The sequence below is a fragment of the Onychostruthus taczanowskii genome, unplaced genomic scaffold (genome assembly GCF_017590055.1).
Source record: "Onychostruthus taczanowskii isolate IOZ18803 unplaced genomic scaffold, ASM1759005v1 scaffold12, whole genome shotgun sequence".
In the NCBI taxonomy this organism is placed as follows: domain Eukaryota; kingdom Metazoa; phylum Chordata; class Aves; order Passeriformes; family Passeridae; genus Onychostruthus; species Onychostruthus taczanowskii.
Window position 1 is genome coordinate 6,819,608 of NW_024498351.1, and position 115,256 is coordinate 6,934,863.

Consider the following 115,256-nt stretch of genomic DNA (forward strand, 5'->3'; position numbering starts at 1 on the left):
ACTACTTGAGCACACAGTTATTGGTCCATCTTTTACAACAGAAAATTGAAAGGCTTTATATATTTATAGAGAAATAGAGACCTAGAGGAAGACAACACTACTAGGCATTTGAATGATGCCGGCATAAAGCATGAGAAATATAATAATTGTTCCTTCTCAGAATTCTATCCATCAGTTCCTATTTATTTGTTTTAATATTTTGGGCAATTACAAAGTCAGAAAAGTAATAATTATTATTATTTATTAATTTTTTATTATTATATCTGTTTTTCCTCAGACATCTGACAATTAAAGCTGATGACTAGGAATGTAGATAATCAAAACAGATACATTAAATTGTGTGAGATCAAGACCTTTAGATATACACCACATCTTTTAAGCAAGCAATAAAGGCTAAAAACTGTATCAGCTTTTTGAAATCCCAGAGCATTTATACAAGTAAAATTCATTGCTAAATTGCTGCTTTCAGGCCACTGGAGATACAGTTCATTATCTGAAAGTTTTATTTCACTTTACTTCAACAGAATGCAGAAACTAGGTATTCATCTGCCTGAGCCCTCTGAAGACAATTTCAGAGCACACCTGTAGGACAAAATGGAGTCAAACTCCATACAAAACATAATGATGGCCCCTGCTGTTTCCTCTAATAAGAGCATGTGCAGCAGCAAGCAGTACTGATTGTGTTGCCTCCTTTCATGTCAGAGCCCAGCATTTAAGGCTTTTGAGCCAGGTGAGAAAAATTTTATTCAATGCTTTCATGAGAGGAGTACACAAGGGATCAAGGGTAAGAGAATGAGCTGTTTCTTCTAACTAATCTACTTTCCTGAACAAAAAATAATCCCAGACTCAGCCAGAAAGAGCACAAAACACAGTGTGCCATTACAATTCTAGCTGCTCAAGAACTTGTCTAGAATTTTTGTTTTATTATCCCTATCACAAAACTATTTCCTGTAATTAACATGGAAATCATCCTGGGATAAAATACAAAGCCAGGCTGAATGCATTCTTTGATGTTATCTTAATCTTCATTAGATTGTACTTTATATTCTCAAAGATATTAGAAAATTCAAGAATATTGGAAATAAATGTCATCAATGGGAAAAAATTATTTTTATAGTGTTAGTCAGCCAGACACTTGGGAAAAACATCAAATATTTTTACTTTATATGTAAAACTGTTGCTTAGTCTTGCAAACCTGTAAACTTCTGCTATGTTTCAAAACAAAATAAGGAAACAAAATAAGAAAATAAAAATCTTGGACCATAGGTCATGGCTTCCTGTGGTTTAACCATACCTTCTGCATGGTTTCTTTGAAAAGGTTTTTTCCACTTGTATTATCCCAGGGCTTTAGAGCTCTATGCTTAATATTTAAATAATTCTCATTTTAGTTAAAGCTGCTCACAGAAATATTGATTTTTTTTTTAAAAAAAAAAAAAACTCTGCTAATATAAGCTCCTTCATGGCAGGGTATCAGCCATTCCCAAACCCAGTATCTTTGCTAGTTCTTTCAAGGAATTTTCATTTCATACCTATCAAAAGCTGCAATATTAGATACAGATAAATGTTATACTTATTTGCTGATTGCATCCAATGTGTATCTGTGTAAAAGAACAATCTAAATAGTACCCCAAACAATGAACTCAAAGTCCCAGTGAATTTAGGAATTTAGGTCCTAAATATTTACCAGTATTAGGAGAATGTTATGAGTCTGATCATTTGTAATTACATAGCAATGACCTTGGGATTTCTGAATTTCACAGCTCCTTCTTTTTTTTTTTTTTTTTGGAAATACAAAACTAGAATTGTAAATTAAGGCATTAAATAAAGGCACTGGATTGGAAATCATACCTACTTCTCAAAGTGTGGGTTCATGTTAGAGATTTTATTTTCTTCACAACAGTTCAATGAAAAGCTGTGGATATGGGTAGTCTTACACTTAATGTCTCAAATGCATTCTTCATTTCAGTGGTTCCAACTTTTGATAGTGTCACCTTATATTACATATTTGCCCTCTAATAAGCCCTGCTTCCTCGTACTGTAACTTTCATCCTCTTCCTCCTCACTTCTTATGAGTTTTGGGAGATGTTATTGGGATTTTTCGGTTTGGGTTTTTTTGTATTTGTTCCCACATGTCTAATTGATTGTTTTCTTGATTTTATGTTAAATATTTCCTCAAGTCAGCTTTTTCCTTGAAGGAAAATTTCCTTGAAGGAAAATGCCTTTACATTGTGGATTCACATGTAAAGACATTGATGAGTAAGCAAACTGTTCAGAAGGCTCTTGGATAATTTCTTAATCTGGGTGATAGCCCAAATGTACTGCCATTCTGCTACCACACATCAATTTCTCTCTGACTTCCGAGTTGGCTTTGGTAATTCTCTAAAACAAAGGTTTCATAGCTGAGTTACTGAAAGACCTTCAGTTCTCAAAACTTTATATACTATATCTCTTTAGAGTACATTTTATCAAAGTGGGACCTAATTGTCAGTGTTTATATGTCTGGTACCATCTCATGTTTAAATGTGTAAATAAATTCCTAGTGAACATTTTATGAACTTTGCACTTTTGATATTCAGCTATTCCTACTTGGGAGGTCTGCCTTTTCTTCTAGAATCTTAGGTGCTGTAAAACAAAAATTGTACTGCCTCAAATATGAAGGACAGAGGTAACTTGGAAAAAGTCATATTGAAAAAATCAAGATACAGTTAATCTTGCATCTTTGAGTCATATGCAGTTCCTATAATGTTCCCAAGTGGTACAATGACTTACCAAAGTCATTAACATCATACCTGTAATCATACACAGTCATAAAAATACTTTTACAATCTTTAAACAGTCAAAAGACTGGAAATGACTGGTTAGGAAGAGATATCATTAGCAAAGCTTATATGTTTGGTTGTTTTTAGAAATGTACTTGCAACATTTCAGCGGCAGCTTTGAGTCAGGCACGCTGGTGAGGTTTTGTTTGATTTAGTCAAAACACCCATTTGGAAGAAACAGCTGGAGAAAACTGGGGAATGAGGGAGGAAATGAGCAAGTTTGCTCTGACTGTGGCCTTCTTCCACAGCAGCTGTAGAAGGACAGCTGGGCAGGGTCACCAACGCACCCAGTGGCTGAGGGTGCTTTTGCAGAAGAGAGGAAAGCGCTTCAGTGAGCTCAGAGCTAAATTACTGCTGCTTGTACACCATTGTCTTCAGGCAATATGCTGTCCCATCCACAAAGAAAAGACATGTAAGAGAAAAATAGCCATCCATTAATCTCTCCTCTTCTCTCTGCTTGTTTCTTGTGGAAAAGTGAAACTCATTGTCTGTGTTGCCCTCTGTAGCTGCAGCCTGAGACCTAGCACAGAAGTTATCATCACCCTGCAGCTGGGAGCTACCACTAGAGCCAAACTTTGTACAACATCATCAGCTTAAAATAACTTGGCAGAACTGATTTCTGTTTTAAGGCTCTTGGTGGATATACATTTCCACTGAAAAAAAAAAAAAAAAAAAAAAAAAAAAAAAAAAAACCCCCCAAAAAAAAAAAAAAAAAAAAGCCCTCCAGGTGAGAATATCTAGCTCAGTTTTTTTCCCATAGAGGAATATCTCTCCCCTTTCTTCAATGCAAGTGTCAGTAATCCCAGCTTAGCTCCAGCTGTGCTGATAAAAAGGGTCTGGAGAAGGGAGTGAGAAGTCAGGAGGTCTTCCAGCAGAGGTGCCTGCACAGTTAGCCTGGCCCATTAGGTCAGGTGTCCCAGGCTCTTCAGGTTTTGAAAGGTAGATCCTATTAAATCTCTGTAATTGTGAAATGGGAAGAGTAATCTTTACAAAAAAAGTCGTCCATTTTTACAGTACTGCTTGAGGCACAAGTGCATGAGATAGATAGAGAGATAGATAAAGGTACTGTAGTACGGCTTAATGTTTGGAAAGAGCTGCTGTAAATGAGGTCTTTTCTATCTTTCTGAGCTTAGACATTCTTGTGCTTCTCTTAATAGGTCCTTTAGTTTGCTTTGCTCTGAACTCAGGGGACCTGGACGTATGTGTTAAATGAGGAATAAATCCTCAGAAGGTAAGAGTTGCCCTGTAAAATACAAATGTCTTATTCTCAGTTGTACTCTCTGCAAAGTACACTGACAGAGCTTTGAATGCAGTGTAAATTAAATATAATTAAGCCAATTATGTTCATTTGCACAGCTAATTCTTTTGGATTGTAGGATTGATGGACATGGATTGAAGGATTTAGATTTTAAATGCTGTGTTCTGAAGCCATATCTGTACATTAGTTATTCACATAGCTATAATACAAAACCTAGATTTTGGTCATCAAATGGCTGAGAAAACAAGAGGGTCACTTCTGGGGCTGCCATTTCTAAGTATGAACTACGTAATCTTCATGACTGCAGATGGAAACCTGGGCCCAGTTTTACTTTCAATGCTTCATCCTGCACTGTTTTGTGTTTCACCAGAAACACATCAAAACAGCTGACAATCTAGTCAGCATTTTCAGCTGAAAATCTGCTTTGCCTAATGAGCAACTCTTGGTAATAAATCCACCACTGGCACAGCAATTGTATTGCGGGTCTTTGATTTGATGCATGACATAAAACATCTTTGAAAGCATTCCTAATTAAACCAAGCAAAATTCCAGCATTAAGAAAGAGCAGAAATATAGCTGAGATTCTTACTACCACTACTTGGAGAAGCATGGCATCAGGTAGACTTTGGCTGAATCTATCTGCCTCTTGTAGGTTAAACTTAGAGAAACAACTTTTCTCCTACCTGTACTGCATCTGCTTGAAGCTCATCAGTTGTAGCATTGAGCCAGTTTGGTGTACAGGGTTTGCTAACCTTCAAAAGAGTACCTGCAGCCTGCAGATAAGTAAGCCTTTTTTCTTCAAGCTGAAAAGGAATTCTAACTTATTTCCTTTGTAACAGATTTACAGCTTAGTGTATTTTTATTTAAAATAATGAAAATTACAATGGTGATTCATGCAGCTGTGATTTCTTTACTTTTGTGAAGTTCCTTCTGCCTAGCACCTAATGTGAACAATAGAAAAAAGACTACAAGGTGCTGGAACTTTACTAGCAACTTATTTTGAAGTGTCTAATAATTGCAGTTATTTAATTCTTAGTTCAAAATTTGATTATGAACACTTTGTCATAGACACATGAGGTGACTCTTCTTGATAGCAAATGGAAATTATTTTGATTTAATGAAACATTAATGTATTCTGGTAGCTTGTGGTTTGGTGGCACAATGTTTGTTGAATGTTTGGGGGGCGGGGGTTATCCCCCACAGATGTGACAATTAAGTTCCCTCAGTTTAGATCATCTTTAGACTGAATTTTAATTATAGAACTGCTGTAAGTAGAAATAAAAGCAAATACTGACTATCCCAATGAAGTCTAATGTCTTCTCAAAGCTGTTTGAAAAACATGCAATTCTGATGATTTATTTCTTTGCTCTGTAAGGAATTAGTCTATCAAGCCTATTGTTTTCTTGAAAAAAGTTCTTAAATGCCAACATGCCATCACTTTTTACATTTTAGTCAGGAGGGAAACACTTATTGCCTTTCTAATACACAGACATGTTTCTTCTAATAAGAAGCAAAAATGCATACGACTAAGGTAAGCCAAAACTACTTTTCAAAAGCTGGTCTCTCCTCCTTTTCCTGCTCTGCATTCCACAGTTCAGCAATGCGTGTGTTTGCATCTCTAGCTTCTTGATTTAAATATAATTATACTGAGAGAATGGGCTGGAAACTGCTGCTCCTTCTGTTTGTGATATTATGAATGCGTAAGAAGTTTAGAAGGGGGAAGATCTCAGTGGATTTTCCATAGAGCAAGTGTTTATTTGCACCAAAATTAACTTTAATGAGTATCCTTGCTAAAGGTCCTTAAAAAAGAGGAAGGCTGAAAAGTGACAACTCCCACTGGGGCTGAGCTTCAGAAAATATGTGTGAGTGGTATGTACCACATTTGGGGGTTTTCCCTGTTTACTCTGAGGTAGAATATCTTCAACTTTTGTAGTGGGTCAGACTGCTTTTTAAAGAAGCAGCTGGCTTGATTTATTACATTATCGGGTGAAAGGATCTATTCCAAACACGTTTATGGTTCTTACACATCTCAAGTAATTATGACTAGATCAGGAGCAGAAAGCTACAGAGGAAACTATACAAGAAAGAAAATCCTTTATTTAGAATGTAAGTTCTGTCTCACCCTGCACTGAAGAGGTAAAGCTTTTATTTTACTTTTCATTGAAAGAATATTTCACTTTTTATTCACTTTCTTGGTTCAGCTTCTTCTATTTTATCACCTTGGAAGAGTTTTCAGCTGAGACATTAGCCCTAGAGTATGTAGGAGTTAGTTTAACTCTTAAACAGTTGTTTGAAGCAAGTGTGATCTTAATTGATATGCTCAAAAGCTAGTCCCCACCTTATGAAAGAAATATTTTATGGTTGTCTAATCCTTTTGTTCCATTTTTGCCTGTGCATAGCCTATTACTGGTGCTGTTTGTTATAGTAGATGTCAAAGTATTTCTTGAGGTTTCCATAGACAACAACCTTTTTGTAAACCCCTCTCTGTTCTGTATTCTTTTATATCAGAAACTGAGAGGCTGGCAGTTCATAATGCCTATTTTGTAGACATCTTTGCCATAGCAACAATGTGGGCTTAGATTTCGACTGTGATAGAGGTTTTTCTAATTTTTTTAATTCACCATTTTGTGGATGTGTTCTGTATGCACATATTTCCTTAGTCAGAGAAGCTCTTTTCCTTCAGTGCCTGACATAATTGCTCACAGGTTACCAGTGCTTTCTGACCTTTGGCATCCTGACAAGCTGGTTTTTTGGAAAAAAAAAACCCAAAAAAACCTTAAAGTCTGAAACTCTTTGAGTCCACGTAAAATTTAACTCTTCTCTCGAGTTCGTCTCAACTGACCAACTTGTTTTGAAGCTTGTCTTGCTGTGCTGCTAAATGTTAGCCTTCACATCATAGAACAGATTTTAACTGTGTGACTGTTTATGTAATGGGGAATACCATGATCTACTGGTGACAGTAAAATCGAGGGCCAGATAAGAATGTCCCAAAGTGTCCAAGTAAGACAAAAATCTGTGAAAAAACTTTTCCTCATAAAGAATATGAGTTTTGAACACTCTTCTTTGTTCTTTCAGATTGTTTTCCTCAGCATTAGTCATGAAGAGTGGTTAGTGTGTAAAAGTAGTGACATGCTGATATTGGAAATAAATTGCATTGTGCATTTTTCTGTATTTCAGTGAGTGTCTGGATTGCTACAAAGGGACTGTATTTATAAATTTCACTTCCCCTTAGTTGAAAAACCTCCAGTTTTTATCTAAACTACAGAAAACATTTGGTTTCAAACAGATTCCGCTAAATAACACTGTGCTTCTCAGACCTCTTGCAGCATTGCAATTTTAGAGGGAAGAGGGAAGAAAGAGAAGGAAGAAGGACTGGACTATTGATGACAGCTCTTGGGACCTGGCTGTTCTGTGCAGCAGCAGCAGCAGCAGCTTTCCTTGGGGCAGAGCCGTGTCCATGCTCACAGCCCAGCCTTTGCCTGCCACAGAGCACATCCCAGCCTGCAAGGCAGAGCCCAGGAGACAGTGTGATCCTGGAAACTTTCATGTGCCTGCGTGCCAGAGAGGGGGAGAGAGGGAGACCTAAAGCAAAGGCGAGCAGGGAGGAAGGCAGGGAGAGAAGGGAGCTCTCTTCACACACTGCTGAGGGCTCTCAGAGGCAGGCTGTGCGTGCAGCACTCCGGCTGGTGTGCAGTTCGAAGGACAACATCCACTGACTTTATTCACTGAATTGCTGAAGGACAGATATGACACCCAACTGCTGCTTCTACATGCTCTTACTTATTGGTACCAAGGGTAAGTGTCCCTGGCTTCCTTTCTTGTTTTGAACATTGCAAAGCAGAGCGCTGATAAACTTCAGGAGCGGATTTCTTTCAAAAACCGTGGTATCTGTGTTATTTTACATTTCTTCGCATCAATTATTTTTCAATAGAATCGAAGTGTAATGCAGTCTCTCAAGGTTACTAGCTACATGTCAGGATCAGATGTTTTTTGCACTTAATGTCTTCAGTGTTACTATTATTAGCTATGAGCTGAAATTTAAAAATGAGAAAGAGCTTAAACATTGCATAAATACTTGCTGTAAATATTTATTGAAGGTACCTGCAGAACTGACTTAACTCAGATGCCATGAAATCCGCATTTTAGACTCAGTTCAGTAGTTTGAAGTGATATTGTGCAAGTGCTACTAGGGTTCTAGTATAGGTAGTTCTCAGAGGACTGAATGTGTTCAGGTAATGGGAATTTTTAGCTTTTAGCATGATAGGCAGTATAACATGCAAGAGGGAGACTGAATTCAATTTTTGATTTCCTTCAGATGCAAATCACTTCAGTGTGATGGGAGTTACACCAGACATGCTACTTACTTTAGCTGTGTTTTCTTCATTTCATTTGAGTACCCTGTTTGTAAGTGCTTCTTATAACTTGGCAAAGCTGTCCCTGTGAAGTTGCTGATGCTGATCTATATGCTGCAAGTTCCTAATGATTATCATTTTCTTTAGTTGTAATTATTATTAATTTATTTCTATTGCACAATGTCAATACTAAAATAGTGTTTCATTAATTGTGTAGTTGAAAATAGCTGCTCTTTAAAATGTGAACAGTTTTCTTTAAATAATAGGAGCAAAAGGTCGAATTCTATCTTCTTTTGTATTGTGCAACAGCTTGTTCTCTTTCCTCTTTTTAAATGACATAATTTTGGGTTCATGTGTTCATAGGATGCTGCTTAAGATAAGATTTGTAAGGGGTATTGCCCCCAATAGGAGTTTGAGAAATAGAGCTCCATACACAGCTATTTTTCTAGTTGCAAAACGCAGTTAAATCAGTGGAAAAACTCTAAGCAATTCCTGTATGGTTTAGAGGAATACATAATTGCAAGCTGCATGCATGAGAAAAACAGTGATATTAATGTATTTGGAATTAAGAAAACAACAGTAAAGACATGGTATCAAACCTGTGAGCAAGGTCTGGTTTCTTATGCACCTGCATTTCTGTGAGCTATAATTCAATATTTAAAGTAGTACTTCCAGTTATGCAGAATAAAGGCTAAGTGTTTTCAACAAATTAAACCTTTCACATTACTATTTTCTATGGCAAAACATTAAAACATAGAAACATTCGTAAAATATGTGCAAATTGTTGCTATAATTTCTGCTGTTAAATTCATCTCTGCTATGGAGTTTATGAAACATATTGGAATATATTAAGCATAAAACAAAATAGGATAGAAAATTAGGACTGTAAATGACTACAAGTCTTCTAGATATGATGACCATTACCTTTTATGGTTTATACATCATGTATTTAGTGTATTATAGGAAAACCACATGGTTCATCTAGATTTGTTAAAGTGATGAGTGAATTCGTAGATTAAAACACATTCATGCCTGGAGTCTCTGGCACCTGTTAGTGCTCTGTTTTGCACCAAAATTAGCTTCTGTTTAGTGACACATCTCCTCACCTTGCTCAGTGCACATTTCACAGCTTCACTGCCTTTCAGAGTTTTAGTCAACAATGAAAATTATAGCCACACCTACAAGCTGACTGATTTCATTTGCTCAATAGACATCAGCTCTGCTCAAGCCCTTAGGCTAGCTGGTATTAAACATTCCTGGAGTAAGGATAGTTGTCTATAGAAATTGGATTTTTTTTTTCGTGGATGGCTGCAAGTTCAGCTATGTATTGTTGTGGATGTTTTTATGTTTGGTGCTGGTATTTTTTTTTTAATCTCTACAAAGTCACAAATCCTTCTAATTCTTTAAAAAGTAAAATGAGGAGTATATATTGCACAAAAGCTACTGGTTTGATTTACCCAGATCCATTCACTCTGTGTCTCTTTAGTTTTCCATTCAACCACTGAAGTTCAATCACTGTTTTTACTCTCTTCCTTGAGACTCTTCATTAAATCTTTTTTCTTTTATGCAAGAAAAACCTTTCCCTCCAAAATCTAAATAACCAAATTAATTCAAGCAATTGAGCTTTGTATGTACTGGCAACCACCTGACTATCTTCCCAAGTGGAATTCACTATCCCTGGTAGAGCTTTCTATGAAAACAGCATCCGTGTCATGGTTTTTCTCCACACGACAGCAGTGAATGTAACGTGGAGATAAGTAAATTCAGCCTCCAGCTGTGGAACTGGTGGTGCTGGATGTGTAGCTGGTATGAACTTCTGCCTGGGGGGGTCACCCCCACGGCAAAGCTAGCAGGTCACTTCAGCTGTGTGGCTGGCATTGCACTGGCTGCAGCTGTGTCTTTTCTCTTAGCCAAATACTCAGCTGTAACTGCTGCAGCCACATTGTGCACGGCTGTGCCCCAGGGTCCCTTTGATTGGCTTTCTGGGGACAAAAAGCTATTTTATCCTCCTGGACCTTGGCTAAGTGACAGGATCTCAAACAATCCATTTATCAATCATTAAGCAAAACAGAAGAACATTAGTATTGAAAAGTATTCAAAGTGAGTTCCAAAAGGGATTTGGCAGGCTCCTTGTGAAAAACAATTACAACTCTTACAATTTTAACCCTTTATGCTCTGTGCCTCTACCTGCTGCTTCCAATCCTATTTCTGCTTGTACCTCCAGCTCCTTTAGCCTCCTCTTTCTGTTCTCCCCTCATATTTTTTCCATCCTTTACCCTCACTTTAAAATGCCAAGGACAACTTTCTTTAAACCATCTGAATCTCATTACTTGTTCTGGTACTTCATGCAGGTGACAGCTGTTTTCAAGGCCAAGATCTTTTATACCAAATGCTTTCTGTCAAATGTGGGAAAGAGACAATCCTGAATTCTTCAGAAAACTGCAAGTTTATGAGTGTGCTCCTGTTTACATAGTTTGTAACATATTTTACGATTCCTTCCAGATTTGTAAATAGGAAAGTGAAATTACTTCAGCCTTTGCACAAGCTCAAATAATCATTGTGTAATAATAACTTTTGGTTATTTCTTTCATTTAACTTGGGCATTAATCTGACTGGCTTTCCTGTAGTTAGAAGAACAATGTGCGTCTTGTGAATATACGTGTGCATAACATGAAAATCAGTATATTTACAGAAAATCAGGGATTCAAGTAGATTTCCTGAGGAAAATTAACTCTCATATCAGTTAGAGGGTAGTGAAAAATCTACACATTGGTAAACTGAAGCTTTGAAAGTTAGATCCTGCTTGGGCAAGAATGTTTTCATCCCTTTGTAGACAGCCCCAGGAGCTACCCACGTTGAAAACTTGACTGTTTATAGCAAATAACTCTACCAGGCTTGAACCATTTGCTCTGAAATTTTATGTGCAATCTGTGGACCTTGAGCAAGAAGACAAGCAAAACTTTTTCTTAATTTGAGGAATCATTATTTTGCCTCCATTGATCAATTCAGATAATCTTGTATTAAGCAAAGCATTTCCTTAAACAGTACTTTTGAAGTATCCCTCTACAATATCACTGTGCTGAGAGACAATCCTCTGACAGGCCACCCCACTAGAGCTGATGAGGCTGCTCAAGCCTGGTTGCAGTAAAGTAAAAATCACCTTTTCTCATAGATGTTACTTGCTGCTAGAGACCAGTGTGACACTCAGAGGATCTGTCACCAGCCAACTCAGCATGCATTTTCTCTTGAGTACCATGACTTTGAAGCCATCAAATCAGACTTTTAAATGGCTGGTGCAAGGCTGGGAGGCACAGGAAGCTGAGAGGATCAGGAAGTCAAAATTATTGTGTCTGAAAGACAGAAGAGGTGAAAATGTACTGGGAAGAACTGGAAAAGGACAACGAAAGCAGAGACAAAAGGGACAGGTAGATGGGACAATGTAACAGAGAGCTGAGGGAAAAGACTAATGCTACTTAGAAAGGGAAAATGGAAATCAGAAGGACTATTAGTCCAGGAGAACGGAGACTGAGGAAAGGGAAGTGAAAGAGGGAGCCACCAGGGAACAGAAAGTTAATTAAAGGAGAAGGACACGGAGTTCTGAGAGAGAGGAGTGAGCATCTGAAGAATGAAGTCAGAGGATGGTGAGATCAGAACCAGGATTCTGTACAGAAAAAAGGGGATGAGATGATGGGAAATAGGTAGTGATCGGACAAGAAGGGATAGGAGTGAAGCAGCTGGGTTGAGCCTGAGCAGAAAAAGAAGCTGTGCTTGGTAGGGTGAGCTCTGTATTACAAAGCCAGAACAAAGCCCAAGATTGTCCTTGTGGCTTACTGACTTCTTTCAAAATGTCTCTTCCCGAGTAGCACCTCTGCTCAGAGGCTGGTAATCAGCGCTGTTAGATCACTCTACCCTCTCAAAAAACAAAGGTCTGGAGAGCTAAAGGATGTGAACGAGTGATGCAACCTGGTGCCCTGTTATAAAATGCTGGAGGGAAACTGACTTCCTCTTCTAATAGTAAATGTTACCTCTGTCAGAGAAAGTTATTAATTTTGTAAATTCCATGCTTAGGAATTTAGGTAAAGGACACAATCTTAATTTGTGCTATGTGCCCATATTGAATTTTCTTCATGTTATAACTCCACAAAAACACATGCTTTGTGTCCTGCATTAAAAGGATGAATCAAAAATTATGGTGAATTATGCTGCCTGTGTGATCCCTTCTTCACTTGATGCAGAAGATTAAGATAAAATATGGATGAGGCTGGGGATTACAAAATGAAGCCTATTTCATGAAAGGAACTGAACTCTGCTGTAGAAAACTTTTCCTGTTTTTTGCTCTAAAAGCCTTACAAATGGATAATAATTATATAGCAGATTTCCTGGTGGTTTTGGTTTGATCATCCTGATGTGGCAGTGTTCATTGCATGGTTCCCACTAACATCTGTAAAAGCTGTGCTCCAGGTAGTCTGTGACACTGACTGATTCAGAAAGCAAAATCCTCAAATTAGCAGAAACCCTTGCCATGTGTATGTTAATGTCTCAGCTCCCCATCTGGGCAATAGGATCATTTTCTAAACTGTAATCTAAGTAATCTCTGAAGACTTAAAAGTGGGAAGTCTAATTATTGTAGCAGTATGAGGAACTAATTAGGAATTTAATATTGCAGCTTCTAAGTGGTTAAACTGTAGACTAAAGAGCAAGATGCCAGTAATACACTAGAAGACTAATCAATGCATAGATAAAATGCCTTTAGTAATATGTGGATGTGTGTTATCAGAAATGTATGAAATATAAAGATCTTGAGTTTGAATTCAAATGTAGATTATATGTTGCTAATAACAGATGTTGCATGTAAAGTGGCTGTGTACAAGTAAAGAATTAATGCAGAGTCTTGTGCTTACTCGCTCTTTGTCTCCCCCAATGCTCATGAGGGATCCAGCATGCAGCTGCCTGGTGTGACAGGGCAGGACAAATACACCAGGAAGGAAGATTGATGGGAAAAGAAGGGTTTGAACGAGTCTAAGGAGCCATCAGCTGTGGCCTGATGGGGAGATGCAGCCCTGGGAGCACAGGCTGAATACACGTCCAGGTGTGAGGGTGGGCAGGCAGTGGTAGGAAGAGCCCTGATCCTGGGGGATCTGTGCATGTGAGATGACTTAGAGCTTATCCAGAGAGGATGTTAAATCACCCTGTCCCCTAGAGCACAGCTCGTTGTGTTCCACCCGCCTGTTCTGTAGCAGTCCTAAGGCTTTATTTGGTCAAAATGGTTTGTCTCAGTCAAGTCAGTGCTTCCCCCAGAGAAGAGCAAGTGTCAATATGGCACTAGGAGTGGGCGAGACTGTGCAGTCACTGAGGCTCAAAGACATGCACAAGTCTGTCAAAGCAGGTGAACATTACCTCTTTCTCCTCTGTTCTGCAGAAGAAATAACTGGCTTGACCTGGGAGAAGAGACTTTTCCCATCACAGACCTGATTGTCAATGCCATGCTTAATGTCAGGAAAAAGGCATAGTTCTTGGGAGGGTAGAAGTGGTATTTTTAAACTTAGAAATATATTTTTCCCTGTTTTTTGTTGTTGTTGTTTTTTGGTTTTTGGGGGCTTTTTTTAATAGATAGGAATAGATCAGCTCTTCTTTGGAATAGGCTAAGAGCAGCATTCCTTAATGAAACTGCCTACATCATAGTTAAAGCCAAAATTTGTGTGTATGGTGAAGCAAAGGACTGAATGTATGAATTTAAAAGCCACATGATTGAATGCCTTGATTAGTCTGGAGTACTTAATAGCAATACACTTGACAAAGACAATCTGCATTTTTAGAAGTTTTATCCAAGAAGACCTATGTACCATAAAAATATGCTTCTTGACCTCATTTTTTGGACTCTAATTGCATGTAAAACATGGAATTGGAGTGAATGTGAATCAACTGTTATGTAGTCTTACCTAGAAATTATAGACACTGGTTTTCACGCATGCATTCTTTTTTAGTAATCAAGTAATACTGCAAACTTGCATTTATAAATCCTGATTTTTCTTCAGTACGGATTCTCAGTATCATGCAGAAAAAGTACAGCCACTTTCTACTTTTTCCAAAAACACATCAGAAACAGGTAGTAAATAGTTGGTTTTTCTACACCTCTGAGACTTAGATGTCATGGGAGATCTTTCCTTTTCTTAAATTGGTTTAGCAAAAATCAAACACCTTGTACATCTTTCTGTTCTATCATGGTTACTACTACTACTTGGTTTAATTTTCATTTTTAATTTTTAAATATTTCATTTGCGTATTCACTGCTTTCATGGTTTGAAATTCCATAATTCAACTAGATTGGCTTCTTTGTTTCTAGATTGGCTCCACAGAGCAGGCTCTCACTGCTGGCAATGAGAAAACAGTGTCAGGAGTAGGCACCATCCTCTTTTAGGTTAGATGAAGGGGCGTGAAATGAAGAGAAGGAGGGACTGTAGACTATGTGAAGGTTAAATCCACAGCAATCCACACAAAAAAATATTGCTTAGCCAAAGTGCATACAAAATGGAGCCACAACTTCTGTATGCTGTTTCTTATTATGTTTGCTAATCTGGATATCCAAACTTCCAAATATGTGCTGCTCATGTGACATTTCTTTATGTACATTGAAAAATGCATAAAATCTACAAGTTATAATTTAAAGATCTATTGCTCTTAATCTGCATGCATATTTTGATACAACCTGCAGAAGAAGAAATGTCAGATGTCTCTGGACATGGGGTCCAAACAGCTGGATGACGTGATCTCAGAGGCTTTTTCCAGCCTAAACGAGTCCCAGTTCTGTGGTTTAACCAGCTAACATTATTCACTTGACGAAGGTCAGAAATCCTATTAACTTGAGATAATTTCTGTTTTATGCACTTAACTGGAGTGTCACAACTTTTAGTGGTGAGTTATGTGTACTCATAGTAGAATACAGCAGAGATTGGAAAACTTGTGATCTTTAAATTGAAGCAATGAGTCAGAATCCAACAATAATGCATTTATTTAAGCACATTATGCAAATTGATTTTTCACAAAATAGTTCTGTCAGGTAGAGCACAGGGCAGAGCCACCTCCAAAATCTGAACTTGTAGTTCTATATTCAATTTAAATTCTTAATAGTTATAAATGGTTCTTAGTAACAAAGGTATGTGAATTAATAAAATATATCAGACAGTCCTGTCTCCGGCTGACCAAGAAATAATGTATTTTCATTGTTACAAGATTAAACTTGAGTGTGCTTCAGAGCTTCACTTCAAATTATGCTGGCTTAGTTCCATTGTAAGAGCTATTATTGCAATCCTTTTAGTCTTTACTAAAACCACAATAAAGGGAGAAAAAAAAAGAAACAGAGAAAAAAAAAACAGATTATGTTTCATATTTCAAATATAATGTTAGGGCTCTCAAAACACTTTTTTCTGTCTGTAGTCTTAGAAAAAGCATAACTGAGATTATTTTTTAAAGACTTACTTGAGATTGTGCTACTTGGGAGAAGAGGAAAAACAGTGAAATCTGAAATTGTGGCTGATGTCCAGCTTGCTTAGCTCTAGTGTCTCTGTAGCAAAATAAGAGACTAGAGAGCAAAAGAAGACAGAGAAAGAGATAATAGAATCTCCCACTGCCACCCTTCAGGTTCTTTTCCTCAGACTGTTTGGGCTGGCTGCTCTCAAACCTATTTTTCTATCATCAGCACTGCAAGATGCTCATTCTACCATGTTGTTGGGGTTTGTGGGGTTTGTTTTCCCATCACAACATACCAAAGTTGGAATAAATTGCATAACTTAGCTATAACTTCTGTTTTGGGGTGGGGGTGAGAGTGTAGATACTTCACAGGAAAAAAATGGAACACAGGCTTGCACTTTCTGACAGAAGAAAAGTAAGGCAATTGGTTATGATATTTTAGGTTGTTTCTGCCTTGAGGACAGTTGACGATACCCAGGTAATGCTTTTCTGTTCTTTTGCATAATAATGTGTTCTCAGAATATCCTACAGTCTGAATATCAGCAAGTAATTTCCATGTTCATTGCCCTTCTAGTTTCATTCCCTTTTCTCATTGCAGCTTTCTCTTAAGACTTTGCTACAAGTACTTTCTGTCTCATTTGCTGGATTTCTTTTTGCTTCCATGCATGAATGCACATGTACACAAACTTCCTCCTGTATATGACATTGTGTCATGAAGTCACTTAAATCTGCCTTTTGTTTATGGAAACTTAAGAGAAATATTACAAATGTCTGTTGTTTGTAATTTAAATAATTTAGTTTTCACTAGTCAGTGTTTCACTTTTGCTTACTTTATGCATGGCTGACTGGATTAACTTGCTGAAAGCAGCAAGTCAGAAATTGTATTATAGTAATCTCTAACTACTGTCCCTACATATTGAAATTCACAGTGCTGGTTATCTAGGTGAGCTGAATGATTGTTGCTTGAGGGACAGTAAATTATTTATAAACATCTGTCCTTAATTTTTTTGGCTAAAATATGTTTTTAATTATTGGATTGCTCAGATAAAAAAAAAAAAAAAAAAAAAAAAAAAAAAAAAAAAAAAAAAGAGAGAGAAGAACATTTATTAGCATACTACTCTAAGATACAAAAAATAATTGTAAGATACCTGGCAAATATTGCATTAGAAGAAACCTTTTACCCTAGGATTACAAAACTTCAAAAATACCATTCCAGGTATGAAACTTCAGAGGTCTTTTTTAATTGGTTTGGGTGTTTTTTATTACATGTGTTTAAATCATTACCTCATAAATGCTGTGTTTCAAATGAGGGGGGAAAAATTTCTTGCAACCAACTTCTTTTCTCTTTGGAGCTTAAAGAACCAGGCCAAACACACTCAAGAGTGGTTGTGAAAAAGAATTAACTCCTGGGAGAGCAGTTTCCTTTAGTTTGATGGCTAGCCCTTCCCTTTCCAGGCCTTCCAGGAGGGATGGCACTGACTAGTACAGTGTGTTTAACACATTTGGATTGGTTTCTTTATTTCTATTCAATACGTAACACCACTTGAATAAAACCCTAGTGTTTCATACGGCCAGCTTTCAACTTGATATTGTTCTGCTGTGAAAAAGAAATTAGTGAAACTGAGGAGTTACATTGAGGCAAAAAATATAGGGGCAAAGGAAAGCTTACCTTGGTGTATTTTCTATTGGAAAATCATGTCAGAATATGGAGCTAGAACGTTTTTCTAAGCAGAAATAATAGTCAGGTATTGTTTAAATTCTGTTTATTTGGGGAGAGGGAGAAGAGGGAAAGTGGAGCAATAAAAAGGTGTGGCTCTGTTCATTAATTTGTGTCTTTGTTAGGTGTTATGCTGAACTCTCATCTTCTGAGAAAGCCCTACAAAATGTGAGGATTTAATTTATTTTACTTCATACTGGGGCTTTTAGTGGTACTATCTCTTTCAGTTCTTTATGCACTTATTCTAAGTTCTGTGCAATCAGAACAAAACAACAAATTAATAAAAGGTATAAAAGGCAAATCCTCTGGCAAGGTGCCATGTCACCAGTCTGAGTTGTTCTACTGGCAGTTTCCAGCCCTGGAGTGGATTTATCTGGCAGTTAGACAGCAAGAATCATCCAGCCCTCTAACTGCATTAATTAGACTGAATTATCTGTGGCATAACTGATAACTAGTGATGTTGTCATGAGATTGGAGGTGATATTTAAAAAAAAAAAATAGCACAAATTTTCTGCTTTGGAAAATGCTTCTGAAATGAAAACATTGTGTAATCCACAGCAAGATATGAAGGTACTTTATGAAATGAAAATCCAAGATAATTACCAGATTGGCGTGCGAGAGTCATAATATATGCACCATTTTTGCTAAAATCCATTGCACTATATTGTGTTTAATGGAAGCAAATATAAACTTAGTTCTGTAGTTCAAGTACTACTTATTCCTGGAGTGACATCTAATATAGTTTGCTAAAGATAAATATAATGCAATAAAACTGAAAGTGTATTTCTGGTTGCAAAAGTAATAGCTAAATATTTTTTAAAAATTTCTAGTGCTTTAGAAATGAATCTGTCATACTGAATAAATGGCACTGTGTCACTTGCACCTAATCAAACCTAAAATTAAAAACACAATGCATATGCATATATTTAGAACATGTTACGGACTTCAGGGCTGGACAACTACCAAAGCAGAGGCACAAATTACAGAAAAGGCAGCGCAGTGATAACAGTGATTACACTTCTGTGAGTGTCCTATACAGATATTTAAATCCTTTAAGCCACTTTGTCTCATGGATTAATGCCAAAGAATCTAGTGCCGCTAGACCAAGGTCTATTTTGGTATAGAAATTTTGCCCAAGGTGTTACCCCAAGCGTGTGTACACTAACAGCTCTAAAGTACAAGTGCATAAACTCTGTTTTGTTCTTGAATGAAACTGGAATCTATATGCTATTTATGGACAGTTTAAATGCTAGTTTTATTGACATTAGTAATAGGAGATTCCTGTTACATTTTTCCAGATATCACTAGAAAGCTTCTCCTAAAAGAAAATTTTAGGAGAGTCTTTATAAAATTTCATTATGAAAAAAAAAAAAGATGATTCTCACTGATAAAGTTAAAATTAGTTAAATGAAATTATGCAGAAGTTAACTTTTTATTTCTATCCTGAAATACAGTGGACTAACTTTATCTTTGTCTCAGTCATATAATACTCCAAAATCCCTTGTTTAGAGGGAAGAAGCTGAAAATTCTGAACAAAACCAGGAAAATTAATCTAAGAATGAACTCCATCTCTGTGTTCACTTCTACATATTGTTGTAATGTTCAAATTCAGACAACAAATGATTTTTTAAAAATATCTTTTTAAGTGCTGTATCTTCTTTTCTGTTTTTTGTTGACTCAAATGCATCTGATCAAAGTTGGTCAGTCACTCATCACTTCTATTCTTTGTTAATAATTAATTAAACATCTTGTAAGGTTAAGTAATTCATAGTTGTAAACATTTATAACCTTTTTCTGATGATTCATCTTTACAAATGAAGGTAATAGGCTTATGAGACTTGTTCTAGGTTATGTTAAAGGTTTTCCAAAGCCATTTCACATGCCCTTAATATACCATTCAGCAGAACAGGATATTTTTTAATCAACTGTCAGCTTGAAGTATTCAAGCTAGCACAAAAATTACAGGTGAAATCGATTTTAACTTCAATATTTTCTGAGTTGATTCTGTTTTATTAGAACAAAACATTCTGTATCAAAGCAAGAATATGTTCTGTCTTCTCTTTCTCCAGCCCATCTCCCACTGTATCTAGAAGTACAGCAACAAAAAAAGTTATGTAAGATTGGAAAAGTGTCACCGGTTTTGCATGAGTGCATTTGAAGAACTTGGGCTTTTGTAGGTAAAATAATTTTCCATCAAAAAAACACGGGGTGGATTCTTCAGTACCAGAATCATTCCTCAGTTCTTGGCATCTAAGGAGCTTTTCAAAAAGCAATTGGATTTCCTCAACCATTCTGAAGTGTTAACTCACTTTAAGTGAGGAAAAACAAGTGAGCTTATTTGGAAGATGGAATTCATGAGTCATTTTGGATTCATGACACTGGACTTCATGTTATTCAAACCCTTGAAAACACAAAAATATTTTCCTGGTATTATGATATGCTTTTATTCGAACCTATATGCCACACAGTTGAGACTGAGACTAGTAGGTACCAGGCAATGAGTAAGGCCTTTGGCTGGTTTCAGTGCTCATGGCTCAGTCCCACCAGCCCAGAGCTGTTCCCTTTACGGAGTCATCCTCGCTTCTTTTACAGAACCTACAAGTCTTAAGTCTGCGTTCCTATAGTGCACATGTGCCTTATTTGGTGTCTCAAACAGCACTTGTGACCCAATCACTGTGTTTCAAAGAATGCACAAAACTAGCAAGCCTAATTAATCAATTTAGTTGGAAGCCAAGCCATGTTGTCCTGGGAACATCTTGTTCTTGGCTTTCCCAAATGCGTTCCTTCTTTCGATTTCATTTTATGACTGTTTAAAGAGGGGCTGTCATGTTCCTTTCCCAGTGATTCTGCATCCATGAACAGAGTAAAAAGCCTTATCATCTTTACTAAATGACAACCCAACACATGCTTATTCCTTTAGCAAAGGAAAGCAGCATTAATCAGGTATTTAAAGACAAGCAGGGAACATTATCCACTTTCTTCCTCACCGCACGTGTCTTACAGTAATAAGCATCTCAAAGCAGCCAGTCTGGACAAGCTTAAAAAGTGCACATCAGAAATTCTTGTTTTCTTTCTGAAAATTTGAGATGAATTTGGGAGATTGTAGGGGACCCTAAATACACAACAGTCAGAAATATTTAATTGGCAGTATCATGAACATGTTGCTAAGTTAAACATTTTTCTTTATTGAGACAACAAGTCAGAAAGAGGGTTTTTTGTGGTTTTGCTGCTTCACCTATTTCTTTTTTCTTTGTTCTTGGAACATTGCAAATATTTTAATATTTTTGCTTAATGTTATGAAAAGAAATTTTCTGGTACAGAATAGCTAAAATGTGTGCAATTATCTCTATGTCACAGGAAGGCAGGAGATTATTTTCTCTATAAAGTATACAAGGAAGAGGCTCTTTTACTTGGTATCTGTAAAAGCAAACCTGATAAGCAAGTCTGTCACGGGTTTATCACTTTTCATCTTCTTTTGGCAGCTAAAAAAAAAGAACAAACAAGATACAAGAAGAGTGATTCAATTTTTTCATAGTGGAAAATCAATCAAATGTAGAAAAGCCAACAACTTTAATACCACATCACAAAGATGGAGTGATAGATCATTATCTTGTCATGGTGAACTCCAATGTCAGTAAAGTCTGTATTTGCAAAACAATAACCATAATTTTTAATTGCTGTTGTTGCATTGCTATCTTTATCCATTTTCCTCACATAAAAGAAATTTAATTTCCTCAATCTGAAAGATAATTGTTTGAATATTATCCACCATTTTACAACAGTTTTTACTGCCTTATCTCCTGTCTACCTTTGTCAGCTTTACCAAATATTTCCCCAGAGAACTGGGGGCTTTTCCATACATAAATCTCCTGCAATCAGCAGAGTCCAAACTTCTGTCTTTTTTTGCATAAACAAAGTGATGTTAACAAGCCAGTGGACAAAGACCAGTGCTTTCACTGATTTTATAACTGGGATGAAGTTGTTAAGTTTTGAAGCTGTGTTGTCTCCTTTCCCAGGCAGATATTTACATGCCAGGATAATCCAACATAGCACAAATGAATAATGCAGAGATTCAGAATAGATATCACTGAGGCTATAAATGTACAGAGAATTCAAAACATTGAAAATCATGAGGGACTTATTCTTTGTAGCAAAGTACAGATTTCTTGTACTTTTTGCAAATTCATTAACTAGTTTAGGAATTAATATTATTTGAATAATTAATAATAATTTTGGGACACGCTGTGAAATTCCATTGAATGGTACTGTGAGAAGATAAATGCATTAATTTGAAATTTAAATTGCATGGAGATCAGTCCCTTTAAGCACAAGGTTGAGATCAGTCTAAATATGTCTCTAACGTGTAGGATAAAAAGTTTGACAAAATGTGAGAGGTTTTTTGATGGTCTGTTTGGGATGTTTTCATTTATGGTGTTTTTTTCCATACTGGTGTCTCTTACCAATGGTTTGGTAGGTACTCAGATTGTAACACTTAAGGGACCCTCAGTTGCCTGCTCAGCTTTTTGCTAAGAAAGATACTTAAGACACTAAGTAGTACATATACACTCTTTGCTTAACAGTATGCCTACATAAGCTTTGTTTGCTACTTCTTTTTGGGTGGAACAAGTTAATCATAATGTTCTGATTACAAGCACAGAACAGCAGAAAAATTTATCAACAATATACAAGTGTGAATTCACCCTGTGACTAGGATGCAGCTGTATTTTTGGTACCTATACATAAAAGTTTTAAGGAGCTGATGCTCTTTGAGTAATTGTGTAGATTATATAGTTATGTATGAAAGCAAATCAACTTTTCTAAATCATTCAGTGGTGGTTAGCTGGAATATAACAATTTCCACGCTGGATGCTTCTGACAGCAAGAATAATTCTGTACATAGTGAGGATATTTATCTTCATTTTCTGCAGCTACAGCTCTTACATTCCAATTTTTCAGAGTTTTAAACATTGTCAAGAGCTTAACTGGAAGGACGTTCTTCCAGAAGGGACTTTTTATTAATCTGAAGTAATTGATTGAATTTTAGGTGATTTCTCTTAGTCCAAGAGAAAAATAAGTGAAAAAAATCAGATATTGTCCTAGAACATTCCTTGTTAATCTGGGAAAGTTGTGTGAAAGATTTATACTTTGTCTTTGAAAATAGCCTGGAAAAATAGTTGCATGTTTCAGAATTAGGAGTTTGCTATCTGAACAAGCATCACATCACATCATCAGTTAAAGTTTTTAGAGAGTATTTGAAATTCTCTAAGATTGCAATGAAATTTAAAATCTGTATTTGATTTTTGGGGTTTTCTGTGACAGTATACATTAAGTCAAATAGTCCTCCTTTTTGAAAGTGCTTCAAAAATTAAATTAGCAGACCCTTGCAGAAAGGTACTAGGTAGGTTTAGGGAAGATTTGGAAGTGAAGAACACTGGGTAGTGTTTCGTCCTGACGATGCTTTTCTCCATTTCCAAAGTATTGTGGACTGAACAAATTTAATTCTAGTGTAATTTTAAACTCTCTCCATAGTATGCTCTTGGGAAGAAGTTGGTCTTGTACAACAAGACATCTGACTTGGCATCTTGCAATCCATTACAGAGCATTACAGAGTCACGATTTTTCAGGAAAAAAATGGTGATGGCAGAATTTGTCCCTCAGGTGCCCTTGTGGGTCTGGTAAGGCATCATGCATCTGCACATGTGGGTGGTTGCAGCTGCTGCAGCACAGAATGGAAGAACAGAGGACAGACAGAGTCCTCCAGCAGCCCTGGCTGTCCCTTATCAGCATCCCTTTACCTTTCCCCTCAGTGCTGCTTGAATGAAGCCCTGTGTTCTCTGAAATTCCTTCCTACAGAGCATGGGCTCAGGAGAACAGCACCTGTGTATCTAAACTTCACACTGATATATTCTGACCAATATCTCCACAGTTTTTGGATCAGACTGACAGCTCTTCTGAAGGATTCATAATTGGCCCTTTCATGATGTCCTACTAAATTTTCAGCAAAACGGATTTCATCTTAGTTGCCTTGTTTTTTGATCCTTGATCCATTTACACCAAGAAGTTTCTTTAAAATTAGAATATAATCAAACATATATAGATCTGACTTTGTATAAAGGGGCTTATCCATCTGATCTAAAACTTCAGCACAAATTAATGTTATAGAATGGTTTGGGTTGGAAGGGACCCTAAAGATCATCTAGCTCCAACCACCCTTCCAGAGACAGAAATACCTATAGCTTATCTGGTATATTATTATAATAAATAGTGAAAATATCCTTTAAAATGGTAGACTTAGGTCATTTGTCTTATATAATTAACATTTTGATCTTATTCTGAGGAAGAATAGGGAGGAATTACCTGTTTGAGAACTATCTGTTTGCTTCATATCAAAGGAAATTTCAATTAGCTAACAATATAAAATACTTTTGCCAAGTTTAATAAATCCTTCATGTACTGTTTTTAATTTCATGTCCAATGAATTCATACATTTTTGTTGCTTGATATTCACATTCAAATGTAAATGACTCCTTACGAAGACATAATATCAAATACCTTTAAACACATCATAAAATAAACATATTTTTTCTGTTCCTGTTTAGTCATCTGTGACTCTTTGGAAGATCATGTTTCTGGAGCTGGCACCAGGTGCCCCCTGGGCTACTTTCCATGTGGCAATATCACAAAGTGTTTGCCCCAGCAGCTGCACTGCAATGGTGAGGATGACTGCGGCAATCGGGCTGACGAAGACAACTGTGGTACGTGGCTGTGACTTTGCTTTGTGTCTAGCACCTGTAGTCACTGAAACCCAGGCAGTGCTCAAACAGGGGGCTGTGAGTGTCAGCAATAGCAAAGTTGCGTGTTTTGCAGAGGATGCAGCAGGTCTGCTTTAGCTAATCAATCCACACAGCAAAACATTTGCTGGAGAAAGAAGACGGGCCACATCTTTGTACATGGTATCAGTTATCAGTATCCAATTTTTTCCCTGCTTTGAACTGCTTTGTACATGTCATTTTGATGTCTACAAATAGATGGATGTGATCTATCAAAGACCGTTGCTGAGGAGAGTTAGATGTGTGCTCCAACATAGTTTATGAAAAGCTTAATGTGACCTAATGTGGGAAACATAATTTAGAAGAATTTTCAAGGTTTTTCAGAAATTTATTTATGCCCTAATTTGAGAGAAACAAGTGCATCTGTAAGCATACTGTGCAAGCTGCACTACCAGCAGGCTTTGGTGGTTAAAAATGTAAAACTCACAGGGCACACACATCGTCAGGTCACTTGTGCATGCTGTTTTGATCCTTGTCACTCCTAGCCCTTCTGGATGGTGGCTGTGATCTTCACTTGGCTTCTGGGCTTTGGCTTTACCTCTACTGCAAACCAGGTAAGGCCAGGGCTTTGCATGGCCACTTACCTGTCCATGCTGCTTCTTTGTGAGCATGGCCCTGGCACAGCTCTTGTCTGTGCTGAGCAGCATCTCTCATGCAGTGTTTGGACACAGCTCAGAGGTGGCACAGACCTGGGATAGTCTGGAAAGGGGCCCCATATTCTGTGAAGAGAGAGCTTCACCATTTGGTTGTGAGCTAAGACACAGGGAGAGAAAATCAACCCTAGCACATTTTGTTTACTGTTATTGCTACCTTACAGCCTGGATATTTCAGAGGTGCTCTCCAGAGCTGCTGCTCCGTGGCAGGTGGGGGAAGTAGGCTTCCTACTCCTTAGTAGTGTTCCTGTAGCCATGGAGGACAGCCAAGTGCACCGTGCCCTGCCCCACATGCTTCCTCCAGCCCCCAAAAAGCCAGGCAGCTGAACTGTTTGTCTGCCCCAGGCAGGCATGTTGCCATCAGATCTGGGTGGGAGGATGCAAAGAATTAAAATAATAAGTGAAAATTCCATGCTATGTATACTGAAAGAAATTTTCTGAAAGAAATTTCAAACAAAATAGGGTAAAAATATGGTATTTTGCACCAGCACTCTCAGCAAAGTCAATGAGGTTTTGAAAGTAGTTGTTCTCATATCATGTGAAGCTGATTTGTGTACCTATGTGAAGTGTCTTATTATTATACCTACGCAATTTCAGGATCTTATTCCATATGAATGTGATTTTAAATTCTAATCCCATATAATGAGCCTGCATTATTTTGCAGTTTTATATCATTTGTTGGTGCTATAAACCTACTTTCTGTTGTAAATAATCAAAATCCTGAACAAAAATGGCTTGCTTTTTTTTTTCTGTAGTCATCTTGACCTACAGGAGCAGGAATTGCCAATGATGATGCCCTCTCATGTTTAAGAAGTCCAAGGACAATAAACAGTTGCTTTATCCATATTTCATTTCTGTATAATACCACAAAGTCAATCATACAAGGACTTGCTGAAAGATACAGCTTAGTATGATAATAATTAGAATATACACAGTTTTATAATGGGAGGTACAAGACAGTATAGGATCATAGAATTTTTTAGGTAGGAAAAGAAATTTAAGATCATTGAGACCATTAATCAAAGAGCTCTTTGCATTTCATCTTATTACAAACACAGAACTGAGGTATTCTCGGATTATGAATAACCAATTTCAAAAATTCAATTAGAAGTAGCATGGGTTGTCGGTGAGCACGGAGAGTGCTGCAAGAAGTGATTTAATACTGAACCCTGAAGCAATGAATAAAAAAGTCCTTAGTAATGCCTTAGTGTTCTTCTATAGAAATGAACATACAAAACAATTCAGCTGCAATATTGAATCCTCTTCTGCGTATTGTAATTCAAGAATGAGTTAGCCTTGGTCTTTGAAAACCTAAATTCGAGAGATGAAGAGTCATATGGATCTACAGGGAAAAACTATGCTGCTCATGCTTTTCTCATATCTTGACCCCCTCTTCTCACTTAGCAATGCATTAGTATAATATTCAGCAGTAATGTTTTCTCAAAAATTGTTATTGCAGTCATACTTCATTGTACAGTTAAAGAGTCACTTCCTTGTCTGAGTATATGGAATGTTTTGAGGAGATTTTCTGCAATGGCTCCACACATAGGAAGTGGGGAGATCTTTGTGGGGTAACTCTGGTTTTGGTTATTCATCTTGCTTAAAATACATGAAAAGAGGCCTCAGTGTTCCTGAGACAGAGAAACCATATGTCTTCTCTGTTTCCCCTGCCATTCCTAGGATCACTTCAGGATGCCTGCCTCATGCCAGCAGTTATATCTGGCTCCTTCTCCCCCTTTTTTTAAAATTTACAACTAGTTTTCAGTTAAACTCATTGCTCTTGGTTACAGAAAAAAATTAAAATTTAAATTATGCCAGTGTGGTAATTGTTCCACTCAGTGAAACATGGAAATTTTAATCTTATGTATGAGGTATTCTAAGTAAATAGCTCCATTTTTCAATTCCTGAACACTTCTGCATCAACGTGAGGAACCTGGAGGTGACCGGTCTACAGGATTCAACCCAACAAGTGTGGGAGGGAAAAAAATCTTTGAAGACCCTCAAAGAACTTCGAAAATACTCCCCACTTTTTTCTTTTTTAGTGCATAAATTTCAAACAAAGCTAGGTAAACCAACTGTTTTACTAACAGTAATGGTAAAGAACTATCTTAAGTCTATAGTAAAACCAGCTATATGGCATGGAAACACAAAGCAAAATACATCATTAGATGTTTCACTCCAATTATCCTTTCTTCTTTTAGTGAACAAATTTGTCTCATTCCCCATTTTATTTCTATAAGGAAATTATAGTTGTAATCTTTGTGAGATTATATTTGTTAAAAATTATTGTTGTAAGAAATTGTTGCTGTAGTCTCTGAGATTATTTGCAGTATTAATCTTGTTTCAGGCACTGTGTGCCTGATAACAGCAAAACACGATTATGAATATTTCAAACTAAACCAAATCCACACTGAGACATGTATTTTCAAATGTGCTGTGATCACTGCTCATTATCCAGTTTAGGCACACAAAGATTGGCTTTGTGGTGCCCTCTTCAATTCTGCTTCCTCTTTTACTTCCACCCTCCTTTCCAAATAATAAACACAAAAATAAGGTCCAGACTAGTGAAGATCTCAAATTAGGATCATAGGTAGAGTTGGGAACAGACTCAGAATGCTGTGTTAGTGCTTAACCTCAGGGTGTGGATATCCTAGCTCATCTTCAGCATTTCTTCACTTCTGGAAAGGAATGAATTATAGCTGATATTTCACACTAGAGTGAAGCCACTCACCTTTGAAAATTCATGCCTTTGCCACCTAGCTCGCTTTCCAAAATCAATAAAATACTGTATGCTATACCCTAATGGGGAAGGGCTTGAGGCAATACAGTAAACTGCAATAAGAGAAGGCAGCTGGCAATTTATCATGCCTGCAGCGATGGGAGGCTGTGCTTGAACTATGGCTGGATAACCTTAAATGTGCATGGAAAATGTAATCTCACCTTTTGGACTCGAAAATATAGTCCACCAAAAGGAAGCAAGGATCTTGGAAAATCTGTCATGAAAATAATATTGTTAAATTAAAAAATTTAAGTTCTGTAATTTGTCATGAAGCTTATGGTTTTGAGGAATTTCCTTTTTTAGGCTTGAGAGAGCATTAAATTGTACACTGTTGTTCTGCTCCACGCTCATCCTTGCTGAAGTACCGAGTTCTTAATTAGGCTGAGGGCATTGTGAGGCAATTTAGCCTCTATCACGTTTCATTTGGAGTTATTTTTGTATCTATTTGCAAAATTCAAAATATGTACGGAAATAAGAGATAGCAATTTCAGCATCCTTCTGTGCCCAAGCTTGTTTAAAGATGAAGCTGGCAAAGCAGAGCAAGTTGGATATTGTTTGGACCTAGTGTCTTTGATTTCAAATGTAACGGCTTCAGCCTGATTTTCCAGGGAAGAGCTTTTCCCATTTATTTACAGCTGTAAGGTTTGAATCTGTAGCTCCTTGGCATTTATAGATGGGAGGTTAGAACTTTTTTTACTTCATTGCTTTTTAAACCTGAGCCAGGATAAATAAGCGTAATCACAAATTCTGCTCACATAATGCCGTGGAAGTGTTGACATGGAAATTGTTCCTAAAATAAGTAACAAATATTTCTCATATTGAAGACATTACTGCTGCAGTATGATTGTTAATGCAGTCTAAACAATCTCTAGGCAAACGCTTTGATGTCCAGTGGCATACTCAATGTGCCAGGTATGTATTCCCAAGTACAAATTCATGGAAAGAAGCGTTTTGAGATCCCTGCCTTCACAGTGATATTTAATGATAAAACAAAAACAAAACTAACAATAGATAAAAGTAACAGTTGATTAATGCAAAGCAAAAATAACAGAACAATATTTATGATGTAGATTTGCACTGAGCCTAAGTGTGTTTTCTCATTTCAAGGTGTGTGTTTCTTTACATGAACAAATCTTGACACACAAAATATTGGAAAAAAAATGTGGAAAGTTAATCACAACATAAATGTCTCCATGCATTTGGAAGAAGACAGCTAACACTGCCAGTAATGATCCACAGTTTTTTCTGTTTTCAAAATATCTTGAACCGCTTTAGAAACACAACAAAAAAAAGTTCTTTCATATGCTCCTAATTAAATATTTAAATTTTAAATCTTACACTTATTTTTCTTTTTTTTTAAATTCTCTGATATCTGATATGCCCTCTACTTAGAGAGCTGAATGAACAAGTTTTTTTCCTAGATAAGAGTCAGCTTTCCCTGACTAAAATTGTTCTACTGTTGGATACAGTGATAAAGGAGCAAAGTTCTCAGTCAAACAACTTTTGTGTAATTATCTCTGCTGGATACAACAGTGGGTCAGTTGCCATTCTGTAGTCATAACATATGAATTAAAAATTAGTATGCAAAAATTGTAAACGCAGGTAAATTTTGAAAGAATTAATAGATGTTTTTCATGCCTGATTTTCTAAGAAATTTGTTGCAATATTTTGTGTCACATTCCATATATTCTGCTGGGTGATCAGCACAATTTGATCATCAGAACTGTAAATTAGCTCTGCTGTTAATATGATGCCAGTTTTTGGGGAGAAGCCTCCCAGTAAATTGCAGTGAAGGTTATCTCCAGTTTCTTTTTTCAAAACCACCCATCAACTGTTAAATTTAGTTTGGGGAAAATATAGAACAAAATCAGACTTCAAAAGGTACTGGGCTTTCCTCTGGACTTTACATCCTACCTGGCCAATTTGAAAACATATTTTATATGTCTGGAAGACTGAGATTAATCCCTATTGCTCTGTCACTAATATACTACATGTCAGCACCCTGTAGCTGCAGGTTCTGAAAATCCCTTGTGTGTAAAGTAAAGGTGGAGTCATTCCTTTATAAATAATTCTGCTTTCAGATTTAAAAGTTTTTCCTAACTTCCATTAGGGTTTGACAGCACACAAGTATGCTGTTAAAGTCTATGCAGTTATTGGATTTGTTATGTTCAGTTCTAATTTAAAATGCAAACGCAAATGCAGTATGACTGATGTGATATCTTCAGTCATAACACCTGGCTTATGAAGCAAAGCCAAGCCCGGTGAGAACCGGCCTGGACTGACTCCACTAAAATCAACAGAGAGATTCTCACTGTCTGCAGTGAGCAAAGAATCGTAACTTACCTAAATTAGCAAACTAATAAAATGCTCATATATTTCAAAAACCCAGTGTTTGTTACTCATGTACCAGCCTTCCTCAGCAGATCTGGAAAAGATTGGAAGTATTGTGCCAGCAGTGGGGGATTTTTTCCTTTAGATGAAGAAATCTAGGTTGTGCAACCTGTCACAGAAATATCAGGTATAATATACAGTCTCTTCCCATGCTGTCTGTGGTATATAGGTTTCATAAATAAATGCCTCAATCATTTTTTATCTCAGACTTAATTGGTTGAGGAAGTACAGTTTATTCTTCATTTAAAATTAGTGTTACTGTCACATCACACTACTGAATAGCTCTTATGCTCCATCTCAGAGCTGGTTGTTAATATAGGCTTTTCATTTATTACTAATAAATCTCTAGAGGAAGTCTTTATGTGCAAGTAACACAGGTATAAGTCCTACTTAGAATAAAAAGTATTTTAACATAAGAATTGTAAAAATGCAAACACCAGAATTCTTATTTATTTCAAAACAAAAAATCACACATATTGGCCCTAATCCCTTGCACCTCTGCAAACCAGACTCTTTTGCCATGAATAGGACGTTAAAAACCAGCAACTACTGTTACACATTTGGCTACTCTTCACATACAAGCAATAATAAAAGAGAGAATGGAAGAAAAAATGTGCTAGTGTTTAATTCTATCTTTTTTTGTAAGCAGTATCTTTAATTATGTAGAGCAGTAAATGGAACAAAGTAGCCTGGGCTATTTTGAGAGCACAAGTTTCCTCAGTGTTTAAAAATTTGGCTTCTGGACAATTTTGCTGATAGTTCTGTAAAACTGTTTTTTTGGCAGCTAGGCAATGGTTGCAGTGTGTCTGCATTTGTTTTTTAATCACAGTGTCATAGCCACATTTTTCCAGTCTAGTGAAGCAAGAACAGGCATGCAGATTCAATTTGTTTCTGACTCCAGAGGAGTTTTTTGCTGGCTAAATGTATTTACTATTGTGTTGCTCTCAGCCCCAAGAGTTCCCCGAACAAAGGACAGCGTTCCGCTCCCCAGTTGTAAATTCACTTTTAGACGTTCATCACACACAGAAGTTTCCTAAAGAACTGGGGCAGGGAGTGGCTGTTTGAAGTCTTGCACCTCTTTGCCTCTAAAAACACAGACCTCATCTGTTGCTGTGTGCCCCACGCTCACCAGGTGACTGCCTTGCCTGAAGAAATTAATTACTATAGAGCACCTCTTTATTTAAAAGGGACCAATAAAAATTCAACAGGATAAACAGACTAACAGCCTGTATAATGTAATGCTGATTTGTATGTGCTTCTTTGAAGGTCCATAATTGTACATACAACTATTGCAGTTCTGTAGGTTCATTAAATCTTCTAGATTTCCATAGCAGAAATCTAAATTTCTGTGGGGTATTTCAAAACATCTATACGAAAGATATATGTTTTAATATTACAGGATTGCCCATAAGGGATGAGAAATTTCACTTTTGTATCAGCACATTGCAGAAGACCTTGACGTTTTTATATTTCAAACTAATACTAGTAATTAATAATGTTACAGTTGGTCTTGTGTTTTCCTGGCATGGCATTTTTACCATCATACTTAAAATACAGAATTTGAATGAGGTGGTACTCACTTCTGAGCCTAGATAGCAAATTCTGTTTGTGAAGCATAAAGTAAATTTTTGATAGTCAATGGTGTACTCAAAATGTATCAAATACCTGGGAAAACAGAGAATTTTAAAGCTTCACATAGAAATTTTTTGTATATGGCCAAATTTTATTGTCATTGCCATCCATTCACAGTATATGACACCAAATCAATAAGGTTTACTCTGATGTGCAAGTATCAGCACATGGAATAGCTTTGCTGAAATTTTGAGGGTTTTTAGTCAGTTTTGCTACTGTGATTTTTAAATATTGTTGGTAATTAAGAGGAAATTGCATTTCATTAGGCTTATGCCTCTCCTGGTCTCCACTGTAGTGGGTTACTGCCAAAGGAACTTTCAAGCAACAAAAGGTGCTATAGATGTATTCATGCTGCTAGATTATTTTAATGTTAAAAATTTAATATACTTCAAGAAAAACAGAATATAAAATCAGAAAAATTTATATAGATTAAAAGTATTGTTATAAAACTAGAAAACTCAATGCACGTATTTCATAGGAATAAAGATTAAACATTGAGAAGATGTTTATCTTCTGGAAATTTTAACCTGCCTATTTTCTTAAAAGTTGCACTAGCTTGATTAAGTTGCCCTAAAATCATAAAAAAAACTTGGGCAAGTATGTAATCTAGTTCATCCAGAGAACTGTAAACTTTATGCAAATTAATTTGTTTCCTGTCTGGTTTACCATGATTGCATTGTCACATATCAGCAGACAAGGTACATGTGATTTCAATTAATCAGCAGGTAGAGGACACAGTATGTGTGCAGTGACATGCAGATTGCTGTGGGGTAACTTACCTTTGAATTGATTGATAAGGTGTCTAACTCTAAGTTCTTAATTTTTTCTGACTGGATACTCAAACTGAGACAGTGAAATTCCATCCCAACTTTGCCCTCCTTCCAGGCACCACAGCCCTTGGTTTTGTAAAATCTCTGTGTAGTTTTGGTCTTGTTGTAAGTTATGAGGTTGTATCAGGATGCCTCAACACTGTGCAAAAGGGCAATTATATTCTTCAATCTGTAAATATTTTTAAAGAAAATTCTTCTTGTTTGGAGGACATGGGTCTTCCTTGTACCAAAAGATACTTTTGTGAAAAGCCTGAAGTAATTCTTTACAGCAAGAAAAAGTTTATTTGAACAACTGACAAAAAGAAATATGTCCAAAGGTTATGACCACCAAGAGCAAAGGCAAATTCAAAGGGTGACACAGTGTCTCTTTAGAGTGTTTATGCATTTAGCTGATAGCATTTCTCTGTATAATACCCACGAAGACATGGCTGACAAAAAGGGGAAGTCATATAGATAGCATCCCTATCATAAGCTCCATACTAAGTGAGAGATATGTCTTTAATTGAGAAAAAATGATACTTCCTTGGATCTGTCAGTGAAATGATTACTCAAATTTGTAGTTTGTCAGGATCAACATGCTCTTTCTCATTCCCATCAGAAGTGGTAGTTGGAAACTTTCAGTAAGAAAGAGCATATTAATCTCTAGTCAGATAAATCCAGTTTGCCACCACTTATTTATCCCATGTAGAGGAAGATTTGGTGATGCCTTGTTTTCTCAGATCTCTTTTTTTTTTTTTTTAACAGAACTATGACCAACATAATCTATTTTAGCACTGGCTCAGGGTAGCAGTAATTTCTCATCTGAGCTGTACTCCCTCAAATGATGGATTTGGGATTTCAAGACCAGTACTATTACCAGTCATTTCTTAAAGTGTTTGGAGAACCTTACCTTGAAAGAGGTAAAAACAGGCCACAAACCTTCATCTAAACTCTAAACAACCAAAAAGTGATTTACAGTTCTGCCACTGAGTGTTTCACTGATTGGTCATGCTAAACATAGTTATTCTGCACAATACATTCTTCGGGATTTGACAAAACAGTCTGGATAAAATTTGGCCCAAAGCATATCTTTCTGAGGTCAAGCGACGTTTAATAACTTGTTTTATTATATTCAGATATCCCTTTTTATTTCTAGTAGAAAGCATGCCATGAGAAAAGCCCGTTATTTAAAATTAACTCACTAGAAACACCAAACAGCTGGAATCATTCCAGTACAAAATAATCCATCTTCTCTATGAATTTTTCCCCTTCTTTTTTATGGCCACCCAAAAATACAGAGCTGCCTCTAGACTTCCTCAAAAATGTTGAGGAATTTCCCCTTTGTGGCAAACTGCTCCATCATTCCCATTAGTGTGGGAGGCACTTCCCATCCTTTTTCTCTGCAGATGTGAAATGCATTGATGGTCACCTCTTGTACATGCTTTGTCACATGACAAGGCATTTTAAAAGTACAAAAAATGTGGGAAAAAATCTCATATAGCCACTTCATATGAACATAATAATGAATTAGAAAATCCAAGAGTATTTTCATACTGTATTCCTGACTGCAAAGCATTCTTTTGGTATAATTCATACTTTAACAATAATCTAATTTTTAAACCATTTTTCCAAGTTTCTATTTAAAAAATCTTACTTTCTCTGTGTGTGTTGAATTCCCACATATTGCTGAGTCCAGTCATATCAATGAAAGTCAATGGATGTGCTCCAGTTAAATATTCAGGAATAGTGGTAGAGAACACCTCACTATGGTCCCATCTGCAGGGCAGTATGTATTAATGCACTTGCCACTTGACAAAGGGTCTGTTCTCATCACTTCATCAGTTACAAATTCCATGCTGCAGGCAGTGCTAACACTGATCTTTTGAGCATTTAAAGCAGGCAGGAGAAGGCTGGCCAATACCTTTCATTTTGTCCAAAATGCATTAGGCTGCTTCTGAATATTAGCTTAATGATCTAGAATGGCAAAACTGCTAATGGATCAGAGCATGCAAGGTGCTCTTAAGGAAGTTAATAAAATGTTCTTAAATGTCTTACCAGGTCTGTCTTTTCTCTCACTGGAGCAATTCCTGAAGACAGGCACTTATATTTGCTTTGAATCTTTCATCTTTTCAATTTATGCATAACAAACAAATAACTAGATGAAGGATAGCTTGCCTGAAGTTACTTAATATTTCATATTATCATTAATCTGTATGTAAAACACATCTTTTCAGCAGCAAAGAGGCAAGCATCTCTCAAAACCAGCTTCATCTGTAGGCAGGTGTCAGGAGATGCTTTCAAGGTCATTTCATTGCCTGTCTGAGAAAACAAAAACTGAGTTGTAATGTGGCATGAAAAATGATAAACCATTTCAGAATGGGAACATTTGCAAAGAACTAAATATTTTTTATCTCTCCCTGCCTATTTTGAAGCCTATATATATAGTAATAATACTTACTTAAATATAAAGATTTATAGAGAAATGTCCATGAGGAATTGTATTTAAGTATAACTAAACTATAAACCTGTGAAATTGCAGGGGTAAAGACTATTGCCAGTACATCATAAAGGTGAATCTGAGACTGTAATTACTAGCAAAGCAGAGCCATCCTGAGAATTCTCATAGAAATGTTGTTTTGTGGTAGATATCTTTAAAGTGTGCTGCTTTCAATTGTCATGGGTGCTTTGGCTTGCCAACTAGTGAGTGCCATCCCAAGGAGTATTTCTGCTACTGCTGCATGTTCATTAAAATAGATGCTTTAAAAGCTGAGGAGAAGGCAGACTCAAATAAAGAAAACCAAAGTCAGACTCAAATTAATAAAACTAAAATCCAATCACATCTTTTAAAGGCAAGTTCCCTGTCCCTTTCCAGACTATTTGGAAAGTAGCTACCTGATGAGTCAATTTACAGGTCTCAGATATACAATAGATTCCCAAGAAACAAGTAGCTAACAGATCTGTAGCTTTTTCTAGCACTACCATACCTTGAAATGTCCAGTCTTTGGAAGGAACTAAAAGGTTTGATCTTAAATTTTGCTCTTACGTCCATAAACTACTCAGTTCCAGTACATCTATGCACAGTGACCGAAAGGGTAATATGGAATCATGCTTTGTTTAAGATGCATATTAAGCTTAACATGAACATTCTGACTTGAGTAGGTTACAAGTCTCTTCTTCTCCTGAAAAGCAGTGTTCCTTTAGCCTTCTTCTAGATTTTCATGAAAGAAATTATAGGCTGTGACAGTGCAAGACATCTCTCTGCACAAACTAGTTAGTGTCATAGCAGTCATTTCAACTTTCCTCGACAAAGTGGCAAACTTGCATGTTTAAGGAAGTATGAAAATATTGTTTGCTCTAATTTTCAGGCTTCTACATAAATAAACATTTCTGAAGTCCCACCTATACTTTTTCAGTGTGACTGTCACAGCAAATGCTGTTATTGAAGGTATAATACACTGTTACTTCTATGCAATTCATATTATTTCTAGATAGGTAAGATTAAGCAGCTGTATAAAGTTATCTAATGGTGTGTGAAATGCTCTGGAATAAAGGCCTGTATTAATTAGACAAAAATTGATGCAACTACATTAAGTGAAGACATTCCTACCTTCCATTTCTATTTTAGTATCTTCTATTTGTGGTCTGTTTATGTTGTATTTTTTTTTGGTTTTTTATTAGAGGACAACAACGGATGGTCTCTGCAATTTGATAAACACTATACAAAGGACAAATACAATAAACTGAAATCTCTGTATGCATTTCAGACAAAGACACCTGAGTGCTGTAAGTAAATTACAGATATTACTTTATTAATGATGATTCCTAGGAAGAAATACAGAACAAATATATTCTTAGCAAGAAATTTAGTGCTGATTCTGTTTCATTTATAGTTAAACAGCATAATATCTCAATTGAATTAATGCTAATTTGAAGCTATTTCAGTTCCATTAAGGATGATTCATTTTCTGCAAGAAAAGTGTGAAACATATTTTAATTAGCATATGCCAATTAGGAGGACAATATAAATGTTTATCTAAATATGCTGATACTGCTGGAGAGACCACAGAACTGGCATATATTTCAGACTGAAATGAAGGCAACATTGCTCCCAGTTCATTTCTTTGTACATCAAATGAAATTTGCAAACCCCCTCCACTTACACAGGTCTTTGCACAGACTTTTTGATTCTGCTGTCTCCTCTGATGAGCAAAGACTTCCTGACCCATTTTTGACCTATTTTCACCCATAGAAATTGTGCTCCTTCTAGTAATAAGATTGCTGAATAATCTAAAGAAGTCTTGCAAAAATCGCATTCCAGATTCCTGTATATCATGCCTAAGGTTCAAGAGCTTTTACAAGCTCTTTCACAGAGGTAATATAATTTTTTGCGTCCTTTTATATTTATTGTTAGATTCCTCCAAGGTCTAAATCAATTTTGTAAAAACATGTGCCTTAATTGTGTTAAAAAGAGCCTGCTGTGTCTGTCTTTGCGCTCGTTGTTCTTTTATACCATATTTCTTTTCTCCACGTCCCATCACACCCCATATGCCACCTTTTGCCCCGACCATGTTCCTGTTCTCCTGCAGTGGCTGGTGATGTGCCAGCAGAGTGTACCTGCCAAGGCCTGGAGGTTTTCTGTGATGCTGCCAAACTACGTGCTGTCCCATCAGTCTCTTCAAACATAACCATAATGTAAGTAGAGAAGTAACCTGCTCTGTTCAGGTTTGACTGTCAATACTACAACTTTTCCACAACTACAGCCTTATAATTATAATCCACTGATGCTTGGGAAGCACTGTGTCTCTCTGTTGACAAGTACTTAAATATTATAAGTACAGATTTTCCTCACATAAAGGGGGAGAAAAGAAACTAAGGAACCAAAAAACTCTGTGAACCGATCATTTCATGTTTGTAAAAGTGACTTGAGGTACAGTTTCAGGATATCTAAGGAAATCTACAAACGAAATGCTCCCTTTCAAGACAAAATGCTTAGAACCTGTTTCTTATTCTATGATCCTGCCAATATCCCTAGTCCGTGTTCCTGTCAATAAAGTCAATAACCTTGAACTTGGTGGAACTCCCTGCTGGAGCAAATCTATCGAGTTCTCTTTTGATGTTTCTGAATATGGTGTTATTTAAAAGGATTTAATTGGTCTGACTCATCAAGCAGATATGTATGTGTAAACCAAACTCTTTTTTAAGATATCAGAATACGGCTGATGTGCTCTTGATTTGCACATTGCTGTTTGAGAAGTAGTTTTAGGTGTGGTGAGCAGGGAGCAGCATCCCATGTCCTTACCTGAGGATCTCCCCTGTAGATCCGGGTCATGGATCTTTCCTTTTGGTCCCAGCCTGTGTTCATATGTGGCTGAAGTTCTCCTTGTTGGGTCCACGTTCAAATACTGCAACATTTGATAACAAAAAATGATGTGTAATGTCAAGCATCTATTTAAACTGGCTTCTGTCTCGGGGTCAAAAAAGAGTCCCAAAATACTGACCCAGTTCTAGCTGTAGAAAAAGCAGTGAGCTGGTTCAGCTGGCTTTCGGGATAAATTCTCTTCTAATCAAACCACATCCTGAAGGAATTTTACTCTTGACAGGACACTTGAGTGTCCCTAGTGGAGATGGCACATAGGGATGCATGAACTGGGAAAAACACTCTATATGCATTTGAGGTTTGAAATAAATCTGTAGTTTATATTCAAATCTTTTTCATTCTTAGCTTTAACTATTATTTTGCCAGCTTTTCCTGGGGACATGGAATTTTTTTTTATTATAATGTATTTTTCTTACTGTTTAAGTAGATACAAGCATACAGAAGAACAGAAGTAGCATATTCAGATGGTTTCATGTTGCTTTTGTTGTTTGGCAGAGTGAGAGCTGCCTTTATTAAATAACAAAAGCGCTATAGGAACCTGGCACAGTAGTTTTACTCTATGCATTCATTCCTACAGGTCTCTTCAGAGGAATCTGCTAAGGAAACTTTCTGCTGATGTTTTCAAGAAATACCAAGACCTTAAAAATCTGTAAGGGAGTGCTTTAACATAAAATACCTACCTAGTGTCTTAAATACTCATCTTTTCCTTCCCTCCATATGTACACACACTGAGCTTAACATTTAAGTACCAAAAGTGTGGTTTGTCTCACTTTTGATACCTCATGTGTACCCTGTTTGGCTCAAGTACCTTGATTTGACATCTGCCTTTTTTGCAAAACTATAATTTCTGCATATTCAATGGTTTATGTTTATAGACTAGTTTATACCAGAAAAATACTAAATTTTAATTTTGTCTGAAGGATGCTACATTTATAATAAACAGAATATGCCAAATTGAATTAAAGTAAGTTAATTGATTTATTCTGGCAAAAAAGTTTGGAAACTCAAATTTCCCATTATCATGGCAAGCTCATTCCCATGGCACATGTTTTTACTCCTAATTATGTCTGGTAGTGATTTGATAATGCCCAACAAGTCAAATTATTATGGCAATATAATACTGTGTTATGTTTTCCATCATGTAACATACATGCTGTTCAAAAATCATAGCCTTTAACAAGTTTTCTTTATATAGTAGTGAAATAGAAATTAAATGCAGAAGTCTAGAGTAGGGCTTCTGTGTAACCTATTCAAAGTGTTCTTTCATGGGAACTGTGCTACACTGCAGCACCATCTTGTGTTCTGAAAGTTAAGTCCTATTATGTCCCTTAAATTCCTGAAAGGTAAATTTTCACTAAAATAAATAAATCCATATCTATCTATACATGTATATAAAATCTATTCTAATATCAACTTCACACCCTTCTAATAGATAATTTTACATTTTCCAAAAGATCTTGAGCAGTGTTTGGCACAAACCCATTTTGTAAAAGCCAATGTCCGATTTCTTACTGCTTTCCAGCAGGAATGCATCTAGATGCTTCATTAGGTGGAATTTGATTTAAAGGACTTAGGTTCAAATATTATTCAGAGAATAATGTTATAATGCATTAAAATTATTTGAAAAAGACTTGGCATTTGCAGTTTTACTTTTCAAATCATTACTTCATCAAAGTAGGTAAAGAAATCCAGAATTTAAAAAAATAGTATCTTTAGTTAACAGGAGATTAATAAAATTTGCTGTATATTTTTAAATATATTATCTTACAAATGCAGTATTTTGAGAATTCTCTGGTACCACAAAAAAAAAAAAATCAAAAATTATTCCAATCTTACATTTACCATGCAAAATTTTGGTTGCAGCAGAGATCTGGGTAAACACAGAGATCAGGTCATACAGCTGAGCACTGCAAGGTTAGGACCTAATCGAGGAGGTTGCAAACCACCACTTCACTATTTATCTTTGGCAAAGCAAGCATCCATTGGAATGATTTTTATGATTTTGCTCTTTGTGTGAATTTCTTTAGAAACAGCCTTGCAATCTTTCCAGCTATAGCTGTGAAATGATTATTGCCAAATTCAAGATGTAACAAGTATAACGTCTGATTTTAAAGTATCAAATGTGCATTCAGTTTAGCTGATATTTCAGTTGGTTACTTATGTTTGCTTTAACTTCCCTTGTTTAGAGAATAAATTTTTTTGGGTTTGTATCTTCTTAGGTATCTTCAGAATAATAAAATCAGAGTCATATCTGAACGTGCTTTCAAAGGTTTATACAACTTGACAAAACTGTAAGTATTGCTGTTTTGGGATACTGAAGTAGAAAGCAGCAGGCAGAGCTCTGAGAGTCTCTCTCTACCTGATTCCATATTAGGAACTTGCAAAGTGGTCCAAAACTAATGCAACGAGTGAAATGAGAAAGCAAAGACAGAATAAGAGACATCTCTCTGCAAGTTTATCTGGCAGGACAGTACTTTGAAAACACAAGCTGCCTCCATACTTCTTCAATCCTATTCCCCAAATCCTCAGAATGGAAGGAGACAGTATGGTAGTTACCCTGCTGAAAGCCAAAGAGAATGAAGAAAGAGTAAAATGAAAGCGAGAGCTTGTGGTAGATGAAAATTCTTTAACATGGTGTTTTGGCTTACAAATGCAATTCAAAGTAACCAGTATAGGTGATGAAAGGAACACTTTTTTTCTCTATTTTGCAGCAACTTGTTGAAAGGTGTTTCTAACTTTTAAGGGAAATGCTCAGTGGAAGATACAACACAGAAATTGCACTGTTTGGTTCAGGACTTTTACCGCAATGTTTTCAGAATGGAAGTTTCCCAAAGCTGTACCTCTTACTGTTTCCATCACACAAGTGTGGCTGATTATCTGTTATTACAGCTGCTTTTATTATCTTCTCAGACCATTTATAGTACCCCTCCCCATTCGTTTTCAGCTTTTCTTTTTCCATTATTCTGGTATCTACATTTATGACTAATATCCTTAGCAAAGAATGAATGGGATCCTGGAAACTTTCATGGAACTTTCATGGAACAAATCACTCCACAGAAGGAAACTGGAAAGAATCTAAAATATGACACAGTGAAAATATTTAGCTGGCTGTGCTTTCTTATAGATAAGACAAAGTGCTGTACATAATTGGTCTTAAAATCCTCATCACAGGGAGTCCTGCCTTGCTCTCAAACAATGGCATGAAAATTACCAAAGTAAAAAAAAATATTAACAAAATAGGAGTATTCTGGTAAATTATCAAGGAAAAATAATCTTAAAATTCATTTTCATGTGTTTGCTGCTAAATAATCATTCCATTCATTCATCTTTGGTTGGTCTTGTTTTAGATACCTGAGCAACAACAAGATAACAAATTTGGAGCCTTTTGTCTTTGCAGACCTTCACAGGCTTGAATGGCTGTATGTTGCTTTCTTATTTGTATATTTATTTACTCAATAAATAATTAATTAAAGTATATATAATATTTTTATTGCTTTCATTTTTATGCATAGCATTACTTTAAACTAGCTAATAACTAAGGAGCTCCTGTTACACTCTGCAAGGTAAAAATGCAATTGGCTTTTGTGAGAGCAGAAAATAATTCTTGAACCTTAATGGCTTCAATGATTGATGACTTTTAACAATGGTAAAAAATGTTTATTAGGAATTGCTTGTTACAAATTAATATATTAAGTAACCTGGGTACTATAAAACAGTATACAGATATATTTTTTTAGGCAGGTCTTTTCTTGTAAATAGTGCTTAGAAGGTCCAGACAAAATTACTGTCATAACCTGAAATACTGGCTTATTACTGCCTTTTGGAGAGATTTTGATGAAGTTATCAAAAATAAGCAAATACTATGTCTTGCATTCTTCTGCATGTTTGGGACTGTTGGATTGCCACAGAATACTGTTAGGTTGTGCTACTTTGTTTTTACAGAGAATCCATTCAAGGTGTCTTAATCAAAGGATTTAAAAGGCTCAAAGGAAAACACTTATTTCTAAGTTGAAATAAATTATTTTCTCTAAGTTACTTTTTTTATTACATTTTTCAGAAAGGATATTAGTATATTAACCCATCACAGAATAGTGTGTCAATTTTTATAAGTAGTTTGACTGGACTCTTGAAGAAATTCACTACAAAGCTTGTTGCCTTTTATTGTCTCTTGAATTTAAGATTGAAGTCAATTATCAATCTGATACATATTTTGCTGTAATTTATAGGATAATTGAAAACAACAGGATAAATCGGATCTATCCATTAACGTTCTATGGACTCAAATCCCTCATTCTTCTGTAAGTATGAAACAAGATAAAAAAGGTTCTATTTAAAATAACAGACTAGGAAGGGCATATGCATATAAAAACCTTTTTACACTGACTATGCTTGCTCACCCCAGAGTGCTGACAGTACACCTGCAGCTTTCCCTTACCCCAGGCAACGTGCTGGAGTGGCAGTGAACATACAGTGTTTGGAAAAGTATAGGGAGAAGGGGGAGGAAAGTGATAAAAAGCATCCATGAAAGGGCAGGGTCGAGGCAGCTGCAGCACTGGCTTCCAGGTGTCCTCCAGAGCCATGGTGGGGCAGAAGAGGTCCCATAGTCCCTGCCCCTGGTGGCACCCTGACCCCCCTCCCCAAGGCCCTGTCTAAGATCTGCCACTGACCTCTCCAGCCAGAAAGATGAGGGACCCTCTTCCCCTGCATGCCAGAGGGAAACCTCCCTCCACATCCCACTTCCTCCATCTCCCATAGAAGTTACATGTTCTGACTGAATTTGTATTGGATTTCTACATTTCATTTTAATAGCAGTGAAGTGGAGTGAACATCTTTCCTTTACCTGGACATTAGCAAGCTAAGGATAAAATACTGCTGCACAGAATGGCACAGGGAAAATATGTGGAAGTTGAAGAAAATAATACTACTTTCAAAACTATTCAAGATTGGAATGGTTTTTTTTTTCAGAAGTACATAAGGGACATGAACATTTTCTATAATGTAACTGTGCAAATATAACCAGCTGTACTATTCCTCTTTTTTTTTTTTTTCTTAGAGAGATGATGAATAATTCTCTTGCTCGTTTGCCTGATAAACCTCTGTGCCAATACATGCCAAGATTAAACTGGCTGTAAGTCTACCTTATTTCACTGGAAAAATATTATTTTGTTGTCTTTGTATGGCACTTCCACACCACTTTTTCTTATGGGGTGCTGGATCTTGCAGCGTGCCCGCTGGGTCACTGCACGGCTGATGGCCTGAAGTCATCAGTTAAGTGTGCAGAAGTATTACATGTCTGTCTCCTACTCTCTTCTGTGTAGTCAAATTCTGGTAATATTCTTCTTCAATTACCTTAGAATAAGTGTCTGAGTTTATTTTCAATGATTGATGGTGTTCTTTTATATCCCAGAGACCTTGAAGGCAACCATATCCATCATGTGAAAAATGCCACTTTCATGTCCTGCAGCACTCTAACTGTACTGTAAGTAATTGGATATGCTAGCCAGCCAGAGTGAGATGTGCTTATACTGAACAGTCAGGTGATTCATTACAGTTAATATAAAAGTTTCCTGAGCATTATGGTTATTTATTTCTTGGGATATTAAATTAAAATATTTGGTTTGAAGTGAGCACTACACAGAATATCCACTGTTTATATTTTACAGCAAAGTTCAGCATTGAAATATATAACAAGACTTCACTGAAGATGCTTTGGCTGTTACTAAGATTGAGAAATTTTCATTATAACCTTTGTATTGGGGTTAAAGATCTCATAATGAGAACCAGCAAACACACAAAATACACAGCTTGTTGCTTATTTTGATTGGCTGGTGGGTTGACTGGCTCATCAATTTTAGAATTTTCTCCGAAGTTTCTTCAGTGATGATATAACCATCTTGAGAAAATCCCTTCTACTTTTTGGTAGATCAGTAGGCTCCATGGTAGTGTCACTTTCAATTTTTAACTCTTCTGCAGTACCCATTTTCTTGGCTTTCTAATCTCAGTGACAGATGAAATAAGGGTGAATGAAAAATGGCACAACCATGTACCTGTGTTTGAGACATGATTAAGTCACAAGCCTTCCAGCCCACTTAATCTTCCTCCTGGCCTCAGTCCATTTGCACCAGACTTCCATGGGTTTACGTGTGTGTGTGTGTGTGTGTGTATATATATATCTGCAAAAGTACATGCATATATAGGCCAAAAAAAGTTATTTACCAAATGATAAAATGGCAAACTTCTAGAGGCAATTAGCTTATTAACTGAATTGAGCAATTATTTGAAGATGCAGAGAACAGAGAACTTTTAAAGTTTATAAAACCTTATATTCAAAATTAAGTAGACACCAAGAAGAAACAACATAAGTTTGTTTTATTCTTTCAGGGTGATGAGACGAAATAAAATCAGCTCCATAAATGAAAACAGCTTTTCTTCTCTCCAGATGTTAGATGAATTGTGAGTAGATTTCTTCTCTTATTTGTACCAGTCACACAGTTTTGTGATTTATATTAGAAATATCATTCATCATAAATTCTATTTCATATACCATGCGGAGAAGATGGCATCCTTCCTGAGGGTATTTTTTTAAAGATATATTGAACAGGAAAGAAATAATCAATAAAATACCATATTGGGGCTTTTCTCACATTATGTTCCCTGAAAATAATAATATCAATTATTCTTGTAGCACTACAATCTAGGTGCGTATGTGCCTTCAGTGTCTTTTAGACCAGTTTGACAGTTTGGGTTGGACTGAGACCTTTATTCCTCTGTTATTAGGATTTCTGCACAGAGAAAGTAAGATGAAAGGTAGAAATAAATGCAGTTTAGCCCATATAGAAACATTCCCATCATGAAACAATATGTTTAATTAATTTGCAAGCTTCTACAAGTCAAATTAATGGCATTTTACTTTCTTCTTGATGAAAATAAAAGAACAATAAATTATGTATCTAATGGTATATCTGAACTAATGAGACAAAGCAGAACTGATAGATATAGCTTCCCACCTTGTTTTAACATCATTATTTTAAAGTCCAGATTTCTGATAACCTATAGAATAAATAATATTCTATTTGACAAATAAAATTGTGTATATTGAAACTGCAAAACTATTCAGTAAAATTACTGTGTGTAGTAAGAACTTACTGTAATCTGTGTGTTTCTGCAGAGATTTGGCTAGCAACAAAATTGAATCACTTCCTCCATATATATTTAAGGAACTAAAGGAGCTTTCACAACTGTAAGTATTCTTGTTTATTATTATACATAACTGTATATTCCTCATTTGATATGATGTTTTCAGTCATATGTGTCAGAAAAGAGAAGAGCACATTTGTTTGTACACATGATTTAAGCTCTGCCTAAAAAACACACCAAAAGCAATTTTTGCGTTTTGTCCAGAATAATTTTGTCAAAGATGTGCATTTTCATGTCCGAAAAGACAGCATGTTCAAATTCTACCTTTTTCTAGATCTTGTTACTACATACAAGATGAGCTATGTTAGCTACATCATAAGAAATCAATAATTTCATGGGAACACTTAACATGATATCAGGATATAATAGGATTTAACTTTAAAAATAGATTGACTTTATTTTTAGAACAAGCTGTAAGGAATGTGGCCAAAGTTATTTTTGTTGTGTTTACAGGAACCTTTCTTACAACCCCATCAAGAAAATACAAATAGACCAGTTTGATTTTCTAATTAAACTCAAATCCCTGTAAGTATCAAGTTTTTATATTTTAGCTATATTTTCTTTGCGATTTTGCACATCTCCCTCAGTAGGGCATGATCCAAAATATGTTTTGTAAGAAATTACCCCTGAAGAGTTTAGGAGGAGTTTTGCAGGTGCACTAACACAGTAGCTCTAACTTGAATTCTGCCAGCAGAGCTCCTCCTAAAACTCTGAGACAATGCAGCAACAACCTTGCAAATCTGAAATTATCCTGCAGTAGATTTAAGTACCTCTTCACTGGCCACTTCACCTCTGAAGTATTGGTTCTTGTCAGACATCACTTCAAAATCATAGAATAGTTTGTTTTGGCAGTGATCCCTACAAGTCCTCTAGTTCAGTTCCCTGTAATGAGCAGGGACATCTTCAACTAGCTGAGGTTGCTCAGAGCTCTGTCCAGTCTGACCAGGAATGTCATTCCCAGGCATGGGGAATCTACCACCTTTCTAGACCACCTACTCCAGTGTTTCACCACCTATTCATAAAGAATTTTTTCCTAATATCTAGTCTAAATCTACCATTTTTTTAGTTTAAAACAATTGCCCCTTGTCATATTGCAGCAGGCCCTACTAAAAATGGTTGTGATTAAAAATCAGATGTTTTCTTGGACAGCAGTGCAGTAGGAGTTTATGATTTGACATGACATGTTTATGTGTGAGCTGTAGCTAGCAGTACACATACCTTTTTTGATCAGACCAGCTTCCTCACAGTGACTGGAGCCCCCTGGCCAAATTCAACCAAATTTGGTAAAAGACTAATGAACTGAAAATACTAAATTTATATAAGTGTTATGAAAATAAGCAGCTGAGCACAGAAAATAATAACCAATTACCTCCCTAATAGTCAAGCTACAGCTTGATTTTATTATTTTATCTATTATTTAACATCAAAGAACTCATACAACTCAGTGATCATGGCCTTCCACCTGTTTTAGTAAAAAAAAAAAAACCTGTTAAATCTTGAGATAGATCAACAGGCATCTGTATTTTGGCCGCTTGTAGAACACCAGTTCCCTCTTTATCTGTTTGAAATAGTAGAAATAGTTGGAGAAAGCACTCCCTAGGATTCATTGCAGGACTAAAATAAAAGTAGCACAATTCCATGTTGGGGCTTTCTCGTGTCTGCCACCAAAACTGCCCACCAGTCCACATGAACTGACCAATTCTCCATTTGTGCCTAAATGAATTCAGAACTCACAGGAATATTACATTCAAATCTTTGAACAATAAATCCAAATAAGGTTCCCCACAAGAAGAACCAAAGACCCCTGACCAGGTGCACATCTAATCAGAGGATAGGAGGGACTGGAACAATACAGAACCTGAAGTTCTAAAAGAACATCTTACAGAGTTAAATTGTATTGATCTAGCACTGCAGGGGAAAAAATATTACTACTTTCATATATATAGATATAAAATTTAAAATTAGGAATCCCACCTGTGTGTCACAAAAAAGCCAGCATTTTTTCTTACTTGCTGTGTTCTGTGTCCCAGCTTCCTGCTGGTTTTGACATAATGAAGAGACTGAGTTTTTGGGTTGGTTTGTTTGTCCAGTAAAGCACTCCCTGGGATAAAAGAGAGAAGAGAAAAAAGAAAAATATTACTACTAGAACAAGTTATTATTTCCCCAGAAATGGTGAAAGAACATCAGTAGAATAGTACTTTGAAAGGGTGACATATTAATCAGACATTCATCAATTCTCATGACTGAGAGCAGCACTAAGAGTTTTCTTCATAAATCTGGAAGAGCAGTGAGTTTATTAAAATCACTTGCACTTTTTGTTCCACTCCAGATATTATGACGACTTTTTGATCAGGTCTCAAAGGGTTGACAGATTAGATGCAATAAAGTTCTTCTCTAGTTTCCTATAATCATAAAATCACAACAAAATGCTCATAAAATTTGGTTTTCTGCTACTGGGTTTCTATGGCCTTTTACTGAGAACGTGTTTTTACAGCAGCTTGGAGGGCATTGAAATTGCAAACATCCAGAGGAGAATGTTCAGTCCCCTGAGAAACCTTTCCCACATGTAAGTAGATTATTTTAGAAAGTATGCTTTCTTTGGCCTGAATTTTACAATTACAGAACACCGAATCATTGAAAACAAAGGTGTATGAAAAGCAGCACGTGAGCTGTTGTCAAATTTTGACCATTTTTAATTTACTTTTCTTCTTTCAGAATATGTTTTCTGAGTAGTTACTAGATCATTTTGATATTCTGACAACCAATCTAGAACAAGTTCTCATCTGTCTCTCACAACCAGATATTTTAAGAAATTCCAGTACTGTGGGTATGCTCCTCACGTGCGCAGCTGCAAACCCAACACTGATGGGATCTCCTCCCTCGAGAATCTTTTAGCTAGCATCATACAGAGAGTGTTTGTCTGGGTTGTATCTGCCATTACCTGCTTTGGAAACATTTTTGTTATCTGCATGAGGCCTTACATCAGATCGGAGAACAAGCTGCATGCCATCTCCATAATGTCTCTCTGCTGTGAGTACTAGAATATCTTTTTAGTCTGCTTGTAGTGTGTGTGATATTTGTTATTATAGTACAGTGATGTATTTCCAGCACTGGATTAACTCTGTTTTCATGATGTTGCAAATGAAAACACAAATGCTGTGGCTTATATACCAAGAGGTCTCATTAAATGCTGCCTTTGGCAACCGGGACATTCCAAAGATTTCATGTTTGATTTTCATGCTGTGGGAATTCTGTCAAATTCCCACTTTCTTCAGCAAGAAGAAATAAAATTCCAACATTTCAAATACCCAAAAACCTATATTTTACTATGCATTTCTCAGTAAGTAGCGACTTCTGCACATAATTATTGTGTTCAAATAGTCTATTCTTTGCACAAACAAAAGGTTGTTTATGCAAAAATAGAAAATTAATCTACCCTAGCTCACCAATATTAGGAATTAGGGTGATTTTTTTTATTTTATTCCTGAAAGCACAACAAGTTAATGGATTAACTACTTGGCAATACAATCACTACAGTCCTGAGTCTCTCAATACAGGAGAGTCTATAAGCATTGCACAAATGCAATTAGATGTATTTTGACAGGTAGTTGTCAACAGTGCATAAAATTATTGCAACTTTTCTAAATACAGCAGTGCGGTGATTGTGAAACTTTGTTTTTCCCATAAAACAATCTGAATACTATGCAAAATTTTTAGCAAAATACCCATGAAGCCTTCAGTTCTGTGTTGACAGGTCATCTCCCCTTAGTCTTAGAAGACTATGCACATGAGTTTTGAACCAGCATAAGATGGAAAAAATAAACTTTGAATCCAGCAGAGATGGCCTACTCAAAGAAAATGATCTTAAGCCAAATGTTAATATATAAATAAATAAAGAAATAAGACCTAATTTAAAAGTGTTGCAAGAATATTTCTATAAATAAAAATGTATATTTTTCTATTTGCAAAACAATTTTACCAGAGCTTTTAAAAATGGAAACAAGTATGAAACATGGACTGTCAGACCAAATGAAAAGGAAAGCAAAAATAGGAAAAAGGAATAGAATTACTTAATTACTAAGTAATTACTATAATTAAGTAATTATAATTACTTAATTGTAATTCATAGTACTATTCCAGATGTAATATTGATTTTATATCTAATATCTATTTTATATCTATGTAGTAGCTTACTTGTAAATAGATATTTACATATTTATTTACGTGCGTATGTGTATGTGTGTCTGTGTAGTAGCTTACTTGTAAATAGATACTTACTTACTTATTTATGTGTGTGTGTGTGTGTATGTCTGTTTTCCAAGATACATATACAGAGAGAATGGGAAATTCAGATGTGTAAATAATGATGTTAAGCACTGTGCCCACAGGTGCTGACTGTCTGATGGGAATATATTTATTTGTGATTGGAGCTTTTGATCTTAAATATCGTGGAGAATACAACAAGCACGCTCAGTTGTGGATGGACAGTATTCACTGTCAATTGGTTGGATCGCTGGCTATTCTGTCTACAGAGGTGTCAGTCTTACTGTTGACTTATCTGACTTTGGAAAAATACATCTGCATAGTTTATCCTTTTAGGTGTTTGAAGCCCAGAAAAGGCAGGACAATTTCCATTTTGGTTCTTATCTGGATAATTGGGTTTGCTGTTGCTTTTATCCCACTGAGCAATAAGGAATTTTTCAGGAACTACTATGGCACCAATGGCGTCTGTTTTCCTCTTCACTCAGAACAATCAGAAAGTTCAGGAAGTCAGATTTATTCTGTGGTGATTTTCTTAGGTAAGTTGCTTTTCTTCTTTATGTATTACTAGAGCTGCAAAACCAAGTTTTCAAACAATTAAGATAGCTGTGATGTTCACACCTCCTTGGATTTAGATGCTCCAGCAAGAATTTAAAGACCATTTCCAATATAAATGCTTTACTGTATTAGGTGTGTACCTACTTATCTTAAAATGCATGAAGGGATGAGAAAGTAGAAAGAAATTGTTGACCATTATGTTCTTGAATTAATAGACTATATTAAGGAAGTAGAGCAATGGTAAGGCCAGAGAAGAACTATTTCATTTTAATCAGATGGCAGTCTTTTGCCAGTTATCAGTGAATAAAATGAATACCTGAGTAGAAACAAAAATTCAGTCTTCAGATGAGGACAGACTCAGATTTTCTGGCCACTTAATTCCATGGCACTAGCAGTTTAGATGAAATATTCTTCTTTATTACCCAGACTGCAAATAGGTGATGTAGAGTTGCCATTATTCTTTTAAGGTATAATTAATTTTAACTTTTAAACAGGTGTAAACTTGGCAGCTTTTATCATCATTGTGTTTTCCTATGGGAGTATGTTCTACAGTGTTCACCAGACAGCTATTATGGCTACTGAAATTCGGAATCATATTAAAAAAGAAATGATCCTTGCTAAACGTTTTTTCTTCATTGTATTTACTGATGCGCTATGTTGGATACCTATTTTTATTTTGAAACTCCTTTCTTTACTTCGAGTAGAAATACCAGGTATGTCCTTTCTTTTATGAGGCTGTTTCAACAGTGTCTGCATGAAATGTTCCTTCTACTTCAGAAGAAAAATAATTTAATGAAATTAACTATATTGCTGCAATTAACTTCATGTTCTATATCTATATATATGTACACACAATATAATGAATAGTATAGTTTTGCTATTTAATTGAACTCTATTACTACAATCATGAATGATTAGGCACCTTTGAGTTATATGAAAAACTCCAAAATTCAAATCATTCAAGTCTGTCTGCATATAACATCTATAAAGGTACAAAATATATCTGAAAATCAAGGCTGAGTTGCATTGGCTTTTCTCATCTTAGGAGTTTTGCTGGTTCTGTTGCCTAAATGTCTCAGGACAATGTAGTGTTTTCTGTCTTGATTCAATAATGTAACTTATTCTGAAATTACTTTATTTTACAAGCTGGTATTTATAGCTCCACTCATTAAGTTACATAAAGATCTGCTTATCTTCTTCATGCTGTGAATGTATTCCCCTGTAAAAATAGTGTAACCTGAAAGACTAAAATTGCACCTTAATTTTTTCCTTCTCTTTGCAATACCAGTAGATGCCAGAAAAAAAAGCTTCTTTGTGTGGGGCTTGTTAACCCTGTTAGAAAGAACATGTGAGCATGAACAGAAAAATCAGCAGCAGAAGATCCAGACTCAGTGTACAGATGTATGTCACAATATTGCATTGGCAAGAAAATGTTTTAGCTCAGATGATTTTGCCTTATGTGCTGACCAGGAGGGTTGGGAGTTGAAATTTTCAAAGTTTGGACATGCATCTCAAATGTCTGGAAGTTACACTGATTATGTTCAGTTATTTCAAATATTTTTAAATTGTTCTTCAAGAAGATGTCAAACCACCTATGCTATTTGAAAGCAAATATCTTGAAAAGTAGAAGCAGGTGTATTATAAGTCAGGAAGGATTTAAGAAACCTTGCTGAATCAGAGGGCGATCTCGGGTTCAGCAAATTAGTGTCCTGTGATAGATGAACCAGATTAAACAGTAATTACTCAATTTGTGAAACTAAAGACATGACAGCTAGCTGCCCAAATTGACAGAAGTTGGAAACCTCCTTCGATAGCATTTGCTTTGTGTTGGTGATACATTGTGACAGTTTTAGAACTAAGCAACTGCTCGTTTCCAAAACTGTAGCCAATGTGATGGGCGTCACCAGGAATGTCTTGATATTGCAACAAAGTTGTAAAAGTGGAGAGGGGCGTGGAGGGGTGTTCTGGAAGGGGAGAGCCGATGAAGGTTTTTATGCCTCTTGGAACAGTTCTGTAACTGTTTTAAGTTACAGAACTCTTATATAAGTTCTGTAAATTCAATATATAAGTTCTGTAAGTTATATAAGTTCAATTTTGTAAGCCAAACGACACAATGGAGGGCACTCACTGGCATCTTTCAGCACTTTAATCCTGTCTCTTCTCCACCTGCCCCTCAGGTAACTTATCTCCCAAACAGTAAAGGATGAGAAAGTGATGTTGTAAAGATGCACAGACTGACATAGGCAGACAGCGAACTCCTACCAACAGGAAAAGAAGGAAATTAGGAGGATGTATACAATGCTCTTTTTTAGAGGGAGGAGTGGAGGAGTTCTGGTGAAGAAGAGAAAACTAGGCTCTGAATGGATATGGGGAATGGAGAATAGTTTTGCAGGACAGAAGATCAGGGGCATGATTAGGACTGCATGTCATCAGTCCTGGAAAGAAGATGGGGAACAGAGATCACAGGAAGAGATAAGGAGCAAAGCAGAGACAAAAGGTTTTGGGGCAAGAAAAAGGGGCTCAGCCAGAACAAGTCTGTCAGGGCAAATAGGAAGCTGTGGCATAGAAAAGAGGGATAAATGGAACTACTGTGAGAATAATAAATGTCAGCTTTTGCAGGGAGTACTGGAAACAGAGGGAGATAAGAGGCAGTGCCAGTGTAACAGAAAGAAGAAAAAGAAAAGCACCTGTTGTGCCAGAAGCTCAGCCTCATGATCTCCCACCTCACCAGCAAGCTGTGCTGCATTGGCATCAAGTGCTTATGCTAACTAAAGAATGCAAACACTGGGATGCATATTACAGCTGCCTTTCTTCTTCCCTCCCTAAGGTACCATAACTTCTTGGGTGGTGATTTTTATACTGCCAATAAATAGTGCTTTGAATCCTCTTCTCTACACTTTGACTACACGACCTTTCAAAGAAATGATTCATCAGGTTTGGTACAACTACAGACAGAGAAGATCCAAAAGAGGTAAAGGCAGCCAGAAACCGTACGGTCCATCATTCATTTGGGTAGAGATGTGGCCAATGCATGAAATCACGCCAAAGCTTACGAAGCCTGTGCTTTGTACAGACTCTTCTGATGCTTCAGTGACTACACAGTCAACAAGACTAAATTCATACACGTAATTACAGTTTGAGTCCTCACGGTGACATCGGCACTGTTAGCTTCACGTCCGTGGGCCTGCTGCTTTACAGCCACGAGGAAAATGAGGGAGGTGTGACACCAGGGCTCAGTGAACCACTGCGCCAAGAAGAGGGAGCCATGTGTCTGTTTGCAGGTAGAACTGGCATTTTACCATCTCACAGCAGTACCCGACATTTTGACAGTTCATCCTAGATCAGAATGAGAAATCAGTTGTTTGGGGCTTTTTTCTTCCAGAAGCCGAGTGTGGGGGAAAAAAAAATGAATTGTCATTTGAAACATCTCACCCTGAAAGCAGATTGTTTGAAAATCATCTATTTATGGGGAAGTGTGTGTATGTGTCTGTCTGTATGTCTGTCTGTCCTTTCTTTTTTCTTCTTGTAAGTTCCCATTTTCAACAGCTGATTTTTTTTTTAAGAGTTAATTGGTTTCCTCATTGAGAAATGTATTTTCTCCTCAAAGTTTCTGACTGGCTCTATTTAGGCTGCATCATCTCTTAAAAAGCTTTAAGGAGCAATAGCTGTAAGAAAAACATTCAAATTTCATAATTAGGTCAGTTAACTACATTTGTCAAGGCCAAAGAAGCAAAAATTATATTTCTTTTACAAATTTACAGACTATTTCACTCATGTAAAGGCAATAGTGAAATGGTAACGATAGTTCTAATGCAGTTGCCAGGTTGGACAAGGCCTTGATCAGTCTGATCTACTGGGAGGTGTCCCTGGCCATGGCAGGGAGAGGCTGGGGCTAGATGATCTTTAAGATTCCAATTCAGGCAGAACCAGAACTGTGGTGAAGAAAAAAATAAAAAGGAGAGGTTTGGTTTGTTTGTTGTTGTTTTTGCTGAGCGTCCCCCAGCTTTAACTGGTGGCAGTTTCCCCGTTCTCACTCTGGAAAGACTGGACTGAGTATCCCAGCACCTTGCTGCTGCTCTTTTCCTCACTTTTCTTAACAGGCTACCAAAAGTAGCTCACCACAGCTTGCAGACTTCAAAAAATTCCAGTCTTAAGATGTCTCTCTATGTACAAGGGAGATGGTCAAATAGTAAATTATCAGTCTTATTAGGTGTCATGACATCTACATTTTAATCACTTTGTACATGACTGGATGCATTACAGCTAAAGTGACTTAAAGACCACAGCCATTCAGCACTTTTTGAAGCAGTATTTTACTTCCCAGAATTACAAGTGTAAAATAAAAAATATCCCATCTGAAACAATCCCCTAGAGGCAGTTCCTTCACACATTCTTATTGAAAATAATCTTTTCTATTATGAATTATTACAACTTCCCTTCTTCTTTCAGTACCGTATTCAGTCTGATGGCCTAGAAGCCCAAAAAGGTAAAAAAAGCTTTTTTTTGCATTGATTTGAAACTATTTAAAATTAAGTTAAAAGATACTTCCAATGTTTGCACTTAACTTCTTAGCAGTATAAGAAGTAGAATTTTGAAAAAGTGTGGCTCACACTTCAATTGTTTACAGAACTTTGGATTATCTTTGGATTTGAAACTGAAGATTGTTAAGCATCTTGTTTCCACTACTGTATGTTCTACTGAAATAAAATATTATCTGCTGAACAAAACGACTTCTTTTCCAAGCTATTTAGCAACATTTCGGGTTGTAGGGGTTAAAAACACCTAAGCAAAATCCTGCCACGGACAATTAGAACTCAGTTCAATAGAAGTTCCTTACTCAGCAGGGGCCAAGCCCTCTCAAGGACTGCAACTGCCTTTGGTGAGATGTGCAAGGATCCCTGACCTTGCCATTACTTGTTTTTCTCTACACGTGATTATGGTTATATCCACTGTCACCTTTGTTTCTGTCAGTAACACAATAATAGACAATACTTCATAATTTTTGCAACTTCTTTATTGTTTTGATAAGCAAGCTACAGCGGGTCTTTCTCAAAGTCCTATAAGTGAAAATAAGGCCTGCTAATAAGTCGTGGCCGAGTCACATTCTCCTGCAGCCTGCCATTGCATCTAGCATTACTTTTTTCCACAGTGCCTGGCTAAGGTACAGGAGTGTCAGGACAGCTATTTATTACAGATCAGCCATCCTTCAGACCAAAAGGTTCTATTAACAGTAAGCTCTAGACTATCAAACTAGTCACTGCTTAAGGCAAAGATAAAAAACAGGACAGAGCTGAAAAACTCTGAGGTGCTTCCCCAGAGACGGGAGAATACATGTCACAGATCCTATTCCAATAGAAGGTTTTACTTACGGTTCAAAATAATCCATCCTATCAGTAAATGCTGCTAAATTCCTACCCTGCAGAGATACAGGGTTCATCATAAGGCACTTAATTACAACTAAAGGTTGGGTAAAATTGTTTGCAGTAATAAAACATCTTGCAAAAATAACCTGCAGCTTTATAGACATACTTGCAATACTGCTAAAAATAGTAAGATTTGGTATATAGGATTTTTCTACAGCTCATAAATAAGCCACAACTTGTTGCATTGTCCCATACTCAAAGTGAAGAAAAAGTACGTGTAACAAAAAGAAGTTAGTTGAAGTTTCTCCGGGGTTGGCAGGGTTTCTGCTGGTGACAGCTCTTAAAAAGGAGGGCTGACAATTCTTTATCATAGGACACCGCTTCCCTACCAGTACTGAGTTCTGAACGCAGCACTCATACTAACTTTGTATCTATCACGTTAGCACAAAAGAGAGAGAAAAAATAGGAGAGTAAGAGATCGCTTGAGCTTCAACGAAGAATCTAAAAGGCAAAACCGATTCCCTAACCAAAGTTGTTTTTTTTTTAATTGGGTAGACTAACATAAAACATCCATACGAGAGCCCTCAAGTATTTGAGAAAGAACTCTGGGGGAAAACAGAACTCCACGCGTGGTCCCTAAGGGCGGCCGGCGGTCGAAAGGAGCCCCGAGCGGGCGGCTCGGCGGGCAGGGCCGGCGTCAGCCGCTGGGCTTCAGCGACTCGTAGCCCTCCCTCAGCAGGTCCCGCCACGTCCTGAGGAACCGGGCGTTCTCCGAGCACTTGGTGGCCAGCTCCTCCACCTGGGCCGACACGGCCGACGTCGCCTCCAGGATCTTCGCCAGCGAGAAGGCGGCCTGGAGGGACGGCACAGAGGTTGGGGGTCGCCGGCGCCCGGCAGCGCCTCGAGGGGGCCCCGGAGCCCGCCCGAGGGCAGCGCGCCGCACTCACGTCGTCGATCTGCATCTCCACCTCCTCCAGCAGCTCCCGCGTGTCGCCGCCGGGCAGCTCCGGCGACCCCGACCCCTCGCTCCCGCGGCGGACCCTCCGGGGCTCGGCGCCGGGCGAGCTCTCGGGCACCGCGGCGGGCGGCAGCGGCCCCGCCTCGGCCATGTCCCGCTCGGCTCTCCCGCGCCGGGCGCGCCTCCCGCCCGAGCGCCGCCCACGGCACGCCCAGTCCCGCTCCCGCCGAGCGCCGCCGGGGCCGCAGATGGGCCGGCAGCGGCTGCAGTCACCGCCCCCGCGGGCGGCTCTGGGAGCTGTAGTCCTGCCGCCGGCACGGGGCGGAGCCGTGGCCGGGCGCGCAGGCGCGACAGGCGAGGCCGGCGGGCTGTGCGCGGGGCGGTCGCGGGAAGCGGACGGTGCCCGGGGCCGCTGCGATGCTGTTCTACCGCTGCCCGTCCGCCGGCCGAGGTAACGCGCCGGGGCCGGCTGGAGGGCCCGGGCCGCGGGCCGGGCCGGGCCGCGCCGGTGTCCGGGCGGGCGCGGAGCCGCGGCGGGGCCGGCGGGCGGGAGGGACCCCGTGGCTCCCCCTGCCCGGGGCCTCTGTGCGCCCCAGGGCCGGAGGACAGCGCTGTGCGTGAGCGCGGCCCGGCTCCCTGGTACTGGCGGGGGTTGTTCACCTGCAGCGGGGTGCCTGAAAAGATGGGCGGGATCTTTGAGCGACGCTAGCTGTCACCTGCTCTAAAGGGTGACATAAAGCGGTGGAACCAGTGTCCTTGCTTGGGAGATAGCTGTGGAGACAGCATCCCGACAGCTGTTAGTGAAGAACTGCCGCAAAGTTTCTCCTTGGGGATCGCCTGGCTCGTGCAGGCGTTTCCCGTCGCTTTCCGAGTCCCTGCGCTCTCCATAGCGTCGTGGCCCAGGCACTGTGCGCCCGCTGGGCAAGAATCTGCCCGTCCAGCGTTTGCACCCAGCTCTGCTGTTATCAGACGTGTTCGGAGCAGAGTTTCACTTCTTTTGCATATGCGCAAATTAAATTATTTTTTTAATATGCTGTGTGATTCTTAGTACCATCAGTTATGGTCAAATAAAAAAAGTCCTGAAAGTTAAGTATATATAACTTAATATGTGTATGTGTAGATGTTACCAACCTTATAGAGTACTTGTTGTCCTGCCTGGTTGCAGGTAAAGAATAATTAAGAGTCATGAGGTGGCATGATAATAGCTTTTATGTTATGTTGGTTAGGTACAGAATATCTGTTAAGGAACCAACATGGATAATACTTGCTACCTTGCATATAGAGACCTCTGTCCTTACTGTCACCAGGCAGGGTTATGACACAGCATGCTTGCGCTGGCCTTTTTCAAGGGTAGCCATTCTCAACCAGAAGTTTCAATCATAGTATGCTGGTGATTTTACTTACGTAGTTTTACAGAAATACTCCACTTTAAATATGGTGTTCTTTATCCCTGAAAATAGAGAATTTTTTAAGGAAAGAAAATTATTAGCCAAGGTGCATTAGTTCACAGATCTTTTAACTGTAACTAGTTTTCGTACTAACTGTTCTAGAGTTTTTTATTGCAGATCACACACATTTATTATTTGTTTCTAAAAGAGGAAAACTATGATATGTAATAGCCCTCTGAAAAAAGTCCAGGATTGATAATTTGAAATTTTTCTTTTCCATCCATTTGCTTACACAGAAATTCTAATTTGTTTTCACAACAGTTACTGTATCTGCAGCAAAGGTAATGGTTACCTCTATCTACTGTTCCTAGCTTTGGCTAAGCACACTTGAATTCAAGACTGTGCTTTTACTGCAGACCATGGCATGTACTTTAGCTGAACTGCCCAGTATTAGTAGCCCAAGCTGTGTGTCTCAACATGTGTTGAGATGTCAGAGCTAAACTTGTATGTCCTGTTTCTATCATTGTTTGGTCACTTTCAATGCAGTTTGAAATAAAACTTTTGAAGTTCAAAATTAAATCAGAACTTAAAATGTGTTTGGCAGTTGTGTATACACATATTATCCTATGTCAGCTGTGCATGGCTGGCCTGTGTACTGAGTAAAGAATGCTTAAAGGGGAGGCTTCTTTTTTTTTCTCCTGATAAAAAATTACATAGTATCCTCCTAACTTGAAAATGTAAAAATCTGTGTTTATGGTTCCTCATCTTCATGTCACCTGGTAGCCTTTGTGAGGGGGAAGCTGTCATATTTGTTGTGCTACTTGCATCTCTGAAACTTTGAAAAATTTGGAAAAGTACTGACTTGACAAAGTTGTTTCTGGTTTTTGCAGCACGTCAGTGCTTTCATGCTCTGAAGTTGATAAAGAAAGATTGCCTTCTCTCGCTGCGTGTCTCACGATGTGCCTCTACTGCCTCTGTGCCTCGCATAACTACACACTACACAATTCATCCTCGGGACAAAGACAAACGATGGGAAGGTAAAAAAACATTGCATTCTTTAAAAGCTGCTTTATTGTCATTGTTATTATGATTGTCGTTGCTTAGTCTTAAAGAGAGTAAAATGTGTTGCTGTTTTTTTTCTCTTTATGGAAATTCTCTACGCTTAAATACAGTACTAATATTTCCAAGGAAATTTTTGCTTGCTATCTCACGAGTGTCTTTAATGCTATAAAATAGTATCAGAAGCAACTTTATGCTTGTTTTCATAAAGAAAATATACAAGCAGCTTTTGGTTTAGTGATTATCACAACAAGATTTAGTTCTGTTCAGTATGTATCTGCTTGGTTTTTTTCAGTTGTTCTTACCGTGAGGGTTTAGGATTAGTGAGACAGAAGTTGGAGGAGATTGCAGATTGGCTTATGTTATTATCATTTTTTTCTGTTGCAGGGGTAAATATGGAAAGATTTGCAGAGGAAGCTGATGTTGTGATTGTTGGAGCAGGCCCTGCAGGCCTTTCTGCAGCCATTCGACTCAAGCAGTTGGCTGCTGAGCACAGCAGAGAAGTGCGTGTTTGTCTGGTGGAAAAGGCTTCTCAGATTGGTGCGCATACGTTGTCTGGTGCTTGTCTCGAGCCAAGGTCCTTAGAAGAACTCTTTCCAGACTGGAAAGAGCGAGGGGTATGTATGAGCATGTAAACACCAAAGTTCATTACTAGATTGTAATGAACTTCATATCTGACTCATTCTGGTATGAGTCAGTACCTGGTTGCATTAGTAATTAGTACCATTTTAAAATACATTGATGGAACAAAACAAAAATGGGTACCTTCTGCCTCATAAAGTACCTTATCTTCTCTCTTGTGATACCTTCCTAAAGAAGTGCTATACTAAACCTGTACTTGACTGTCAGTTTGGTTGTTTGATTTTGTAGTTTCTGTTGGATTGGCTGAGAAAACATAACTCTCTACTTCTATTTTATATTTTGTAGGCTCCACTTAATACTCCTGTAACCGAAGACAAGTTTGGAATTTTAACGGAGACATCTAGAATTCCAGTGCCAATACTTCCAGGTAAAGTTTAGTGAAGGAGAATAGAGTCAGCTTCCTCTGTGTCTTTTTGAACTTCTCCATGAATCAAAAGAAGTTTGATTCAGTGTACTGCAGCAAGTGTATGTAGAATGTAATAGGTTACAGTGATACACTTTGCATAGATGATGGCTCTGATAACACATGAGATTACCTGGAAGGTAGTAGCTGTAGATGTGACATCTGCTGTATACAGCTTTGGTTATTTTACTTAGTGTCTGATGTGTTATATGTGTGTGTGTCTTTTTTTGCCTAGGGCTTCCGATGGTTAATCACGGAAATTACATAGTACGTCTGGGCCACCTTGTGAGTTGGCTAGGTGAACAAGCAGAAGCTTTGGGTGTTGAGATATATCCAGGCTATGCAGCAGCTGAGGTACTAATGACATCAGTGTGTGTGTATGAAAAGTGGCTTTGGAACCCCCTTCAGTGCAGTCATGATAATTTGTACATGTGCAACATTCCTTTTAACCGATATGTATTGTGAAAACTGTGTTTCTCTGTCTAAATTCCCTGGCTCAGATCCAGCAAAGTGCATACAGTACGTGAATAAATACATAATCTTCATGTTTGACCATTTAAGTCATAGTGCTTAGAAGTTCTGCTTTAGAACTCTTAATTAATAGATTCAGTTTCATTACAACGTTTTTTGTTTGTGTGTTGAAATATTTCCAAAGGTACTTTTTCATGAAGATGGTAGCGTGAAAGGGATAGCAACGAATGATGTAGGCATTCAGAAGGATGGAGCACCTAAAGTGAGTATCTATCTTCCCCATAACTGGGGATCTAATTATGGAAATTGTGATACATCTGCTTCTGCTGCCATCAGTAGTCTTGCTGCAGCATAAGAAAAGTTGTAAAATTCAGTACCTGTCTTCCCTCTCTATTTAATTGGATTGATTGCCTGTGAAAGTTCTTGTCACAGAGCATTGTAAAATTCTTCTGAGATTAGTAGAAAAAGCCTTTTCATAAAAGTTGTCCTGAAGTACATTATGTAAGGGTGTTTTGGCATATGCGAAATCTGGAAACAAGGGAAAGAACTCCAGGAACTCCTGGAAAAAAGGTTCAAAGGTGAAATAGAAAGCTTTAGTCCATCTGGTAACTAGCAACAGGTAAGAGTGTGTGCTTCTGGCTGGTTTGGTTTCCTTGATATTTACAGCCACAGCTGCACTTGCTGATAGTCTGTCTGCCTTGTTTGGGGCAAGGTACACACTGAGTCTTTATACCTTTATGCTGGTTGGTCACATTTCTGCATCCAAAAGGATGCAGTAATCTGCACTAAGTGTCACACTTGGATTTTTGTTTTGTTCAGTGGAATCCAGAACCTGCCCTAAGTGTGCTATTTCCCTGTAAAATATGTTGGGAGAATGTGGCACCTCAGAGTTACTTGGAGCAACTTTCACACAGAATTATTTGATTACGTAAATTAGGAGTACAAGTTTTTTCTTAACATTTACTTTCCTTTTCTTATACAGTTTTATTCTAGTTTCCTAGAGTTTCAAAGAGGTATTCACTTTCACATAAAGTGTGGGCTATTTTTCCCCATTTAAGGCAGGGAGTGAGAACAAAAGACTCTTTTTTGTTTTGAGATAATATAGCCAGTGGAGGAGTAATGTATTTTTCCAGTGTAATATTGTTTATCTGCTGTAGGAGGCAGACATGCTCTCATTTTCCAGTGTATGCTTTGTCCAGAAGGTGGCACAAGTAATGCGTGCAGCTTCACTGGGAGTTTGAGTTTGTTTTAAGATGGGAAGGAACTATTTTAGGTGTATTTCTTAACATCCTCAAAACGTAGATTCATTTTTTTCCCCATTTGTTCTGGGAGAACGTGTCTCTTAACTTCTTTCATGTGCCTAATGAGTGTGCCTCTACTGCAGCTGTTTTTACTGCACTGTCACTCACGAATTCAGGATTTTTAGCTGTCAGTTTTGTCAGTTGGTATTGCCTCCAGTGCATAAAGGCTCAGGAAAATAGGTGTAGTTTGTATAACCTCCAAGGCAAGAGTATCTTCAATGTGTTTATACAGAGCCTAATCAAATAGACTGTGGTTAATGAATAGATTTTCACCTTGCAGTCAGCGCCGAGCAAATAAAAATGACAGTGGTAAAAAAACATTGTAGCAATTGCACATTGATTCTTGTGTAGATACAGGAGAAGGCTGTTAATTATGAAATACAGCTCTGTCACATTACTGAAATGTTTCAGATTAATGAATTTCTAATATTTACAATGTGGAGATGTAGTTGTTTTATATAAAGCTACTTCAAAGTGGACACTGTATATTCAAGAAGTAACTCTTGTTTAGTATTTTGTAAAATTAATTCATGTTCACACTGACAATCAGAAATTCAAAGAAAACAAAAAATTTCACAAAATCCCATGACTCCTGTTTAAATGTAATTCTCAAATAGAGGGAACATTTTCATTTGTAAGTTACAATAAGATTGCACCTGAGAGACAACTAAAAACCAAAGCCTGTGCTCACTTGAGATGGTTTACTGCTTTGGAAGTTCATCCAAAACTGTTTTCCTTGTCTTTTTCAACATCAAACTTTCTGACTGAAATCAAGCTTTTTTTCATTATAAAAAATTTGTAAACATAATCTATATTGTTGTCCAGTGCACTCACAGATGCAGGTGATGTACTCATACAGCAGTATGCCAATTCCCCTTACTTGGTTCTCAATCCTTGTTGGAATTTTTAATGAGAATTTTTTTATAATTGTGTTTTATTTAGTTTAATTTTATTATATGTTTTAAAACATCAGATTGGAGTAATGTCATTATTCTGAAGCAGTGGGTCCTTTTGGGAGCAGGGGTGGTTCAGATTTTTCAGATATGGTAGTTCTGTCTAGGCTGTGTCATGTGTGTAGTTCTGTCTAGTCTATGGGGGACACATACACAAAATGTTTTATTGTAATGTGACTTTATGAACAAAAATTAACAAAAAAAAAGTAAAGTTTCTTTGTCTGTCAGAGTTCCTTTGTACCTTGTGAATGAGCAGATTTGATGTAAGTATCCTCTGATCTGGAAAGATTCTCTTTGTCAGTGACGAATAGCGATTCACTGTGGGGCTGCTCTACTGGAATCCCCTTCCAGGACTTGCCAGGGGTGCGTCATGGTTAGGTGGAAAAGACAACTGAACTATAATTTGCAAGTAGGTTCTGAGCTGTGTTACCAAGTAGTGTAAAATCACTTTATTACTCTCCATTTTCTTGCTGTGAGTTTGGTGTGGCACAGACCTAACTGTTGATTAAGTGCTGTACTTTTGCAGGCTACGTTTGAAAGAGGCTTGGAACTCCATGCTAAAGTCACAGTCTTTGCTGAAGGTTGTCATGGACATCTAGCCAAACAGCTGTACAAAAAATACAATCTAAGGGAGAATTGTCAACCCCAGAGCTATGGCATTGGATTGAAAGAGGTACAACTTGCATGATTTTAACAATTAAAGAAAATACCATAAGATTTTCAGGTAGATTCTATTTGCTTTCTAGCTAATTTTTCTATGACATAAGAATTAAAGAATCTGAGTTACACTTTGAGACTTCAGAATCTTTGCTGTTCTGAAGCTGATCAGAGCAGATGCTCCCTGAACGTCGTGACTGTTCCACTTCAGCTGCTGCTTCTCTTGTATCTGTTATAACTAGAGGTACTTGTGAATCTGCTCTGTTAGCATTTTCAGATTACAGTTGTTTGTGATATCTGTTTTCCATATATCTGCTAAATAAGGAAGGAATCTGTGCTGCCTAATTTTGGGGGGCTTTAGTACATGAGGAAGGAAGAAAATACTTTCTATGGGCTTTCTGTATGTTAGTGAAAGGGAGAGAGGAGAGCTGTTTCAGATGATAAGTCGTGGTCTCTGAAGCACCTTCTGGAGGAGCCTTTCTTTAAAAAAAAACCTCCCTTCACTAGGCATATAAAATTGGGATAGGAATGAGGTTTCCTTTTTAAAATATTCTATACTCAGGAAATATCACTCATGAAAAAGAGCTGTATTATTTTAGAATATGTTCAGAATTTTGACTATAACAGAATTACTTTAGTATGTGCTTACAGCTATTAAATATTTGTTAAATGAATAGTTTACACTCTGTAGAGAATAACCATTTTGTAAATATGACATAATCTTAGTTACAGTGTCTAATACAGAAATTGTCATTAAAGAAGGGTTTTATTCTAGAGTTCCCATACTTCCAGATGAGACTGTCTGCTTTAACCAATAGTGCAGTCCATCCAGCAGGAGTGGATCTGAAGTAGCTGGTGCTGATGAGCTGTTATCCGTACTATGCACGGCTCAGGTTTATTTTTACTTTGGACTGGCTGTGATCTAGTCCTGTGAACTAAGTGCTCTTTCATGACTGGAATGTTTTAGATGGACTTTTAGGACCCTGTCTTTTAACTTCACATTGAAGAAATCCAGTTCATGCCTTGGCTGCAGTATGATGTGAGCCAAAACACAGTAAGTGAGAGGAATCAGAAGTCCCACTCAAAAATGTACTCTTAATCTAAACTGGAACATTATTGTAGATGTGCCCTCAATGCTTGAGCTGATCTGTGGTGCTCAGCTGCCCTCCTGTCATTAGACTGTGCCTGGCATGTACCTCCATGGTGCAAAGATGTTTTGTGAAATGAGCAGAAAATGAACTCACTCCCGAAAACATGAAAATGCTTCTCTGAGTTCACCATGGGTCAGTGGAGCACTGGAAATGTATAGAATACAGCAGAGATGGGACAATTTGTTTGACAGAAAATATTTAGATCAACTCAGGCATATTGCTTTGTCTTGACCTTGAAAAACTCAGAAGATAATTCACAGAATTATATTAAAAAATAATACTTTCAAAGAAAAAATTCAACATAAGCATTGCATTCTGTGGCAGAAGTGTCTGTCAAATATTCGGAATCTTGTGGTTGAATGAAAATTTTGGGTGTAGTACTGGAGTCCCAATCACATTTTCTGATACTCAACATTTTAAGGGAGGTATTTGGAAAACCTTAAATGGTAATCCAAAAAACTATACTGAACAGTTAGTGTTTTGCTGTATGAATTTTTGCATTGCTCATAGGAGTAAATTAAGTTTCTCCTATATGTAATTGTGTGTTTGTCTTTTAATATATTATTGAAACTTTGCAATCTGAAGTAATTTTTTGGTCATCCTCATTTCAGTTATGGACTATTGATAAAACGAAATGGAAACCAGGAAGAGTGGAACATACTGTAGGCTGGCCATTAGACAGACATACATATGGAGGATCCTTTCTTTATCACTTAAATGAGCATGAGCCTTTAGTTGCTCTTGGATTTGTGGTAGGTGACGTTAGTTTTTTCATTCTTACATGTTGTTTGATCATTTTATGCACTTTCTTTGCTCTGTTTTAATGAGAAAATGTAAATACAAGAATAGGAACAGACCAAATTTAGTCCTTTCTCAATCTTAAGTGTGCTTATGCCCATACTAGGGAAGGCTAATTTTTCATATTAATCTGTCTTTAATCCAATGTCTTTTATTGAGACCAAGTAGAAAACTTACTCATAATTTCTTTGCAAAACAAGCAAATTTTGGTAATGGCAAAACCAAATGACTAATCAAAGCTGTGCTCAAAAAATTCTTGTAAGTTAGGAAATCTAAATCACATGCACTTTGTACAGTTCCATTTCCTAATTCATGTGTCAGCCTTGTGTGGAACTCCACTTTTTGGGAGAAATATCTAAAGTGAAAGCACTGCAATGCTCCTAGTAATGTCCCTTTATTTTCTGAGCTCTTCACTTTGTTTTTGGTATTCTCCACCCCTGTTGGTGTTGCCCTCTTTAGCAGCTGCCTTTCTGAATTGGGCAGGCAGTTTCTTCCTGCTGATTGCCACTTTATCAGAAGCAGTGAGATCTCTAGAGATAGCCTGGTGTCATTCTGGCAGCCAGGTGATACGAGGAGCAAGGATTGGAAATATTCTCTATCACCTACAGTTCAAAATGAAACATTCACTATTTACCCTGTGCACATGCTTCAACACAGATGTTGTAAGAGTCAAGCTTACAAATTGGACTTTCAGCAGCATGGGACTGAGCTGACACTTCTGTCTCCTAGATTTCAGAAGGATTACTGAGTGTATGGAAAAATTCTATTTTTGTCTGTTTTGTAACAAGCATTGAAAAAAAACTCATTAACTTTCTCAGACACACATACTTGTCCTGTGCAGATTTCCAGTATTGGAGTTGATAAGTACATACAGTGGATACTCAAATTCTGTTTGATTTTAGAAGGGCTGAGAGCTCTGATTCTTGCAGAGAATGGTAGGTAATCAGTAATGTTCATATTCTCTCCAGAGAGGAAAAAATCAACTTCTGTGTGAACACACAATCACTTTTTTGTCTTTGAGCTTTATACCTATTTCAGTCTGGGATGATTCTTGTAGTAGGGTTATTTTACCCTTATTTTGGAACTTGTTCATTAATTTTGTCTTGTCAGCAACACAGATGCAAGCACTGCTCTAAAAGTAGTGAGCTGCCACAGATACCAAAGTCTTAATTGCTGCTGACTCATGATGTATTTTGTTACTTATCTCCAATAAAGCTCACAGGAACCAGAAATAATCCCTTTCTCAAAAGAGAAAAATTCAGCAAGAGAATTCTTTTTAAGAGTATCTTAAAGATGCGAAATGCAGAGTATATATTTGGTCAAATTCTCAAATGTGTAGAAATCCTGGGCATCCAGCCCACTGGCAATCTATTTTATCCCATTTTCTGCTTTCATCATTGCTCCCCTGTGCTTTATTACAACGGCTCACCTAATTGGAAATTATAATTGACTACTAAATAATTTGAAGAACTGTTTAAAGTATGGGAGCACAAGGACATAACAATCAAAAAATAATTGTTTGCCTCTTTTTCCAGCTTTTTTTGGGAGACGTATGAAATGCAAATTTAAAACAAGTTTTGCTGCTTATCCCACCCATTAAATCATGCTTAATTTAATCCTTTTTATCCCAAAGACAACTGAAAGGAGGCTACAATGCAATTAAATATTTTCCATATTTCAGATAAGTACAAGAGCAGACATGTAGCAGCAAATTTTTGGATTTGCTCCTGCTGTACCATTAATAAAATATATTTTTGGCAGTAGTTTTAAATAGAAAGATCCTGAGGTTGCTTTATTATAAAATAGATTTAAAGACTTGATATGGTAATATGCAATTACTTTAATTTCCATTTTTTGTTGAAATTTCATACCTTATTAATGTGCACTTTTTTCTTTTTTTTAAGGTTGGTTTAGATTATCAAAATCCCTATTTGAATCCATTTAGGGAATTTCAGAGGTGGAAGCACCATCCTAGTGTACAGCCTACTTTGGAGGGTGGAACAAGGATTGCCTATGGTGCCAGAGCATTAAATGAAGGTGGTATCCAGGTAACTTTTTTTTCACAAAGTTTTTATCTTTGAGTTCTCTGTAGCCTTATATTTAGTGCTGTAGATTTGGGTTGCATGTGCTACCAAATGTTTTGCTGGACAGAAAAACCTTCTTTTCTTGCTGGGTACTGGCTGCTGAGATTTGCTAGTTTTAGGCTCTGTCTTACTGAAAGTCTTCTGACACACTCACTTTACTTTCTCAATTAAATACAGAATCATAGAAACATTGAGACTGGAAAAGACCATTTACATAATTTAGTCCAATAACTAGTCCACCACTGCCAAGTCCGCCACTAAACCATGTCCCTAAGTGCCACATCTATATGCCTTATCCAGGCATGGCAACTCAACCACTTCAATGGGCAGCTTGCGCAAGTGCTTGACAACCCTTCCTGTGAAGATATTTTTCCTAGTGTCCAGTGTAAACCTCCTCTGGCACAACTTGAGCTCCTTTCCTCTCTTCCTGTCACTTGTTACTTGGGAGAAGAGACTCACCCTCACCTCAGTGCACCCTCCTTTCGGGTGGTTGTAGAGAGCAATAAGGTCCCCCCTGAGCCTCCTTTTCTCCAGGTTAAACACTCACAGCTCCCTCAGCTGCTTCTCTTAAGACCCGAGCTCCAGGCCCTTCATAAATTCCATTGCCATTCTGTAGATACACACTCCAGCATTTCAGTGTCTTGTGAGGGGCCCAAAACTAAATTTTAAATGGACAAAGGATTCAAGATGGAGCATCACCATTGCTGACTACAGCTGAATAATCGCTGCCCTGGTCCTGCTGGCCACACTATTTGTGATCCAAGCTAGGATGCCACTGGCCTTCTTGGCTACCTGGGCACATGCTCATGTTCAGTTGGCAGGACCTCCCGTGTTCTTTTTGCTGGGCAGTTTTCCAGTCGCTCTGCCCCAAGCCTAAGGCACTGCATGGGGCTGTTGTAACCCAAGGACAGGACACAGCACTTTGCCTTACTGGATGTCAGTTTGATCAGCCTTGGTCCATAGATCCATCCTCTGCAGCAGATCAACATTCCCACCCATCTTTGTGCTGCTTGCAGACTGACTGAGGGTTCACTCAATCCCGTTGTCCAGGTCATTGATAAAGATATTAACCAGGTCTGGCCCCAGTACTGAGCCCTTGGGAGCCCCACTAGTGACTGACTGCCAACGGGATGTAACTGCACTCACCACCATTCTCTGAGCCCAGACATCCAGAGTTGTTACCCAGCAGCGTGTTCGTCCAAGCTATGAGCAGCCAGTGAAGTGGAATTTATATTGCGGTCAAGAATATTCAGCAGCAAAGGTGCCACAATCTTTTGTGGAATCTTGGGGAAGACAGGGTAGTACCACTAATCTGCTCCTGTGGGGTCTTCCAAATTACTTATTTATCCCAGCAAAAACAACTCCTTTTCAGTGCTTGAGCCTTGAGTCACTGAGGGTGCTGAAATTGTAATGTAGTTCGGCAGGTAAATCTTTACGTCTTCAAGTACAAATACCTTGAGTTTCTTTCATGCACAGCTTTGAATTTCCACTTTCTTGGGAGATGGAATACGTTGGTCATTTTGATAACTTAAATAATGCAAAAGGTAAAATTTTGAATATGTATTCATCAAGACTTTCTGATGAATAAATTTCCCTTTAAATACTGACCTTTATGACTAAGGTCAGTTGAAAGGGCTGGAGAAAAATGGTCTGGAGTTTATATTTAACAGTTTTGAAGTACATTCAACCTGTTAGCTTCTCATCTTGAAACACAAGGTGTGGCAGTATGTTCTGTACTCCCAGATCCATCTTCTAGATGCTCCTTTCAGTTTGGACTTTAAAACTAGCCTGAGTATCCATGATGTACAGCCTGTATGTGGGGCCATGACACTCTGCCCTCTGACTACTTTGCCTTTCCTTTTTGAACCTCTTCTTAAAGTATAAACGTGGCTTCACGAGGTTCTTGCAATACAAGCAGAATTTCATCACAGCTTCACTCTTGTCCATGTCATGTGGAGTTAGGCTTTGACCCCAGTGTGCATTCCTGGCAGTGAGTCATGTGAGTTCAGGAAGCAACTGGATTGCACCCATGCCGCACATTGAATCAGCGCTGATTTTGTCCAGTCTGCAGTGGAAATGTGTCATATCACATTGTAACATAGCTGTGTTACTGGCTTATTTCAAAAGCCATTGCCACTCCATTATTAGCACAGATACCTTGAAAAATACCAAGATGTTTTAATCTAGGCTTTTATGCAAGAGGGGCTTCTTTTTCCACCCTGTTTCCACTGGTTTCTCTATCACACATAGTCACTGAATTTCTGGCTTTGGTGAAGTAGCCAGAGTGTAACTTTAGTTGCACCCTCCTTATACTCAAAACCTATAGCTGAAAGAATACAGTGTTTTTTAAGTCACTCACAGACATTGTGCTAAGTTACACAGTAGAACTATAGATCGTGCACATCTCTACCTCATCTTTGGACATCTTTGCTGGATTTAAACCAATATGTCCCTTACATTCCATTGTTCCTAATATAAAAGCATGTTTTGCTTTGTTGGTTTTTTGGTGGGGTTTTTTAATTTCCTGTAGATAGATTTGATTAGTTGATCATGAAGTTACTCTTCTACAAGACTTTTTTAATATATGGCTTCAGTAAAAAAAAGCTTTATTGATGATTCACTTAGGAAGAGTTTTAAGATTAGCTCTTCTTTTGCATGTGTTGCTTTGATTAATAACTGTAGCAGTCTGACTCATTTGTATCACTGTAGTCCAGGAATATTTTCTTATGTAAGTTATTCCATAGCTCCAGTTTTTGATTTTGGTAACAGAATTGCATCAAATAGGTGTATAGAATTACCATCAACTTCAGTTTTTTTGTTATAGATAATCTGATGGCCATGATCTTCAATCTTTAGCACAGAGTGAAGGGGGAGAGAGTGTGCACGTGTTTTATAATGTATGGGGAAGGAAGGATCAGAGTTTAGTAACTTAATATCTGTAGCTACTATTTATTATCTTGATTAAAATTGCAAAACAAAGCACCTAAATTCCCATGCACCTCTATTTTGTCTTTATCAAAAACTTCTGAAAGGTTTAAGAGTTTTGTGGAGAAAAAGGTCTTGCAGTTATTGAGCAGTGTATGCTATGAATATCGAGGGGAACACCTGACAACCCATTTAAGTGTCAAATATTAGACTCACTTAACAGATTTTAAGCCCTGGTCTGGAGCTAAGGGGAGGAAGAACATGAGGTTTCCTGTCTGCCAGCAGGCAAGAGACTGTGAGACCCTTCTCTAAAGCAGCCTTGTTTTGTGTCTGTATCTCAGGGGCATGATGTGTTTCTTCCACCGACTGTGAAAGCAGGCACCAAGTGCCATAGTACTGATAACGAGAATTGCTACCAAAGCTGCAGTATGTGCTGCCTTTTGTGTTACATGACTCACCTTTAATCTCATCTGTTCTTTAGCAGTATGGTGGGTCACTGTGCATATTGCGTGAAACAGTGTCTGCAGAAGAAAAGTACTTCATCACCATCTTTCTATGCAATTCAGAGTCAGTCAAGAAGTCTTCCTGTGCTTATGTCAGTGCTGCACCATTGAATCCTAATAGATAACATAGAATGGCTGTTTGCTGAGAAAAGAGAGAACATCCCACATACTTAATCCCTTTGAAACAGAGTTATGTAGCTGAACTTAGAATTTCTTTTCCCAGAAAAGTTGTAGTTGTATTTTCAGCCTGAACTACCTTTCCTATGAACCAAATCACTATGTCTCTGATTAAACAAATTGCACAAAACACAGAGGAAATGCTGTGCAATTTAACCTTTTTTTAGTGATTGCTATACGACTATACAAGAGTAAGCAGTCCTGTGTGACTAGTAAAGAGGTAACAATTGAACAAGCAGAAGAAACAAAACTTTTGGTTTGGGTTACCCTAAATTCCAAGGGATCAATTTTTTTTACCTTCTTCATGAAATTCAACTACTTGTTTAGTATTTAGGTTACTGCAAAATTAACTCTTTCAGACAGTTTTAATAAAAGCAGGATGTTAGATTAAGATGTGCTGCTCAGCACTAAAGACTTTTGGAGGAAGGTACGTTCAAAACTTAACCTTCAGCAATTTGTGACTTAGGCTTTGATCAGAGCTTTCTGCTCCAAGTTCTGCAGTCAGTCTGCATTTTAAAGCTGCTCCCAGTGTAAAATCTTAATCACGTTGGTAGTTGAGGTATTCCTTAGTTAATATAGGTGTCTAACATAGTATATTAACACTATTGATCTGATATTTGCAAATCATCTTGGCTGTGTTAGGTTTGGGAGTTGACCATACTCTATGACATTATGCTTACAGCATGGGAGTAAGATGGTGATTTTGCACCAGAATATATTTGCTGCCTGTGAGCAACTTCTAAAATAAGGAGGAGGGGGGCAGGCATGATAGCATTGTGCAGTTTCACAGAAAAAGATTTGTGGAAAAAAGCACTATGAGGTGAGATGAGTACAACTTACTGTGTGGAAATCAGGGAAACAAATGGGGGTTTTTATTTTATAAAATTCACTTGTGCTTGAAGGACGAAAGCCATATCAATGGGTGACACTACTGGAGTTTTGCTGCAGATAAGGCAGCTGTAGATAGGATGTAAGGAAAATGTCAGTTTGGTGTTCAGCACAAGTACAGTGTCTGTGTTCCTATGTGCATACTATGCTCAAATTCCATGAGTAAGTGCAGTAGCTGGTGTATGTTTAGACAGTACACGTGCCAAGTCTGGAAGTGGAAAGGACACTCAAGCCTTATGCCACTTCAATTTCGAGAATGATATTTTCACTTCAACAAACAAGAACAAAGATAAAGAAGAACAAAACATTTCTCTCTGTTTTCCCTTCAGTCAATACCCAAACTCACCTTCCCAGGTGGATTATTAATTGGTTGCAGTCCTGGACTCCTGAATGTTCCCAAGATCAAAGGAACACATACTGCAATGAAAAGTGGCATGTTGGCCTCAGAAGCCATTTTTAGTCGATTGATCAATGAAAATCTCCAATCAAAGACAATAGGTAAGATCACTGCACTTGGAGTTGTAATTACCTTGTGTTCAATTAGAACCACCACCAGCAAACAGCAGTAATTAATCTGGCTGAATGAATTAGTTGGAAATGTTAATAAATCATTAAATGGGTGTGTTTAAAATATATTTTATTGTTTATTGATAATGTCAAATGATTTATGAAAGAAATTAATATTTGCTGTTACTCATAAGTATTGATTCTACTAGAAGGTAGAAGCTCTAATGAATATCTGAAAAGTAAGCTTATGCTTCTTGTATAAGTAAAGAAGAATAGTTTAATTCCTACAAACATAATAAAAAGTAGAGTTTTATAATTCAGAAACTGTTACTGAAAACCTGCTGAAACAGGAGGGGGAAAAAAAAGAAATAGATTAAATGTAAGCAAAAGAGCGTGAGATTTTTCAAATTTGCTCTTGCTGTTGTTAGGATCCTGTTTTTGTTCAGTCCTTTATTCTGTCTTTTAATCTTTTAGTTGTTTCAGTTTGTGACTAAGTGTATTTTATTTTATACATAATACAAGCACATTGTAGTAATCACCTGACCCTGACCACCTTGTAGTGATTTGTTTAAGCCTTAGTTGTCCCCTTAAATCTCTTAATAAAGTCTGTAGGGAGAGAATTAGAATTTCAGTCACTCTGGAGATAAGACACTATAGCTTGGTGCCACATGATGATTATTTTAGAAATCTCTTCTCTGTACTGGTGGATTCAAGCCTTATTCAGCTGAAATGCACCATACACAGAAGGTGTGCTGAACAATTAAAGCTTCAACTAGACATGCTAAAATGCTTAGCATCCATCTGAAGCTATAAACACTGTTGGTGGGTAGTGTGCCACTCTTGTTTGATTATGGACAGGTTTTATATGCTGTTTTCCAGTCTCATCAAAACTGGACTACTCCAGCCCACTTTCTTCTCTTTGCAGGGGTAATGGGCTTTATGGGAAATACTACTGAAGCATGCTTTTCATGTGTAGAAAGGGCTTAAAACTGATTATTTAGAACATTTATTCCTATGCAGTAGTAATGGAGAATGGTAAAGAGAAGGCTCTCAAATAATTTTCATTTGAAGAAACATTATTTTTAAAGATAATTACTTGGCTTTAACTACACCGTGGTAGATGTATCAAGTGTGAAATATCTAGTATTTGTAAAGAATACAAAGAGTTTAAATCAAAAGTTTGCAGTCAAATACATCTCATGAATGTGCTAAATACAAAGGAAGAAATTATCTGCCATTGGCATTATCCATTGGGCGATAGCCATAGTTACTGAAATGGGACTTTGGTTGTAAAATTTCTTTGGAAAAAGCTTTAAAACTTGACATTATAATTGCAAACCTGGCTTTGGATCACAGGTAGACTGTCCTGGTCAGCACTCAGATTCTGTGAGTGAGTAGCTGCTTTCCCACAGAGGTGCCAATGGAGCCACCTCTCTGATTATACTTTGCTCAGTTTTGAGACAATTTAATGGTTCTGGCTCATTTAATAGAGGCTACAAAGCAGCAGTACATGTCTGCCAACAAAACAGGTCTCTTATTCAAGAGGCTGAAACATGTTGTCTAATATATTCCTAGCTTACAGCCCTGAAATTCTCATTTTGCTGATTTCATTGCTAGCAATTGCTTTTATTCAGCATTTATTTTTTTTATATCAAGGATAGTCTTGATGTACTGTAAGTACCTAACAAGTAATGTACTGCCTTAGGGCTTGATGTGCAAGAATATGAAGAGAACCTGAAGAAGTCCTGGGTCTGGAAAGAGCTGTATGCAGTGAGAAACATCCGACCATCCTGCCACAGCATACTTGGTGTGTATGGAGGAATGATATATACAGGCATATTTTATTGGCTACTGAGAGGAATGGAACCGTGGACATTAAAACATCCAGGTAATTTCATTATCTCCTGAAGAAGATTCTCAATTTGTACATCAGTCTTTTCTGGTCTTAGTTTCACCTAGTGCACACTGGTCCAACCATGAGGCCTTAAAGTGTGCAAAAGAAATAGATGATAAAGCATTGAAGCAGACTGTCATATCAACTACTACACAATATAAATTAAGACATTAAAACGTTGCTTAGTATAACGTGGTATAGGTATTTGTCTTGTGAAAAAGGCTACCTTTTATGAAGTACTTCATTCTGATGACAAGGGAAGTGAAAACAGCTTAGTTAAATTGTTCTTGAGTAACCACAAATTATAATAATTCTCTACTGAAATTTATTGAAAATGTATTTAGGACCAGATTTTGCTCAGCTCAAGCCAGCCAAAGACTGCACCCCTATTGAATACCCAAAGCCCGATGGAAAAATCAGCTTTGATCTCCTGTCATCTGTGGCTTTAAGTGGTACCAACCATGAACATGACCAGCCTGCTCATTTAACTCTCAAAGATGACAGCGTGCCTGTGAGCAGGAACCTGGCCATATTCGATGGACCGGAGCAAAGATTTTGTCCAGCAGGTAGGTAACAAAAATGTGTGTGTCAGCTGTTTCTGCAAGATGAAGGACTCAAGGACGAAGGGTCCACCTGGCCTCCTACTCACTTCAAGCATTCTACCCCAGTTTTCCTCCCAGAAGGGGGTTCAGCTGAAGGTCTTAAAACATGTTAGCAGTACTTTTGTGATTAAATAATTGTTAAACATGTTAGAAGGGAATTAAGTCACATTAGTAATATACTTCCCTTGTTACACTTGCTGGTAGGTAGAGTATACATGCAGGGGGAAGCTGTTCAGCAAAGTGCTAACTCCCTTCTTGTCTCTGCAGGAGTCTATGAGTATGTTCCTCTGGAAACGGGAGAAGGATCAAGGCTGCAGATAAATGCTCAGAACTGTGTCCACTGCAAAACATGTGATATTAAAGACCCAAGTCAGAACATTAACTGGGTAGTACCTGAAGGTGGAGGAGGACCAGCTTATAACGGAATGTAAACTAACAGGAGATCTATTCAGTGACTTCTGAATATAAAATACCCCAAATATGTTGGGGTATTTTATGCTGCAGCGTAATTGATGTACAGCACTGACTTAAATGAGTTTGAGACTAATGTGCCATTCTGAATTTTACATTTGACTGTTGCATTAAATAGAAAGTTGGTGCCTTCAGATTAAACCCTAGCCTTATTTAAATAGCACTTCTTTACAGGAGCTGTATGACAGGCAAAAGTTCTTATCAGGACTGACAAAGGAGCTTTGGATCTTGGATTTACTGCTGAAGTTCAGTGATAATAGGAGCCATATCCAGAATTGTGCATATGGTGGAATAATTTAAGACCCACCTTTAAAAAAGTATTTTCTCTCTCTAGATGGAGTGATTTACATGTAATGATAATGATACCTGGCAGTCAGGGAAATAAATCAGTCTAGAAAATTGTCACTGCTTTGAAGTGTTACATTTTACATCAAATTTTCAGTTTGGGGTGTGGGTTTTTTTTTGTTGTTGTTGTTGCTTCTGATGATGATAATAGGGAATACCTATCGTAAAGTGGTTCTAAAAAAAAAAACCTGCATTTTCATTCTATGTCTACCAACATTTTTATTCCTTACAAGAAATCAGACCTGCTCTAATAGGAACTATGAAAATGCCTACATTCTCTTCATGTGAAACCAAGCTGCTTAGGAAGCGCTATTAAGCTGTGAAAACAACCACCAATGCTTTACACATTAGAAAAATACGTGAGTTGCAAAATACAAGTTACTACAGCTTAAAAAAAAGAGAAAACCACATCACCTTTGAACAGTCTGTCTTTATTATTAGACTTTTGTGTTTTGAACACTAAAAACTGCAGCAGAGGGCAAATGAAAGAAGCAGCTCCATTTATCCTTTTGCGTGAATTAGTGCATAGATTTAAATGTTTAGAAAAAAAAATCAAGCAAACATTTTAGCATAAGCTGCTTTCTCTTTCTCCTTTTGGGCTTTTATCTTCTGCTTGATTTTGAGTGTTTCCGTCTGGATAGCTGCTCAAAAAGAAAATGACAGTTACAGTAATCTCTTTACATTAGATCTCCTCATAGGTTAACACCAGGTCACTGCTGGAACTTACCTATGTTATTTCATAAAACTGCATTTAAACTTTGATTAGGTCAGATACTAGTAGCAAAAGCCTTGTCCCTTGCTTTGTCTCAACTAGTAAGGTAACCACACAGAGGAGTATGCAGCAAGCACGGTGTTGGTGCCAACACAGAACTTAGGAGATAAAAATCTCACCCAATTAGAGCAGGAAATTAAGCTAGTAAGAGCCTTGTGAGATACAGACATAGTTCAAGAGGAATGCTGCTGACCTACATAAGCAGGCTTTTCAGTGCAACACAAGCATCACTGCTGTATAAAATCAGGTTTTCCACCTCAGTGGGTTCTGTGCTTATAACATCAGTGTTTAAGAAGCTAGCATTTTAGGCATCGCACTGGTATGAATTCTAACTGAATACTACCCTGGATACTTTGTTAAATTCTTAAGGGAATTTTAAAAGAAACAGCTTGTTTTACCTTTGTCTTCAGGGGTTATTTCATGAGCCTTTTTAAGATCAGCCTTAAATAAAAGAAAAATATAAATTAATAATTTGATAGAATTTTAAATTTAAAAAGACAAAAAGAAGTGATCATTACCAGTGCTTGGTCGAAATCTTTTATTCCCTGCCATCCTTGAGCCCGTCTGTAGAGAGCTTTAGTATTTGCTGGATCTATTTTAAGAGCCTGTAAATTTAATAAAATTGTCACATTAACATTTCTTATACTTCACAGCCTCCCATCTCCACAAATGGCACAATTCACACCAGCAGACAATCTTCACAGTTGGTTTGAGGGTAAGCTGTCAAAACATTAACTGTGTAAAAAGGAATGCTATAATGCAGCACGCTGAATAGCAAGTAATCAGCTTCAGTACCGCTGCAGCAAAAGTGGTCTTTTGTGAAGGATGAGCACACACGAGGCCCAAATGGAACAGCTGGTGTGTGTGTATATATAGATAGCTGTCAAGGCTGAGGAGTTGCTGCAGTTCAAATTATCCTAACCTTGAGTCTCACAGGGCACCTCTCTATTGCAGCTCCTTCCTTCGCACCAAAACCTCCTCAAATGGCATCATAAATAAAACACAGAGATTTCCTGTAAAGGTTTTTTTCACTGTGGGCTAGAAAAATACATGAAAGCAATCCATCTCATCATGCTTCAGGAACTTTGCCAAGTTCCAGTCGTTACACCTTTTTTGAGCTGAATGTTTTCAATAATATGTATATGCCAGCTCTAATATGACAATATCAAAATAGGAAATACAATGTCTGGGCAAAGAGATTTTTCCACTATTTGATTATTTTTTCAGAATACCTCGGATAATTTGGTCAGCTACCTGTTACCTTATCTTGCCTGTGAAGATCACATTTTTATTGCAGTTAGTTCTATAATGTGTCTTTATTATTTTAAAGAATATAGTTTCTCAATGTTTAGAGGAAATGTCTTCACAGCAATGTGAATTTAATTTATCAACTTTAAATCATTACTAGGCAACACATTCATACTTTTTTTAAATCACTTGTGTATTGGCTGTTAATACAAAGGAAGTATTACTGTTGGTGCTCCTATTGGTCCACCTACTATAAAGCCATCAGCCTCTTCTGTGCTAAGAATGAGTTGTCTGGATTGTATACACAGAGGTAGCATTCTTTGGTTTTACCTTGACCATTCTGCTTACAGCTATTTCAATGCAAGGTTTGTTTGAACAGGTTCAGCTCTTCATAATTCATTATTTACACCAAACAAAGCATGTATTCCAGGCTGTTAGTTTAAAGTGCTTTTGGTCTTGTGAAATCATAAAAGTGAAAGTGTACAGCTTCTCATTAACAATTACCTAGAGCTTTATTAGCTAATTTTAGGAAACTGGTGTTCTGATTAAAGCACTGACACACACTTAGGAGGCATAAGCTAAATAACTTACAGAAGTCTATTACAGCTATGGAGTTGCCTTCATCTAACAATTGTTTACTCTTAAAAAAAGGAAGTGCAATTTTCTTCCCACAATGTCAAGTATTACTAGTTATAGTAATTTCCACCTATAACACATTTGTTTCAGTTTTTACCATTTTCTAGGTGACAGATACCACATTACACAATATTTTTCCTATTTTCTTCTTTTCTCATTGCCCATTTGTCTGTTCTAAATATAGGTTTATGAAGGTTTTCCACCATCAGCAAGCCAGCTTTCTAATGACTTCACACACAGATTAGCTGAGACTCCTGCTTTCAGCACAAGGCCCTAGCAGATGCTGCTCAAGATCCTTTGCTAACAGATAAAAGCATTCTTTCCTCTGTTTCCTTCATATTATTGGAGTTCTACTGAATTATTTGAAGTTTCCTCAAATTTACTACATTTTTACTACGCCCATGTCATGGTTCCTTTTTTTTTTCTTTAATTCTACTGGTTTTCTTTTTTCCAGATTTATCATTACCTTGTTTCTTTCTTCCTATTAAGTAATTTTATTTCACCACTAAGCCTATGTGAAAGGTTAGTTATTTAGTTAGAAAGTCCCTGCCATGAATAAAATACAAGGCAATCAAATCTAGAGGCAAGTAAAACATTTTGCTCATACTCATCTTCCAGAGAAAAGTATTCCTCTTTCACTGAACAACACAGTTTAACTCTTCGTAATGTAAGAAGTAGCTCTACAAACTGACAATGATGTGCATTTTTCCTGGCAGTAAGCAACAGCCCTCTTTTGTTTGTTTCTAATGATTCATTTCAATTTCAGAATCTTTTTTAAAAGCCACATATTGGAAAGTCAGTACTAACTTCACCATGAGCTTCTATTTCTTCACTTTCAAATCATAAGCTTGTCAGAAGACTTTAAAAAACCTTTGTAGTCTTGTGTCTATACAGGCCAATTCTTGACCAAGATACTGAACGTTACATTTACCTCTGAACAGCTCTCAATGGCTCCCTGCCAATCAGACAGTTTTAGTTTGCAAGCACCGATGTTTAGAACACAGGTCAAAGCAACAGTCTTTAACTTGGGTTTGTCGGCCTCCTCTGCCACTGCTTCAGAAGCTTCTACATACCTGCAGAAAAACAGATTCACACACAACATGGATTAGTGTTGCAACTCCCATTTTGTCCTGCCCTTAGCTATCCCTCCACAGGTATGTGTGAACCAACCTATCCACACTACTTCTAAAGCAGCTTCAATTCAACTGTTGCAAATCTTTATTAAACTGAATACATAAAACCCACCTTAATAAAAACAAATCAACTCACTAAAGAATGTTTTCCTGTAACTCTTAGTCCTCCACTGTATTAACACATTCTTTTTCTTAGACAAAAGCACTATTCTACTGCAGGAAAACATCAGAATTTATCTCAGTTTATTCTCAAAAAACACACTGCTCATCAGTGCTAGAAAACTGATACCACCACTGCACGTTCATGAGAAGCTTCATCTCTTCTTGAGTTCCCTCAATAATCTTTTAATTAGCTTAGGCATTTGTGGCTAAAATCTGAAGCTAACTTTACTTTGTAAAGGAGTGTGGTTTATGAGCATTAGTAACACCACCTTCTTCGAAGCCCTTGTCCCCTGAACTTCAAAACTGACATTGGTTCAGGATGGAGCCACAGCAGTTACTACATCTCTGTTTTGAAAGCACATTTCTTAATTTACAATGTGCTAATGCTGTCTGGTTTTTATTTCCATTGGCAAAGGTCCTGTGGATACAGAAGTTTTAACTCCTTAATGGTCTATTTGTTAGAACCTCTCTGAGTTTTATTAAAAAAACCAAAAATTGTGCTTGCATACATTCACATTTTAAGCATGCCATGAATTAATGTAGTCTTTGTAGATCAGTGCCTATGGAAGTTCAATAGAACCTCTCTGAGTTTTAATAAAAAAACAAAAATGGTGCTTGCATACATTCACATTTTAAGCATGCCATGAATTAATGTAGTCTTTGTAGATCAGTGCCTATGGAAGTTCACTTTTTACATGCCCTTTTTTGTTGTTCATATACAATCTTTGGATCACAAAAATTAGCAATACTTAAAAAGTAAATTAGATGCTTTGTGCTTGTAAATTAGATGCAATCCCAGTGCTTGTTCCACTTGCTAGGCATCATGCAAAAGATGAGAACAAGAAGAAAGAGCAAACATGTAGAAGGTAAGGAGAGTTATAAGACAAATCTGTATTATGTTCAAAACAAATGGAACTCATGTATAATACTTATAAATCAAAACATGAAAGACTGCAACCATTCTGGAAGTAAGACTAGAGCTTCCAAGTCAAAGAAATCAGTGAAGAAAGTATCAAGGGAGATACAAGGAAGTAATACTTTCTTTAAAAAAAAAAGGTGTCAATTCTAACATATAAAATGTATTTTTTTAGAAAGGCTAAGAAGCAATAAAACAAGAAAAAGAACAGAAGGTTATAATGGTTACTGCAGGTGAAAAGAAAAAGGCATTTTCAGATGGTGTGCCAGGTGAATTGTACCTAAGCCATGGGATACCCTGGTAAGAGCTACTCTTTGCCTATCTGTTCTTGTGAAGTGCCAGCTAAAGGTCACCATCCTACATAAAGTATTAGATTCTAAGATACAGGGCATGTCCCTGTAAAACTATGGCCTATAAGGAAAAGCTGGAAAGATCAGATTTGTTTAGCCTAGAAAATTACTACGATTTGCACCTACAAGGACAAATAAGCACCAAAGCAGCTCAGACAGGAAGAGCCTTCACTGAGTGTGTTTGAAAGTGAGCAAGATACCTAATTGGAAGGGATGGTGTAATTATACCTGGCATAGAGAAAATTAATAGATACAACAAAGATCCTTAAAGATCCATTCCAGCCTTTTTTATGTACAAGTTCCAAAAGGTTTGCATAGAAATCCTTTTTACTTTGGGGTTTCTGTTTCTATGATGGGCTTTTTAAGAGCAGGTCGAGACACTACATCTTGGGTTAATATCTGCAATTAAAGGATTCATTTTATGGTTCAGAAAGGTGACATTTATTTGAAACCCAGTCTGCTAAAATTTCAGCTGAAGCATTAAATATGCCTGATTTTTTTTCTTTCATTATTGTCACTGTTGCTTAACCAGTGATCATTAAGAAGGTTGGGATAAAAGTCAGTAAGTTTAACTTTATTTTTAGGAGACGTTCATACACTTAAAGCAAAAAGCATGAAAATATGAAAGAAGCAGTATGGAAGCAAAAGCAAAAAGACTCTGATTTTGAAGACAAGTCTGAATTATACATGAAGTCAGGATGATGGTATGGACCCACAGAAAAAAAAAAGTAATGAATGAGTAAGGGCCACATTTATCTTTTGAACTTATAAATTTCCTAAACCTACTGCTTTTTATAAATCATAGAAAAATTATTTCCCTTCCTTGCTGTCCATTAACTACCCTGGACACTACTGTGCTTTTCTTCCCAGGTATGGACCAGCACAGTGGCAGTATTATAAAAAGACTATTTAGGCAGTTTTCAGCAACACTTCCTGCCTGTAGCTCTTACCTAGCGATGAGCAGAAGACCTACTTGATTATGTAGCTAAAAATCAACGAGATGTTTTCAAGATTCAGAAGGCTCTTTGTTTAAAAAAGAAAACAGCACTGCACCAGGCACCTTTTACAGGCACAAATCGTTGCTTAATAGTGGTATTCATTTGGGTTACAGGAACTATCTGATTGAGTGATGAGAGCCTTACCGTAAACTTTTACTATACTTTTTAGCTGCCATTGCCCAATTTTGCGATTTGAAGAAAGTATTTCCTATATTCTTTGTGTCTTCTGCTATGGCCACAATCTTGTCAACCTAATAAAATAGATGGGAAATATAAAGTATGAATGTATTTATGAAAGAAGTTGTGAATTAACTAATGTTTAACAGTACAATCCCAGATCCTCTTTCAAGGTTTATAAAATCTCAAAATAGAAATACTCCAATTTTAGACAAAATACTACCTTCAAACCACTTCTGTAATATTCTCTACTTTATGTAACACAAAGATCTGAAAGATGAAATTCCTAGTGGGTTTTCTACAGTATAAATGGTGAGAAAATACTAGAGAAGACAGAGTAGTCCTAAATGCTTCTACCCAGATAGAGCTATATATAAAGGTGTTGACCATTATTCAAAGAAAAGAAGATACATTTACAAGCAAAGTATTCAACCAAGACTGTCTTATTCCTGATGAAATGTTGTTTTCTGCTTCTCAAAACAGTATCACTCACGTGAACTCTGCACACACTCAAAGTGGAAGTCGTCAACACAATTCTCCTTCTCTCTGAACACTTAAAGTATCAATGGAAGGAGAAAAGAACAACTGCCAGTCTTTATCAAGTCCATCATTTCTAGTTCCAGAAGAGTATACACTTCAAGTTACTTCTCCAGTGGCAATTATAAATAGTTTATAATTACTGCTGTCTACTCTACCCTACTAGAATCAGAAACCTTGGCAAAAACTGATCAGTGTGAGACCAATGTCACCATGGTTTCTATAGTTTATATGAACAAGTTTGAAGTTGAAGAGCACACGCACCTGCCAGCTTCAATTCTGCACCACATCAAATGCTATCCAAAAACATTTTCGTAAGTTGAAGTGCTTCTCAACAGCCAAGGAGTCATTTTCTAGCTCAAATGGATTTTTACTATTCTAATTCTCTATTTGGAATCTACTCACACAGTCCCCTTTTCTTCCCTCTCTCACAAATCACTGTTTGACTTACACAGTTTGTCTAGTTCACCTACATGAGAAATTAAAACCCTGCAAAAGAGCTGCTTTCACCAGTCTGCTCCCTAACTCCCAACAACAGAGCTTCTGCAGGTTTGAACAATCTCAAAAGTAAACAACTACTGGGAATTAAGAACAACTAGCTCTGATGTTTTACTACATCAGACCTTTTAAAAAGGCCGATCCTTTATTTCTAGTAAGTGGGGCAGAGTCTGTTAAAGGGTATTTTAAAAAGTGTGTAGATAACAACATTAAGTTAGTCATTTGCAGGACGGAGTTCTAGGAATTGCAACCTGACATTACAGCACAAACAAAAATAAAAAGAAATCAAGAACAGAAAATAAGTGTGACAATTTTAAGTGAGGTTTTAGTTACTGGGGGAAAAAATGGGCTGAAATTAGCACTGAAAAAGAAGAGATAACAATCCCTTCCCACACAGCCTTCTCTTTCTTAAAATGGAATGTCACCATGTAATCAGGACCTCGATCCATTCTTAAGAAAAAAAGCTTAATGAACATCATCACAGACACCACATAACTCAGATCACCTATAAGTCTTGCAATCTGTAAATTACCCAAGAAGAAAAATGCTTACATCTTTCAAGTCTATATCTGAATCTTCAGGAAAATCTGGATGAGCATCTCCAGATCCATCCTGGGGAGTAATTCCCCAGTCATCTCCTTCCTTTATCTCTCCACATTCGGCGATGACACACAACTGAAAAAACAAAGTGTAAATAGTAGTATTGCTTATTAAGACAATTTTTCAAAAAGCAGTAACTTCCAAGTGCTCTTTGAAATTTTTGAAATTCCATAAAAAGGCTTTTTCATCTGTTGTTTGGGTGCATTTATTTCAGAAACCCATCACATCATTAGCCTGTCCTCATGAAAAGGCTTTTATCACACAAAGTGTTGTGTTCAGAGGATCAGCATTCCGAAAACACCATACCCACGCTTCACAGGGAGGCTGGAAGAGGAACTGGCAGCAAGCTGAAGTGCAGCAAAAAACAAGACATGGAAGTTCTACTACATTACAGAAGATAGTTCTTTCTTCAACTGCCAAGTCTTTTAAAGTTAGAGGTATTAATTCATCAAACACCCACAAACTGCTATGACCTACACACCAACTGCTTTTTCAGAAACATGACTTCTGACATAAAAATTATAAGAATTACGTATCATTTAGGTGGGATTGTGAATTCCACCTTTTAATTTCATCGCCCATCCTACACTTCTGGCAAAGGCTTCCACCCTCACAGCTGTGTTGAACAATAAATGGTTTGTGCAAGGGAAATGTACAGTGCAAGAACAAAAGCCTCTCAATAAGGACAGTAAAATGGAAATTACCAGTTAGTAAAAATAACTAACATTTAATAGTTCTAAATATTACACCAATAATTTATAAGAAATTATTACACATCATATAATGAAATAATAAACATCATCCCTCAGTGCTTTGCATTTTGCTTACCTTTGCAGGATTTTCTCCTTTTACTTCAACGTTTTCTAGTATTTTAACTACACCCATTCCTTTGATCACTTGGCCAAACACCACATGTTTCCCATCCAGGTGAGGAGTAGGCACCGTTGTAATGAAGAACTGAGAGCCATTAGTACCAGGTCCTGCATTTGCCATGCTCAGCAGACCTGGTTTATCATGCTGCATTGGAGGGAGGGGAAAAATCACCATCAACATTTAAAATATGTTATAAAACCATATGGAAGATTCTGTAAGACTGATCATAAAAATAGCCAGGACAGCCATAACAACTTGGTAAACCAATTACATACAGGTGCCAACTAATTTTAGCTATCATGATTGAAGAGGGCAAATGCTCAGCTCTGGGTCTTTACCTGCCCCCTACCAATCTAGCAAGCACAGCCACATCTGACTTAATGTTGCAACACCTGTCTGCTGCTTCTACACTCTACCTCCTACACAGCTGATGAGTTTAGGCACATCACCTGAGAAAGGAGTGAAGTTCCTCACTGAATTATTTAAGACCATTGGCCTTAAGAAATGAGGCTAAAAACCACTGAAACCAACTTTAATGTTGAGCTACTAGATGGGTAAGTAATGTGAATTTTATAAGGGCGACTCACACAAAGTATGGTGTAGAACTGTGGAGTTTAGAGGACTGTAGTCTTTGAAATTCACGGGTTGGTGACTTTATCTCCTTCACTTTCCTAGAGACATAGGTTTTAATCTGTTGGGATGTTTAACTATAAAATTATTTTGCCACTTAATCCACTAGGCCTCAAACTAAAAGAAAATTGTTAAGCAGCCTAATGTAAGAAGATACTGTGTATCCTGTTCTTGCAAGTACTTTTTCCTTTTTTGAACTAAGACTTTTCTTGTCCCATCATGTAGATTATTCTGCACTGCAAAAAAATTTTTTTTTTTTATGTGTTGTGAATGTCTTGTTTAACTGGCACAACCCAGCCATGAAGATGTTATTCTCCCCAAGTTGGTCTGGTTATTAAGTGCAAGGAACTCCATTTAATGTAAGTGAGGATGTTAAACCTAGACACATCTAAAGCGTTCATGCTGTGGTACTGTTAAGAAACTTGATACTGTGGGAAAGAAAGGAGGGGCAAAAAATGATGATAGCACAGAGGACATAGAAACAGATTTCAGAGCTCAATGAGAGGTTGATTAGTTTCGGGTTAACAGTCTGACTCTGGGGTATTTAAGCATCTGTTTTTCCCTACATTCTCTACCAGTTTCAAGAGCCTGTTGTCATGACAATTGTTTTCCCACACAGTGTTTGGATTTCCATAGTGGTGGAGAGACCTCCTTGCCTGAACTGTTCATCTGGTCATAAGGCACTTAAGTAAGTCTGAATCTTTTCAGTCAGGATTTGGTTACAAACTCTGGGAAAATGTTCTACAGCTGAGAGCCAGAATCACACCCAACCAACAGAAAACTACTGGAATCTTGGCTTTGTCTGTTCTAACCTTGAAACTTGCCCTGGGAGTCAGAGATGGCAAATGACAGCGGAGCCTGTGTTCCAGAGCAAGAGAAGGCAGCTGGTAGGACTGCAGCCTCCAAAACAAATATCTGACACTGCACTGTAGTTGCTGGCAAACAAGTTAAACGGAAGGGTTGCCCCACAGCAGTTTTTTGCCAATACCATTTGTGTCTGGTCACTGCTTCACTGCCTAAGACCTGTAAATCTTAGCTTTTCCCCCCCTCTCTCCCCAGTTACAGCTAGTGTTACACAGCAATGGTTTGTAACCAAAAAAACAAGTAACAGTAAGTTCTGGTGTTGCCTTATATATGCAAGTTTGGCTTTTGCCTGTAAAGATGTGGGGGGACAAGTTAGAAATTACAGAGAGCAGTCTGGTGCCTTCAGTCTCCCCATTTATACACAACCCCGTTTTGTCTGGGACCAGCTATCAATTTTAGTCCCAAATTACAAGAGTCTCTATAAAGAAAACTGTTGTCGCTCATGAATTTTCTTGCTGTATTTTCAAAAACACTGCAGACAGATGGAGTGTCTTTCCCATTATGGTTTCTGCGGTCATTTTGTAAGCTTATAAAGCAAGCAAAGAAAAAATCTGGACAAAATCAGATTCTCTGACAGATCCAAGGCTTGCAAAACTATGCCATAGTAACAATGCTTGGGGTTGTGCAAGTTGGGTGTTCCACAACAGCAGAGCCATTAGCTGGAGAAGTGGCATTAAGAAAAGCCTAGTGGGATTGATCTGATATACTGCAATTTGCAGCAGTCCATGCAACCAGCACAAGAAGAAACAGTTCCAGTGTCCTCAAACATCAACAAAATCAACTCTTTGTTTTCTGAGACAGTGCGTGAGAACACTGCAGGGCTGCTGGATTAAATGCAAGAGCCAGTGAATTTCTATGTAACAGAGACATTTAAACTCCAAGTAAAATCCTAACATACTTGGCAAACAGGTAACAGGAATCAAGCTCTTAAGACTCTGTACAGGATCCAAATGGGTTCTTCAATACATCTCTAGCACTTTGACAACATTTGTTAGAGTTGAGAAGTACAGAAATGGAAATCATTTGTATCACGTTCGTAATTACCACCAGAGCTAAAAGAACAACCAAAAACATAATGACACAAAGTCATCTTCAGGGATGTGATGCTGTGACAGTACCAATGAACAGACATTGTTAGCAGCAGTGCTGTGGGCACCACCAGAGTGTCAGACTTCAGAGAATACAACTGGAATTATCTTTATGATGAATACTGGAGTCACATTTCCAGTTATTGCTCCAAACTTAAGTCCTTCCAGTCCTGTAAGGAGTTGGCTGAGAGAGCTGAGGTTTTTTAGCCTGGAGAAACGAAGGTTCAAGGGTGACCTTACACTCCCTACAACTACCTGAAAGGTGGGGGGGTCAATCTGTTCTCCCAGGCAATCAGCAACGGGATAAGAGGAAATAGCCTCAAGCTGCACAAGGGGAGGTTAAGGTTGGACATTGTGAGGAATTTCTTGACACAAGGGGCTGGGCTGCCCAGGGATGTGGTGGAGTCGTCATCCCTGGTGTTCACGACCTGACTGTATATGGCACTTAGCGCTTTACTCTACTTGACAAGGTGGTGTTTGGTCAAGGCTTGGACTTGGTTGATGCTAAAAGTGTTTTCCAACCTAACAGACTCTGTGATTCTGTGAGCCTGAAACAGGATTTTGTTATCTGTTTAGTGGAGGATTGCTGTATTTTCTTCTCCTAAAATACTGTTTGGGGGCAAGTACAACTGCAGTCAGGGCTTTGCTTTAACCACGGGACAGTGATGTCTGTAAGTTTTTCAGTCAGTGCTGTTCAGAGTCCCTCATATGCTACCACATATAACATGATATGAAAATGGTTAGTGCCAATGCTGACAATTGTTATTACTGCAGCAGGAGCAACATCACTGCAATGTCACAACTGAACAGAATCAGTGTTTTCAATAGAGTACCTGATAATGAAAGTTTTCATCTTCAAATTTTTCACCATATATACTTTCTCCACCTGTGCCATTTTGGTTTGAGAAATCTCCTCCTTGAACCATAAACTGCTTAATAACTGTAAAATAAAATAGTTATAAACTGTATCAGAAAGGCACAAAAAGGCACAAGAAAAAAAGAAAAAAAACCAAACAATTCTAAGATGAAATGCAATCCTTGTCACCAGCACTTAAATGGAACCAAAATCCATCTTTTATTAACCAAGCGTCACCTAAGTACTCCTTTTCAGTTATGTGGATATTTAAACCATTACTTGAAATTCATTTCAACCTGTTTACAACTCAGAGTAAACTAGTTTTGCAAAACTACTAGTAAATTTATAATTTACTATTGTCAGTAAATTATGGTAAGAACACAAAGTCATTAGGAGGATCAAAAAGTGAAAAGCTTTCCTTCAGTCAAGTTATTTCTTTAACAAGTGCTTGAAATATTATTTAACAGTAATTCAAATATTCATGGTAGACAACTTCCATTACCAATAGGAAAATGGAGGATTTCACAGAACTTACTTCTGTGGAAAGGACATCCTTTATAATGGAGAGGTTTTCCAGTGGTAGGCCCCGTGCCTTTTTCTCCTGTACATAGCGCACGGAAATTCTCAGCAGTTTTAGGTACAACGTCAGCAAATAATTCAAAGACAATGCGTCCAACTGAAATGACAAGGAGAGAATAAGACATTTTTTAAGTCTTGTCCTTGGCATGGCGATGCATTGAGCATTCTCTGTCAGAATAAATTAATGACTCAAGCTTGATTATTTTTATTTAGATTACTATTCAATTTCCATCTTGCTCCGTGGCAATTGCTCGCAGAGTTACATTGGGTATTTAGCAATGTTATTACCAACAGTGAATTCCCCTGCCAAGAATAATGCAGCAGGAATAAAGACAGATTCTGCCAAAAACTAATGAAAATGCCAAATGCATTTTCTGCCAAAAAAAGGTGTGTGGGAAACACACACACACATATTAAAGCCAAATTATGAATTTTAATATGCACACTTATGTAAATTTTAGTATATATGTGGTTTGTTCAATCAAAAGTAGATAGAATACAAAAACTGTTTTGTGGAGACTTTTAATCCATAAAAAAGCTTATGCTAAAGACATCCCTTACTCCTCACTCTCTTAAACCTGAATTTTACTGACAGTGATACTTTATATGCATATGAATAATGGCTATTTACCATCAGAGACACCACAAGCAATTGTTTAACAATTGCTATACATGTTTTAACTGAAGGAAATTAAACCTGAGTAGCAAACAGATCCTGTAATAGCTGATAAATGGGATGCTGAATTGTCATTCCTTCACAAACTGGCTTCTCACAGAGCTATTTCTCACTCCCAGCAGCCTCCATCACTTGACGCTCCTGTTTTCTCATCAGCCTCACAGTCAATTAATTAACATAACTTCACTCTACCGGTAGCTCCATGTAAATATATTGATTCTAATTAATACAGAAATGAAAACAAATTAGACAACTGAAAGTCAATAAAAGGCAAATCATCTCACAGACTTTCTTCTTTTATTCTTCTGAGTAACAGAATGAATAAGTGAAAAGCAATATCCTGACAGGATTCAGGCAGTCCCTACCTTTATCCATATAACTTTTTTAAACCTACACTTCCAAGCAGTACCCCAGCTAACGTGCTGTTTCCTTATTTCGATTTTGACCGTTTGCCCAAATTTCTGAGTGACCTCTGGCAGCACTGGCGCTGCCAAGAGAACCAGGGCTGCGGTTTCCCCGAGCTTTCACCGCGCAGCCCCGGTGAGAGCTCGGAGGCTCGCCGCGCTGCGGCAGCTCCCGGCCATGGCGGGGCGCAGGCTGGGGTCGGGGCGGCTCCGAGCGAGGCCGCGCTCGGCACGGCGCAGCACGTGGAGAGCGGCGCGGAGCGGCCGCACACGTGAGCAGCGCCGGGAGCCGCGGCCGGCCAGCGCCGGCTCCATGGGGACGCGCGGCACGGGGTGAGCGGCGGCGGGCGAGCCCGACCCCCGGCACCCCCCGGCCGGGCGCCAGTGCTGCCATGTTGCCTTTCTCGCCATGTTCCTCGGGCCTGTTCGCTCCGGCGGGGGAGGCCCGTTCGCGGCTGGGCGCCCTCCTGCTCCCGCTGCCGGAGCTGTGCGCCCTTAGGGCAGCGCCCGGCCCGGCCCAGGGTCCCCCCACATCCTGAACGCTGCGGCCCGGCCCGGCCCGGAGCCGCCCCCGCCGCTCCTACAGCCCGGCCGGGGCCGCGCACGCTCCGCACAACGCCCCGGCCCGGGGCGCTCGCCCGAGTTCCGTCGCGCCCCCTCCCCACCTCGCTCGCCCCCGATGTCCACATCGAAGAAGGCACGGGGGTTGCTGGCCTTGCTGGGCCGGGCGACAGGGGACGGGTGCGACATGCCGCAGCTGCCCGGTGGCGCCGCCCGCGATCCCGGCCGCCCGCGGGTCGGGGCCGCTCGGCGCTCCGCCCACCGGCGGGGGCGGGCGGCCGGTCCCCCGGGAGCCTGGAGCCCGCAGATGGCTGCAGGACTGGTCCGCCCCTGGGCCTGCCTCCGAGCGGCCTTAAGTGACTCGGAGATAATCCGCAGAGAAGGGGCATCGCTTTCTCGGGGTTATACATACACACAAGGCCTGGAAATAGGGGGAAGGAGGGAAATTTTAGGTTTTACCTGGGTTTATATTTTAGGAGAGAAATGGCAGGCTGGGTGAAAAGTGGTGATCCATGGTAAAATGGGCAAATTGTCCGAAGTGACTATTATCCCATAAAGATTTAGAAATGCAGAATATCTCCAGCCTTCCTAAGGTCTGAAAACAAAATATGTTTCATCCCAAAGGATGAATGTCATGATAATGCTCCAAGGCCAACAATCTCTTTCGGACATTTGTGTTGAGAAGATGTGAGTACTATCAATGTACTTGGTCGGGGCTCCTCAAGGTGTTCCTTGATTCCCAAGCAGGTGAATGGTTCAACATGGCCACGTCCTGTACTCAATGGTATCATGGAGGCAAGGTACCTGTGGCAAAAATAGAAGGGGCAGGAGAATGCTGGGGTCTTACTCTTGCAAACTTGCAGTCCTTCTGGGAATGCTGCTGATCAAAACAAGCCTCTTTATTTCTTGGATTCCTCTAATCCATCCCAGAAACCTCTCATTCTTTGATTCATTGTGTTCTCCAAAGGCTTTCTCCTGTAATTCATGTCTATATGTTTGGACTTGAGCTTCGTCAAGCTGGTTTTCATCTCTCTCTCAGTATGTTCTCAATATTGGATGTGTCAGAGGGCAGTTGTAATTCCCAGATTGAAAGAAAAGATAAAGTAGCATTGATATTAATAACTGCAGTCCATATACTGCATTGTAATCATTCCCACACATCTGCACAGATGTTGGGTAGGAGAGGTGCTTGGCACGGAGTGCTGTTACACATTGCATCTGGGAACCCTTAACAGAAGGAAAAGCCATCTGCTGCCATCTGGGAACACTTAGTGAGAAATCAGTGGAACCACACTAAGGCATTTCTCTCTCTGAGCCAGGTCATGCAGCTGTGTCAGGGATTTCACATGCTCCACGATGTCAGAGGCCACCAAAACTTTGAGTCATCTGTAATTCACGAGGCATTTGGCCATTGTCACTGGCTGAGATATTTTTATCATTATCCTTAGTGTAGATGAGGCACAGTGGTGTAGGAGAAGTGGTCTCACACCAGCAATGTGCACTTGCCACCCCACAAGCCAACCATATCCTGGACTACGTTAAAAGCAGCGTGGCCAGCAGGGCCAGAGAGACTATTCTGCCCTTGTGCTCTGCCCTCGTGAGACCCCACCTGCAGTGCTGCATCTACAGGAAGGATGACAAGCTGTCTGAGTCCAGAGGAAGGGACACCAAGATCATGTAAAGGATGAAGGGATGATTACAGGACATCTTCTAGGAGGAAGGGGTGAGTGTTGCGATAAGACACGAAATGATGACACAGACACTGCTGCTCTCGAGGGGAACAAAAAAGAAGAAGGTTTATTTTCTGCCTCCAACATTTATAGTTTTCCAAAGGTGACAGTGGATTGGAGGGTGACAGTGCCACCTCTCCAATGCCACTGGACAGACCAGGGATCCATCAATTCTCTCCACCTCCATGAAAGAATGCAAAACATAGGTTATTTACAGAACTGTGTGTGAGAAAGTTTGTTGAAAGAATGTAAACATCAGAAGGCTTAACAAAGTCTTACAAAATCAGGGCGACAGGTGAGAGCTGGGATTGTTCAGCCTGGAGAAGAGAAGGCTCTGGGGGAGAACGACAAACTTTCTAGTAGGGCCTGTTATTATATGGCAAGGGTTAATGGTTTTAAACAGAGGAAGCGTCAATTTAGATTAGATAAAAGAAAGAAAGGTGTTACAATGAGGATGGTGAAACACTAGAACAGGTTGCCCCAAGAAGTGGCAGATACATCATCCCTGGAAACATTCAAGGCCAGGATGGGCAGGGGTCTGCACTACCTATTCTAATTGAAGATGTCCTTGCTCATTGCAGGAGAGTTGGACTGGAAGACCTTTAAAAGTCCCTCCCAACCTAAAATATTCTATGATCTCAGTGAGTCAGTTGCTAGCCAAATGAGTAGAGTCTATAAGAGATTTCTGTAGCAGACAGCAGAGTAAAGTGTGTGTTGTTGGTGTGTGTCCCCCGCAAGAGCTGTTGGCAGCTTCCTCTCAGGAAGAAGCAGTGATTCATTCTTTCAGGAGTAGACTTATTCAGTCCCTGCAGGTTTTTTTGCTAGTGAAGTTGGAATAGTCTAGATTCTAGATGAGTAATTCTTTTTACACTAGTTGCTTGGAAGTCCTTATGTGCAAGGTCCTTTAGCGGTACAAAGAAAGAGGCATCTCCATGATAATTTGGAGATGTGAGCTGAAGAAGAGAGAAATCAAGTGATTTTCTCAGTGTCAGTAGGAGATTCTGGAAAATATGTGAGCTGAATTAATATCTCCCAAGCACAGCAGTAGCACAATTAGTTTCACATTAATTTATAGTCATTGACAGATTGTAAAAACAAGCATAATGTGACTTCTGTCAAGAATTTACTGAGTGATTTCATGTTCAAATTCATATATTAAATTATACACTGAATTTATATGCAAATAACCTCTTACAAAGTCAGACTTCCATTATAAAGTCCTCTAAAATCTTTAGAGTTTTCAAGCAGTAAAATCACCCCTGTGATCCTCTAATCCTTTGTGATCTTGTAATTTAAAAATATTTCCTATCACCAAAATACCTCTTTTCTTTTGACACTTCCAATTGTTTATGTAGTAAATGCCTGTAAAACAGTGCATTGAAAATACTCACTATAACTGAATTGTCTGTTAATTTTTTAATTCACCTATTTATTTTTCCACACATACAGGTTTGGCCACCCAGTAAAGTAGTTTGAGTATTATCAATAGATAAACATGTTGTGAACCATAAAATCCTGAAGCAAATGGCTTCAAGTACAGGTCTCGCTTCTACCAAGTACATCACACTTGCTGGAGTATGACCCTCCAGCCTAATTAAACTCAAAGATCAGCCTGTTATAAAATCTTTGGGTTTACCTCTTCCTTCTCTGACTGAATAAGCAAGCAATCATTGAGAAATGCATAGAAATACATATGTAATTCTAAAACTGGGACTCTGATGGAATAGACAGTAAGCGGATTTATTTCATAATTATTCTAGCCTGCCAATTTGCATTCACAAAAGAATAAACTGCAAAATAAAGATTATTTATAGTTGCTGCAGATTGTGTTAAGATGGGCAAATATGTATACATACAGACTAGAATTTTTTCTTTTTGTTTTTCTTGCTTTTTTTTTTCACCTTTAAATCTGTATTTGACACTGTAAAGAAAATAGAGGCTTAAATATGCTAATAGAGGCTTAAATATGCTAAAGTGAGTGCTTTGGCTCACTGCAGGACTGCCTTGTCTAAGGATATTAAAAGCCATTTTGCTTTGTGCAGAATTCATATGTGAGGTTTTCACTGGACTGAACGGCAGCTTCAGAATATGGTGCAGTACTGATGGGATCCTTCTGACAAGCAATTGAAACACATACCTCATCAGCTTTTCAGAACAGCTATCAAGAAGCTCCCAACAGGCAAGCATTCTTGGAAAAGATGCTTTCACTGCTGGCTGTGAAATAGAGCAACCACTCAGCCTTCCCTGTGCCCTGTGACACACAGGGCGCATCATGTGCTGTTCCCATGTGACCTGGCACATCAAGCATGTCACCTTCATGAGAGACACACAAGACAGGAAAAATAAATCTGGTTTTTCACCATCAGGTTTATTGTTACCCACCTGCATCAAGTCTTTTTCTGCATAAAATTGATTAAGGAAGGTCCAGATTAAACTGGTACTGAGCGGTTACTAACAATGTGCAGATTCCTCTAAGCTGAGTTAAAATGCAGTGTTAAACAATGAAAGAACTACATGTTCTTGTCTGAGGATGTTTTAAAAAGAAAATTTTCCACACAGAGATGACATGACAGAAACTGAAAATAAAGTCACGCATTTACTTGTCACTAAATTTCAGATATGCTGATCCCTGAAAAAATGGTTAAGATCCAAGCAAAAATAAGCAGACTTTTTTTTTTGCTATGTATTTTAGGTCTGCTTAAAACATGTTTTAGACGCAAATATTCAGATTAGTGCTTAGGACCTGAGGATGTGAGGAGGCATGGAAGAGGGTGCCTGTGACTTCTTGATAACAGTAGAAGCCATGGCTTTCAAGTAAAGGCTCAAAGAGTCAGCTAGCTGCTGGTCACTGCTGCAGTATTGCAGGATATCAGTTTTGTTGCTAAATTTCTGTCCTCAATTTTGATATAAATGTATGTCCTGATATTATTGCAATTTCATGTAAATGCATGTTTATCACAGTTACCACCAAAAGGTACTGAAATATCAATTATAATGATTGCAGTCTTTCTTATGTAGAAAATGGTTTTGGTCCAAGAAGAACCAAACCAGGTTCTAAACAAGTGTTTGAACATTCACAAGTATGTACATTTTCAGGCTCTTCTGAAGGAAAAAGTAGTGTACCCTTGCTTTGGGAAATATGACAAGATACTTATGTACAGTAGTGATTCCAGGGGACTGTACATATCACCTTCACACAATCCAGTTCTCTCCATATTACTTGATACTTATATTTTGGTGATTAAAAGAAGACATTCCTCATCTGGCCATTCTCTTTGCTTTTAACACCAAAGACTATTGAAAATTAAATGTTTCATAACATACATCAATATTTCCCAGTAATTTTGAAACAAATTCGTATTTCCCTTTAAACTCTCATTGGTTTCTAACTGAATGTGTGTTCCATGTAAAAAGACAGTGAAACTGTTTATCTGTATTATGGCAGCACCTCTGTGGCTCTGTTCAGGGGCTGAGGAATGTTGCTGCAGCAACAGCTCAAGTTATGTAATGCTTCAATGAAGGGTGAGTAAGCTGGTTTGCAGGGGGCTGCAAGCCCAAGCTTTCCTTTTCTGTCAGTTTCTGTCTGTGCTTTTGAAGTGAAATACAATTTTACAATAGATTTTTTAATCCTCTATGGAGAGTAATTTAGATGTAATGTGCTAAATAGTAACAATAGCAATATGGAGAGAGAATAATTCTGGGTATTTCTTAATACCACATTTTACTTGTCATATTGGAATTAGCATTAAAAATGGGATTTTATTTATTTTACAGAATCAAAAATGCTGCTGATGCATTGCAAAGTGTAGCAAGACTTACCTGTGTATATATAACCTAGTTATATATAATTACCACACTAAGCAGTAAATCATAAACAAACATCTTGGGTTACGAAACTTTTTGTTAAATCTTCAGAGTTTACCTGTTCTGGCCTCTCACTTCTCTTTGCAGTACCTCCAAAGCCTAGTTCTGACAACAGAGGTTTAGGAGCATTTTGGATTTGTGCATTCAGGACTGAGCAGAGTGGAATGAAAGCATCCATAAAGGAACTTAACATTTTAACCAGGTGTAAGTGATGGGGAAGCAAAATGTGACTTAGGAGACTTGGCTTTTAATCCTACCTGTCCCAGCTATTAAACCTGGCTACATTTTCAGGAGAGAATCTTAAGAGAGATTTATGCACTATGAAACATTGATATGCTTTTCCAAGCATTCAGAGATGCCAGGATTTGAATGATCCTTTTTATGTATTGTCAGTTTCCTAACAAGGTCTCATCTATTTCTGAATTGAGAATCTGGCTCCTTTTCTGACTGAAGTTTAAACAACTAAATTGTCTTTCTCTGTGCATAAAGAGTCTGACCCTGGCAGAATATCAGCTTTTGATTTTTAAATGCCATTTTTATTTCCTGTATTTCCTAGAAGAGTAAGGACTGTAGACACACTATCTTGCTGTAAATGATCTTTGCTTGACAGCTGATATGGCTATTTTCTTTACATCTACTCCTATTTTGCACTCTGGGGTTAGTGAAAAATCACTGCATTGGCTTTGCCAGGTGTTCTTTATAGCCCAATTCTCTTTGGGGTGTGACAGTGCATTATGATTGTGAAAATTATTTTGCAGTCCTTTGCTGATTCTGCTGTTTTCCCTTTTTGTCTTCTTTTTTTGGAAATAGCCTTCAGAACACAAGTGTCTTAAAGTGTTGTTATCGATTTCAGTAGTGATGGTCACACACATTAACAGAACACACCGAGAACTAATTTTGCACTGAGCATCAGCCAACATGTAGGGTGCATTTACACTGCTATTTGTGAAGAGAATATTCCAACTGTCTTCACTGACTTTGTCTTGCCTCACATTTTGGAGTGGCATCCAGGCATAAAAAGTGGATCATTTTCAGATGAAACTAAACCACATATTTTTCAGAAACACGTTCAGTGTTCTTCAACCACTGACATGCATTCTGCTGACAGGACGAGACTGCAACCAGTCCAAAATAAATGGACTGGTAAAATGTTTGTGTAAAATGTAAAATGTTTGTGGTGTGGACAGTGGGAGATGACTGGTTGTTAGCCTCTGATTCTGCCTCCGTTGGTCAGCACTCCTTGCTAACACTAATGAACCTTAGAGGGGCAGCCATGGTATTTGCAACTTTAAAGTTTCTCAGGACTGTTCCTTGAGAAATGCAGTCCAGTGATTATTTCTGGAGCCGAATGCCTGGATTCTCATTTGTGTTGATTACTGTGTCAACTGTGATGTCTTTCATCTTGTCCAGCCACACCCTGCTATTCACCTTTCTGTGTGCTGTCATCATCACGTGCTTTCTTTTCTGTCCTTCAGCTTTGTTTGAGTGGATTGACTCTAATAACTGGGGGCAGTAACAACATCCAGGCTGAAAGATTTACATTGGGTATTCAGTCTCCCAGAGGAAGTGGTGAAAGCCCTTCTGACAATGGATCTCCATACAGGATCAGTTGAGCCTTACAAGATTCAGTCTGGTGTTATCAAGGATACAGCTGATTAGATTATCAGGCCAGTAGACAGTCACCTCTTATTTTAAAAAGAAATCAGCTTCTCTAGACAGTGAAAGGCTGACTCCAAAATACATTCACCATGTCTTCTACCACTACTGGATGCTGAGTTTGCAGACAACTATTGTAATGATTCTTTACAACTATTATAATAACCACTATTCCCCATGTCTCATCTTCCAGTTTCCTAAAAAGAGCAGGAAGTAATTGTGATTCTGCTTTTCTTGGGGTTTTGGGGGGATTTGTTTGGTTGGTTTTTGTCCCACCACAGTATTATTCCGTGACTTAGCTGGTTGAAAAGTATCATTGGAAGTCATATTCTCTTGCTAGGTGCATCAAGGTGTCATCCTGCTGCTGGGCAAAGCCACACAAACAATCCTTTCCCTCAAATTAAACACACATAAAGCTCCAAATGTTACCTAAATACTGTAGCCTCATCTAATTATTTGTGAATAGAACAGAGCTGTTTGAAAATAGGCACCATTTCAGCAGACCTAATCCTGCAAAAATATTGCTGCTTACCAGGTCAAAGACTAAAGTAAAGGTTCAGACTCTTCAAGGGAATCACAGTACTTCTACAACTATATGCCAGAGATTTCTCTATTACAGATATTCTAGTCCTGAGTAGGGAGAAAAATCCCATGAAAATCTTCCTGGACCAGTGACAGACTGGTGTATGGAGCAAAACGAGGGATGTGAGCTTCCTGAAACTCAATGGATTTTTGTCAGTCTGTGGATTTGGCTGGTGTGAGAAGGATGGGAGGACACTTGGACACCACATTCTGCTGTCAGCCCAAGCAGGGAGCCCTTTCTAATGCAGGCAGTGCTTTGCTCTTGCTTCACTAGAGAAATATGTGTTGTAAATCACAAACACATCATTTACACATGCGCACACATACGTACGCAAACACTGTTCTATCTGTAGAGAAATGTATTGTAAAAGACGCATTATCCATGTGTGGATGTGGATGAAAAACTCAACATATACTGGTAATGTGTGCTTGCAGCCGAGAAAGCAAACCAAATCCTGGGCTACATCAAAAGCAGAGTGGCCAGCAGGTCGAGGGAGGCAATTTTCTGCCTCTGCTCTGCTCTTGTGAGACCACACCTGGAGAACTGCCTGCAGTTCTGGTGTCCCCAACATAAGGAGTTGGAACCATTGGAGCAAGTCCAGAGGAGCACCACAAGTTTAAGAGCCATACGGAGACAGGCTGAGAGAATTGGGGCTGTTCAGCCTGGAGAAGAGAAGATTGTGTGAAGACCTCATGGCAGCCTTCATCTGAAGGGGCCTACATGGAAGCCGGAGAGGGATTCTCTGTCAGGAACTGTAGTGGTGAGACAAGAAATAACGGGTTCAAACTGAAACAGGGGAAATTTAGGCTAGATATTAGAAAGAAATCCTTTACTGTGAGGGTGGTGAGAAGCTGGAACAGGTTGTTCACGAAGGTTGTGGATGCCCCAACCCTGGAGATATTCAAAGCCAGGCTGAATAAGCCCTTGAGAAATTTGTCTAGTGGGAGGTGTCCCTGCCCATGCGAATGCAGTGTGTGACCAGATGACCTTTAAGGCCCCTTCCAGCCCCTTCACACGGATTCTCCAGTTCGATGTACCGGCGCACGCCGCTCCGCGCGGGCCCACCCGCCGCACACGCGGCACGGCCCGGCCCTGTTCCTTTAAGGCCGCCTCCGCGCCTTACCACGTGCTGGGGGCTGGGCGGGGGCGCCGCGCAGCCAATGGGGACGGCCCGAGGGGCGCGGCGCCACCGCGGCCCCGTCCCCATCTCCGTCTGCCGGCGGCGCGGGGAGCGCTGCCTTGCTCTGCCCGGTCCGGTGCGCGGCCGGTGCCAGTGCCGCCGGCCGGGAGCGCCCGGGGCCTCGGTCGGGTGACGGGTGGCTGCTGGGAGCGGCGCGGCTGAGCGGCCCGGAGCTCCTTTCGCCTCCTCTCGCCTCTCCTCGCTTCCGCCGGGCGCTGCCCCCGCGGGGCGGCGGGGAGGCCGGCGTGGGGCGCAGGTGTGCCGCAGCCCCGCGGGGTCCCCGCCGCAGAGTTTCCGGAGGAGCGGCCGGGGGAAAGGGGGTGCGGCGGGAGGCACGGCCGCGCCGGGTGGCTCTTCTCCCGCCTTTCCCTCTCGATGGATCTCTCAGCCATTTTCTGCTCGAGTTGATGGTGGCACGCCCGGGAGCCTGGGGCGCTCGCCCCTCGGAAGCGGTGGGGGAGAGGCGCCAGGCCCCCTGTCTGGCGTTTGTGTGCGGTTGATGAGATAACTCGTGCCCGGGTCTCATCAGCGCAGGAAAATTAAGAAACGGCTTAATTGTTGTGACCTAAATACACGTGCGCAGTCTGGTGACCCGCTAAGCATTAGGCACCTTTCACTGCCCCTGCTTTTGATATCGTGAGTACTGAAAGGCGAGGTGCAGTAGCTATCGCTGCTTCGGGCTTTATGTGTATAACCTCTATATAATATTGATTCTCTCTGTAATATTGAACTTTTAATGTTTTGTGAACCTTCGGGGACTGCAGTTTACTCAGGCTGGCGCTTTGTAGCTTTGTTCGTGTGACATCTGTGCTGCTCACAAGACCGGGCGGCCCGGTGAGCGCAGTGACAATCACATGCGTGCCCGGTAACCTCTGTGCCTGTTTGTCTGTGCCGCATGAGTTGGCTGGTCTTGTGATCTGATGGTACACAGGGCTGAATTGGAATCTGAAACTACTAAAGATGGTGAGGGAGAGCAGTGGACAATATTTTGATCCACAAAATGCCATCGCGCCAAGTATGAAAGACCACAGTTGTGGAACCATTATAATTTCAAAGATGGTCTTGTGCGGGATCTTGCCATTTGTGTGGCTAAAGTTACAAGATCATGGAGAACCATAGTGTAAGATGAAGATGACAATATATTTGGGTTGTAAGGTGGATCCTTTGAAAGTGATTGAACGCAGTATTGGAGCTGCATTCATATTAGAGAACAAATCTGGTGAATTTTGTGAAGCTGCAGAGTCTATATGCTGCACTTGTAACCACAGATTACTTTTGTGTAACTGTTACTTATTTCGTTTACCACTTACTTTATGAGTTAAATATCTCCTTTAATGTGGAAGAAAACAGTTTTCCACATTGAAACTGACTGTTCCAGACTAACTCTATTATTTTGCATTGTACTTAAAAATATTCAGAGTTAGACACCAGTGTTGTTAGTTCTGGATTATTGGATTATCAAGTGTCTCCACGAAGGCAGATTCCTTGCACAGCGCGTTTCCCCCTAAAATCAGTAAGATTATTTCGTCTGGAGTATTTAGTGAAGTTAGGGATTGTACTTTCTCCTTCTTCCTGTTTTTTGGGTAAGATATTCCACATTTGGTTTTCAGTTTGAGTAATGGTTAAATGATGTCACGCTTCACATAAAAGCTATTATAATCAAAATACTGCTGTAGGTACCCTTCACTCTTTTTATCCCCCATTTTCCTCATTCCTTTCTATCTGATTTTTTTTTTAATGCACCTAAGGTTAATAAAATTATTTGAAGTATTTTACATGTGAACGAAGGGGGTTTCTTGCTTGTTAATATTAAGCTTCTTCGTTACAATTAAGTATGCTGTAATGCTTTTTCTTTCTTTCCAGTGATCTGTTGATCTGCAAGAACATACTTACAGGGTCTGAGAAGCTTGGCTGCAATGCTTTTAATAGACTTTCTGCTCAACAGTAATCTCTGTTTGAGTGGAGAGATGTGATTTGATCTAAGTAAAGTAGGAAAGGTAATCCTTTGGTAGCTTCTGTATGAAGCACATACTGCTGGTCAGTGTTGGATGCAAAGTGGCAGAATCATTTTCTAATGACAAGACTGCCTTTCTAAGGATCTTTAGTTAGCTTTATTCCTTCCAGGTTTTGGTTAGTGAGGTCCCTCAATATATCTGGCAGTGTTTGGCTCTGTTAAGGGGTCCTGTGAGACCAGTAACAATCTGTATCCTTGGACCTTCAATTGTTATGAAAGCCTTGAAAGCTTAAGTGTATTCACACACCCTCCTTACCTTGAAAAATCTCTTTAGTAGAGAATGCCTCCTCAAATTAATGTGATTTGACAACTTTTTTCAACTATGTTGCTGGGAAACTTTGTGTTTTCTGGTCTTCTCAGGAACACCAGAAAAAGTTCTGTTGCACAGAGCTGTCAACCAGGCTTGCATTTTTCCTGTTGCAAGCACTGCATGTGCTCATTCTGTTGCACTCTCTCCTTTAATGGGAGCTAAATCTTGGCCAGAGGTGCATGCTGCTTCGACTCAGAAGAAAGCATCAAGCTTCTAGGTCCATGCTGCTTACCAGGATGAGCTGGCACAGCCTCAAAGAGCAGGAGACATGGTGCCTATGGATGAATGTGGACCACAGGAAATTATTTCTTGGGTGCATGAATATGAACATACTAATTTGGCTCAGGAGTGCTCTTTTAAAGAAAACCTCTAAATTGTCCCACTAACTGCACTTTGGCTCACAAAGCCAAGTGACTTTGGTACATAAACTGGATTCCTGTTGGAATGAATGAAATTAGAAAGTGTGTTCCAACCACTAATGGGTATTCAATCCCTGGGACCATACTACAGCTGGTCAAAAGTAAAACTGTAGAACACATGTAGTGTGGGTGTCAGGTCCTTAGCACCAATTAATGCACTCTGTGGAGCTAGTCTGGGCTGCACTACTTGCTCACATGAGCACAGTCTTTACCTGCAGGGTGAGGAGAATGTAAACATGAGGTGTAGATGCTAATATGGAGCTATTGGGATAGTAGGACTTTCTACTGTCCCAGGCCTCCCTTCAAGATAATGGAAGTATGAAGTGGTAGAAGGGTAGTAGTTAGAATTATAGAATAGCTTAATTCCTTTTTTACAAAACGAGAAATTATAAACCAGCTGGAGAACAGATGTCTATTAGTGAGATATTACATTTGTTCTAAGCAGTTTTGTATATGGACTTGAGCTTCCTTTTTTTTACTGCTGCTTCTTGCTTCCCTTAACTAAAAATATATCTATTTGTGTAATACATATGTAAAAGTGTATGTGTGTATACACACAACCCTTTCAACAGAGTCACTTGAGTGGTTGTAATTGAATATATTTCTTCTTAGCCTCTGAGGCTCTGGGAGAACCCTAATTACTTTGTGTGCAAGCAATGTATATTTATGTGGCTAAATTCCTCTAAAACTTCTTATTTCCTTATCAAATGTTGCTTCCCTTACAAGATTGGTTTAGCATAGTTTGTACATTTTTGAGTGCTACTAGGGTCATGTATTCAGCAGAATCATAGATCAGCTTGTGTTGGAAGAGACCTTAGACATCCTCTAGTTCCAACCACCACTGCCTTAGACAGGGACGCCTTCCACTAGACCAGACTGATCAGAGCCCCAGAGGATTGGACTGATCCAACCCAGCCTTCAACATTTACAGGGATGGGGCATCCACCACTTTTCTGGGCAAACTCTTCCAGTGTCTCACAGTGGAAGAAGTCCCTCTCACAGAGGATACTCACAGTAAAGAGTTTTTCCTAATATCTAATCTAAACCTGTTCTCCTTGTTTGAAGCCATTCCTCCTTGTCCTGTCACATTTTAAAATATTCTCTCTCCATATTTTTTGTAGGCTCCCTTCAGGTATTGAAAAGCAGCAATTAGGTCCTCCTGAAACCTTCTCTTTTCCAGTCTGAACATTCTCAATTCTTTCAGCCTTTCCTCATAGGACAGATAGTCTATCCCTCTAATCGTGTGGCTTTCCTCTGGACTTGCTCCAACAAGTCAATGTCCTCCCTCTGGTGGGACCCTCAGAGCTGCAGGTGGGGTCTCACAAGGGTAGAGTAGAAGGGTAGAGTAGTCTCCCTGGCCCTACTGGCCAAGCTGCTTTTAATGTAGCCCAGGACAGGTTTGGCTTCCTGGGCTGCAGGTGCACATGGCAGGGTCATGTCACGCACCAGCACCCCCACGTCCTTCTGGGCAGGGCTGCTGTGAATCTGTCCATCCCAAGTCTGTGTTGATACCCTGACCCTGGTGCAGCACCTCGCATTTGGTCTTGTTAAACTCATGATGTTGCCACGGGCCCACTTCTTGAGCTTGTCCAGGTCCCTTGGGCTGGCATGTCATCCTTCAGGTGTGCAGAAAAGCACAGCTTGGTGTCGTCTGCAGATTTGCTGAGGGTTTAGGCAGTTCCATCATCTGTATCCCCCAAAGGACACCATTTGTCACTGATGTCCATTAGGACTCTGAGCCATTGACCAGTGCCCTCTGGATGTGGCCATCCAGCCAATTCCTTGCCCACTGAACAGCCCATTACGTTTTAGGGATTGCATTGAGTATAAACACATAGTATGTCAAGACTAGAATGTCTCAAGTGCTGAGCATATATTTGAGTAAGGTATTGGGGGATGGCCTTAAGGAAATTGATATAGGTTGCAGATAGTTTGATTTTACTTAAATTGATAGCAGTTTTTCTGTAATTGTGTTTACCTAATTCTAGAAGACATTTCACATCTCTGCTTTTCTGTACTTTTAGACATAAAGTCTGAGGTTGTCCTTAAGCTGTGGATTCAGACTTCACCTTAATTTCAGTCTTTGATAGTTTGATTTGGTTTTGGGTTTTTTAAATGAAAATAAATGTCTTGGAGTTTTTGGAAAACTTCTTTCACTGCTGAATATATAATTTCTACACTGCAACCTGTGATTAAATTTCTTTGATATTGGTATGTGTAGTGAAGGACTGTTGTAAAGTAGGGAATAACTTCATTTCATGTGTTTTTGTTTTTTTTTTTTTTTTTAAAGGTTATGTTATTTCAGCTGTGTCTGAAACTTGCATGCAGTCTATTTCTTCAGCTTTAAGTATCAGCTGCTCCTTCTGGTGTCTATAATGGAACGGATGTCATGTTGTAGCTGCAGGATATCTATCTGGTAACAGTTTGTTAGCTTTGGTATATGAGATCATTTGTTTGGCAGCTGGTACTAGTGATTCCTTTGGTCATAGTGCTGAAATGCTTGGTGAGATCCTACTTGCTAAGCATTATTTCACAGCATTTGTTACCAGCCTGGCAATGTTCCACCTTCTGAAAAAGGAAAGAAAGCAGTAGTGAGCTTGGAGTCTGGTTGTATGTCAGTTTGTTCAAATGGAACACTCCTCAGAATGTTCTTGTGACCTAATATGGGTTTTTTCTTGAGCTTCTTGCAGTTTTGTAGAGATCCACACAGCAATAACCCTACTGAGCACACATGTACATCTTCATACATGGAAATATCCATAAACATTTGGCTATAAACCCTTTGAAAAGTATTTGAAAGAAAATCACTGTTTTACGTGCTGTAGAAGGGCAATCCAGCCCAGGGCCAGACCTGAGCATGGGGGCAGGACAGGTCAAAGAGCAGATCCAAACCATACACAGACAGCTGAAGGTGAGCCTTAGGCTGCAGTATTACACCTTTGTGCTGGCGTTAGTCTTTCATCCATAAAGCAAGCTAAAGAGTAAGTTCTGCGGAAAGAGATTTATTACAGTCTCACTCAAAAAAACAGCTTAGACAGGAAGTAATTGAAATCATGGTCTTTTGAAATGGAAACTACACTTCCAGCCTGGGGCTTTTTTGAAGGAAAACAAGCCTCAAGTCCTCCTTTTGAGCTTTGCAGGAGTTAAGGCCATTCTTCTGCATTAGTTGTTTGGGTTGCCCCTCCCCTAAACACTGCTGTCACTGGACATCCTCTTGGTTTCCTCTAGCTTTGCTTTGAGTCTAGCTCCATTTCTCTTAAAGTTGCAAGAAGACACCCCGTTTTTTGCTTTTTTTTTTTCCTTTGCTACAAATGACAAAAAATGTGTGGAAATGCACAAGCTACTGATATTCTGAGAGGGATGGATGTACCTTGGTTATTTAATTCCGTGAAAAGACACATTATTGCCTGACAGTCAAATGGTTTTGCTTTTAGATGATCTTAATTCTAAGTAACTTATCCATGGAGCTCCATGCATTGATTCTTAAATTGGTGTGCATTTGATAGTAGATGCTTGATTCTTTATTTGTAGGTCACTTCTGCTGTTGACATGTCCAAAACTGAGTGAGTACTGTGCCACATACTGTGCTCAGTGGAAAGTGGTTTGGGGAATAGTAGCAGCAGAAAGCCTTGGAGGTACCTTTCCTTGTTGGTGGCGCAACTTAAAGCAGGAAACACTGCAATTTAACACAGTGATGCTAATGCTGTAAAGGAATACCTGTTGACATGAATGTCTTGATGTACATGAGAAAATAAATCTGCTTGGGACTGAAAAATGTGGACATGCAATCATAAAAGCTGAATTTGTAGAGAAAAATTTTTAAAACTGATGCTGAGCTTTGTTGCCAGTAGAGGCTGGTTTCATGTAAACTTACATAAACTTTGTAAGTTTTCTTATGTAAACTAAGTTAAAGTTGCAAAATAGCTTTATTAAATTTCGGGGGAAGGAATATGGAAGAGTTTTCACAAAAATGTTTTAGTCATTAGTCATCATGTCATCCCACTTTGACGTTGTGGTATGTAGGTGTTTCCAGTGCACGGTAGGGGCCTTCAGCTGTTGCTTCGGTCTGAACAGTGAGTAACAGCAGACCAGATGCCCTGAGAGAGTACATGTGGCAAATGAACTCGGGTCAGGGGGGACAGAAAATGGAATAATTTTTCTCATACAGATAATCCCTTGTTCTGACATTGTGGTAATATTGAAGCTGCTGAAGACTTCCTTTGCAAAGAAAATTCTTTGGATTAATACTCATTATATGTGCTGCAAACCTTGGTGATGTACCTGTTCCTTTAAGAATTCCTTCTGACACTAACTAATCATGTAGTTTCATCATGTACTTTGCACCTTAGTGATGTTTGTGGATAGCTTCTGAAGAGTAAATTCAGATTTGGAGTCATGTGTTGTGTTTTATATTTGTCAAGAGTTACTTCTAAGTACACCCTTGATTAAGAGCACACTGTTGTCCTGTGTGGAGCTTAGATGAAGCGTTGTCAGAAGAATGTTCTTAGGCTGTCCTAATTACCCGTATTTGCTGTGTGAAGGTTTCCATGGGTACACTTCTTAGGCAAAAGATGACGAATGCAGTTCTGTAGGGTGGTGGTTAACAGGCTTGCTAGAGAAAATAAGCAGGAAAAGGAGGACTTTGAATGGGGTACTCATGTGAAGACAGCAAATATCTGTCTGCACTTTTTCAGTGTGCTTCCTGTGATAGTGTCAGATTACTGCTGATTTGACTAACAGGCATGGACAGGGCAGTTCACCTTTGCCTGTCATGAATCGGCTCCTCTGTGTGTGCTCCGCCTATGCTGCTTCTTAATCTTCATGCTCAGGTTCTTCTCTGTTCTGCTGTCTCCCTACTTTAAGTGCCCTTCTCAAGTCACTCCATGTGCCCTATTTGTCTGGGTTTGTCACTTTAATACCTCAGCAAGGAGCTCTGGCAACAGTGCTTGTGTCATCCCCATATCGACTAGGGCAAGTGCAGGTGCATTTACCTGACCAGCAGCTGAAATATCTGTGGTCAGTCAGCACACTTCTCATAGTGGTGAGATTCTTAGAATTGTACTGATAAACGGGCATGAGGGCTTTACATCACACTTGCTACTGTTAAAACTGAATCATAATTCTGCTTCCATGGACTTTGCTGAAGTGAAACTTGAGCTGTGTGTGATGTGATTACTGAATCAGCTTGGAGCTTTCTCTGCAGGATGCTCTCACTTTAGTGCAATACAGCTCAACTTTTCTCCTCCAAGGTGCTCAGTGAAATTTTAGATGTGCTAATGAAGTCAGCTGTATTCAGCAGACAATTGAAAATATTTATTTATCTTTCTAATAGAGGTGCTAGCAATCTGAATTTGGTATTAGCACTTTGAAATTAGAAATCTGAACACAGTAGTACTTAATTTTTTTATAATGGAATCGGAACGTTTCTTACAATAACAATTCAGCTTTTGTTTTCACTGAGTTTACCAATTTTTATGAAAGAAAACAGAGGCTTGAATGAACTCAGTGCTCTGAATTTCTGTGCAGAGTATTTGTACTGAATTCTGATTCCGGATGTCATCCAATTGCTCAACTCTTGGGGATGGGTTTGTTAATGCACAGCTCCAGGAGTACAGAAAATCTGAGCAGAGTATGTTAGATAAAGTTTTTGAAGGAAACCCCAGAGAGAATGCTGTACAAACCGTTGAATATATAGTTCTGAGCAAGTTTTTGTTGTTGTTATTATTATTTCACTGAATGTGGATAATTTTACAGAATGTAATAAGATGTTATAATGTTAAAACTCTCTGTGGTCTGGAAAAAACAGTTATTGGAACTTTTTGAAATCTGCAATTCACAGAAATTAGTTTATGGTCAGACAAATTTTTGTTGTATCTTCTGTTTTTCTATGTGGGCACATGAGCTTGTCCAGCTGTTGCTGAACAGCTGAGTGCTTGTGTCTGTCACATTTGCCTGCCTTTTCTTTCACATTCCCCCAAAATGACCATTTAAAATCTTGGCATTTAACACCCTGCTCTCTAACTTGCACTCTAAAATGGATTGTACTTTTTAGGACAAATTGTTCTATAGGCAATGTCATGAGCCTTTTGTTTCTGAAGTGTCCTGTCTTGTTTAACAGCTTGGGTTGAACAAGGTGGGTGGAGACCTATGAGGTGCTGTGAAGGAAGATGCAGGTGCAAGGAAGAAGAAATTTGGTGCAGAAATCACTTTGCTCAGCTGTGGAGCGGCAGGGTTAGTCCATGGTCTTGATGAATAGCTCCAATGTTACAAGATGCTACTGCATTCTCCTGTTCTGTGCTGGAATTGGGTATTGCCTGGGCATTTGTCACTTCCACAGTAGCATTGATAGAATAGTGTTGAGATGCTCTCAGTTGTGTCTGTGTAAAGGTCAGGGATTAAACCAGCTCTTCTTACAGTAGTCTGTGTTAAGCTGTCACACCGTGGAGGAATGGTTATGGAGGGCTCATCCTCAGCTGTGTTGAGAAGGCTGGAATAAAGAACAGGTGGAATAAAGAAAAGGTGGCCACTTCAGTTCACTTAGCAGAAACCATAGTGACATGCATCTTAGCTCTTACTTGGTCTTGGCTTTTAGCCTGGAGGAACTCCTGGAGGAGTGTTAGCCACTTGAAACAGCTTCAGAAGTGCAACCTCTGCCCTCCCAACTGTTCAAAGCATTTCTAGATCACATCATGTTAAAGAGTTGGAAAAATTAACCCTCTCTCCTTATAAAGGTATTTATGAGATTTGCCTGTGCCTACAAATCATGCTTACAAAACACTAAAATGATTTCAGACACAATTCTAACTTAGGGAGTGGGTGAGTAATACCTAATGACTTTGGTACTTGGGAGATTTGGGGATATATGTCAGTCACCTCCTCTAGATCACAGTACAGTTGAGTTCAAAAAAGTTCAGGTACTAAATTTCTTGTGTTCAGAAGTTCCTGTGAGCAGTCTTACAGACAGGAATATATTTGGGAATGCTTTTGAATAGAACCAGAGAAATAGCTATTTTCAAATACATGTTATTTCTGTTTGTCACTTTATTGTAGCACTTGGTGCTTATGTAGAGCTGGACTGGATAATGGGTGCAGGGATAGGTATGCAAAGAAGATGAATATGCAAACAGAACAATGTGTTTTGTAGTGATTGTGGGTTTTTTGAAACAGTCAACTCAATGAACCCATGTGCATCTGTCCAATTTTTTATTTTTTAAGCAAAACATGTCTGTGTAGAGTGCCAAATGTGACTTGAACCTCTGAATTAAACTTTGTTTACTGCTTAAAGAAATAATTCTGTGTTTGTATTGAAATTTGTTAGCATATGAGCTAGAAATTTGATTGAAATTTGATTTAGTTTTGGCTTTTTGTTTGCATTACTGAAGCCCTAAAAGTTGACTGTAGTCATCATCAGAGTTGTATTCTTGGTCTCTGTTTTGACAGAAGGTGGAAAGAAAGTGAGTTTTGTTTGTATTAAAATGAAGTTATCCTGAATCTGTAGTTGTTAGAATGGCTTTTAGTGAGTCTGCTCTGGTAGACTTCATCTCAGGGTAAACCAGGTCTGTTATAAAGGATTTTCTTGTACACTGTTTTTCTGGGGAATGCTAAAGGAGCTTGACCAATTTTTACCTTCTTATGAGGAGCAAGATTTCTAATTTGTCTAAATAATTGCTACATAAGCTTGCTGACTGAAATTTGTTTGCATCTATCAATGCACAAATCATTCTTATTGCAGGACAGAGATGCAACTGAATTTTCTGTGTGATTTTTTTTTTTTTTTTGCTCAAATGTTTCAGGATTGATGGACTGATAGTTGGCAGCCAAATGCTAGCATGCTGCTGGGTGCGGTCAGCTGTAATTACTTACAAACCTGACTGGATAAACTTCTAAGTCTACTATAATACCAGTGTTTTTGAGAAAATGTTTGGGATCCTATGTGCGTAGTTTAGAGTGGTTGGCCTGCTTTAAGGAGGGGAGACTGTTTCATAACTTAATGACTATTTATACATTCAAAGTCCTACGCAATTGGTGGTAAACAGAACGTAAGTCTTTTGCATAGTGGCTTGCAGCAAGGGTAGGTTTGCCCATGCCAGTCAGCTGCAGGACTGTGGTTTGTTTGGTTGGTTTTGTGTGTATTTTTTTTTCATTGAGAAGGTATATGGTATGAGTGATTTAATTGCCATGATCTTCTGCACGTGGTCCCAAGGTGTTCCTCCTTCCCTTTCCAGTGAAACTTGAAAATAAATCTGTGTAAGCCTTCAAGATTCAGTTCTAGTTACTAGAAAGCTGCTTTCTGTGCTGTCTACTAGAGAGAGTTAAGGGAAGTGTTTTGGATGGAATAGACAAATTATCATAACAACAAGAGGAGCAAAACGTATTTTTGGCTATAACTAGTGAAAAATGCTGGAGCTGACGTTATATCCGTCCATGTTATCACTTCATTCAATCTAAGTCAGGATTTCCTGGCATTCATCTAGACCAAGGCAATGGACTTGGCTGTTCATGCTGTAGCAACTTTTGGGCGATCAAGCATGGCTACTTGTGTATGTGTTCTTTCCTATATTCTTGCCAGTTGGGTAAATCAGTATTTTCTCATAAATATTCAACTTAGTTTTTCTTCCTTCCCTTCCTGTTATTGCAGACTAACTTTTCAGCTGCAATCTCTGTTTTAGAAGGATCAAAACTCATCTTGTTCTTACAACAGTTTAATATAACCATTTACAGAGGTCTTGCCAATATTGTGTTAGCTGGTCAAAAAAACTGGGCTGTATCAGCTCTCAGCACTGTTAGAGAGCCGTATCACTTTAGGAGGTAAATATTAATTTCTTTTTAAGTGAAGTGATACTGCTGAGTTTGTGCTTTTGGGTTAGATGAAGCTGACCCCTTCTGAAGCAATTTCCCTTGGAAGAGAGCCATGGGGTCCTTGGATAGCACTTGCCTCTAGCCCTCCTTGAGCGTGTCTTTTGTACAGTGGGAGTGCGTGTTCAGAACAATGATGAGAAATGGGGATTTGCAATCTTTCCGTGCCCCTGGAGAGAGTACCCTAAACTTCTGTCTGTAAAGCTTGAGAAAGTGCCACATCCTCTGCAGTGCACAAAGCCCTCTTTGGCTTTGGTCAATGTACCCTTTTCATAGTAGAAGTGGAGGAAATTTCTAAAGAAGTGGTTGCTGTTAACATGTGGGTGTTTTTAGCTACTTGGAGAGAAGGTGTTCGTGTGTGTTACAGCAGAAAAAATTCATTTAGCTAGAAAAAATTGGGGGAGAATGTTAAACACCGCACATTGTTTATTTCTCTATCTATGTATTTACATATGTCCAATAAATAACATTTTTTCTTAGTTATTTTTTTCATATTCTGAAATTAATCCTTTGAACAGAGGTTTGAAAGCTGTATACAGAATCTTCCTTAAATAAAAAGAATAAAATATAGAATATAGGGCTTTATAGAGGAGGGAGAAGGAGCAGGAAAGAACAGGCAACCAAACCCATGCCTCAGGATACCAACCCTAAGGTGTGGTGATGTCTGTCTTGGCCTGCTCAGTTTTGTAGGAGATACTATGGTCTGAGATCTGTCGGTACTTTTATACAGTACTGCAATGGAATAAGAGCTAGTACAGTGCTATAAATTCTGCTTTTCATTGTTGCTCAGAACTCTGCTTCAGACAGATGTACAATGTGTAGTTCTTCCTTGTGTTCAAGAGAAGGTGGGGAAAGGCAGAGGCAGGATAAAGGATTTCTCTTAATCTCATTTTCTGGCAGAGGCAGTTCCCAGACGTGCCTTGGCAGTGTCTGGATTTAGTAGCAGTGTTCCTGGCCGCTGGCCCAGTCACATGGCGCCGCTGGAACAAGTGACACGGGAATGATGCATTAGCCGAGAGCCAGCGCTGCGTGCCGGAGGAGGTGGGGTGGGGTGGCCGGCCCGGCCGCCTGTGCCCGGCCCCGCAGCACACACACCGGGGCCAGCGCTGCTTGCTCCCGGATGGCCGCTGCTGTTTGGCTCCAGTGAAAGCTGGGAGCTGGTTATTGCAGGTGCCTTGAAGAAATAAACAGGGAAAGGAGCAGAGTCAAATCCTAGAGAGTGTTAAATCGCAAGCAAATTTTCAGTTCTTTGAAATGATAAAGATCATCACTCTGAAACAGCGTCTGCAAAATGCTTGACTTAACTTCGGGTCAGCTGAGCTGTCCTGACTGTTGGAAGCTATGGAGATGACTGCAGAAAGTGGGATGGAAAGGGGAAAGTTGTTTAAAACTATGCACGGCTTTCTGTATGGAGGAAAGAACTAGGTGGTAGACCTAGGGTGCTAACCTTACTGCAGACTTTACCTTTCTTTGTTTAAAGACCTAGTTTAACAAAAACCACACTCTTCTTGATGGTAAAACACAATTAAATGCATGCCTTTTTTCATGCAATTACAAGCCTTTAGTTCTTTTTACTAATGAGGAATTCCACTTCTGGAGCTAGCAACTGAGAGCACTGTCTTTGTGCTATTTGTGGTCCTGCTTCAAACAATGTACTTAGTGGGTGTTTTCTTTGATTGGGGTTTCGTTTTATTGTGGGTTTTATTTTTTTATTTCTACATTGTTACTGAGATACTCTATGAGAGCTAGCTTTTAGTGGGTGTTTTCTTTGATTAGGGTTTCGTTGTATTGTGGGTTTTATTTTTTTTATTTCTACATTGTTACTGAGATACTCTATGAGAGCTAGCTCCCAAACTTCAGACTTGTAGATCAGCCAAGTGAGCAGTGATTCCTGATAACTTAGAGAAGCTGAGTTGTGACGCACTGGTTTAATGGGCTGCTCTTTATGTTTGTGGAAAGCTGATGTGTGCACTTTATGGTGACTCCAACTTGTGTAGATCTGTTTGTTAACCTCTATCAGCAGTGTGTGTCTTGTAATATTTCGTGCGTGTCTGTGATGATACTGCTTTGTAGCAACAAAGATGATGAAAAAATGCTTCCAGCCTTACAAAAATCCAGTATATTGCCCTTTCCTTAGCAGGGAATCTGTGGAATTCTAGCTTTTCAATGAACAAATATATTCAATATTGTTTTGAATTTCATAGAGGAACATGTAGAATTATCCTAAAAAAATTGACCATTCTGTACAGTGATTTGATACCTAGAACTTTATTTTTCTCCACCTGAACTCTTTCTTCAGGAAAATCCGTCTTGAGAGAGAGAGAGCAGTGCTCCAAATAATATGTTCCTTCACTTGTTGCGTGACTAATCTGCAATGTATCCCGCCTAACTTGTGTGAAACTAGTAACTATGTATCATGCTTGAACAAGGTAGTTCATCTGAGGTTAATAGAGCTTTGCCATATTAGGACTACTTTAAGTCATTGTGGAAAAGGAATGTGGTGTGGCATCAGCACAACTCTTCCATATCTGAGGTTTTAGAAAGAGAAGAAACAATGCAGGGTAAATGAGGCAAATTAGGAGGGAGGATGGGAACCTGTCTTCCCCATAAGCTATTCAATGGACTAAAAGAGGGAGAATCATCATTAGGCAATCCAAAAGAGATTCCATTTCTTCTTTAAATATGTGTTTTGGTGCTAATCCTGAATGTCCGAGTCTAGGCATTTTTTGTGTATGTTTTGCAAAAAGAAATGCTCACTGAAACAGCAGGTATGATTCAAACTTTTTTCCTAAGCTTCTCTAGTCACTTCTAAAAGCTGTTGGGAAAATAAGACCTTGCATGGGTCTCTGAAAATACTCTTAGATTTGAAAACAGTGCTTAAGTTTTAGCTGTAACTCATACAGAAAATTCTTCTTAACTACATTGCATACATTTATTTCCTCTTTCCCCCACCCCGAATTTTCTTGCTAAAGTGTTACCTTGAGTCGAAATCATTTAGGCAGTTGTCTCACAGTGAAGATGAAGGACAGTAAGTGACCTACAAACAGAGCAGGTGACATGCTGTCACATAGCCTAGAAAACGAGTGATTAAATTCTGCTTCACGGAGGATTATATCTGCAGAGCAGGACACTTTCTTCCATTTTCTGTATTGCCTACTTTATGGACTGTGTGTGTTTTCCATGTGTGGATTTATGTGTTATTTTGTTGTTTAGAAACTGTTCTGTGGATTTGCAGTGTTAATTCCCCAGGTACTTCAGGATTTATGTTATTCTGCAGATGATTGCATTTACAGATGAGGTAGTGTTGTGAAGCACATCTGTTTAGTGAGCTTACAGGAGTTCCTTGTTCTAATGCCTGATGGGAATTGGATCAATGTTCCCAAATTTGGTTTGTTTGGGGAAAGGGTAATACAGAAGTGAAAGCTATGATTTCCTAATCTTAGTCGAAGTGTATTATTTCACTTATTTCATTCACACTTCAAAGAAGACTGGTAACATTGGTGTCTACAGTAGTCTTCCTCAATGAGGTGAGGGCTAGAGTTGTCTTTTCCTAGATCATTTAAGTCACTTGAGAACAGGTGATTTCACTTGTTTGCCATACTTGGGAGGAGGAGTGATTGTGATCCAGTACTTGTCACTTCTCTGGGGATTTAAGTGGAGCTGGTTTTTCTATTGCTAGAGGTTTCCCTCAGCAACAGAGCAAGTTGTTCAACCTAACCTTGCTCTAGTTTTTTGCTTCACTTCTGTCCAGTTTTTAGAGGTTGGGGTTAACTGTGATTACAAAATCATTTTAAGGGTGCTGTGCTATTTAGCAGGTAGCACGTAGCACTGGGTTTTGAAATCTTGCTTCTAACTCTACTGCTGGTCTGGTTGACCATTAACAAAGTTATTTTCCCTTTTTAACCTGGAAGAGAAATTGCAGTACAGCTGTTATCTTATAAAATGTTTAAAATTTTACTGATGGGGAGAAAGCCCATCATAATTCATGAGAGATGTGAATCATGAGCAGATATGTCTGCATAACTTTTTTAAAGCAAAGATGGGGAAGAGGACTTGGTTCTGCTGTAGAATTACCAGAGCCTAACAAAACATCCTGTGTGCAGCTTTGGTCACTGCAATATAAGAAAGATGTTTAAGCTATCAGAAAGTGCCCAGAGGAGAGCAACAAGGATGATGGAAGGCCTTGGGGAGAAGCTGTATGAGGAATGGCTGAGGGGCTACTCGGTTTATTGAGCCTGGAGAACAGGAGGCTGAGAGGAGACCTCATTGCAGTTACAACTTTATGATGAAGGGAAGAGGAGGGGCAGGCACTGATCTCTTCTCTGTGGTGACCAGTGACAGGACCCAAGAGAATGGCCTGAAGGTGTGCCAGGGAGGTTTAGTTGCATATTAGAAAAAAGTTTCTCACCTAGAGAGTGTTTGGGCACTCAAACAGGCTCCCCAGGGA

At 38.6% G+C, this 115,256-nt stretch overlaps 4 protein-coding genes across 4 annotated transcripts; 2 read left to right on the forward strand and 2 right to left on the reverse strand.

Moving 5' to 3' along the window:
- Positions 1–24,228: 24,228 nt before the first annotated feature.
- On the forward strand, positions 24,229–53,228 carry RXFP1 (relaxin family peptide receptor 1). The gene is made up of 17 exons (XM_041428017.1): positions 24,229–24,368; positions 36,386–36,490; positions 37,294–37,399; positions 38,662–38,733; positions 40,304–40,375; positions 41,432–41,503; positions 42,311–42,382; positions 43,138–43,212; positions 43,492–43,563; positions 44,466–44,537; positions 45,253–45,324; positions 45,735–45,806; positions 47,779–47,847; positions 48,082–48,311; positions 49,670–50,080; positions 50,594–50,812; positions 52,927–53,228. Coding segments are annotated over exons 3-17 (1,884 nt in total). The 5' UTR covers positions 24,229–24,368; positions 36,386–36,490; positions 37,294–37,397.
- A 1,867-nt stretch (positions 53,229–55,095) lies between these two features.
- Positions 55,096–56,634, reverse strand: CUNH4orf46 (chromosome unknown C4orf46 homolog). Its single transcript, XM_041427992.1, has 2 exons — positions 56,410–56,634; positions 55,096–56,315 (listed from the first exon to the last, which is right to left on the reverse strand). The coding sequence occupies exons 1-2, from the start codon at positions 56,569–56,571 to the stop codon at positions 56,160–56,162; spliced, it is 318 nt and encodes a 105-aa protein (XP_041283926.1). The 5' UTR covers positions 56,572–56,634; the 3' UTR covers positions 55,096–56,159.
- An 84-nt stretch (positions 56,635–56,718) lies between these two features.
- On the forward strand, positions 56,719–75,696 carry ETFDH (electron transfer flavoprotein dehydrogenase). The gene is made up of 13 exons (XM_041395877.1): positions 56,719–56,871; positions 58,699–58,845; positions 59,255–59,484; positions 59,795–59,876; positions 60,148–60,266; positions 60,568–60,645; positions 63,164–63,310; positions 65,057–65,197; positions 67,148–67,291; positions 72,150–72,318; positions 74,033–74,215; positions 74,566–74,787; positions 75,091–75,696. The coding sequence occupies exons 1-13, from the start codon at positions 56,838–56,840 to the stop codon at positions 75,252–75,254; spliced, it is 1,860 nt and encodes a 619-aa protein (XP_041251811.1). The 5' UTR covers positions 56,719–56,837; the 3' UTR covers positions 75,255–75,696.
- A 355-nt stretch (positions 75,697–76,051) lies between these two features.
- On the reverse strand, positions 76,052–90,455 carry PPID (peptidylprolyl isomerase D). Its single transcript, XM_041395878.1, has 10 exons — positions 90,302–90,455; positions 88,513–88,653; positions 87,955–88,061; positions 84,495–84,683; positions 83,619–83,741; positions 81,999–82,105; positions 79,227–79,368; positions 76,930–77,016; positions 76,810–76,852; positions 76,052–76,280 (listed from the first exon to the last, which is right to left on the reverse strand). Exons 1-10 carry the CDS (start codon positions 90,384–90,386, stop codon positions 76,192–76,194), a joined length of 1,113 nt encoding a protein of 370 aa, XP_041251812.1. The 5' UTR covers positions 90,387–90,455; the 3' UTR covers positions 76,052–76,191.
- Positions 90,456–115,256: the final 24,801 nt, after the last annotated feature.

Bases quoted from the DNA above. Each gene is read 5' to 3' on its own strand.
- RXFP1 (XM_041428017.1), top strand. The intron at 45,807-47,778 runs GTAAGTATCAAG...TTTTTACAGCAG, and splicing joins CTAATTAAACTCAAATCCCT to CTTGGAGGGCATTGAAATTG. The intron at 50,081-50,593 runs GTAAGTTGCTTT...ACTTTTAAACAG, and splicing joins TTCTGTGGTGATTTTCTTAG to GTGTAAACTTGGCAGCTTTT.
- CUNH4orf46 (XM_041427992.1), bottom strand. From the start codon at position 56,571: ATGGCCGAGGCGGGGCCGCTGCCGCCCGCCGCGGTGCCCGAGAGCTCG. The intron at 56,316-56,409 runs GTGAGTGCGGCG...CCGTCCCTCCAG, and splicing joins TGGAGATGCAGATCGACGAC to GCCGCCTTCTCGCTGGCGAA.
- ETFDH (XM_041395877.1), top strand. From the start codon at position 56,838: ATGCTGTTCTACCGCTGCCCGTCCGCCGGCCGAG. The intron at 56,872-58,698 runs GTAACGCGCCGG...TGGTTTTTGCAG, and splicing joins CTGCCCGTCCGCCGGCCGAG to CACGTCAGTGCTTTCATGCT. The intron at 59,877-60,147 runs GTAAAGTTTAGT...TTTTTTGCCTAG, and splicing joins TCCAGTGCCAATACTTCCAG to GGCTTCCGATGGTTAATCAC.
- PPID (XM_041395878.1), bottom strand. From the start codon at position 90,386: ATGTCGCACCCGTCCCCTGTCGCCCGGCCCAGCAAGGCCAGCAACCCC. The intron at 82,106-83,618 runs GTAAGCATTTTT...CTATTTTATTAG, and splicing joins CAGATATAGACTTGAAAGAT to GTTGACAAGATTGTGGCCAT. The intron at 79,369-81,998 runs GTAAGGCTCTCA...GTTTTTCTGCAG, and splicing joins AAGTATAGTAAAAGTTTACG to GTATGTAGAAGCTTCTGAAG.